The sequence below is a fragment of the Bubalus kerabau genome, chromosome 4, assembly GCF_029407905.1.
Source record: "Bubalus kerabau isolate K-KA32 ecotype Philippines breed swamp buffalo chromosome 4, PCC_UOA_SB_1v2, whole genome shotgun sequence".
Classification (NCBI taxonomy): Eukaryota; Metazoa; Chordata; class Mammalia; order Artiodactyla; family Bovidae; genus Bubalus; species Bubalus kerabau.
In genome coordinates, this window is record NC_073627.1 from 21,321,670 (window position 1) to 21,443,937 (window position 122,268).

The 122,268-nt window shown below is 48.7% G+C and overlaps 9 protein-coding genes, 1 non-coding gene and 2 pseudogenes across 16 annotated transcripts; 3 read left to right on the forward strand and 9 right to left on the reverse strand.

The window, feature by feature from the left end:
- Window positions 1-3,483: 3,483 nt before the first annotated feature.
- LOC129650803 (primary amine oxidase, liver isozyme-like) lies at window positions 3,484-7,433 on the reverse strand (annotated as a pseudogene).
- An 8,576-nt stretch (window positions 7,434-16,009) lies between these two features.
- On the reverse strand, window positions 16,010-23,306 carry LOC129650804 (primary amine oxidase, lung isozyme-like; annotated as a pseudogene).
- Window positions 23,307-26,728: 3,422 nt separating this feature from the next.
- On the reverse strand, window positions 26,729-33,631 carry LOC129648950 (membrane primary amine oxidase). Its single transcript, XM_055575801.1, has 4 exons — window positions 31,908-33,631; window positions 30,150-30,435; window positions 29,516-29,645; window positions 26,729-28,569 (listed from the first exon to the last, which is right to left on the reverse strand). The coding sequence occupies exons 1-4, from the start codon at window positions 33,505-33,507 to the stop codon at window positions 28,294-28,296; spliced, it is 2,292 nt and encodes a 763-aa protein (XP_055431776.1). The 5' UTR covers window positions 33,508-33,631; the 3' UTR covers window positions 26,729-28,293.
- Window positions 33,632-34,141: 510 nt separating this feature from the next.
- Window positions 34,142-40,698, reverse strand: AOC2 (amine oxidase copper containing 2). The gene is made up of 4 exons (XM_055575802.1): window positions 37,679-40,698; window positions 35,459-35,744; window positions 35,093-35,222; window positions 34,142-34,802 (listed from the first exon to the last, which is right to left on the reverse strand). The coding sequence occupies exons 1-4, from the start codon at window positions 39,264-39,266 to the stop codon at window positions 34,536-34,538; spliced, it is 2,271 nt and encodes a 756-aa protein (XP_055431777.1). The 5' UTR covers window positions 39,267-40,698; the 3' UTR covers window positions 34,142-34,535.
- A 146-nt stretch (window positions 40,699-40,844) lies between these two features.
- PSME3 (proteasome activator subunit 3) lies at window positions 40,845-59,625 on the reverse strand. Of its 2 annotated transcripts, none has more exons than XM_055575809.1 (11): window positions 59,534-59,625; window positions 46,555-46,587; window positions 46,369-46,431; window positions 46,070-46,174; window positions 45,023-45,071; window positions 44,105-44,217; window positions 43,794-43,862; window positions 43,590-43,657; window positions 43,436-43,490; window positions 43,224-43,310; window positions 40,845-42,637 (listed from the first exon to the last, which is right to left on the reverse strand). In XM_055575809.1, the coding sequence occupies exons 4-11, from the start codon at window positions 46,127-46,129 to the stop codon at window positions 42,557-42,559; spliced, it is 582 nt and encodes a 193-aa protein (XP_055431784.1). In that variant the 5' UTR covers window positions 46,130-46,174; window positions 46,369-46,431; window positions 46,555-46,587; window positions 59,534-59,625; the 3' UTR covers window positions 40,845-42,556. The 2 variants fall into 2 exon arrangements, with proteins under 2 accessions (XP_055431784.1, XP_055431783.1); XM_055575808.1 differs by lacking the exon at window positions 59,534-59,625 and adding an exon at window positions 47,257-47,698.
- Window positions 45,303-45,375, forward strand: TRNAE-UUC (transfer RNA glutamic acid (anticodon UUC)). The gene has a single exon. It is a non-coding gene; the product is annotated as a tRNA-Glu (tRNA).
- Window positions 59,626-60,854: 1,229 nt separating the features above from the next.
- BECN1 (beclin 1) lies at window positions 60,855-71,955 on the forward strand. 5 transcript variants are annotated; one of them, XM_055575803.1, is made up of 13 exons: window positions 60,862-61,031; window positions 61,306-61,434; window positions 63,387-63,454; window positions 64,475-64,533; window positions 64,935-65,003; window positions 65,155-65,245; window positions 65,347-65,483; window positions 65,644-65,838; window positions 66,896-67,042; window positions 68,351-68,500; window positions 69,387-69,447; window positions 69,893-70,035; window positions 70,767-71,955. In XM_055575803.1, exons 2-13 carry the CDS (start codon window positions 61,308-61,310, stop codon window positions 70,933-70,935), a joined length of 1,416 nt encoding a protein of 471 aa, XP_055431778.1. In that variant the 5' UTR covers window positions 60,862-61,031; window positions 61,306-61,307; the 3' UTR covers window positions 70,936-71,955. The 5 variants fall into 5 exon arrangements, with proteins under 5 accessions (XP_055431781.1, XP_055431782.1, XP_055431778.1 ...); XM_055575804.1 differs by having other exon boundaries at window positions 60,875-61,009; XM_055575806.1 differs by lacking the exon at window positions 69,893-70,035 and having other exon boundaries at window positions 60,855-61,031; window positions 70,767-70,836.
- A 109-nt stretch (window positions 71,956-72,064) lies between these two features.
- On the reverse strand, window positions 72,065-80,558 carry CNTD1 (cyclin N-terminal domain containing 1). The gene is made up of 7 exons (XM_055575810.1): window positions 80,253-80,558; window positions 77,063-77,138; window positions 76,324-76,492; window positions 74,404-74,566; window positions 73,647-73,791; window positions 72,907-73,003; window positions 72,065-72,348 (listed from the first exon to the last, which is right to left on the reverse strand). The coding sequence occupies exons 1-7, from the start codon at window positions 80,419-80,421 to the stop codon at window positions 72,154-72,156; spliced, it is 1,014 nt and encodes a 337-aa protein (XP_055431785.1). The 5' UTR covers window positions 80,422-80,558; the 3' UTR covers window positions 72,065-72,153.
- A 155-nt stretch (window positions 80,559-80,713) lies between these two features.
- Window positions 80,714-81,880, forward strand: LOC129648957 (cytochrome c oxidase assembly factor 3 homolog, mitochondrial). The gene is made up of 2 exons (XM_055575813.1): window positions 80,714-81,005; window positions 81,342-81,880. Exons 1-2 carry the CDS (start codon window positions 80,792-80,794, stop codon window positions 81,446-81,448), a joined length of 321 nt encoding a protein of 106 aa, XP_055431788.1. The 5' UTR covers window positions 80,714-80,791; the 3' UTR covers window positions 81,449-81,880.
- Window positions 81,881-82,705: 825 nt separating this feature from the next.
- Window positions 82,706-98,433, reverse strand: WNK4 (WNK lysine deficient protein kinase 4). The gene is made up of 19 exons (XM_055575814.1): window positions 96,831-98,433; window positions 95,217-95,389; window positions 94,193-94,413; window positions 93,672-93,829; window positions 93,052-93,140; window positions 92,749-92,965; window positions 90,799-91,063; window positions 90,455-90,576; window positions 90,171-90,229; window positions 89,976-90,093; window positions 89,589-89,705; window positions 85,675-85,812; window positions 85,076-85,130; window positions 84,396-84,979; window positions 84,237-84,297; window positions 83,719-84,127; window positions 83,431-83,630; window positions 83,169-83,266; window positions 82,706-83,062 (listed from the first exon to the last, which is right to left on the reverse strand). Exons 1-19 carry the CDS (start codon window positions 97,446-97,448, stop codon window positions 83,060-83,062), a joined length of 3,705 nt encoding a protein of 1,234 aa, XP_055431789.1. The 5' UTR covers window positions 97,449-98,433; the 3' UTR covers window positions 82,706-83,059.
- Window positions 98,434-98,537: 104 nt separating this feature from the next.
- VPS25 (vacuolar protein sorting 25 homolog) lies at window positions 98,538-103,366 on the reverse strand. 2 transcript variants are annotated; one of them, XM_055575812.1, is made up of 7 exons: window positions 103,209-103,366; window positions 102,847-102,992; window positions 101,974-102,027; window positions 101,545-101,633; window positions 101,010-101,125; window positions 100,704-100,779; window positions 98,538-99,158 (listed from the first exon to the last, which is right to left on the reverse strand). In XM_055575812.1, the coding sequence occupies exons 1-6, from the start codon at window positions 103,259-103,261 to the stop codon at window positions 100,731-100,733; spliced, it is 507 nt and encodes a 168-aa protein (XP_055431787.1). In that variant the 5' UTR covers window positions 103,262-103,366; the 3' UTR covers window positions 98,538-99,158; window positions 100,704-100,730. The 2 variants fall into 2 exon arrangements, with proteins under 2 accessions (XP_055431787.1, XP_055431786.1); XM_055575811.1 differs by lacking the exon at window positions 101,010-101,125.
- A 3,490-nt stretch (window positions 103,367-106,856) lies between these two features.
- RAMP2 (receptor activity modifying protein 2) lies at window positions 106,857-108,991 on the reverse strand. Its single transcript, XM_055579903.1, has 4 exons — window positions 108,472-108,991; window positions 107,970-108,035; window positions 107,406-107,517; window positions 106,857-107,288 (listed from the first exon to the last, which is right to left on the reverse strand). The coding sequence occupies exons 1-4, from the start codon at window positions 108,569-108,571 to the stop codon at window positions 107,033-107,035; spliced, it is 534 nt and encodes a 177-aa protein (XP_055435878.1). The 5' UTR covers window positions 108,572-108,991; the 3' UTR covers window positions 106,857-107,032.
- Between the last annotated feature and the right edge of the window lie 13,277 nt (window positions 108,992-122,268).

Sequence of the window (122,268 nt, forward strand, 5' to 3'; positions counted from 1 at the left end):
AGCATGCCCCAAGAGGGGTCAGAATGGGAGGAGGTCATGACAGGCGAGAGTTTTCAGTAGGGACTAATCAGAGAGGACCAATGCCACCCAGAAGTCCAGAAAGTGGCGGCTGGAAGAGACTGTGATTATGCATCAGCATTTGGAAGAGCGGGATAAGGAGGGACTGGGTGGGAAAGGGAAGCTGGAGGCGGGAAAAGGAGAGCTGTCCTTGGAGGAAGGCATCTGAGAAGCACAAGCTGAGGGAAGACCCTGTCCTGGAGAGTCAGGGTCCTGGCAGAGACTTAACGAGATGTGAGTCAAGAGCCAGTCAAGAGGGAGAGATATAAAGTTCAGGGAGAGGGTTGGATAAATGAGAAAGAACATTTTTGGGAGCAGCTGGAGGGGTGGGTTTCCCCTTAAAACAAGGAAACAGGCTGTAGAATTAACGAGCCCATTCTCACTGATATGTGCTGTGCTATGTTGATTCAGTTGTGTCTGACTCTTCGCGACCCTATGGACTGTAGTCTGCCAAGCTCCTCTGTCCTTGGGACTCTCCAGGCAAGAATACTGGAAAGGGTAGCCGATTCTCACTGATGAGTTTCATCAGAGAAGCTGTCAGCAGGACCTCATACACCTTTTTTATTTGGTTAAGGGTATCCCCTTTTTCTAAACCCACCAAGCATTGTATAAAGTATACAAGGATCTTCTACACAATTATTAGTATCTCATCACCACACAAACTACTACTGATTTTTGGCTGGGATTTTACCTTATTCAGTAACTGAACCTGCCAGGTGGTAAGTGTTCCTAAATATAGCAGTGCTCTGGGACTTCTCGGATGGTCCAGTGGGTAACATTCCCCTGCTCCCAGTGCAGGGGCCCTTGGTTGGATCCCTGGTTGGGGAACTAGATCCCACATGCTACAGCTAAGATTGAAGATCCTTCATGCCACAACTAAGACCTAGCACAGCCGAAGAAAGAAAGAAAGAAAAATATTAGAAAACAACAATAACAACAACAACACTTTAAAAAAAAGCTGTAAGCGGGCATCCACACACTCACAGGCACACTCCACTTGCAAACACTCACAGCCTTGGTCTGGACATGGGAGTCAAGGCAATGACTTGCGACTTATTCAACCAGGCTGGGGAAGGGGTGGACACCGCATTTCTTTCTTCCTCTTGCCTCCAGCACTGACTATTGTGCAACTGATAAGAAAAGGAGCCAAGAGGAGGTGGAGACTACACATAAGCATGTCACGGAGAAGTTCAATGGCAGGTCAGAGAAAGAAGAGGCATCAAGGCAGTATCAGAACCACAGAGGCTACAGCACCCATTTTTCTCCTCCGTCTCAGTCTTTAGCCCCTCATTCCCTCAGTCTCTCTCCTCTGTCACTCTGACTTTCACTTCAGGTGATGTTATAAATTCACCCACCCAGCACTGGCCCTCTCTCCTGACTGAGGGCTTTCTCCCTGTTCTTAGGAAGCTTGCTTCTGGTCAGATCACCTCCATCCACTGTTGACTCAGAAGAGAACCTGGGCTTGGAGCAGGATAGAAGGGAGCAGAAGCATCTGTGCTCCCTGGATATGATCCCCCTCAGGTCAGAAGCTGAACAGCATGTGAAATCTGTTTCCTGTCCCTCACTGCCCAGCCCTGCCTGGGCTTCCAGCAGGTGGAAGTCACCCCTCCCCATTGCCTCTCATTCCCCCTCTTTGAAGTGAGGCAGACAGGGAGAGTGAGCAAGAGACAGCAAAAGAGATTTCTTGACATTTAACATTTTTTCCTGGAGATATACAGGCAAGAAGAGACAGAGGGATCACCAGAGGCCACACCTCTGTGCAATGCAGGAGACCCAGGTTCTATCCCTAGGTCAGGAAGATTCCCTGGAGAAAGAAAAGGCAAGACACTCCAGTATTCTTACCTCGAGAAGTCCATCCATGGAGGAACCTGGTAGGCTACAGGCCATGGGGTCACAAATAGCTGGCCATGATTGAGCGACTAAGCACAGAGGCCACACCCATTTCTCTGGGTCTCAAACACTTGAAAAAATTGAGTCCCTGGGCAGAGTACCCTCCCCCACCCTACCCCTTCCCAAAAGACAAGTTACTTTAAAGAATGAAGTCAGAACTTATTTAGCCCCATTTATTATTTGAATAATAATAAATGAATAGGTAATACAGTCACATAGTTCAAAATTCAAAATGTACAAAAGGATATGTAGTATCAAGTCTCCTCCCTCCCAAGTCCCTACCTCCTTGTTCCTCTTCACAGAGGCAACCAGTGTTACCCGTGTCTTCTGAATATGCATCTATAAGATATGAAAATATGGATTTATATGATCCTCCCCCATAAAACACAAACGAAGGTGAAACACAAATGGAGGTGCCCATACACAATTCTGTGCATTGCCTTGCTCTTTAGAAGAGTAATTTCTATAAAAAGATATAGTTTTATAGCTGCGGAGTATTTCTTTGTCAAGCCATAGTAGAACTTAACAAATGTTCTAGGGAAGCAGAGTTCTATTATGTCCGATCTCGGGACATTTGTGGAGAGACCCCGGATCCTGTAGGGACAGCCTGTGGGGGAGGCTCCACCCCCAGAGGCCCTGGCTCATTTGCATGCTCACACGTGATTGGTCCGCCCCTGGCCCCATGGCATGGTGTGACTGGTCTTTCCGCTTCTCACCTTTGGCTCTCACCCAGTCTCTCATGTTGGCTATTGCTAAGTTCAGAGGACCCTGGTCACACCACACACCTGGCACAAAATGACCACTCCTCATTACCACTGCACCCACAAACCACCTCAAGTGCTAACTAGAGCTGCTGCTGTCTCCATGACCATCCTCTGCCAGAGGACGCAAGACAGGCCTATACAAACGGGCAGAAAGAACTGTGGGGAAATACCCTGCCCCAGGACTGGGGAAAGGGGCGGCTCCCGGACACAGGGAGACAGACGGGGACTGTCCTCTCAAGCTAGATATCCCTTGCATTTTCAGACTTCCACAGGCCTAGAGTCAGGAGAGGAGACCAGAGTTGAAAAATGAGAGCTGAGAAACATCTCCTCAGGGCTGGGATGTAAATCCCAGATTATAAGAATAAGTAAGAACAGGAGAAGGTGAGGCAAGAAAGAAGAGGGAGAAGGAGGACCAGGATGAGAGGAGACATGGGCCAAAGAGCCCCTTCCAGCTGGACTCCTGGATTCACAAGCCTGCCAGGAACCCTGCCCACGGCCTCTAGGCAACCAGTCCCAGAGAGACCTCGCTCCCTCTCCTCTCAAGTGAGGACTGGGGAGTCTCAGGAGAGACCTGGCATGGCCTAAAACCATTTGGGGAAAGCAGAAAGCAAAGACAAAAGAAAAGAAAATGAAAAACACCAAACCGAGGAGTCTTCTAGAAACGTGTAACCATGACTCCAACCTCTCGGTGACTGTTCCTCTCCTCTGCGACAGGAACCCAGCAAGTTGGGGTGCACAGAGCTGAGAAGCCCCTGATTCAGGCAGCATAGCTTCAGGATGATCCCAGCGAGGTGGTAAGCAAGGGAGGACGATGGAGGAGAGAGAGGACCCCGGGACGTGAGGAGGGAGAAGAGGGCACAGGCTCCACAGTTCCTGGCCCTTTTCCCCACACTCCCAGACCCTGGAGCCCCAGTCTCATTCCCCATCCCAGGGAACACCTAGTTCTGGAAAAGCCCCCGTGGGAGAAGGCAGAAAGATCAGGGGCACAGGCAGGAGCCTTGGGCAGACAAGCCAGGGAGTTGACCTCATAGGACCCAGCATCCTGGACTTCCTGGGAGTTTATGGAGTCAGAATTGATGAGGGCTCATGGTCAAAGAAGTTGTAGGGTTGCAGGAAGAAGCCCACACCGTTCCCCACTGTCACCGTGTTGGGAATGTCCTCTGCATGTGGGATGTGCAGGAAAGCGGCTGTCACCCAGGCCACCAAGTCCTAGTAGGGGAAGAAAGGGGGTCATGAAACCCTGCGCTGCTAAGGACACCTCTGCAGCCTCAGAGGATTCACTTTGGGAGCCTACCATCACTCAAGAGGGTTTTAAATCTTTAAACGTTTTTTCATAGTAGCCCACAAGTCAAAGCATAAAGAATCAACTTCATATTAGGAATGACACCAGCCTCCTATGTCCCAGCCTGCAGCTGCCATCTCTGACATTTCCCATCACGTCCCCATCAGCTGACCCATCCTAAGAGAAATGATGACACCCACAGGCTACTTTAGCACCTCCCCCGACTCTGGGAGAGTTCCCAAACTGTAACTGAAGGAAGGAGAATGGAGGAGGTTAGATCAGGTTTGGGTGGCAGAAAAGTTCAACATTTGGAAATTAATCCTTTAGTGCTGAAGACAGAAATGGAGAAGTTTTAGGTGTAATAGATGTGATCTTCCCTGGTCATTCCAGCCCTTCTGAATCCTGGGGCCCTTAAAGGACTCAGTCCACAGGCAGAGACTGAGAGAGCTGCTGCCTCGAGGAGAGGCTGTACCTCAGCCAGGGTCTGCAGATGAACTTCCAGCTTAGGAAGTTTCCCCTCACAAATAGTGAGCAGATCCACAAAAGCACAGAAGCAGGAGTCAGCTCAGCCCTTCAGCTGATCACGGGTTTTCAGGCCCCCCGCTAAGGGAAGGTGGGGCTGATCTCTATGCCCCCCCACCCCTCCCTCTTCTCCCACAGTCAGCTGACCTTTCCAGCAATGGTCTCATTCTTGATGAAGTCAGCAAAGTCCACAGTGGGAGTCCAGGGGTCATTCTGATTGAAGATGCTGGAGCTGCTGGGCTCTGTCTCCTTCCTCTGGGTCACGGCCAGCTGGTACCTAGAGATGCTCTGGTCAGGGGTCCATGGTCACTGTCTCTGTCCTGCTGCCTGATCATCATAGAAGGGAGCTGAGCCCATGGACCTCAGCTTCCCAGCTCATCCACACCGTCACTGTGATGTCACCCTAGTGTACAGCCATTATCCTGCACATCCCACATCCCACCTAGTGGGTGGTCCAACACCTTTTTTTTTTTAAAGATACAGTACTTGGGTGATCTCTTTCTTTTTCTTTGTTTTTTGACCTGAGCCCAACATCTTATTATGTCCTTCTCCTGTTGATCCCTTTGGGGCACAGCATTAGGAAAACAGGAAAGACTTATCTGCCTGGGCTTTAGCCTTCCAAGGGGACCATGTGTCTACTGTAGGCCTTTTGATAACCAGGAAATGTTTTGTTTTCTTACCTAACCTTGTGTAGAATTCTACACCTTGTGTAGAATTGGGTTCCCAATTGCCCCTCCCAACATGCTGTTCTCATCTCATCCACCCACCTCCAACAATATTCACCACCCACCTTCCCCAGACGACCGCTCTCTCCGTGGAGCTGTTCTGGGGCATCAGCCCCCCTGCAAAGCTGACTGTCTCATCCCACATGTGGGTCACATCCCACATCCCACATGCGATAGCTGTGAGGGTGCCCCCACTTGTTGCTCTGCTTGCTGGCCAGGTACAGGTAGCGAGGGGAGGCCCCTCCCAGGGGGAAGGCAGCCTGTTCCTCAGTCTCCAGCTGCTTCTGGGTCACCTGCAGCCTTAGCATCTGGTGCTCAGGGCTCCAGGGTACCATCATGGGGACAAAAGCCATGTCCTCAGCCCAGACACAGTTCTCCAGTTTTGGGGGCAGGGGGGCTGCAGAGGGGGAGGGGCGGAGGGAGGCCTGGTCAGGCAGCTGCCCTGCTGCCTCTGGACTCTGCCTGCACCTGGCTTCAGAGTGGGGGCCAAAGAGAAGACCAGTCTGAGTGTGTCCCCTGCTTCTCTACCCTCTCACCCAAAGATGCCCCCAATCTTTCTGCCCCCTCTACTGGAATCGTTGCCTCCCCTAGGGTGTCTTACCTCCCACGTCCAGATCCACCTTGTAGTGGGCACTGTGGGTGTGGACGGGGCCCAGCGTGTGTTCCCCAACCTGGTTTCCGTATCTTCGGGCAGCACCAAAGAGGAACGCTGAGCTGATGTAGCCCGTGGCATGCAGTTTGACTTCTATGGCCCCATTGGGGTAGAAGACCATATCCCACACATAGTCAGAGTTGAGCATCGTGGACACAGACCTGAAGACCAGCACTGCCTGCGCAACGCCCCCAAAATAGTGGGAAAGAAAATCTGAGTGGTGTCACCTCAGGGGCAGGCCCTTGTTCTGCTCAAACACACAAAAGGCATCATGTAGTGTCTTGGGGGCTTGGGACTCCACAAGGAAGTGACAGTCCATGTAGGTGGCCCAGTAGGGGCACTCTACAGGAATGGAGTGTGGGGAAGTAACCCATGCCAATGCCACTATTCATAGGGTGAGTGAGCATTGCTGTTGGGTATTCCCACACCATAAACAGTGCTGGCCACTTGAAGGCTGATCTCATAAGCCAGTCATTCTCTTTGTAATCGAATGTCAAAATCCTAGGACCACTGAAAGGTCTGAAGCCAAAGGAGAAAGTCCACAATGAGGAGGACACTTGACTGCCCTGGACACTGAAGTGGGGGCCCTGAGGATGGAACTGCAGAGGGGGAGTTGGACCCAGGGGCACCTGGGACTTCAAGGACCAGGACCCACCTGTGCCATTGTCTGGGATCACCACCACATTCACCCGGCCAGTCTCAAACTGCTCCTCCAGCTGGGTCAGACTCTCATAGTAGTGACCTTGAAAGAACACCTTCTGGGTGGTCCACCTGGCAGGGTCCAGAGCCTTGTGGTCTACGTGCAGCGCCAGCCACACAAGGTGCAGGTAATAGCCACCTTTTGTGATGTTATAGTAGAGGCCAAACCAGGTGGCCCTGTCCCATGACTGCACACCATGGGGAGCTGAGTTCATGGTCAACAGTTTCTATCCTCGTTGGTCACAGGAGCAGCAGTGGTGCAGGGCACCAGCAGCCTGGGGCAGCTCTCTGTTGAAGATCATCTGGTCTATGTCCAGGTACTCTCGGAGAAGCACGGGGCGTCGGTGATACGGCAGGGGGCCGCCATGACGCTCCACGGTCACATCCTGCATGTAGGAGGGCTGGGGCAGCGGCCCCACCACCAGCTCAGTCACATTGGGCTGGGGTTGTCCGCCAAAGAAGACGATGGCCAGTGCCTCCCGGGCAGGTGGGGGGCTCCCCCTGTCCAGGTGGGCCAGGGCTGCAGCCTTGGGGGGCAGCTGCAGCTCTACTGAGAAGACACAGTTGTCTGAGGGTCGGGCCTGGGCTGCATCCACCAGGTCTGGCCCCAGATTCTAGGTCATGAAAGACATCACAGCCATCAGCTCTTCTCGGCTCAGGTCTGCAAACAGCTGGCTGTGGTCAGGGTGTGCCCAGGGCTGGACACTGGGGGATGCGGAGGGGCAGCGGGGAGGCAGGCTGGGATGACATTGCTTCCCAACTCCCTCCTCACTCCCAGAACCACCTTCATCCCTGCCCATCACCAGAAGAGTCCACAAGGACAGAAAAATGAAGATGAACATCGCTAAAACTCCTGACTCTTCAGGCTCTTGAATCAGAACGCAGCATGCAAGATAGACACATGGACAGACAGAACTGGGTGAACGATGCCTCCTTAGTGTCTCGAAGTTCCTGGCTCTGGGTGGGTCTTCTGGGCGATGGCATGAAGGGTACATTCAAGACAAGCAGCCAAGGGCAGAGGGTTGGCAGGGAGTGGAGGGTGGGATGGGGGCAGTGGTTAACTCAGTTAGGGAAATGGGGCTAAGGTAGGAATCTGAATTTTAAGTGGCCAATGTCAGCCTCTGTCTTTTTGTTCCAAATCAAACACTCAGGTTCAAGGTTGGGGCACAAAGTGGGGGAGGGCTGGGCTTGAGTACACAGCTGGAGACAGAAGAGAAAGATGTGACAGGGACAGAAAGGGACTGTCCTTGGGCTCTTCCTTCCTGCTCCAGGCCCAAACTTTCTCCTGGCTACCTGGCTGTAAGCAAAACACACCTGAGCACAACCCTCCAGCAGGATTCGCTCCTTCCTTGCTCTAGACTGGGAAGCCCTCATCATGTCCTCTGCTCCCCCATCACCAGAATCCTACAGGCACTCACAGGAGCCTGCAGAGTCATGCTGAGAACACAAAGCACCTATAGGGAGCTGGGGAACTGAGGGCTGAGCCAGTTCCACATCGTGGAGGCCCTGAGCTCCCTGAGTCACTGGAGGGGAGCAGGCAGTGGGGGGAGCAGTCAGTGTAAGAAAGACCCCCTCCTTACCCCAGGAGCAGGACTGATGGACGATCACAGGTCAGGGTGCCTGGAACCCTGGCTGTGGACTTAACCTCGCTGTCCACAACCCTCATCCCCAGGAAACCCTTTTCCAGAATACTGCAGAGGAAGAAAGCAAAGCTACCTCCATTCTCAGGCAGGTGATGTGCCGGAGACACCATCTTCTGTGCAGTCAGTCCTGACAGGACCAGAGAAACTGAGGGTTCCAGAGATGGGACATGCTTCCCTGGTGACCTGGGGGAGAATCCTTTCCAACCTGCACACCTCCAAGACCACTTCCCCCGAAAGGCACCTTAGATGACCTTGTAGTTTGCCTGGAGGAGAATGGACAGTACATTCCAGCCAAAAGGATCAGAACGGGCAAAGGTACAGAACTTGAAACAGCCTGGGCATGGGTCAGAAATGGCCAAGGTCAGCGTATTGGGTGTGAGGTGGAGACAGGAGTCGGTGGGACAGCAAAAGAGATCAGGTCAGGAAGCCTTGTGCAGTATGTGGGTCTTAAGAAAAGTAGGCATTGCAGAAAGACAGAAATCTGGGAACATGTGAAACCAGGGAAATCAACCCCACAAAGATCAGGTTCTCCAGATACCAGCTGCTTCTGCAACCAGCTCTATTTTGATAAGCAAATTCCACATACAGGTCATTTTGTTACCAAGCTGCGTCCTAGGACACTTCCATCAGTAGAATTGATAAGAGGCCAGAGGAGGAATTGAGGCAGGGCCTTACTGGTACTCAAGCTGCTGCAGGAAGGCGCAAGAACAAAACACAGGTTCCCTGCTTGCCCTCTGTGGACTGGTTCCTTCAGTGGAGTAAGAGTGGGGGCAGATCCGCAGAGTGGGCCCCAGGGCTGGCTTAGGTGGTCTGCCCAACTGCTCGTGGTCCTGTATGCAGAGAGAGTGCCCAATACACTGCTTTTGCTTTTGGCAGCTCAGAAGTGGCAGTACACCTGTGCTCTCCTTGTATCTTATGGTTCATGATCGCCCCAACTGCTGGTCCATGCCGGTATGTTTAACGCCTTACAGTTTCCCTGTATTCTGCTGCTTGAGGAGACATTTGTCCATGCGCCAGTGCAAGCACCCCAGTCAAGGGTCTTCAGCCCCAGTCTCTGAAATCGAAACGGTTCATGCGGACTTTGTACTAAGAGGAGCAGAATCTAAGGGCATATCCATCCCTGGCCACAAGGCCAGCCTCTCCAGGCCAAGAACTTCATTCTGGATCCTGTTGTAAGTGATGGCCTCTTCTCCTGGGTAAGAACACATCATCAAGAGGATGGATAATGCTTTCCCTGTGCTTGGTAAAAGTAGTCCCAACCAGTGTGACCAAGCACAGGTCAAGAACAGCCACTCTGCTGGGGTATCCTAGGTCTCCTAGGGAAGGTGGGTAATGCTCAGGGAGCGGGAGGGAGAGATTCTGCCTGACCTGCTGGAGGAACTGATATAGAAGAAGGTGCCCCCTGCCCACCTCCTCTAAGTGTCCTGCTGACACATCGCTTCCTCTGATGTCCTTTCATTGTAGGCATCGCAATCATCGTGTCAGCCAGCCTAAACCAAAAAAGGAATCTCATTTGGAGAATTACTCAGGAGACAGGACCACACGTCCTGTTCCCCTCACTAGGTCTTATTTCCCTTTGGACAAAGTTTGCCCCAGCCTCTGTGAATATGCTCAAGTTGAGTTAATTCCTGGGACCCAGAGCCCATCTCCAGCTCCCAGATCTGGGTCCCAGGAGGCAGGCCTGAGCTGAGCTTCTGCTCGGAGGCCCAGTCCAGCAGTGGAAGGATACGCAGGTCACTGCACTCCCTCTGATCTGCAATCTGGGGACACGGCTCTGACTGTGGTTCCAAGCAGGGCTTGGTTTGGTACAGAGACCATGACACCAGATGGGAGGCAAAGGGCCAGACTGAAGCCAGTGACCTAGAGGACAAGAGGAAGGGAGGGTCTGAGCAATGTGGTGGGTAGAGTTGACAGGACTCAGTGTCTGATTGGTTGGGTGGGTATGTGGGAAGGAGCACAGTGACTTAGGTGACACAAAGACAAAGTTTCCATTCAGTGACTTGGTAATTTATGGACTCTTTTCTTTTTAATCCCACAGTGCACGTTGTAGGATCCTAATTCCCCAACCATGCTGGACCCCGTGACTGCTGCAGTGGAAGGGAGGAGCTCTAACCTCTGGATCACCAAGGAATTTCCTCTAACGAGTGACTTGAGTTGGTGAGGGGCTTTTCTCATCAGAAGGACCTACAAGAAGAACAGCAATGTTAAGGGGGAAACCAATAAGTTTGAGGTTGAGGTGCTCCTAGGAAGCCCCAGCACAGATGCCCAGAAAAAGGACCATTGTCTCTATGGGTTTCCAGGGATGGGAGAACAGCTTCTACGCTGGAAATTGAGATTTAGGTTGAACAACAAGTAGTAATCATTAAAGATTGGAGAGGCTGCGATCACCCAGGGAGGACTGTACAGAGCGGAGAGAGGAGGGCCGGGACAAAGGCCAGAAAACGCCCAGGTGTGGGGCTGAGCGGGCTGGTTGGCAGAGCAGAAGCAAAGGAGCCAGCACAGGAGCCAGAGAAGCAGCCAGCATGCCCTCGGAGGGGTCAGAATGTGAGGAGGTCACAACAGGCAAGAGTTTTCCGTAGGGACTAGTCAGAGGGGACCAATGCCACCCAGAGGTCCAGAAGTAGCAGCTGGAAGGGCCTGTGGCTTCTGCATCACCAGAGCGAGGGGAATGGGATGAGGAGGGACTCAGGGGGAAGGGAAGCTGACCCTGGAAAGGGAGAGCTCTCCTTGGAGGATGGTGCCTGGAAGGAACAGACCCAGGGAAGACAGTCCCCAGGAGAGGCAGTGTGCTAGACTCGACTTAGCAAGAGGACCCCCTTCTGAGGGGGCCAGTAGGGGTTGGTTTCCCTTAAACCAGGTAAAGAGTCTGTAGAAATAATGAACCCATTTTCAGTGTCAAATCCAGTCAAAGAAACTGTCAGGGAGAGCCAAGAAACCTTTTTTTTCCTTAGGGGTTTAATTTTCTCCCATCCCACCATGCTCTGTATAAAGTTTACAAGGATCATCTAAGCAATTATCCCATCATTGCACAAAGGACCAAGGGAACTATTTTGGGGAAGGATTTTACTTTAATCAGCAACTGACTTTCCCAAGTGTTAAGTGTTCATTAAATACAGTGATGCTCTGGGACTTCCCTGGTGGTCCAGTGGTTCACATGCTGGGCCCCCACTGCAGGAGGGGCAAAGGAAACTCTCACCCTGGCACTCCCTTGCTTAGAATCCTTCCACGGCTCCCCATTTCCCTTAGGGGAACCATGGATTGCAAGCACCTGCCTTCTCTGCCCCTGCTTGTCCCTCCAGGCTCTGCTCTCAGCCCGCACAACCGTCAGTGAACCTGGGGACTTGGATAGTGTTACCTTGTCACTTCCTGGCCTTTGAACATGTTGTTCTCTCTTCCTGGAAACTTGTCACTACTCACTTTCTTCTCCTATGGCCAGCTCTATCCATCAGCTTAGACATCTCGTGCCTCAGGAAGCCTTCTCCAGTCCCTAAGTCCAGGTTAGGAGCCCCTGCTTTTTCCTCCTCCCACCTCCCTGAAAAAGTCCCTGATGTAATTGATTCTTGACTTGCGACTGTCACCCCTGGGGGCGACCTTGTGTCTTACTCCATAATGTACCCTGGTGCCTCCCAAGGTGCCTGGCATGCAGGAGGCACTGGGGAAGTCTTTGTCGAACGCGTGTGGGAATCCTATCCTGCACTTGCAGAGGGAGCCCTGCCTAGGGGCTGCAGGACGAGAGCCAAGGCCGGAGGGCGCGGCTTCTGCTGCTCACAGTTTGCCTGTGTCTCCATTCCTGGAATCCCAGTTATCGCCCTCCTGTAAGGACATCTTGGGTGTCCCCTAGTTCAGTTCCTCAAGGGCAATGGGCCCAAGTCCAAAATTTGTGCCCTTGTGGACAGGAGTTCTTTCAGAACCTGACATCCTGCGTTACTCTTCCCTTCTTTGGCTTGACACTGAATCTGAGGCTAAGAATCCAGCCAGCTTCAGGTTTTGATGAGAGAGTGGGTGGGGTGGCCAGCTGGAGGTCCACCCTGCAGGCCTCTCACCTCAGTGGGCTGAAAAGCTCACGGTCTACATGTCCACTGAGGCCTGGGACAGGGGTGTCATCCCTAGACCAGCTGTAGAGAGACACAACCACAGTCCCTGTTCCACATCAAAGCTGTGAGTGACCATCCGGACACACTCACACGCACACTCACCACTTGTAAACACTCACTGCCTTGGTCTGGACATGGTTTCAAGGCAATGACTTGCAAGTTATTCTGCCCGGGTAGGGGAGGGTTTGACACCACATTCCTTTATTCCAGAAGAAAAAATTCCTTTATTCCTTTGCCTCCAGCACTGGCTCTCATGCAACTGACCATAAAAAGGGGGCAGGAGGAGGTAGAAACAATAGCATAAAAATATTATGGAGAAGTTCAATGACTCAGGTCAGAGACAGAAAAGGCATTAAGTCAGTATCAGAACCATGGTGACCACAACACTCATTTTTCTCCTCTTTCTCAGTCTTTAACCTCTCCTTCTCCTCAGTCGCTGTCCTCTGCCACTCTGGCCTCCACCTTGGGTCGTGTTATAAATTCATCCACCTGCCATGCTCTCTCCTGACTGAGGTCTTTCTCCCTGTTCTTTGAAACCTAGCTTCTCTGCAGCTCAGTGATTCATCTCCATCTACTGTTGGCCCAGCAGGGAACCTGGGTTTGGAGCAATGCAGAAAGGAGCAAAAGCTTCTGTGTGTGTGAGCTCCCTGGATGTGACTCCCTCAGGTCAGAAACTGAACAGCATCTAAAATCTGTTTCCTGTCCTTCACCTCCCAGCCCTGCCTGGGCTTCCAGCAGGTGGAAGCCACCCCTTCCCATTGCTTCTCATTCCCCCTCCTTGAAGAGAGACAGACAGGGAGAGTGAGCCATAGACAGTCATAGAGAGACTGACTGAAGTTTAACATTTCCCTTGGAGACCAACAGACAAGAAGAGGCAGAGGTCATCAGTCAGTCAGTCAGTTCAGTTCAGTTCAGTCACTCAGTCATGTCCGACTCTTCACGAACCCATAAACCGCAGTACGCCAGGCCTCTCTGTCCATCACCAACTCCCGGGGTTTACCCAAACCTGTGTCCATTGAGTCGGTGATGCCATCCAACCATCTCATCCTCTGTTGTCCCCTTCTCCTCCTGCCCTCAATCTTTCCCAGCATCAGGGTCTTTTCAAATGAGTCAGCTCTTCACATCAGGTGGCCAAAGTATTGGAGTTCCAGCTTCAACATCAGTCCTTCCAATGAACATCCAGGACTGATCTCCTTTAGGATGGACTGGTTGGATCTCCTTGCAGTCCAAGGGACTCTCAAGAGTCTTCTCCAACACCACAGTTCAAAAGCATCAATTCTTCGGCGCTCAGCTTTCTTTATAGTCCATCTCTCACATCCATACATGACTACTGGAAAAACCAGAGCATGGGGTCACCTGAGACCACACCTATTTCTCTGAGTCTCAAATATTTGAGAAAATTGAGTCCCTGGGCTCATCTCTCAACACAGTTTATCCTCTCCCATTCCACCCTATCCGAAAAGACAACTTATTTATAGTTTAAAGAATGATCAGATAAAATCAGTCGCTCAGTCGTGTCCGACTCTTTGCGACCCCATGAACCGCAGCACGCCAGGCCTCCCTGTCCATCACCAACTCCCGGAGTTCACTCAGACTCACGTCCATCGAGTCAGTGATGCCATCCAGCCATCTCATCCTTTGTTGTCCCCTTCTCCTCTTGCCCCCAATCCCTCCCAGCATCAGAGTCTTTTCCATTGAGTCCACTCTTTGCATGAGGTGGCCAAAGTACTGGAGTTTCAGCTTTAGCATCATTCCTTCCAAAGAAATCCCAGGGCTGATCTCCTTCAGAATGGACTGGTTGGATCTCTTTGCAGTCCAAGGGACTCGAAAGAGTCTTCTCCAACACCACAGTTCAAAAGCATCAATTCTTCGGGTCTCAGCCTTCTTCACAGTCCAACTCTCACATCCATACATGACTACTGGAAAACCCATAGCCTTGACTAGACGAACCTTTGTTGGCAAAGTAATGTCTCTGCTTTTGAATATGCTATCTAGGTTGGTCATAACTTTCCTTCCAAGGAGTAAGCATCTTTTAATTTCATGGCTGCAGTCACCATCTGCAATGATTTTGGTCAGGTCTTGTATGGGACCATTTATTATTTGAATAATAATAAGTGAATAGATAATACAGTCATATGGTTCAAAGCTTTTAAAAGGGTTTATACTAAGTCCCCCCTCCTGAGTCCCTTCCACCTGGATGCCCTCCAGAGGCAACCCTTGTTACCCATGTCTTCTGAATATGCATCTATAAGATATGAAAATATGTATTTATATGATCTTTCCTTTAAAACACAAAAGGTGATGCCCTATACACACTTCTGTACCTTGCCTTGCTCTTTAGAAGATTGGTTTCTAGAAAGAAATATGATTGGTTTTATAGCTATGTAATATTGCTTTGTAAAACTGTATTCGAATTTATTTAATGAATCTTCTAGGAAAGACAGTTCTACTATTTCCAATCTCTGGATACTTGTAGAGAGACCCTGGATCCAGACCTATTCCATCCACATCTCCAGAGGGACAGCCTGTGGGGGAGGCTCCACCCCCAGACGCCCTGGCTCCTTTGCATGATCACACGTGATTGGACAACCCCTGGCCCCGTGACAGGTCTTCTTGCCTCGCTCCCTAGGTGCCCACCCAACCTCCCCCACTGGCTCCTGCAGTGTGCAGAGGCCACAGGTCACACAGAGACCTGGCACAAATGACCACTCCTCATTACCGCTGCGCCCACAAAGCCACCTCAAGTGCTCCCTAGAGCTGCTGCTGTCTCCATGACCACTCCTGCAAGAGGATGCAAGACAGGGCATACAAACACATTGCCCCAGGACTGGGGAAGGGGCAGCCTTCAGACACTGGACACAGATGGGGACTGTCCTCTCAGCTAGATGTCCCTTGCATTTTCAGACTTTCACAGGCCTAGAGTCAGGAGAGGAGACCAGAGTTGAAAAATGAGAGCTGATAGAGAAGGCAATGGCACCCCACTCCAGTACTCTTGCCTGGAAAATCCCATGGATGGAGGAGCCCGGTGGGCTGCAGTCCATGGGGTCGCTAAGAGTCCGACACGACTGAGTGACTTCACTTTCACTTTTCACTTTCATGCAATGGAGAAGGAAATGGCAACCCACTCCACTGTTCTTGCCTGGAGAATCCCAGGGACAGGGGAGCCTGGTGGGCTGCCGTCTATGGGGTCACACAGAGTTGGACACGACTGAAGTGACTTAGCAGCAGCAGTTACCCTCTCCACTGGGTCTGTGGTGATGCCCTCTGCTTCCCCCACCCCTTCAAGAGCAGGCTGGGTGGGAGTAGATCCAAGGAGAGTTCCTCCCCCCGGAAAAGGCTCACTGTGAGTGTGTGTATGTCTGTCAGGGTGTGTGTGTGTGTGTGTGTGTGCGTGCATTGTCGGGGGAGAAGACAGCTGTTAGAGCCAACTGTGGGCAAGGCCAACCAGTCTCACCCTGGAGTGATTTCTCCTCTGGAGTCCACCACTAACCCCTGTGTTCAGTACAATACCCTCCAGCATATTTGGCTGTTTAATTAAAGTTGAATAAAACTTAAAATCCCAGGTGTTAGATTAAAAAAAAAGAAAAATGAGAGCTGAGGAATATCCGCTGAGGGCCAGGAGGTAAATACCAAGATAGAAGAACAGGTAAGAACAGGAGAAGGCAAGGCAAGAAGGAAGAGAAGAAGGAGGACCAGGATGAGAGGAAACAAGGGCCAAAGAGCCCCTTCCAACTGGACTCCTGGATTCACAGTCCTGGCAGGAATCCTGTCGGCGGCCATCCCCTTAGAAAGCCCGCATCCTCCTCTCCCACCTGAGGACTGGGGAGTCTCAGGAGAGACCTTGGCATGGCCTAAAAAGCTATGAGAGCACAGAAAACCAAAAACAAAAGGATAAAAAAGCAAAACACATAAAAACCAGGAAGCGATTGGAAGCGTTTAATAATCATTCCAGGCTCCTCACTGGCCATTCCTCTCCTCTCTGCGACAGGAACCCAGCAGGTTGGGGTCCACAGGGCTGAGACAGCCCTGTCTCTTGCAGCACAGGCTCAGGATACTCCCAGCAGGGAGGGAAGCAAGGGAGAGAAAGGACCCTGGAGGGTGAAAAGAGAGAAGAGGGCACAGACTCCCCAGCTCCCAGCCCTTCTTCTCCCCCACATTCCCTGGCCCTGGGGCCCCAGCCATATTCCCCATTCCAAGGAACACCTAGGAGGAGAAGTCCCCATGGGAGAAGGCAGGGAGGCCAGGGGCACGGGCAGCAACCTGGGGCAGGCAAGTCAGGGAGTTGACCTCACAGGACCCAGCATCCTGGTCTTCTCAGCAGTAGATGGAGTCAGCAGAATTGATGGAAGGGTCCTCGTCAAAGAAGTTGTAGGGTCGCAGAAAGTAGCCCACACTGTTCCCCACTGTCACCGTGTTGGGAATGTCCTCTGCATGTGGGATGTGCAGGAAACCAGCTGTCACCCAGGCCACCAAGTCCTAGTGGGGCAAGAAAGAGGGTCATGAGGCATGGCGCTGCTAAGGACACCTCTGCCTCCCACAGGATTCACTTTGGGAGCTCACCATCACTCAAGAGGGTTTTAAGTTTTAGACACATTTTCATAGTAGCCCAGAAGTCACAGCATAAAGGATGAACTTCACATTAGGAGCAACACCAGCCTCCACTATCCCAGCCTGCAACTGCCATCTCTGACATTTCCCATTACATCGCCATCAGCCTACCCATCCCAAGAGAAATGATGACACCCACAGGCTACTTCAACACCTCTCCTGACTCTGCGATAGTTCCCAAACTGTAACTGAGAGGAGGTGAATGGAGGAGGGAAGATCATGTTGTGGGTGACAGAAAAGGCTGACATTTAGAAATTAATCCTTTATACCATCTCACACCAATCAGAATAGCTGCTATCCAAAAGTCTATGCTATGCTATGCTAAGTCACTTCAGTCGTGTCCGACTCTGTGTGACCCCATAGACGGTAGCCTACCAGGCTCCCCGGTCCCCGGGATTCTCCAGGCAAGAACACTGGAGTGGGTTGCCATTTCCTTCTCCAATGAATGAAAGTGAAAAGTGAAAGTGAAGTCGCTCAGTCGTGTCCGACTCTTAGCGACCCCATGGACTGCAGCCTACCAGGCTCCTCCATCCATGGGATTCTCCAGGCAAGAGTACTGGAGTGGGGTGCCATTGCCTTCTCTGATCCAAAAGTCTACTAACAATAAATACTGGAGGGGGTGTGGAGAAAAGGGAACCCTCTTACACTGTTGGTGGGAATGCAAACTAGTACAGCCACTATGGAGAACAGTGTGGAGATTCCTTAAAAAACTAGAAATAGAACTGCCATATGACCCAGCAATCCCATTACTGAGCATACACACCTAGGAAATCAGAATTGAAAGAGACACGTGTACCCCAATGTTAATCGCAGCACTGTTTAAATAGCCAGGACACAGAAGCAACCTAGATGTCCATCGGCAGATGAGTGGAAAAGAAAGCTGTGGTACATATACACAATGGAATATTACTCAGCTATTAAAAAGAATACATTTGAATCAGTTCTAATGAGGTGGATGAAACTGGAGCCTATTATACAGAGTGAAGTAAGCCAGAAAGAAAAACACCAATACAGTGTACTAACAAATATATATGGAATTTAGAATGATGGTAACAATAACCCTGTATACAAGACAGCAAAAGAGACACAGATGTAAAGAACAGTCTTTTGGACTCTGTGGGAGAAGGCGAAGGTGGGATGATTTGAGAGAATAGCACTGAAACATGTATATTATCATATGTGAAACAGATCACCAGTCCAGGTTCAATGCATGAGACAGGGTGCTCAGGGCTGGTGCACTGGGATGACCCAGAGGGATGGGCTGGGGAGGGAGCTGGTAGGGGGGTTCAGGATGGGAAACACATGTACACCGATGGCTGATCCATATCAATGTATGGCAAAACCACTACAATATTGTAATTAGCCTCCAATTAAAATAAATTAAAAAATACTAAAATAAAATCTAAAATAAAATAAATTAAAAAAATAAAAATAAATTAATCCTGTAGTGGTGAAGACAGAAGCAGAGAAGTTTTAGATATAAGAGATGTGGTCTTCCCTGGTCATTCCAGCCCTTCTCAATCCTGGGGCCCTTAAAGGACTCAGTCCACAGAGCTGAGACAGAAACTGCTGCTGCCTCATGAAAAAAGGCTGGAGCCTCAGCCAGGGTCTGCAGATGAACTCCCAGCTTAGGAAGTTTCCCTCCACAGGTAAGGACCAAATCCACAAAAGCACAGAAGCAGGAGTCAGCTCAGCCCTTCAGGTGATCACGGGCTTTCAGGCCCCCCACCAAGGGAAGGTGGGGCTGATCTCTGTGTCCCCCACAACTCCCTCATCTCCCACAGTCAGCTGACCTTTCCAGCAATGGTCTCATTGTTGATGAAGTCAGTAAAGTCCACGGTGGGAGTCCAGGGGTCATTCTGATTGAAGATGCTGGAGCTGCTGGGCTCTGTCTCCTTCCTCTGGGTCATGGCCAGCTGGTACCTAGAGATGCTCTGGTCAGGGGTCCATGGTCACCGTCCCTGTCCTGCTTCCTGATCATCATGGAAGGGACCTGAGCCCATGGACCTCAGGTTTCCCCTCTCGGAGGAGAAGGGAGGAGCAAGAGCTGGTCAGGCAGCTGCCCTGCCCCCTCTGGAGCCTGCCTGCTCCTGGTTTCAGAGTAGGAGCCAAAGACAAGGCCAGACTGAGTGTGTCCCTTGCTTCCCACCTCTCACCCAAAGATGTCCCCAATCTTTCAGGCCCTCTACTGCAATCCTTGCCTCCCCCAGGGTGTCTTACCTCCCACATCCAAATCCACCTTGTGGTGGGCACTGTGGGTGTGGACGGTGCCCAGTGTGTTCTCCCGAACCTGGTTTCCATATCTTCTGGCAGCACCAAAGTGGAACACTGAGCTGATGAAGCCCATGGCATGGAATTTGACTTGAATGGCCCCACTGGGGTGAAAGATCACATCCCAAACATAGTCATAGTTGAACAAGGTCAACACAGATCTGAAGACCAGCACAGTCTCCACAAGACCCCCAAAATAGTGAGAAAACACATCTGAGTGGTGTCACCTCAGGGGCAGGCCCTTGTTCTGCTCAAACACAAAAGGCATTGTGTAGGGTCCTGGGGGCTTGGGACTCCAGAAGAAAGTGCCAGTCCACATAGGTGGCCAGATAGGGGCAGTCGACGCCACGGGTCAGCGGCGTGGCAAACTTGCCCATACCAAAGCCTCGATCCATGTAGCCATTCACCATTGCGACTGAGGTATTCCCACCATAGACACCAGGACCTCTTGAAGGCTGATCTCATAAGCCAGCCGTTCTCCCTGGAATTGAATGTAAGAGATCCTAGGACCACTGAAAGCTCCATGGCCAAAGGAGAAAGTCCACAATGAGGAGGTCACCTGACTGCCCTGGACTCTGAAGCGGGCACCCTGAGGATGGAACTGTAGAAGGGGAGCTGGACCCGGAGGCACCTGGGACTTCAGGGACAAGGACCCACTGTACCATTGTCTGGGATCACCACCACATTCACCTGGCCAGCCTCAAACTGCTCCTCCAGCTGGGCCAGACTCTTATAGTAGCGGCCCTGAATGAACACCTTCTGGATGGTCCACTGGTCCACTGGGTCCAGAGCCTTGTGATCTACCAGCAGCTCCAACCCCACAGGGTGCAGGTAGATCCCAGATCCTGAAATGTTGTAGTAGAGGCCAAACCATGTGGCCCTGACTGGATGCTGCGGGGAGCTGCAGTCAAGATGACCAGGTTCCTTCCTCCTTGTTTGTAGGAGCAGCAGTGGTGGAGGGCACCAGCAGCTTGGGGCAGCTCTCTGTCGAAGATCAACTGGTCTATGTCCAGGTACTCTCGGGTAAGAAAGGGACGTTGGTAATGTGGCAGGGGGCCCCCATGACGCTCCACGGTCACATCCCGCATGTAGGAGGGCTGGGGCAGAGGCCCCACCACCAGCTCAGTCACATTGGCTGGGGTTGTCCGCCAAAGAAGACGATGGCCAGTGCCTCCCGGGCAGGTGGGGGGCTCCCCCTGTCCAGGTGGGCCAGGGCTGCAGCCTTGGGGGGCAGCTGTAGCTCTACCAAGAAGACACAGTTGTCTGAGGTTTGGGCCTGGTGTGCATCCACCAGGCCTGGACCCAGCTTCTGGGTCAGGAAGCTCATCACAGTCATCAGCTCTTCTCGACTCAGGTCTGCCAACAGCTGGCTTTGTTCAGGGTGTGTCCAGGGCTGGACACTGGGGGATTTGGAGGGGCAGCAGGGAGGCAGACTGGGATGACATTGCTTCCCAATGCCCTCCTCACTCCCAGTACCACATTCCTCCCTGCACATCACCAGAAGAGCCCACAAGGACAGAAAAATGAAGATGAACATCACTAAAGCTCTGGCTGTCTTCAGGCTCTTGATTTGGAGTGCAGCACGCATGATGGACAGACCGACAGAACTGGGTGCACAGTGCCTCCTTCGGTGTCTGTAGGTTCCTGTCTTTGACTTGTGCTCGGGTCAACGCGTTATATGTACACTAAGGACAAACAGCCAAGGAGAGAGGGTTGGCAGTGGTTGGAGGCTGGGGCGGGGCAGTGATCAGGCCAGGCTCAGAAGATGCAGCTGAGGTTATAACCTAATTTTAAGTGGCCCGTGTCAGCCTCTGTCCTCCTGTTTCAAATCAAACACTCAGCTTCCCTGTTGGGGAACAAAATGGGGGAGGGATGGGTGTGCGAGACACAGCTGGAGGGAAGAAGTGGTAGAAGTGATGTGTCCCGGGGCTCTTTTTCCACTCTCTCGATGGAACCTTGCTCCTTGCTACATGGCTGCAAGCAAAACTCTCCTGTGTTTAGCCATCCAGCCAGATTCCATCTTCCTTCCTCTAGTCCATGAAGCCCTCTGATGAGGGCTCCCATGCAGCAACCAGAACCCTAATGGCATGCATAGGAGCCTGGAGATTCATGCTGAGAACACGAATCACCTGTAGGGAGCTAGGGGGCTGAAGAGCTGAGCCAGGTCAACGTCTTGGAGATCCTGAGCTCCCGGAGTCACTAGAGGAGAGCCTGAGGGGAGTGAATCCATTCTGAAGCTGGAGGGGGTGGGAAGTTGCAGCTTACAGAGACCCCCCCACCCCTTGAGCAGAACTGATGGACCACACCAGATGTCAGGGTGCATAATACCCTGGCTGTGAATTTAACCTCGCTGTCCACAACCTTCATCCCCAGGAAACCCTTTTCCATAATGCTGCAGAGGCAGAGAACAAAGTCATCTCCATTTTTAGGCAGGTGATGCAGGGGAGACACCATCTTCTGTACAGCCAAGTACTGTGGGAACCAGGAGAGACTGAGGTTCCAGAGGTGGGACATGCTTCCCTGGTGAACTGGGGGAAAGTCCTTTCCAACCTGGACATGTTCAACACCACTTTCCCCAGAAGTCACCTTAGTTGACATTGCAGACAGAGTATGTTTTCTGGAGGAGAACAGACAGTACATCCCAGCCAAAAGGACCAGAAGGCGCAAAGAAACTGAAGAATCAGTACTTGAAGCACTTGACAAGGGCAGGAAATGGCCAAGGTCAGCGCATTGGGTGTGAGGTGGAGACAGGAGTTGGTGGGACAGCAGAAGAGATCAGGTCAGGAGGGCTTGTGCAGTGTGTGGGTCTTAAGCAAAGTAGGCATGGCAGAAAGACAGAAGTCTGGGTACATGTGAAACCAGGGAAATCAACCTCAGAAAGGTCAGGTTCTCCAGATACCAGCCGCTTCTGCAACCAGCTCTATTTTGATATGGAAATTCCACACACGGGTCATTTTGTGACCAACCTGGGGCCTCGGACTCTTACATCAATTGAATTGATAAAGAGGCCGGTGAAGTAAATCAAATGAGAGTTAACTGGTACTCAAGCTGCAGCAGGAAGGAGCAAGAACAAAACACAGGTTTCCTTGCTTGCCCTCTGTGGCCTGGTTCCTCCAGTGGAGTAAGAGTGGGGACACATCCATGGAGCGGACTGAGGGCTGGCTTAGGTGGTCTGCCCACCCCTTTGGTGGTGCTGTGTGCAGGGGTCATGCCCAACCCTGCTCTTCTCCTTTCACCTCAGAAGCAGCAATACATTTCTGTGTTTTTTGTGTCTCATTGTTCATAACTGCCCGGACTGCCCAGTGCTTGCAGATATTTTTAGTCTGTTACAGGTTGTTTGTATTCTGTTTTCAAGGAGATATCTGTCCAGGTGCCAAGTGTAAGCATTCCAGTACAGGGTCTCTGGCCCTAGCCTGTCTCAGTTTGAAATAGTTCATGTAGACTTTGTAATAAACGGGTGGACAGAATCTGAGGTCAAACCCGGCCCTGGCCCCATGGCAAGCCTTTCCAGCCCAGGAACTTCATTCTGGATCCTTGGATAAGTGATGGTGTTTCCTCCCAGCTTAGAACACATTGTCAAGAGGAACACTTTTTGTCCCGACCAGTGTTACCAATCACAGATCAAGAATGTCCACTCTGGTGGGGATCCCCAGGTCTCCTCAGTTCAGTTCAGTTCAGTTGCTCAGTGGTGTCCGACTCTTTGCGACCCCATGAATTGCAGCACACCAGGCCTCCTTGTCCATCACCAGCTCCCAGAGTTCACCCAAACGCATGTCCATCGAGTCGGTGATGACATCCAGCCATCTCATCCTCTGTTGTCCCCTTCTCCTCCTGCCCCCAATCCCTTCCAGCATCAGAGTCTTTTCCAGTGAGTCAACTCTTTGCATGAGGTGGCCAAAGTACTGGAGTTTCAGCTTTAGCATCAGTCCTTCCAAAGAACACCCAGGACTGATCTCCTTTAGAATGGACTGGTTGGATCTCCTTGCAGTCCAAGGAACTCTCAAGTGTCTTCTCCAACACCTTGGTTCAAAAGCACCAATTCTTCTGCACTCAGCCTTCTTCACAGTCCAACTCTCATATCCATACATGACTACTGGAAAAACCATAGCCTGGACTAGATGGACCTTTGTTGCCAAAGTAATGTCTCTGCTTTTTAATATGCTATCTAGGTTGGTCATGATTTCCTTCCAAGAGGAGAGGCAGTAATGATCAGGGAGTGGGAGGGAGAGCTTTGGCCTGACCTTAAGGAGGAACTGATATAGCAGAAGGTGCTCCTCTGCCCACCTTCTCTAGAAGCGTCTTGCTGTCACATTGCTTCCTCTGAATTCGTGTCAACCTAGGCTTCACAATCATCATATCACACACCATAAACAACTGTTTGAAGGTGTTTCTGTTGGACAGTTACTCAGGGGAAAGGAGCTACACATCCTGCTTCCTCTAGTAAGTCTTATTTCCCTTTGGACAAACTTGCCCGCAGCCTGTGTGAATGTGCCAAAGGTGACTCGATCCCTGGGAGCCAGGTGCCATCCCCAGTCCCCAGGCTGGGCCCCAGAACGTGCTGCCTGAGCCTGCCTGCTGTCCCAGAGTCCCCATGAGGCCAGTGGAACCGCTCTGGATGCCCAGGTCACTGTACTCTGATCTGCACCCCAGGGGTACAGCTGTGGCTTTATGCTGAGAGAGCACCGAGTGTGTCAAAGACAGAAGCGAGGACAGCGACAGGAGGCAAAGGGTCAGATGAGGCCAGTGACCTCCAGGACAGAGAAGAAGTGAGGAATCTGAGCAATGTGGCCGGGGGTGTTGGCAGGACGTGGTGTCTGATTGGCTGGGTGCGTGAGAAAGGATACAGACTCTTTGGTGACACGAGGATGCCAGGTCTCCATTGGGTGACTTGGGAGGTGAGGGGCCTTCTCCAGAAGGACCTACAGGAAGAGCAGCAAGTTGAAGGAGGATTCCAACAAGCTTGAGGTGAGGCCTGTGGGAAGCCCCAGCATAGATGCCCAGAAAAAAGGCCATTGGGTCTATATGTTTCAAGGGCCAGAGAACAGCCTCTAGGCTAGAAATAGAGATTTGTGTCAAACAACAAAATGTAGTCATTGCTTAGATGATAAAGAACCTGCCTGTGATATGGGAGACTAGGTTTGATCCCTGGGTTGGGAAGATTCCCCAGAGAAAGAAATGACCACCCACTCCAGTATTCTTGCCTGGAGAATTCCATGGACAGAGGAGTCTGGCGGGCTACAGTAGATGGGGTGGCAAAGACTTGACACGACTGAGCAACTAATGCACAAAGATAGGAAGCCTGATTCACTCAGAGAGGACTCTGCAGAGGGGAGAGAGGAGAGCAGGGCCAGAGTCCAGAAGACGCCTATGTGTGGGGCTGAGCAGGTTGGTGGGCACGGTAAAGGCAAAGGAGCCGGCAGAAGAGGCTGAGAAGCAGCCAGCATGCCCCAAGAGGGGTCAGAATGGGAGGAGGTCATGACAGGCGAGAGTTTTCAGTAGGGACTAATCAGAGAGGACCAATGCCACCCAGAAGTCCAGAAAGTGGCGGCTGGAAGAGACTGTGATTATGCATCAGCATTTGGAAGAGCGGGATAAGGAGGGACTGGGTGGGAAAGGGAAGCTGGAGGCGGGAAAAGGAGAGCTGTCCTTGGAGGAAGGCATCTGAGAAGCACAAGCTGAGGGAAGACCCTGTCCTGGAGAGTCAGGGTCCTGGCAGAGACTTAACGAGATGTGAGTCAAGAGCTAGTCAAGAGGGAGAGATATAAAGTTCAGGGAGAGGGTTGGATAAATGAGAAAGAACATTTTTGGGAGCAGCTGGAGGGGTGGGTTTCCCCTTAAAACAAGGAAACAGGCTGTAGAATTAACGAGCCCATTCTCACTGATATGTGCTGTGCTATGTTGATTCAGTCGTGTCTGACTCTTCGCGACCCTATGGACTGTAGTCTGCCAAGCTCCTCTGTCCTTGGGACTCTCCAGGCAAGAATACTGGAAAGGGTAGCCGATTCTCACTGATGAGTTTCATCAGAGAAGCTGTCAGCAGGACCTCATACACCTTTTTTATTTGGTTAAGGGTATCCCCTTTTTCTAAACCCACCAAGCATTGTATAAAGTATACAAGGATCTTCTACACAATTATTAGTATCTCATCACCACACAAACTACTACTGATTTTTGGCTGGGATTTTACCTTATTCAGTAACTGAACCTGCCAGGTGGTAAGTGTTCCTAAATATAGCAGTGCTCTGGGACTTCTCGGATGGTCCAGTGGGTAACATTCCCCTGCTCCCAGTGCAGGGGCCCTTGGTTGGATCCCTGGTTGGGGAACTAGATCCCACATGCTACAGCTAAGATTGAAGATCCTTCATGCCACAACTAAGACCTAGCACAGCCGAAGAAAGAAAGAAAGAAAAATATTAGAAAACAACAATAACAACAACAACACTTTAAAAAAAAGCTGTAAGCGGGCATCCACACACTCACAGGCACACTCCACTTGCAAACACTCACAGCCTTGGTCTGGACATGGGAGTCAAGGCAATGACTTGCGACTTATTCAACCAGGCTGGGGAAGGGGTGGACACCGCATTTCTTTCTTCCTCTTGCCTCCAGCACTGACTATTGTGCAACTGATAAGAAAAGGAGCCAAGAGGAGGTGGAGACTACACATAAGCATGTCACGGAGAAGTTCAATGGCAGGTCAGAGAAAGAAGAGGCATCAAGGCAGTATCAGAACCACAGAGGCTACAGCACCCATTTTTCTCCTCCGTCTCAGTCTTTAGCCCCTCATTCCCTCAGTCTCTCTCCTCTGTCACTCTGACTTTCACTTCAGGTGATGTTATAAATTCACCCACCCAGCACTGGCCCTCTCTCCTGACTGAGGGCTTTCTCCCTGTTCTTAGGAAGCTTGCTTCTGGTCAGATCACCTCCATCCACTGTTGACTCAGAAGAGAACCTGGGCTTGGAGCAGGATAGAAGGGAGCAGAAGCGTCTGTGCTCCCTGGATATGATCCCCCTCAGGTCAGAAGCTGAACAGCATGTGAAATCTGTTTCCTGTCCCTCACTGCCCAGCCCTGCCTGGGCTTCCAGCAGGTGGAAGTCACCCCTCCCCATTGCCTCTCATTCCCCCTCTTTGAAGTGAGGCAGACAGGGAGAGTGAGCAAGAGACAGCAAAAGAGATTTCTTGACATTTAACATTTTTTCCTGGAGATATACAGGCAAGAAGAGACAGAGGGATCACCAGAGGCCACACCTCTGTGCAATGCAGGAGACCCAGGTTCTATCCCTAGGTCAGGAAGATTCCCTGGAGAAAGAAAAGGCAAGACACTCCAGTATTCTTACCTCGAGAAGTCCATCCATGGAGGAACCTGGTAGGCTACAGGCCATGGGGTCACAAATAGCTGGCCATGATTGAGCGACTAAGCACAGAGGCCACACCCATTTCTCTGGGTCTCAAACACTTGAAAAAATTGAGTCCCTGGGCAGAGTACCCTCCCCCACCCTACCCCTTCCCAAAAGACAAGTTACTTTAAAGAATGAAGTCAGAACTTATTTAGCCCCATTTATTATTTGAATAATAATAAATGAATAGGTAATACAGTCACATAGTTCAAAATTCAAAATGTACAAAAGGATATGTAGTATCAAGTCTCCTCCCTCCCAAGTCCCTACCTCCTTGTTCCTCTTCACAGAGGCAACCAGTGTTACCCGTGTCTTCTGAATATGCATCTATAAGATATGAAAATATGGATTTATATGATCCTCCCCCATAAAACACAAACGGAGGTGAAACACAAATGGAGGTGCCCATACACAATTCTGTGCATTGCCTTGCTCTTTAGAAGAGTAATTTCTATAAAAAGATATAGTTTTATAGCTGCGGAGTATTTCTTTGTCAAGCCATAGTAGAACTTAACAAATGTTCTAGGGAAGCAGAGTTCTATTATGTCCGATCTCGGGACATTTGTGGAGAGACCCCGGATCCTGTAGGGACAGCCTGTGGGGGAGGCTCCACCCCCAGAGGCCCTGGCTCATTTGCATGCTCACACGTGATTGGTCCGCCCCTAGCCCCATGGCATGGTGTGACTGGTCTTTCTGCTTCTCACCTTTGGCTCTCACCCAGTCTCTCATGTTGGCTATTGCCAAGTTCAGAGGACCCTGGTCACACCACACACCTGGCACAAAATGACCACTCATTACCACTGCACCCACAAACCACCTCAGGTGCTAACTAGAGCTGCTGCTGTCTCCATGACCATCCTCTGCAAGAGGACGCAAGACAGGCCTATACAAACGGGCAGAAAGAACTGTGGGGAAATACCCTGCCCCAGGACTGGGGAAAGGGGCGGCTCCCGGACACAGGGAGACAGACGGGGACTGTCCTCTCAAGCTAGATGTCCCTTCCATTTTCAGACTTCCACAGGCCTAGAGTCAGGAGAGGAGACCCGAGTTGCAAAGTGAGAGCTGAGGAACATCTCCTCAGGGCTGGGAGGTAAATCCCAGGTTATAAGAATAGATAAGAACAGGAGAAGGTGAGGCAAGAAGGAAGAGGGAGAAGGAGGACCAGGATGAGAGGAAACATGGGCCAAAGAGCCCCTTCCAGCTGGACTCCTGGATTCACAAGCCTGCCAGGAACCCTGCCCACGGCTTCTAGGCAACCATCCCCAGAGAGACCCCGCATCTTCTTCTCTCAAGTGAGGACTGAGGAGTCTCAGGAGAGACCTGGCATGGCCTAAAACCATTTGGGGAAAGCAGAAAGCAAAGACAAAAGAAAAGAAAATGAAAAACACCAAACCGAGGAGTCTTCTAGAAACGTGTAACCATGACTCCAGCCTCTCAGCTGACTGTTCCTCTCCTCTGCGACAGGAACCCAGCAGGTTGGGGTGCACAGAGCTGAGAAGCCCCTGATTCAGGCAGCATAGCTTCAGGATGATCCCAGCGAGGTGGTAAGCAAGGGAGGACGATGGAGGAGAGAGAGGACCCCAGGGCATGAGGAGGGAGAAGAGGGCACAGGCTCCCCAGTTCCTGGCCCTTCTCCTCACACTCCCAGACCCTAGAGCCGCGGTCACATATCCCATCCCAGGGAACACCTAATTGGTGAAGAAGCCCCCATGGGAGAAGGCAGGGAGATCAGGGGCACAGGCAGGAGCCTTGGGCAGACAAGCCAGGGAGTTGACCTCACAGGACCCAGCATCCTGGTGTTTGTGGAAGTGGATTGAGTCAGCAGAATTGATGGAGGGGTCCTCATCAAAGAAGTTGTAGGGTCGCAGAAAGAAGCCCACACCGTTCCCCACTGTCACCGTGTTGGGAATGTCCTCTGCATGTGGAATGTGCAGGAAACCGGCTGTCACCCAGGCCACCAAGTCCTAGTGGGGCAAGAAAGAGGGTCATGAGGCCTGGTGCTGCTAAGGACACCTCTGCCTCCCACAGGATTCACTTTGGGAGTCCACCATCACTCTCAGTTCAGTTCAGTTCAGTTCAGTCACTCAGTCGTATCTGACTCTTTGCGACCCCATAAATCGCAGCATGCCAGGCCACCCTGTCCATCACCAACTCCCGAAGTTTACCCAAACTCATGTCCATCAAGTCAGTGATGCTATCCAGCCATCTCATTCTCTATCGTTCCCTTCTCCTTTTGCCCCCAATCCCTCCCAGCATCACCATCACTCTAGAGGGCTTTAAACCTTTTTTTATAGTAATCCAGAAGTCAAAGCATAAAGAATCAACTTCATATTAGGAGCAACACCAGCCTCCAATGTGCCAGCCTGCAGGTGCCATCTCTGACATTTCCCATCACATCGCCATCAGCTGACCCATCCCAAGAGAAATGATGACACCCACTGGCTACTTCAGCACTTCCCCCGACTCTGGGAGAGTTCCCAAACTGTAACTGAAGGAAGGAAAATGGAGGAGAGTAGATCAGGTTTGGGTGGCAGAAAAGTTCAGCATTTGGAAATTAATCCTTTAGTGGTGAAGACAGAAATGGAGAAGTTTTAGATATAAGAGATGTGGTCTTCCCTGGTCATTCCAGCCCTTCTCAATCCTGGGGCCCTTAAAGGACTCAATCCACAAGCTGAGATTGAGAGAGCTGCTGCCTCTTGAGGAAAGGCTGGGGCCTCAGCCAGGGTCTGCAGATGAACTCCCAGCTTAGGAAGTTTCCCCCCACAAATAGTGAGCAGATCCACAAAAGCACAGAAGCAGGAGTCAGCTCAGCCCTTCAGCTGATCACGGGCTTTCAGGCCCCCCGCCAAAGGAAGGTGGGGCTGATCTCTGTGCCCCCAACCCCTCCCTCTTCTCCCACAGTCAGCTGACCTTTCCAGCAATGGTCTCATTGTTGATGAAGTCAGTAAAGTCCACGGTGGGAGTCCAGGGGTCATTCTGATTGAAGATGCTGGAGCTGCTGGGCTCTGTCTCCTTCCTCTGGGTCACGGCCAGCTGGTACCTAGAGATGTTCTGGTCAGGGGTCCATGGTCACCGTCCCTGTCCTGCTTCCTGATCATCATGGAAGGGAGTCGAGCCCATGGACCTCAGCTTCCCAGCTCATCCACACCCTCACCATGATGTCACCCTAGTGTGCAGCCGGCTTCCTGTACATCCCACATCCCACCTAGTGGTTGGCCAACATTTTTTTTTTTTAAAGATACGGTGCTTGGCTGATCTTTTTCTTTGTGTTTCTTTTCTTTTTGACCTGAGCCCAACATCTTTTCATGTCCTTTTCCTGTTGATCCCTTTGGATTTCACAGCATCAGGAAAACAGGAAAGACTTATCTGCCTGGGCCTTAGCCTTCCAAGGGAAACATGTGTCTACTGTAGGCCTTTTGATAACCAGGAAATGTTTTGTGCTCTTACCTCACCTCGTGTAGATTTTGAATTGGGTTCCCAATTGCCCCTCCCAGCATGTGCTTCTCATCTCATCCACCCGCCTCCAACAGTACACACCACCCACCTCCCCCAGCTGATGGCTCTCTCCATGGAGCTGTTCTGGGGCAGCGGCCTCCCAGCAAAGCTGACCGTCTGGATGCGATAGCCGCGAGGGTGCCCCCACTTGTTGCTCTGCTGGCTGGCCAGGTACAGGTAGCGAGGGGAGGCCCCTCCCAGGGGGAAGGCGGCCTGCTCCTCAGTCTCCAGCTGCTGCCGGGTCACCTGCAGCCTCTGTATCTGGTGCTCAGGGCTCCAGGGTACCGTTGTGGGGACAAAAGCCATGTCCTCAGCCCAGACCCAGTTCTCCAGTCCTGGAGGGGTGAGAGGATGAGGAAAGGCTGGTCAGGCAGCTGCCCCACCCCATGGACTCTGCCTGCATCTGGCTTCAGAGTGGGGGCCAAAGAGACCAGACTCACTGTGTCCCCTGCTTCCCTCCCCTCATCCCAGGATCTCCACATCTTTCAGCCAAAGCTGGTGACCTCTGAAATATTTCTTCGAGCATTTCACTCCTTCCTTGTTTCACACTTATTAGTGAAGACAACTGTGCTCAGTGCTGGGGACACTCTGATGAATGCAACCTTACACTTCTGTTCTCACAGAAGTCCGAGGAAAGCCAAGCCCTAATGAGCCTACAGTGTGAGAGGAGCACATTCAACATTCACAGTTAGAGGAACCCAGGTACAGGCAGGAAGAGAGGCAGTTCTGGTCCACATTTCAGCTCGGCCTTAAGGATGTCACCATCTGAGATGGCATAGCAAGGTATTCAAGGCTGGAGCAAAAGAGGAGCAAAAGCAAAGAAGCCCAATTGTCACCTATTGTGTGTGTTTCCAGGGACACAGAGGGTGAGGGTGTAGCTAAAACAGCAAAGGGAAGCATCTGGAAGGCAGATGGCAACTGGCCTCTGAAAGGACAGGCCTGGCTGGTCCTTTTGCAGTTGGGAATCCATTAGTGACGGGGAAACTGGGAAGTGTGTGAGGGAGCAGGCTGTCCTGGGCCGATAGGTCCCTCTGAGCACAGGGTGAACCCTGGAGTCGAAGTAGCAAAGAGAGGCCTAGCGCCCAGCAGGGACGACAGGAAGGCCAGGCGACGGGTTGGAGATATTCAGCAGCAGAACAGAAAGAAAAATCTGGTGATGAAATCAATGTGGGGAGCAACAGTGAAATGTCATGGACTCCTAAATATCCCATTACCTTGGCTCTCTGTGACCACCAACTCCAGAAACTTTTTGGAATATTCCACAGTATCCTCTCTACCCTTCATATTTAAATGTATTGTGCCCAGAAATGAAAACTCAAGAAGGAGAAGGGCCCACCTGCCAAGGAAATGTGCTCCTGGGGATATCCGGAGCTGGCCTACATGTGCCAGGGACTCAGCAGAATGCACCCAGATCTTCCCCAACACCACCACCGCAGGCAGACACAGATAAGCCGCAAAACACATGTCTGCCTCACTCAAGTTGGGCCCGTATAGGTGCCAGGGAGGGAGGAGGGCAAAGAGGACCCTTAGCCTGGATACTGTCTCTTCTCTAAGCTTAGCTTTTTCCCAAGATTTTCTGATGAGGTCATGTGGATGGAGTCTGGTATCTCTGTACCCAGCCAGTGAGCTAAGATCACAGGGAAATTCAACAGTCAACTCTCTCCCATCCAGCTAAGAGAAAGCATGAAACTCCAAAACCGCATACCCACATCTTCCTTTCCTGGGAAACCTCCATCAAACCCAAAGCAAATAGTGAGAACTCCTCAACCCCCTGTACAGAATCAATGCCTCTACCAGCATGTCTTACCTCCCACATCCAGATCCACCTTGTAGTGGGCACTGTGGGTGTGGACAGTGCCCAGTGTGTTCTCCCGAACCTGGTTTCCGTATTTTTGGGCAGCACCAAAGAAGAACGCTGAGCTGATATAGCCCGTGGCATGGAATTTGACTTCTATGGCCCCATTGGGGTGAAAGACCATATCCCACACATAGTCATAGTTGAGCAAGGTTGACACAGATCTGAAGACCAGCACTGTCTCCACAACGCCCCCAAAATACTGGGAAATAAAATCTGAGTGGTGTCGCCTCAGGGGCAGGCCCTTGTTCTGCTCAAACACACAAAAGGCATCGTGTAGGGTCCTGGGGGCTTGGGACTCCAGAAGGAAGTGCCAGTCCACATAGGTGGCCAGATAGGGGCAGTCCACCCCTCGGGTCAAGGGCGTGGCGAACTTGCCCATGCCAAAGCAGCCATCCATATAGCGAGTGAACATTGCTGCTGGGGTATTCCCACCATAAATAGCCACGGCCTCTTGCAGGCTGATCTCATAAGCCAGTCGTTCTCCTTGGAATCGAATGTCAAAGATCCTAGGACCACTGAAAGCTCCGAGGCCAAAGGAGAAAGTCCACAATGAGGAGGTCACTCGCCTGCCCTGGACACTGAAGCGGGTGCCCTGAGGATGGAACTGCAGAGGTGGAGTTGGACCCGGGGGCACCTGGGACTTCAGGGACCAGGACCCACCTGTGCCATTGTTTGGGATCACCACCACATTCACCTGGCCAGCCTCAAACTGCTCCTCCAGCTGGGCCAGACTCTCATAGTAGCGGCCTTGAAAGAACACCTTCTGGATGGTCCACTGGGCAGGGTCCAGAGCCTTGTGATCTACCAGCAGCTCCAACCCCACAGGGTGCAGATAGTATCCAGCCCCTGAGATGTTGTAGTAGAGGCCAAACCAGGTGGCCCGGTCACCTGATTGCAAACCTCGGGGCGCTGTGGTCATGGTCACCAGGTTCCCTCCTCCTTGTTTGTAGGAGCAGCAGTGGTGGAGGACACCAGCAGCCTGGGGCAGCTCTCTGTCGAAGATTATCTGGTCTATGTCCAGGTACTCTCGGAGAAGCACAGGGCGTCGGTAATAGGGCAGGGGGCCCCCATGACGCTCCACGGTCACATCCCGCATGTAGGAGGGCTGGGGCAGCGGCCCCACCACCAGCTCAGTCACATTGGGCTGGGGTTGTCCGCCAAAGAAGACGATGGCCAGTGCCTCCCGGGCAGGTGGGGGGCTCCCCCTGTCCAGGTGGGCCAGGGCTGCAGCCTTGGGGGGCAGCTGCAGCTCTACTGAGAAGACACAGTTGTCTGAGGGTCGGGCCTGGGCTGCATCCACCAGGTCTGGCCCCAGCTTCTGGGTCAGGAAGCTCATCACAGCCATCAGCTCTTCTCGGCTCAGGTCTGCAAACAGCTGGCTCTGGCCAGGGTGTGTCCAGGGCTGGACACTGGGGGTTCCGGAGGGGCAGTGGTGAGGTTGGCTGGCTTCACCCCCATCTCCTCCCCTGCCAGCTATTAAGACACACACCAAGGCAAAGATGGTGATGACAGCCAGAGCAAGGAGCACCAGGGTGGTCTTCTGGTTCATGGTCCCGTGATTACAGAGACAGAGGATTGAACCAAACTGGAAACGTGTTCTCAGGCCAGCAGAAGAGGGTCTCTTTTGGCCCCTGTATTGACGGTTCCTGGACTCTGGCTGAGGTTTTCAGTATTCCGATGCAGAGGAAACAGAAGGTGGGGAGAGCATGGGAAGGCAGGAGGCGGGGTGGGGCGGCTGGGGCGGGGCTAAGGCAGGGCCCCAGCGATTTCCACAGCCCTTACATGGCTTTGTCTTCCAGACTCCCAATTCAGATTCTGCTCTCTGGGTCAAGGGAGCTCTGGTGTACGGGGAAGGGGTGGTGGGGATTTCAAAATAATGCAGCTAACCAGAATGAGCACAGAAATGCATAGAAATGCCAGAGGGGGGCAGCCCCTTGTCCCCCTCAACCCCTCTTCTTTCCCCAGCCCTCACTTTCCCAGGGCCAGATGTTTCCTTTCCTGCAACTGGAACTATTGTCCTCCTTCCAAGAACACCCCCCACCCCCCTTCTTCAGTTTCCCAAGCAGCATTTCTTGGCCAGGTCTGTCCCCCTTGCCCCCTCTCCTCCCTGGCTAATTTCCCTGGCCAGAATCCCTAATATTCTCTGGGGGATTCTAGATACTTCAAAAGTCAAACAGAAGAAATTCAAGTAAAAATCTCATAATACTCTTTATTATAAATTACACACACCATGAGGTTTTTCAAAAATTCTATTTTTCCATTTCAATGCACATGCATAAAGAAATGTCTGGTATAATGTTCACCAAATGTGAATACCAGCTATTTCTGAGTGGTAGGATTTGTGAGGGTTTTTGCCTGAATATTTTAATAATGGCATCATTTGTATAAATTCATCATTTTTAAGACAATGAATTGGAAACAGGAGTTTACCAACAGGGTATATGGGGGTTTATGTGGTAAGAGGCTATTTCCCAAGGGTCGAGTGTCAGGAGAGCAGGAAGTGGAAATAGGAAGGAAGGTACAGGTCTTAGCACCACCACCACCCTGCCCTGCCCATGTTCCTCCATACACTCAGGGCTACAAGTCTTGGTAAGAGAAAGGCGGCAGGTCCGGGACACAGGCTGCCAGGTGGGGAATGCAGGCCACATGATTCACACTGCAGAGCCCAGCATCCTGGCCTTTCTCAAAGTAGACACTGCCAGGGGAGAAGATGGAGGGGTCCTCATCAAAGAAGTTATAGGGTCGGAGCAAGAAGCCAACTCTGTTCCCCAGAGTCACTGTGTTGGGGACATCCTCAGCGTGGGGGATGTGCAGGAAGCTGGCTGTAACCCAAGCCACCAGGTCCTGCAGGAAGAGGAGGAGCTGGAGATTTTGGAGGCGAGACCCAGAGAACCTCCCCTCAGCCACAATCCCCAGTCTCCAGCCCCAGGCCCAAATAACAGGCTTCTCATCCATGTTAGCAGCTGTAGTTTGGTCTCAGAGCTAATCTCACCCTAGGAGGGAAGAGCCATGTTGGTCATCAGGGGACTCCCTGGCCCCTAATCTAACAGCTGGAAACCTACCATACCCTCCATCCTACAGCCATGACTCTAGGCTCAGGGGAGCCCTGGTCCTCTGCCCCTAGGACTACCAACCTCTCCTAAGAGGGTCTCATTGTTGATGAAGTCAGCAAAGGCCGCAGAGGCTGTCCAGATGTCATTCTGGTAATAGATGCTGCTGCTCTGGGACTCCTCCTCCTTCCTCCGGGTCACCACAAGCTGGTATCTGACCAGGAATGTTGTAGGAAGGACAGTGTCAGGAAACATCAAGGGCCTGGACAGCCCAGAGAGCCTTTGGATCAGGTTCTGTGTGAGACTGATTCCCGTCCCATTATCTGCTTGGATCTGAGAGATCCAGGGGTGAAGGGTCCACTGAGGTTAGTGAGCTGGGGTCTCTTAAGAGCTGGGATGGGAAGGGGACCAGCCCTTCCCTACCACCCAGTTCCCCGGGGCCCTCCTCACCTCCCCCAGCTGAGGGCCCTCTCCATGGTGCTGTCCAGCGGCATGTGTATGCCAAGAGGGCTGTGGATCTGGATTCGGTACCCGCGCTGATGACCCCAGGCATTAGTCTGGTTGCTAGCCAAGTAAAGGTAGCGGGGAAGGGGGCTCCCCAAGAAAAAAGCCGTCAGGTCCTCCCTTCCCAGGACCTGCCGAGTCAGCTGTGGGCGCTGCAGTTGGTGCTCCGGACTCCAAGGGGCTGCCACAGGTTTAAACACCACGTCTTCAGCTACCACCCAGTTTTTCAGCCCTGCCAGGGTGAGGGGAGGGAGAGGAGTTCCACACCAGGTGAGACAGGTCCCTTGTCATCTCGTGACACCCACTGCACTGGCCTGAAAAAGGGCTGCAGAGCGCAGCAGACAGCACTCTGCACTGGGAACCAGGTTTGGACTTGAGGGCTAGCTGATCTTTTTTGAACCTGTCTTGTCCAATAGCTACCACCGGTTACAAGCGACTCTTTCAATTTAAAACTTCAGTTCCTCAGTCATACTAGCTACATTCCAAATGCTCAACAGCTACCTATGGTTGGTGGCTAACAGACTTGACAAGTCAGGCGTGTATTTCTATCGCTGCAGAAAGTTCTGGGCCCTGGTCTATCCAATAGACCTTGGACCAATTATTTGCTTCTCTGTAGTGAAGCAAATTTGATTCAGCTTGTGAATCTCTACACTAGGCATAAAAAAAATTGTTCTATGGCTGAGCTCCATAAATGGAAAAGCACACACAGGTGGCTAACAACATTCTTCTAACTATGAAAGGGATTTTTGTCTTGGAGAAGCTGGCTGGAAAAACCTGATCCCCTCTTCTGGTGCCCTGCATCCTCCTCCTGACTCTGAAACTTTGTTTTTCTTCTCGTCTCAATTTGGCAGGGACCACTTTGTCTTTTTCATAAATAAATACATTTGTATTTTTAAATTGTCTGGGGTGATCTCTGAAACACTTATACTCTTTCTGCAGGTTCAGACTGTCAGTTCCTTCCAGTCTGACTTCCATGAAGGTGCTGGCACAAGGGAGCTGTCTTGAATGCAGCCAGTGCCCTGTGTGCAAGCGCCTGACACAGCCCCTGGCCCACAGCACGAGCCTGCGCTGCATGCTTTAAGGATCCAGTGTTACTTGATTTTACATCCTAAGACAAGGCTCTTTAACGTCAAAGTGCTGGAGAGAAAACTTCACCATCAGAAAATAGTCATATACCAAATCTGTCAAAGAATAATCTAGTTAATACTAGCATTTCCATCATGCTATTTTCTTAGCTCTCCTCCCCTCCACCTCCACAATACACACACACAGAGGCACATGTGCCATCTTTACACTCAAGAGGATATGAAAATGTTTCACAAGAAATATGCTGAATTACGGTGCATTATATATGGGGAGCCACTTTCTGACCCATCTCCCCCCATCCTCCTCGATTTCTGTAACTGTAAAATAGACAGGGCCCGGCAGATTCCAAATTTTCTCTCTGGGCGAATAATCTGATTTGGTTAATTATTTTCTGAACTGGACAAAAATCTGTCAAGAGGACAAAGTCCCCTTGGTGCTTAGAGCCCTACTTGAGAAATCCCTCTACATTTGCATCAAGCCTGTTACAGACCTGCCATGTCACTGGAGAGCCTATTGTGATGATGCATGCTGGCAGGAATGGGCTGGGCCTCCCCAGAAGGCGCCTGGGTCCCTATGCTGTCTCCCTAGTCGTCTGAAATCCTGTGGGAGCAGCCCCCAGCCAGCGCCTCCCTCTCTCAGGCTCCGGCACTACCTCCACTCTATAAACCTCTTTAGATGCTGCTTCCTACCTCTGCTCATCCCCTTGCTTTCCCCACCTCCACACTCTCTCAGAATAACGAAGAACTCAGAGCCCCAACTCCAGCTGCATCCAGCCCGACAAGGCCAGTTCCCTACCCGCAGACAGGCTAAGGCAGCCAGCTAGCCCAGCACGGCCATTATGTTTCGTTTTAAAATTGCAGGTCAGAGGGGCCAGGCAGTGGAACCCTATCTTCTGCTAAACACCTAGCAGACCCAGCATCTAGGCTAACTGCAGTCAAAACACTCACATCAGTTCCTGCTGTTGCCACAATAAACTGTGGTACTGGAATGCCACCCTCTTACCTCTTTGGGCCTGATGTGGAGGTCTCCCTTCCCTCTGGCCCACCCCAACTCTCCGTCCTCATCCCCCGGGGCACTCACCTGCCACATCCAGGTCCAGCTTGAAGTGGAAGGCATGTGTGTGCACCGCCCCCAGCACTCGCTCCCCCACGCGGTTCCCAAAGAGGAGGCTCTCCTCTCCCCCGCTCAGGAAAGCTGTGTTGATGTAGCCCGTGGCATAGACCCGCCCTTCGAGTGCCCCATTTGGGTGCAATACAAAGTCCCAAATGTAGTCATAGTTGCCTACAGAGGACACAGACCTGACTACGAGGGCCGAGCCAGCCAAACCACCATAGAAATGACTCTGAAGCTGATTGTGGTGCCTTCGGAGGGGGAGTCCCTGGGCCTCCTCAAATACACACACAGCCCCTGGGAGCAGCTGGACTGCCCCTTGACCCACCAACACGTGGGTGTCCACCATGGTAGACTGATAGGGGCAGTCTACTCCCCGCACCAAGCCCCGGCTGTGACGGCCAAGTCCATAGCTGCTATCAAGGTATCTGGTCATCATGGTCTTGGGCGAATCGGCACCATAGACAGACAGACACTCCTGGACACTGACTTCATAGGCCACTCGCTCACCCTTGAACCGAACATCAAAAATTCTCATGCCACTGAATGCCCCATGGCCAAAGGTAAATGTCCAGAGGAAAGACTCCACCAGGTGCCCTTGGACGCTGTACCGGGAGCCCTGAGGTGAGAACTCAAGAGGGGGGAGAGGACCTGGGGAGACCCGGGAGCGGAGAGATGAGGCCCCATCTGGCAGGGGTAGAGGAACTCTAACCACGTCCAGCCGGCCAGCCTTAAACTCCCATTCCAACTGACCCAAGTCTGCATAGTAGTGGCCGAGGTAGAAAACTTGCTGGACAGCCCAGTGGGTAGGGTCCAGAGCCCTATGGTCCAGCAGTAGCTCGAGCCCCACGGGGTGAAGAAAAATCCCGACACCTGAGATGTTATGGTAGAGGGCTATCCAGGTAGCACGGTCCCCTGAGCGCAAGCCACGAGGGGTGGCATGCAGAGCCGCCAAAGTGGAGCCATTGTAGTTGAAGACAGAAGCCAGGAAGACTGGGGCCTTGGGGAACTCCACCTCTTTCAGATGCGTCCACATCTGGGCAGACTCGGTTGCCAGCACGGGGCGTCGGTGATACGGCAGGGGGCCCCCATGACGCTCCACGGTCACATCCCGCATGTAGGAGGGCTGGGGCAGCGGCCCCACCACCAGTTCAGTCACATTGGGTTGGGGTTGTCTGCCAAAGAAGACGATGGCCAGTGCCTCCCGGGCAGGTGGGGGGCTCCCCCTGTCCAGGTGGGCCAGGGCTGCAGCCTTGGGGGGCAGCTGCAGCTCTACTGAGAAAATGCAGTTGTCTGAGGGTCGGGCCTGGGCTGCATCCACCAGGTCTGGCCCCAGCTTCTGGGTCAGGAAGCTCATCACAGCCATCAGCTCTTCTCGGCTCAGGTCTGCAAACAGCTGGCTCTGGCCAGGGTGTGTCCAGGGCTGGGCACGGGGGGATACAGAGGGGCAGCGGGGAGGCAGGCTGGAGCCACCACGGCTGGTCAGCAAGACATAGGCCAGGGCAAAGATGGTGATGAGAGACAGTGCCAGGAACACAAAGACTACCTTGAGATTCATGGTGAATGCAGAGAGCTGAAAGGAGAGTCCCACCAGCTGCTCCTTCCAGTTACTGACATCAAATCAGGGTTTATATTCAGGAGGATGGATAGGAATAGCGAAAACTCCACCCTGTGGGTTGGACGGGAAATTTCTGACCTTGATTTATATAATTCTGCTCCAATTTTCTGTTCTGTGGTTTGGCTCAAGGTACGGCTTCCACGTGCATCGCCTTGGCCCATCCCTGAACTCCTCCCAGCAGCACGGTCAGTACCCACTCCCAAGCGCCATCATTTAGAGCAGATTAGAGGGCATTTGTATACACGCTAAACTCTACCTTCTGCCCAGAATGGGTCTGAGGAAGAATGCAAATCTTAGATGCCCGATCAAGTCCTGTGAGCTACATGCAACCACTCTGGCCACTTTCCTACCTTCTGGCAGGCACTACCCCCAGTATTTCCAGGATCCACTGCCCAGTTCAGCAGTAAGCACTGTGTTCTGCCAGATGCCTAAGGCCAAGCCCTTGATCTGTAGTCTCAGGCCTCTTCCATCTAGTCGGTTGAGAAACGAGTGGTGAAGACCGGGCCACAGTAGTTAATTTGTATACCATCACAGGTCCCGAAGTGGCATGACCTCAGGGGACTTACTTATCATGAGACTCAGTGTCCTGATCTATAAAGAAGGGATTAAACTACCCTAGAGATTCATGGAGAATCAATGTGATCACGCAGATAAAGTGCTTCACAGAGCTTGACACGGGGCAGGCATTCAAAAACGGTCAGCTACAGGTACTGATCTCTGAAATAGAATAGAAGAGATGTTCCTCCACCATTCAAGACCTTAAGTGTTTTTTTTGTAAAGACGATGGATCCCAGATCAATGGATATCAGTAAGCTACTCTTCAAGGTGGAAGTTAAGGAAACTTTTATTTCAGAGGGAGCTAAGATCCCAGACAGCCCTCCAAGTCATTTGAAAGCCAAAACCAGGAGTCCCTGGCATATCCTCAAGAAACTTAAGACATTATTCAGAGAGAAGTATTGTATAAAGAAAACGATGGGGTGGGGTATGTCTTGAGCCAGGTGATTCCCCACACATGGAACTACAGCACCCTCTACTGACAGTTCAGGGTATTACTGGAGAAGGCAGGAAGGAGCCGGGAGCTTGTCAGTGTAGAAGGCAAGTCAGGTTTGAGAAGAGTTATCTGGTGGCTCAGACGGGACACAATCTGCCTGCAATGCAGGGGACTGGGGTAGATCCTGGGTCAGGAAGATCCCCTGAAGAAGGGAATGGCTACCCACCCAGTATCCTTGCCTGGAGAATTTCATGGACAGAGGAGCCTCACAGGACATGACTGACTTGCACTTTCTTTCAACTTGCGTTTAATTCAGACTGCACACAAATGAAGGACCCACTCTTGCCTCTTGGTAGGCAGAAGCCTCAGTCTTTTCATTATTTCAGAGAAAAGAGGCAGCTCAATTGGAGTAAAGACACCCAATAGAGTGACTGGAGGTATATATATGGAGGTGGGTGTCCCAATGTGCACACACCTAAGTGTGAGTATGTCCCAGGCCACCAGAGCATCGCATCAGTGTCTGCAGCTTTAGAAAGAGGTCAAAGTACCTGTATTTTTAATAATTTCTTGACATGGTAAAAGAATTTTACATTACGATCCAAGGGCAGTAGGGGGAGAAGGAGGGGTACTGGAACAATCCAACAAACAAAAAGGGAAACTGAGAAACACAGGATGGGAGGAGGGAAGGGTTTTAGCTGGAAGGGGTCTGGAGGGTGGGTAGGGGCACTGCCCAACTAAAATGCAATTGGTTTGTTACTGAGTACTATTCATGGGAAGACAGCATCCGAACTCCACCTCTATAGCATAACGGGAGACCAAAATGATGCGCTCAGATGGAAATATGATTGGAGGTTGGAAGACAGAGATGGGGCGGGGAAGAGGCAAGGATAAAAGTCAGAAACAGACACTGAGAGAAAGAAAGAGAGCCACCAACAGACTCTCCAGGAGTGGCAGAATAAAAAAGTAGGGGTTGATGAGGGTTAACACAAAAGTTGTAACAAGTGGTATCTCCAGAAGATTTGAGAGATAAGAGGCAACTCTTCTATGGTTTTGACTTGCTCGGCAGATTTCCACATACACACACTGTGTACATGCATGTGTGTGCATGCACCCACATATACACACAAGTGAACACTTTCCCGGGAAGCACAATACTACAAATAAGAAAACATTTTTCCCAAAGGGAAAGCCTAGTAGCAGCAGCATCTGGCCTCACAGCTGCAGACACCCTTACCCCAACTTACAACTGGCCTGGGAAGAGGCAACCAGGGGTCAGAGGACAAGCCTTTGCAAAAACGCCCAAAGGGACCCGAGTCACAGAGGAAGGGGCCTTCCCCACTCCCTCTGCTTCTCATCTCAGCTCTCCTCCAACTCACAGCCTCAGGCACCAAAAGGCTACAATATCAGGAGACAATGGGCCCTGGTGGAAGAGGACTAAGACACCTATCACCTTCTAAACAGAGTGTGTGTGTGAGAGAGAGAGAAAAGGCAAGAGAGACAGGGTTTACAGGTGGGCAGGGCAGGGGGGGAGGGGAGGGCATCAAGTAACAGCAGCAAGGCATGTGTGTGCTGCACGTATGTGTATATATATCACACACATATGTGTATGTGAAAATCCTAGTTATAAAAACATCTGAAGGAGCTAGGGGCTTGGCAGAAGAAGGTCTAAGGTGTTTGTTGTCATGATCAGGTTCAAGGTACAATGTATGTAGACAGGAAACCCTCAGTCATCACCAGGGCAACTGTGGCAGGGAGGGTCCAACTTCCTACAGTGGCAAGGGACACTAACCTTCCTTCCGGAAGAGAGGAGTTGGTCCCCTCCATCCCGCCCCAGTTCCTCCAAAACACCGAGCATTTTCCTTCCAGTTCCCTCAGCTTCTAACCAACTCATCATCAAAAGGAAGAAAACACAAAGCCCAAGACACAGGAGGGAGCTGGGGAGAGAAAACACAAGTATTCTTGTGCCAGTATCCTGCGCACAGAAACCTGGAGTTCTCCAGAAATTAGGACAGGGGGGCGGGGGGGATTAGAGAAGGAAATAGAAGAGTTCCTGAGGCCTGAAAAAAGAGGTAAACACGTCACAGAACTACATGAGAGTTTCATTAGACTCTAACTAAAAACAGAGAGAGGTGTGATTACTATTTCCAGCCAGTTTCCCCATCACGATAGTCATGTAACAAACCAAGGCAATGTCGGTCTTGAGCCAGACTCACAGAGTCCCCTGACCCTGGCCCCGGCCTCAGTACAGTGTCTCTGCATTGCTGCTCCGGGGCCGTTTGATCTTCTCAATATTTTTCAGGATCATGTCATGTAGAGTGACCTGGGAGGAGAGGGATCAGGGAATCATGTGTCTATTCAACCCCTACCTCACTAGGAAAATGAGACACCCCCACAAACCCCCCACCCCACTCACTCACATGATCCAAATCTCACTAGAATCTGAATTCAGGGTGGCTGCCCTTCTACCTCTCTCATACCCCAGACACAGCTGGGGATATCCCAGGGTCCAAGAGTCTAATAAATAACATTTATGAAGCACTTAACATACCAGGAATTACACTAGGTCCTTTAATGTGTTAGATGAAGAAACTGCAGTTTGAGGTTAAACTTGCCCAAGGCCCCATATTACAGGTAGAATTAGTTCTAAATCTATGCCTGACGCTAACATCCACATCTTCACCCCAAGACTATACTGTGCCCTTTCCCATCCAGGTAGAAAGAAGGGAGAGAAGCACCTAGACACCTTCAATGACCTCATGGGGCTTTCAACACTCAGTTGATGGGCAGAATTTGTTCCACTCATTTTACCTCCAACCCCCAACTCAACCCCCAGAGAGCGGCAAGAAAATAGCCACCAGAACTGAAAGAAGCCAGAACAACTGTGGGCAGGGTCCGAGGTAACTTACATATTGATTCCTTAGCTCTGATATGATGAGCCGAAGGCTGATATATTCTTTCTCGTCAATCTCTGTCACGGTGCGACGATAGTCTTCCTGGTGGGGGGCAGAGAAAAGTCTTGTTCCCAAGGCCTGACTGTCACCCACACAGCTCTTCCTAGGAACAGTCACTCCTTCCTGTCTTACCACTTCCACCCTCAGCCCAAAAAACCCTCACTTACCACATGGGGATATTTAGCTATTTTAGAAACCAATTTGGCTCTTGTAATATAATATCTGAAAGGAGAGAGAAGAGGAGGAAGCTGCAGGAGACCCCAGACGGTGTTCACCACCTCACCAGCCCCCAATTCCTGGGCCACACCCCAGCAGCCCTACCTAGAAATCTGGTCCAGATAAGATGCAGCTTCACTCTCAACAGTTCTTAGTTCTGCAACTGTCTCCTCCTGAAAAAAGCAAATGAGTCAAAACTCACTTCCATGTCATCCCACGGCAGAACAAAAAGGAAAGGATTACAGAAACGCAGAGGAAGTGAGAATACTCCCACACCTTCCTCTCCAGTTTCTATTGCAGGTGCCTTACCTGAATGGACACCCCAAAGTTGTTGCCATCTTCTATCCTAGGAATCAGGAGTTGTACCCACATTTTGACCTGGAGGGTGAGGGGATCAAAATACACGTATGAAGACCTCAGCCCTTTCTCCTAAAGCCATGAAGTACACAATTCATGCTGTGGGAGCCACAGGCCAGGAGCACAGGAGCCAAGACACTTAGTCTGCCAGCTGCCACATCACCTCCACGCCCCCAACCCCATCATCGAGCACATCCATCATCTAGCACAGTTCAAGCCAGGTTATCTGGGGTCAGCCCACAGGTCACTAGCCCCTGCCTCACCGTGTTGCATTTCTCAATCAGCAGCCGGATCTCAGGCTTCACTTTCTCAATAATGTCCACCAGCTGCTGGTTGCTTTTTAGCATCCCATTGGGCATCACAAATACCTTGGTTCCTGGCAGGATGTGAGGAAGATTAAATTATTGGTGTGGAAGGGCAGGACATAGCATTCCAGGTCTCTCTCTCTCTTTCCCAGCCCCATGAGATGCTATGACCTTGGCCTTTTATCTGGCATAACCCTATCCACAACCTGACGCCCCCAACAGAATAAAAAAGAGAACACACGGATTAACAGACTAAACAACGAGTCTAGAGTATTCCAAAAGTCTGAATAAGGAAATTGAAACATGCTCTATTTTTCCCATGGATTTGTGAGAGCTCAGGAAGCATGGTTTCCGGATGATTCTCATAAGGAGTACGCAACCCAGATTCCTTTTTCACAGTAGGGTTTGCACTCTTCAGAGATTCTAATGCCTCTGCTGATCTGACAGGAGGCAGAGCTCAGGTGGTAATGCGAGCAATGGAAAGCAGTTGTAAATACAGATGAAGGTTTGCTAGCTTGCCTATTGCTCACCCCCTGCTGTGTGGCCATAGACCAGTACCATGATTGAGGACCCCTGCTCTATAGACTTAACATATCAACTATTATTGAAGAGGAAAAAATAACACAGAACTGGCATTTCTGTGAAAAATCTGTGATGTGTAGTCCTCTTCAACCTGTCTCCCCTGACAGTCCACACTAAGAAAATCCTCCCTGTTAATTGGAAAATTAGGTTTAGAGTGCTAAATAACGACAATGCTTAGAGGACAGGGAACGTGAACTCTGAGAAATAAAATCAGATCCTGCTTCCTGGCCAGGAGAACACAATCTGCATCTCCCGGGAAAGGCTGGGGTGGGAGACGGTAAAGGCAGCTCTTACCCTGGAAGGCCTCTTCACATTCATCCAATCTTCGCTTCTTGTAAGTAGGCTAAGGATACAAAGAGATGGGAATTAGCCTGTTGGACATCCCCATCCCCATCATAAGTTACCCTTCAAGCAAGTTTAATCTCTTCCTTAGGACAGGTTATCTTAAGTTCTGCTCAACTTATTAAGCACATACAAGCCTTTAAGACAAGATTCTTGCCAAAATGCAACTTAAACTCTGCTGGGAAAACCAACACTTCAAGAAGTATAAACAAAGGAAGCAATTAGGGGGAATTCCCTGGTGGTCTAGGGGTTAGGACTCGGTACTTTCACTGCCAGAGGCCCAGGTTCGATCCCTGGTTGGGGAAATTAAGATCCGACAAAAGGAGCATGCTGTGGCCAAATATAAATAAATAAATAAGCAATTAGAGGAGGGAGAATACTACAAACAACAGGAAAAATGAACCACTGAATGCAGAGTTAGGATAATTAAGGGAATATGTGCAAATCTGCCAATTCCATAAAAACACACAATATTCACTCAACAAACATATTTAGCAACTGCTATGTGCTGGGAACGATGCTAGATGCTGGGGATACAAAGATAATTAAGATAGTTTCTGCTTTCCAGAACTGCAAGTTCTATCAGTGAGACAGTGACACAGACAAAGAGCAAGACGGTGTCATCAGTGTTATAACAGAATGTGGACATATAACTGGTAACGACTAGGTGCCAAAGACACACAAAGGCTAGGACTGTAGTTACATGAGAAGAAAAGTCCGGCCTAGAGTCATGGGGACAGACCAGATCACTTGCGGGAACCTATAGCTATCTGTCCAATTTCAAACTCACTCTAACAGAGTAGCATTAACACATTCACCTCATGCTACAGATGAAAATCAGGATCTAAAGGAGGTGCTCTGGAGTCATAATGTCTTAAGAATCCTCATTTTCAGATAAAAATCCCACTGTCTCCTCTCAATATGTTTCAACTGACCAGGAAATAGAGAACAGAGAACCCCTACTGTTTCGAAACACAAAGAAAAATATAGGACACTTACACCATCCAATCCATCATGGCTGTTGGTGAGAAGAATGGGGTCAGGGACTGGGAGATTCATGTCTGAGTGGATCTGAGTTAGGTCATGGATGTTTAGGATTGGTTCCTGAAAGAGATGCCCACCCCCAAAAACATTAGTCTTTTCAAGATGAACAAAGAAGTATTTCATTCAAAAGGCAAGAAATCAGAGTGCGTTAGGGTACACAACAGAACAGAATCAACACCTCATCTGTCCCACTGGACAGAAGGACCTTGGCCAAGAAAGTTGGGGAATCTGAGGAAAGGAAAAGCGTCTCTCACCTTCAAAAAACTATCAAGTTCTAACAACTTCTTTGGGAAAAAATTTGCCACCAAGTCTTCTGCCTGAAGATGAGGGAAAATACAACTGAATTAGTAACTGTGGGAAGGCCTGTCTCTATAGATATCTCTTCTCTGGGGAACTCCCAACTATTAACCAACACTCACTCTCCTACTTATTTCACTCACCTCACTTGTGATCCGCTCCCTGAAAGAATCAACCTAAAATTAACAAAGAAAGCAATTCAGTAAGAGCAAATCAGCAGCTGGCAACATAAGTATAGGCAGGTTGGGTAAGCCCAAATCCAAATGTCTTTCCCTCACCTTGTAATTGTAATGAGAAGCTGAGAGGCCCCCAGACTGCAAATACTTTATTTTTTTGAGGATCCATTTCTCCATCTCAGGAGAGGGAAGCGGGGCTTGAAGGCAGCACCCACCTGTCTTCCCTCCCTCCCTCCCAGTCTGAAGCTGTCTGACTTTGAGAGCAGACAAAAGACAAGCAGATGGGGGAGGTGTGAGCTCACAAACGTGTCAACCCCCATCCAAACCTGGCCTAGTATACGAGGCAAGCCTGACGCCAAGGGCAGGGGCAGTAGCAGCGTATGGAGCGGGGACGTTGCTGGGCTGGGGGGCTTTCGGCTGTCACTAGCCTAAAGCACTAAGTCCACCACGTGTCCGCGAAGGTCTTCCCTATTAGACAGGGTACATTAGGCCACCCCATATTATCCTCTCCCCCGATGCCGTCCCCGGGGGTGGGGGGCTGGGCTGAGCCGAGCGGAAGCTCAGGGCTGGTGTCCCCAGGGAGACAAAGACGCCACGGGGAGTGGGAAGCCGGTCAGACAGCTCGGGGATCGAAGCGAGGGGTAAGGCGGCCTGGGCCGGTGCCGCTACCTTGAGCTTCACTTCCTGATCCACCTTCAGCAACGAGGCCATGGCCGGGCCGGGCCGTGTCCGCTCCGCTGGAGACCGGAGGCGCTGTGGGCTCCGGGGAGGGGGTCAGAAGGAAGGGAGAATCTCGGTTGCTTTCAGGACGCGGCCTCCCTCGCTGGGTCACTCACTGATCACTTGCTCCCTCCCTTCGTGCCGTCGGTCAGCCAGCCCGCCTGCTGCCTGTCCCTGCTGCCTGCTCCCTCTCTCTCTCGCCCTCCCGGCTTTCGCCGCTCACACCGGAAGTTGCGTCACAGCCAATCGCCGGGAGTCCAGCGAGGATGCGCACGTGCTCTGCGCAGTCGCGCTGAGGTTCCGCTTTGGGAGCTTGGCTCTCGGCTCTTACTTCCCAGTTCTTGTACCGCATACGGGTGAAATGAGAGGGAGGATGGTGGAGAGGATTTAGTGAGATCTGAGCCTCAAAGAGACTCAGGGATTGTTTGCCTCCCTGTTTGCCCGGCAATCGCCTTCACGGAAGGGACCTTCTGAGCCGCTGCCCCGTCTCGAGCGGGGACCCGACCGACGATGCCGTCGCGCTCCAGTGACGTCGGCCCGAGGAAGCTGGCTGTCCCAGTGCTGGGTTCTGGGCGTCTAGTCTGTTATGCGCACTGCCTCCTACTCTTGGCCGAAGCTATAGCGTGAGACTTGAACCTAACAGAAATCCTCTTGCACCAGGCTTCCCCACTTTTCTCTGCCACTTAGCCACTTATTCTCATACACTTCCAGATCTCAGAGACCAACTGCCTGATGGATCGGCAAATTGATGCCCAGAGTCGGGTAGTGCTTGTCGAGGCTACACAGTGATTCCAGAAAATCCAAGACCAGAACTCAGATCTCCTAACTTTTAGGGCAGTGCTGTATCCATTTTCCTCATAGAAGGCAGAGACTATAACTCTTAACTCACCCATTTATAAGGTCTCTCTTAACGTTGGTTATTTCACCCTAAAATGGACTAGGCTCTGGGTCAGCAGTGTAGAGGCTAGAAATAATGTGAGTCACTTATATAAGTTAAACGTCTTTTGGTAGCCACCTTAAAAAGTAAAACCGGTGAAGTTCGTTTTAATCATATATTTAACCATTTATCCAAATATTTCATCGTGTAACCAATATAAAAAAAAATCAATGTGATCTTGTACATTCTTTTCTCATACCAAGTCTTTGAAATTCAGTATGAATCTTATGCTTACTTGCACACCTCAATTCAGAGGAGCCAGGTTTGCAGTACTCAGTAACCTTATGTGTTTAGTGGCTTCCCGGACAGCACAGTTCTGAGAAATCAGAGGTAAACAAAACTCAAGTTCACTGGTCTAATGGGACTTAATAGACTTAATACTGGGGAAAGAGATAAGAAAGTAAACTGACAACATAATTGCAAAATCTGATAAATGTTAGGGGGAATATGGCTGACATAGAGAATACCAGGGGTCTATTTTGGATAAGTCTGAATTTGGCAATAAGGAGTTCATGCTCTGAGCCACAGTCAGCTCCTGGTCTTGTTTTGCTGACTGTATAGAGTTTCTCCATCTTTGGCTGCAAAGAATATAATCAATCTGATTTCGGTGTTGACCATCTGGTGACTAGACCATTCAGGTATGACCTAAATCAAATCCCTTATGATTATACAGTGGAAGTGAGAAATAGATTTAAGGGCCTAGATCTGATAGATAAGAGTGCCTGATGAATTATGGAATGAGGTTCGTGACATTGTACAGGAGACAGGGATCAAGACCATCCCCATGGAAAAGAAATGCAAAAAAACAAAATGGCTGTCTGGGGAGGCCTTACAAATAGCTGTGAAAAGAAGAGAAGCGAAAAGCAAAGGAGAAAAGGAAAGATATAAACATCTGAATGCAGAGTTCCAAAGAATAGCAAGAAGAGATAAGAAAGCCTTCTTCAGTGATCAATGCAAAGAAATAGAGGAAGACAACAGAATGGGAAAGACTAGGGATCTCTTCAAGAAAATCAGAGATACCAAAGGAACATTTCATGCAAAGATGAGCTCGATAAAGGACAGAAATGGTATGGACCTAACAGAAGCAGAAGATATTAAGCAGAGATGGCAAGAATACAGAGAAGAACTGTACAAAAAAGATCTTCACGACCCAGACAATCACGATGGTGTGAGCCAGACATCCTGGAATGTGAAGTCAAGTGGGCCTTGGAAAGCATCACTATGAACAAAGCTAGTGGAAGTGATGGAATTCCAGTTGAGCTATTCCAAATCCTGAAAGATGATGCTGTGAAAGTGCTGCACTCAATATGCCAGCAAATTTGGAAAACTCAGCAGTGGCCACAGGACTGGAAAAGGTCAGTTTTCATTCCAATACTCAAACTACCGCACAATTGCACTCATCTCACATGCTAGTAAAGTCATGCTCAAAATTCTCCAAGCCAGGCTTCTGCAGTATGTGAACCGTGAACTTCCTGATGTTCAAGCTGGTTTTAGAAAAGGCAGAGGAACCAGAGATCAAATTGCCAACATCCGCTGGATCATGGAAAAAGCAAGAGAGTTCCAGAAAAACATCTATTTCTGCTTTATTGACTATGCCAAAGCCTTTGACTGTGTGGATCACAATAAACTGTGGAAAATTCTGAAAGAGATGGGAATACCAGACCACCTGATCTGCCTCTTGAGAAATCTGTATGCAGGTCAGGAAGCAAGTTAGAACTGGACATGGAACAACAGACTGGTTCCAAATAGGAAAAGGAGTACGTCAAGGCTGTATATCGTCACCCTGTTTATTTAACTTATATGCAGAGTACATCATGAGAAACGTTGGACTGGAAGAAACACAAGCTGGAATCAAGATTGCCGGGAGAAATATCAATAACCTCAGATATGCAGATGACACCACCCTTATGGCAGAAAGTGAAGAGGAACTCAAAAGCCTCTTGATGAAGGTGAAAGAGGAGAGTGAAAAAGTTGGCTTAAAGCTCAACATTCAGAAAACGAAGATCATGGCATCCGGTCCCATCACTTCATGGGATATAGATGGGGAAACAGTGGAAACAGTGTCAGACTTTATTTTTCTGGGCTCCAAAATCACTACAGATGGTGACTGCAGCCATGAAATTAAAAGACGCTTACTCCTCGGAAGGAAAGTTATGACCAACCTAGATAGCATATTCAAAAGCAGAGACATTACTTTGCCAACAACGGTTTGTCTAGTCAAGGCTATGGTTTTTCCTGTGGTCATGTTTGGATGTGAGAGTTGGACTGTGAAGAAGGCTGAGCACCGAAGAATTGATGCTTTTGAACTGTGGTGTTGGAGAAGACTCTTGCGAGTCCCTTGGACTGCAAGGAGATCCAACCAGTCCATTCTGAAGGAGATCAGCTCTGGGATTTCTTTGGAAGGAATGATGCTAAAGCTGAAACTCCAGTACTTTGGCCACCTCGTGCGAAGAGTTGACTCATTGGAAAAGACTCTGATGCTGGGAGGGATTGGGGGCAGGAGGAGAGGGGGATGACAGAGGATGAGATGGCTGGATGGCATCACTGACTCGATGGACGTGAGTCTCAGTGAACTCCAGGAGTTGGTAATGGACAAAGACCTTTTAGAACTAACACCCAAAAAAGATGTCCTTTTCATTATAGGGGACTGGAATGCAAAAGTAAGAAGTCAAGAAACACCTGGAGTAACAGGCAAATTTGGCCTTGGAATACAGAATGAAGCAGGGCAAAGACTAATAGAGTTTTGCCAAGAAAATGCACTGGTCATAACAAACACCCTCTTCCAACAACACAAGAGAAGACTCTACACATGGACATCACCAGATGGTCAACACCGAAATCAGATTGATTATATTCTTTGCAGCCAAAGATGGAGAAGCTCTATACAGTCAGCAAAAACAAGACCAGGAGCTGACTGTGGCTCAGAGCATGAACTCCTTATTGCCAAATTCAGACTGAAATTGAAGAAAGTAGGGAAAACCACTAGACCATTCAGGTATGACCTAAATCAAATCCCTTATGATTATACAGTGGAAGTGAGAAATAGATTTAAGGGCCTAGATCTGATAGATAGAGCGCCTGATGAACTATGGACTGAGGTTCGTGACATTGTACAGGAGACAGGGATCAAGGCCATTCCCATAGAAAATAAATGCAAAAAAGCAAAATGGCTGTTGGGGAGGCCTTACAAATAGCTGTGAAAAGAAGAGAAGCGAAAAGCAAAGGAGAAAAGGAAAGATATAAGCATCTGAATTCAGAGTTCCAAAGAATAGCAAGAAGAGATAAGAAAGCCTTCTTCAGTGATCAATGCAAAGAAATAGAGGAAGACAACAGAATGGGAAAGACTAGGGATCTCTTCAAGAAAATCAGAGATACCAAAGGAACATTTCATGCAAAGATGAGCTCGATAAAGGACAGAAATGGTATGGACCTAACAGAAGCAGAAGATATTAAGCAGAGATGGCAAGAATACAGAGAAGAACTGTACAAAAAAGATCTTCACGACCCAGATAATCATGATGGTGTGATCACTGACCTAGAGCCAGACATCCTGGAATGTGAAGTCAAGTGGGCCTTAGAAAGCATCACTACGAACAAAGCTAGTGGAGGTGATGGAATTCCAGTTGAGCTATTCCAAATCCTGAAAGATGATGCTGTGAAAGTGCTGCACTCAATATGCCAGCAAATTTGGAAAACTCAGCAGTGGCCACAGGACTGGAAAAGGTCAGTTTTCATTCCAATCCCAAAGAAAGGCAATGCCAAAGAATGCTCAAACTACTGCACAATTGCACTCATCTCACATGCTAGTAAAGTCATGCTCAAAATTCTCCAAGCCAGGCTTCAGCAATATGTGAACCGTGAACTTCCTGATGGTCAAGCTGGTTTTAGAAAAGGCAGAGGAACCAGAGATCAAATTGCCAACATCCGCTGGATCATGGAAAAAGCAAGAGAGTTCCAGAAAAACATCTATTTCTGCTTTATTGACTATGCCAAAGCCTTTGACTGTGTGGATCACAATAAACTGTGGAAAATTCTGAAAGAGATGGGAATACCAGACCACCTGATCTGCCTCTTGAGAAATCTGTATGCAGGTCAGGAAGCAACAGTTAGAACTGGACATGGAACAACAGACTGGTTCCAAATAGGAAAAGGAGTACGTCAAGGCTGTATATCATCACCCTGTTTATTTAACTTATATGCAGAGTACATCATGAGAAACGTTGGACTGGAAGAAACACAAGCTGGAATCAAGATTGCCGGGAGAAATATCAATAACCTCAGATATGCAGATGACACCACCCTTATGGCAGAAAGTGAAGAGGAACTCAAAAGCCTCTTGATGAAAGTGAAAGTGGAGAGTGAAAAAGTTGGCTTAAAGCTCAACATTCAGAAAACGAAGATCATGGCATCCAGTCCCGCCACTTCATGGGAAATAGATGGGGAAACAGTGGAAACAGTGTCAGACTTTATTTTTCTGGGCTCCAAAATCACTACAGATGGTGACTGCAGCCATGAAATTAAAAGACGCTTACTCCTCGGAAGGAAAGTTATGACCAACCTAGATAGCATATTCAAAAGCAGAGACATTACTTTGCCAACAAAGGTTCGTCTAGTCAAGGCTATGGTTTTTCCTGTGGTCATGTATGGATGTGAGAGTTGGACTGTGAAGAAGACTGAGCGCCGAAGAATTGATGCTTCTGAACTGTGGTGTTGGAGAAGACTCTTGAGAGTCCCTTGGACTGCAAGGAGATCCAACCAGTCCATTCTGAAGGAGATCAGCCCTGGGATTTCTTTGGAAGGAATGATGCTAAAGCTGAAACTCCAGTACTTTGGCCATCTCGTGCGAAGAGTTGACTCACTGGAAAAGACTCTGATGCTGGGAGGGATTGGGGGCAGGAGGAGAGGGGGATGACAGAGGATGAGATGGCTGGATGGCATCACTGACTCGATGGACGTGAGTCTGAGTGAACTCCGGGAGTTGGTGATGGACAGGGAGGCCTGGCGTGCTGCGACTCATGGGGTCGCCAAGAGTCGGACACGACTGAGCGACTGACCTGATCTGAGGGAGGCCTGGCGTGCTGCGATTCATGGGGTCGCAAAGAGTCGGACATGACTGAGTGATCTGATCTGATTTTGGATAAAATGGCCAAGAAAGGCCTCTCAGATGAAGTGACAATTAAGCTCAAATCTAAAGGATGTAAAGGGGTTAGCTTGAGAAGAGTGAGAGGAAAAGCCTTCAAAGGTATGGGTGCAGCACAGGCAAATGCTCTGGGGAAGGAAAGAGGTGGTCCAGTTGAAAAAAAATTTAAGCCCATTTCTTTTTCTCTCTTTTTTTTTTTTTTGGCTGTACTTCATGGCATGCGGGATCTTTCCTGGGATCAGAGATCAAACCTGGGTCCCCTGCAGTGGAAGCATGGAGTATTATCCACTGGACCACCAGGGATGTCCCAGTTGAAGAAACTGAAAGACTAGTTAGTAACCTGGGGGTGGGAGTGGGGTGGGGAGGGTTGTTAGGAAACAATTTGGATTAAGTGCAAAGGCAGGTTATCTGATTTACATTTTATCCTGACCACACCCCTGTGTTAAGAGCAAGGGAGATGGGGGGGAAAAAAGGGCAAGGGAGATGATGGGAATACACAGTTTAATGAAAGGTGACTGACTGTGGTCTTTGGAATCAAGAGAAAAAAAGTGGAAGTTGCTCAGTCGTGTCCGACTCTTCACGACCCCATGGATTGCAGCCTACCAGGCTCCTCCGTCCATGGGATTTTCCAGGCAAGAGTACTGGAGTGGGTTGCCATTGCCTTCTCCCCAGAATGCTGCTGCTGCTGCTGCTAAGTCGCTTCAGTCGTGTCGGAATCAGAGAAATCTGCCTTCAAATCAGGAGCCTCAGCTCCTTTGTTGTTGTTCAGTCGTTCAGCCTTGTTTGACTCTCTGAGACTCCATGGACTGCAGCATGCCAGGCTTCCCTGTCTTTCACTATCTTCTGGAGTTTGCTGAAACTCATGTCCATTGAGTTGGTGATGCCATCCAACCATCTCATCCTCTGTCACCCACTTCTCCTCCTGTCCTCAATCTTTCCCAGCATCAGGGTCTTTTCCAACGAGTGGGCTCTTCACATCAGGTGGCCAAAGTACTGGAGCTTCAGCATCAGTCCTTCCTAACTGTCGTATCTTGGGTAAATTATTGAAATGTTGAGTCTTCAATTCCCTCATTTGTAAAATGTAATTTTGTTATTAATAAATAGTATGTAATTTAGTAGGTTTGTTATGGAAGCAAGCAGGCACTTGATAAATAGTAGCCACTATCAGATAAGTTAACTGTTCATGCTTAGCATGAAGAGGTTACTCCTTAAACGATACAATTATTCTCATCCCCACTTTCAAAGTCCTTTTCCACTTATTCAAGACCACATACAAATGGCCCATACTACCATTCTTGCTTTTTTAAAAATATGTTATTTATTTGGCTGTGTCCGGTCTTAGTTGTGGCATGTGGGATCTTCACTGTAGCATGCAGGATCTTTCATTTCGGTGCAAAGACGCTCTAGTCACTTTAGTTGGGGGCGCTTAGTTGCTCTGAGGAATGCGGGATCTTAGTTCCCTGACCAGGAATCAAATCCAAGTCCCCTGCATTGCAAGGCAGATTCCTTGCACCAATTTCAGGTGAACAGCGAAGGGACTCAGCAATACATATACACATATCCCTTCTGCCACAAACCCCCTCCCACTCAGGCTGCCACATAACATTGAGCAGGAGTTCCATGTGCTATACATCAAGGCAGATTCTTAACCACCAGGGAAATCCTACCATCTTGCTTATTAACATCTAACAGTTTTCCCCTTTTTACCTCTCCCTTCTGTTAACACTTGTTCCTAGTAACTTTTGAACTCTGATCTGGAATTTAACTTCAGGAATGCTTTCTCAAATTAACTACATCATATTTTAAGTGAGCCATTACCCTGCATTTCTTTCAGAATTAATAACTTCAGCTTAGAAGCTTAATATGTTTATGCTTATTGAAATATGGCTTTGTTCTCAAATAATTGTGTTTTGTTTTCTTCAAGTAGAATGTTAGTCGCTTAGTGGTGTCTGACTCTTTGTAACCCCATGGACTGTAGCCTGTCAGGCCCCTCTGTCCATGGAATCCTCCAGGCAAGAATACTGGAGTGGGTAACCATTCCCTTCTCCAGGGGATCTTCCTGACTCAGGGATGGAACCCAGGTCTCCTACACTGCACGCAGATTCCTTACTGCCTGAGCCACCAGGGAAGCCCCATAAGAAGAGAGGTACACATTCCTTTTTTATTGCTTTTCCTCCTCCTTTATCCAAATGTTTTAAGTAATAGGCACTCATTTGTTTATTTATTCAGTGAACAATTGCTGAGGGCACCACTATATTTAACAAACTGCTTATTCCTGGGTGCTTATGAATCAGTGATCACTGATGACTGGTCTTATTTTAAATTCATGTCCACAAAAGTCACGTGGGTGCTCTTGTGAGTCTCAACTGTTCCTTGGCTTGGAGACAACCATCTTCTGCCTGTGCCTCTTCACTGTCCTCCCTCTGTTTATGTCCATCTCTGTGTCCACTTTGACACCCCCCTTTTTTAAGGACAACCAGTCATACTGGATTAATGACCTAATGACCTCAATAACTTGATCATCTGCGAAGATCCTGTTTCCAAATAAGGTCACATTCACAGGTACTGGGGCTTAGGACTTCAATATCTTCCAATTTCAATATCTTCTGGGTAAACAGTTCAACCCGTAACACCTGTCATTATCTGAAGTCACCATACTCATTTGTTTACATGTTTATTGTCCAGTTCTCTTTTCAAGAATATAAACTATTAGAGTAGTTCACCAGTGTATCCTCCCAGACCTAGACGAGTGACTGGCACATAGTAGGTCCTCAATAAATATTTGTTGAATTGATGACCTATGGTATGTTTTTGAATATTCAGTTCCTCAGGTACTACCCCTACTGATTGTCACACATTCTCCAAGCAGCAGAGCAGACAGTTTACTATGTGCTGGATGTTGCTCTTTATGCTTCGTATTATTAGCTCATTTAATCATCACATCACTACCCTATGTGACATACACTATCATTCTCGTTTAAATTTTTTTTTTTTTTTTTTGCCACACTGCACAGCATGCAGGATCTTAGTTCCCCAACCAGGAATGGAACCTCTGCTCCCTGCAGTGGAAATGCAGAGTTCTAACTATCAGACCACCAGGGAATTCCCAATTATTCTCATTTTACAAATAAGAAAACAAGGTGAGTAACTTGCCAAGGTCAGGGTTGGTAAATGACACAGACAGACCTCCAAACCCACAGCTGTAATCTCTAGAAGCCCTCCCTCTCTAGAAGCCCTTTACGTCTCTACATCTGTCTGAGATGGTGTTAGTGGCAGCCACACAGGAAGAAGTATTGAATACAACTATGATTCGGCCACTGGTGGCTCAGATGGTAAAGAGTCCACCTGCAACATGGGAGTCCCAGGTTTGATCCCTGGGTTGGGAAGAGAGATCCCCAGGAGAAAGGAAATGGCAACCCACTCCAGTATCCTCGCCTGGAGAATTCCATGGACAGAGGAGCCTGGTGGGCTACAGTCCATGGGGTCACAAAGAGGCAGACACAGATTAGCGACTAACACTTTCACGCACCTATGAATCAATCACGCCAGCCTTGAGAATCCTTTGGAGATGATTCCACTCAACTCCTCTAGAGGGAGTTTCATGCTGAAAGATCCAAGGAGTAAGGATTGTAAAGACCATCTCTGGTTAGCAATACCAGGAGAAAAGCAACCTAGTCCCACATATTATGTCTGATGCTAATTATAGTAGGGCATACACATTTAAAATACTAAGAGAGTCACTTCTGAAAGTGGAAACAGCTTTCTAAGCAATATAAATCATCCAGAAAAAAAGCTGATTTGACTTCATAAAAACGTAAAACATCTGCACATCTGGAAAATACCTTAGTTATTAAGAACCTAGTGGACAAATGAACAAAGGACACAAACAAGTTTCACAAAAGAGTCAATATCTACAAGTTACCAATGATGTTGACTAAAATAACAAGGAAGTGCCATTTTTTTTTTGCCCTTGTTCTTTAACAATTGATATATGATAGCTACTCCTGGCCAGGGCATCTTGAAACAGGCTCTCTCAAACATTACTGGAAGTAGAATATAAGTATATGAAACCACTTTGGAAAACATTGCTAATGTTAATCAAGAGACATGAAATAGCCAAATTCAGTAATCTCAGTGTTAAGGTTCTAGCATTAGGAAGCAGTCACCTTTTCACTGCAGCATTATTGTAACCACCAAAACTGGAAGCAACGCAACAAAGAAACACATTAAGGTAGCACTCAGGTAACGCAGTCATGAGAGCGACAATTACAAAATCTGTGTAGCAACAAGGGAAAATACTTGTTATGTAACAGTAGATTTTAAAAGCAGGATACAAAAATTGCACGTAGTAGATCACAAATATAAATACAGCTTTGTTAAAATTGGAGAAGGAAATGGCAACCCACTCCAGTATTCTTGCCTGGAAAATCCCATGGACAGAGGAACCTGGTAGGCTACAGTCCATGGGGTCGCAAAGAGTTGGACTTGACTGAGTGACTTCACTTTCACTTCACTTCACTTTGTTAAAATACACAGTGGCACAGACTTAGAGAAGGAATTTATGGTTGCTGGGGAAAGGATGGGGGTGGGTGGGGAAGGGATAGTTAGCAAGTTAGGATGGACATGTACACACTGCTATGTTTAAAATGGATAACCAACAAGGACCTACGGTATAGCACAGGGAACTCTGCTCAATCTTATGTGGCAGCCTGGATGGGAGACGCATTTGGGGGACAATGGATACATGTATATGTACTGCCGAGTCCCTTAGCTGTTCACCTGAAACTATCACAACATTGTTAATCAGCTATACCCCAACACAAAATAAAAAGTTTAAAAAAAATAAATTGAGTGACTAAAACAAAAATAAAATACACAGGGAAGAAACATCATAATGCAAAACATAAAACTTAGAGTGTGGTGAGATTATGGGTAATTCTATGACACTACTGCCCTAACTTCCTGTATTGTTATATTATCTTTCTGTAAAAGTTTAATTTTGCTGTAAATCAAGTATAGGCTTATTGTCAAAAAAATCCAACAGTACAAATTTGTATTAAGTAAAAATCTCTGTCCCGATGTTCAGTGATAGACACTGCTTGCTGTATATCATTTCCTATAACATAATATATAATATGTCATATTATATACCACATGTTATTTTTTATACAGACGGACTTATGTTTACTGCCTATGACTTTTCTTATTTAACTGAGAATCATCTCTTGCCTCAATTCATGCAAACCTCCCAGCTGGTCTCCCTGCTTCTACTCTTGCCCTTCTTCAGACCATTCTCAAAGTAGCCAAAGGAACCAAGGAAAAAGCAAGTTATTCCATTCTTTTTAATGGTTGCATGGGGCTGCAAAGAGTCAGACACAACTGTGCTACTGAGCACGCACAGTATTCTGCTGAATGAATAATACCCTAAATTATCTAAACAATCCCTATTACTGAAGGAAATTTAGCCGTAACTTTATTGTACATCTGTATTTGATCACTTGTATTATCTATTAGGAAAATTCCTAGAAAGAAATTTTATGAATCAAAGAATATGAACATTTAAATTCTTGAAAGACATTCCCAAATTGTCCTCCAAAAAGATTGTACTAGTTTATACAGAGTTCCCCATATGCTCATCAATACAAGATGTTATCAATTAGTTCAGCCTTTACCAATCTCTTAAATGAGGAAAGCTGCCTGACTTCAGTTTTATTTCTACTATTACTAGTAAAATGAAATATCTTTTAATTTTTTTAATCAACCATTTGTTTTTCTGTGAGCTTTTTCATATTATTTGCCTATTTCATTACTGGCCCATGGGTATTTTTTATTGATTGAATAGAGTTCTGTATATCAAAGAAATTTACCTTCTTTCTTATGAGACACAACTAATTTCCACATTTTCTTTTCACAATTTTTTTTACACTGTCTTTGATAGTTCACAAAGTGTGTGTGTGTAATAAATTTTTATTAAAGTATAAAGGAGATAGAGAAAGCTTCTGACATAGACATCAGAAGGGGGTAGAAAGAGTACCCGCTTGCTAGTGTTAGCAATAGTTACATACTCTCCAATAAATAAGAGTAAGTAAAGTACAGCAGAAAACGTGTTCGCTAGGAGAACAAAGAACTAGAGCTCCAAGCATCCTTACCTTGTCCTGAAGAATCCCAGATGAGCCCCCAAGACGAAAGTTTGTTGCTGAATCATGCAGACGCCAGGATCCTTGGCCTCCGGAGAAGAATTCAATCTGGGGCCAGAGACAAGGCTTGATCGCTCAGAGCTTTTGTGTAATAAAGTTTTATTAAAGTATAAAGGAGATAGAGAAAGCTTCTGACATAGACATTAGAAGGGGGTAAAAGAGTACCCCCACAAAGTTTTAATTTCATTTTCATTCTTGGCCACACCACACCAACATGCAGAATCTTCCCCAACCAGGGAGCAAACCCATGCCCCCTGCATTGAGGGTGTGGAGTCTTGACCAGTGAAAGGACAGGGAAATCCAGAAAGCTTTAATTTCTAAGGAGTAAAAGTCAGTATTTTCCTTTTTACTTCTGATTTTCATGTCATGCTTAGACAGCCCTTCTCTACTTCAAGATTATAAAAAATATTCACTCATGCTTTCATATAGTACCTTTAACCATTGTTTTTTTTTTTTTGCCACACGGCTTGTGGGATTTTTAGTTCCCCTATCAGGGACTGAACTGGGGCCCTCAGCAATGAAAGCTTGTAGTGCTAACGGCTGGACCGCCAGGGAATTCCCAATCGTATTTTTGAAGCTTACATTTGTGACTAATTTGGAACTTCTTTTGGTGTAAACAGTGAAGTAGAAGATTCAGCTCACTACCATTTACATGGCTCTTTGGTCCCATTCATCACTTATTAAGTAGATCACTTCCCCACTAATTTTAAACACTAGCTTTATCACCCACTAAATCCACCTCACCCCCGCCCCCCCCCCCCCCGCCCCGCATACCTGGTCTATTTTTTAACTTTATTCTCTTCCATGGATACTCCCTGCACCAACACAAAAATGTTTTAGTTTTATAACTTTATATTTCAATATCTAAAGTGTCGGACTTTCCCTTATCATAACTGAAACTTTAAAACATATAATAAAACACAATAAGGTTTACCTCCTCACTTGCCCAAGTGTCTACCTCTTTCTCAGCGTTTCAAAAAAACGCCCAGTTCTCCCAATGAGAAATTTTAAAAATTGATACTGCAGAGAATAACGAAAGTGGCTCCGGTAAGAAGTGACAAATCTGCAGAAAAGTCACTGAGTTAGAAAATGGTGGCGTGTCCAGGGGTTGTTTGTTAATTCGCTAAGTTGTATCTTTCGCAACTCGCTCCCAACTCGGTCGGGCCACTTCCGCTCGCAACACCAGCCCCCAGGCCGACGCCTGCCGCCTTTCCCAGCTCAGCCTCTAGAGGTCGCAGCCAGGCGGAAGCGGGTGGACCGTGACGGACGCCTGAGGCGCGGCAGTCATCGTGACGTCAAGTCCGGTCCCGACGGAAGTCCTCCCCCGGCAGACCGGGAAGTAGCTAAAGGCTGGGCGATGGCAGTTTTGGAAGTCCCGCTCGCAGACAGACCCGAAGCCGCGGTACCCCCGCGGTAGACCGGATCAAGGTGGCGGGCTCCGGGTCCCGAGGTGAAAAGCGTTGGGGGCTGAACGGCTACTTTCGAAGGGGACCTGGGAAGCCCGACGGCCCCTATTGCAGACCCTCCCTGACTTTGGGCTGTAAACTGCCTTTGCCGGGTCAGCCCCGGAAGCAGGTCCTCCTGGTATCCTACCGTTCCTACAGGGAAAGGTGCAGGCGGGTATTTTTACCCCTTCACCACAACAGCAAGTCAGGTGGTAGCTCCGAACCCGGGGTTCAAGGGCGCCTCTTCTTCCTAACGTCGTCTCCTTTCCACCGCCGCAGGGATGGAGGGGTCTAAGACATCCAGCAGCACCATGCAGGTGAGCTTCGTGTGTCAGCGCTGCAGCCAGCCTCTGAAACTGGACACGAGCTTCAAGATTCTGGACCGTGTCACCATCCAGGAGCTCACAGGTCAGCGAGGCCCTTGGAAAGAGGGTGATCAAGATCGTTCAAAGTGGGCAGCTTTGGAGATGAAGGTCTTAAGGACTATACATAGCCTGCCACAAACAAGCCTTGTGAGCCTCGGAAGTTGCTTCATCTCTCTGGTTCCTTATTTTCTTATCGAGAACATAAAAGAGTTCTGACACTATGTGCTTCTGAGAGCTTTCTATAACAAGGAAAAGTCCTTAGTTTTCTGCTCCTGCTGTTTCAGAGTAAAGGATTATGTATATACAAAAATAAACGGCAATTGTGGAGGACTTGCCATATACCAAGTGCATTACATGCATTACTTTTAACCTCTATGGAGTAGTTCAGTTTTACTCCCCTATGCGTAGGAGTAGTAAAAATTTATCATTTCATCCATGAGGAATTGAAGCTCAGTCAGGTTAAATGACTTACCCAGAAGCCAATAGCTGATAAGTAGAGGAAAATAGAGGAATAGAATCCCAGATTCCCAAGAAGTGAGATTAAGCTAGGAAAAAGGAAAAGACTGAATAAACAGTTAAAATAAGCTCATGGACCTGGAGTCACTCTGCTTGAATTTAACTTCTGGCTGTCATTTACTAGCAGAATGACTTTTTGCAAGTTACTTCACCCAGTTTTTAGTTTCTAAGCCCAAATTTTTTTATTTCCTATATCTGTAAAATATAAAACAACCTCAAGATAGTTGTAAAGATCAAATATGACAGATACCATGAATACTTAAGAATATGCCAGGGAAAAATACTCAGCAAATATTAACAATTATTATCAATACCTGATTTCTCTTTTCTGAGGGGAATTAACTGTTTAATATGGGAAATTTTTAATATGGAAAATTTCAAACATACAATCAAGAGAATAGCATAGTGAACTCCCTTGTGTCCATCATTCAGCTTCAACAATTAGCTACATTCAACCATCCTTGTTTCCTCTATACCTACATTCACCTCCCATATCCACTCAGGTATTTTGCTCTTTACCTCATTTTTTTAAAGGTAAATTTTCATACATTGACAATTTTTAATTGTCAAGATTTTTTTTTTTTTTTTTTTTTTTGCTTGTACCCCGTGGCGTGTGGGATCTTAGTTCCCCAGCCAGGGATGGAATCTCTGCCCCCTGCAGTGGAAACTTAGAGTCTTAACTACTGGATCCCCAGGGAAGTCCCTAATTGTCAAGATTTATGTTACACATAAAGATTATATTACATATCTTAGCTTTTTGGGGGACCATGATGCACAGCTTGTGGGATGTGGGATCCTGGTTCCCCAACCAGGAATTGAACCTGGGCCCTCAGCAGTGAGAGTGTGGAGTCCTAACCACTGGACTGCCAGTGAATTACCCTTAGCTGTATGTTTTTGACAAATGTATATACTCATGTAACTTAGATCTCCATTGCTATGTAGAGAGCTTTCATCTTCCTGCATCTTAGTTCCAGAAAAGGAAGTTTCATCTTCCTTTCATGTTCCTTCCCACTTATTCTGGGGGAAAGAGAATGTTAACTTTTGTTATGAAAAACATCCAAGTTTATAATGAGCCTCTGTATACTCATCACCAAGCTTCAACGATTATACAGGCACATTTAACCATGTTTCACCTACAGCCCCAAATGATTCTGAAGTAAATAATATAAACATATTTACACCAGTAATATAAACACATTTACACCATTATATCCCAAACACATAAACACCATTAATATTTTATTAAGTATTTTTGAGAGGTAAGATGTCTCTTTAAAGACCTAATCATACCATTATACTGAAAAAACTTTAATAATTCCTTAATCTGATTTAATGGGTGTAAGAAGAAGAAAACAGATCCTTTTTTTTGTAAATTCTACTCTGAGAAAAAGGTGGAGGATATTTTGATTCTTATCCTTTCATACATGCTCCTGCTCTGAGAAGACTTTCTGAAAGATTCAATGTTTCCCTTGCTTTTAGCTCCATTACTTGCCACAGCCCAGCTGAAACCAGGAGAGACCCAGGAGGAAGAGGCTAACTCAGGAGAGGTATGAAAACACTGGAATGCAAAGTGGGTTTCTGCAGGGTCCTTGGTGCTCCTGGGGCCCCCAGATATGTGGAATCTCTGGTTAACAAGAGACATTCTGCATAATCAGGCCACTGTGGATCACTGAAGACACAGAAGTACACCTGTGGTCACAGGGTTGCTGAATGAGGCATCCATTCAAAAATGTGAAGAGAGACTCTGCTTTATTTGGAGTGGAATTATAAGCTGTTTTAGGTGGGAGGTGGGATGATGACCTGTGTGTCCAGGTCTTACCTGGTTCATACCTGTTGTTGTAGTTCATTAGTAATATCCACTCCTCTCTAGTCTTAAAAGTATCTAGGTTTAGAGATAGAATTGTGTGATTATACGAGGTAGAAAGGGTTGTCAGTGTTTGAGAACATGTCGTTTTTTTTAAACTGTATTGAGTGATGATTTTCGTTGTCAAAGATAAGACTGGTCACATACAAATTATATCAAAGTATGGAAAACAAAGAATCTACTTTGTTTTATGCCATGGCAGACTTCATTGCAGTCTGCTCTGGCTTTTCCCTTGTGCCATGATTTAGGGCAGGAGTCTCTAGCTTCCAAGATCTAATGCCTGATCATCTGAGGTGGAACTGATGTAAAAACAGTAAAAATAAAGTGTGCAATAAACATAATGTGCTTGAACTACCCCTCCCCCTGCCCTGGTCTATGGAAAAATTGTCTTCTATGAAACTGGTCCCTGGTGCCAAAAAGGTTGGGGACCCCTGAAGAGCATTCTGTCCCCTACCCTGACTGGTAAGTGTTGATAAAATGCAAATATAACAGAGTATAACATAGTTAGGAAATACTGTTTCCCACAAAAAAATCAAATGGGACTTGGGGTTTATTTGTACCAGGGGTCCTTTCTTAGTGCATGTATCCAAGGATTGGCTAGAAAACACCCATTTCTTAAGCCAAATAGTTCTGAGGCCATTGGGAAAATAGACTCCACCTCAAAAGCTGCTAGAATTCTGATGACTTCTTATTTCCTTCCCAGGAGCCATTTATTGAAACTCGCCAGGATGGTGTCTCTCGCAGATTCATCCCCCCAGCCAGGTGCCTACTACTCCTCAGCCCCCTGTTCCTTGCCAAAGGCCAGTAGAATTTTAATTGAACCCAGAATTGTGATGGAGATGAATCATCACCTAGCCTTTCACTCTTCTAGAAAAGACACTGTCCCTTACACCTGGCCCATCACCTTCCAGTATTGATTTTTTCCTGTAGCCATTCACACAGTGGGAAGGAACAGTAGCTCTCATGATGAAGAATTAAGAAAAGTTGAGAGTGTGATTGACTAATGGAAGAGATGAGCTCTTGAAAAGTTTTAAGATAACAAATGTTAGATGTTCAGGTTCTTAGTTATTGATGCATGTAAGAGATGGTCTCTCCTGATTCTCCTTCCTTTTCTACTATAGACACACACTTAGCCGTTTTTGATGCCCCCTCTCCCTCCTTAGTCCATCCAGGCCAACCTTCGTGCTGAGTGCCCCTGTGGAAGACCAGCATGGCCTTCCCTTGGGAGAGAGGTATCCTTGGGAGGTCAGTCGGGCTAGGAGTGGGTATGCGCCTTGAGGCCCCTCAGCTGGTGCTTGAGAGTCTCTGCCACCAGCACTGCATATAGGTGGAGGAAGCCTCTCTGCTCCCTCATGTGGCCCATGGGCGGGGGGCTGTCTGCAGGATGATGTCCACAGAAAGTGCCAACAGCTTCACTCTGATTGGGGAGGCATCCGATGGCGGCACCATGGAGAACCTCAGCCGAAGACTAAAGGCAAGTCTGCCTCATGCCAGTGTCTTGCAGTGGGCTGGCTGGTAGGGGGCTCTCCAGGCAGGTGACATGAGACAGGCCCTACCCTGACTCTCTTCTTCCAGGTCACTGGGGACCTTTTTGACATCATGTCAGGCCAGACAGATGTGGATCACCCCCTGTGTGAGGAATGCACAGACACTCTCCTAGACCAGCTGGACACTCAGCTCAACGTCACTGAAAATGAATGTCAGAACTACAAGTGAGTGCCTCCAGAGCCTGGTCCCAGGAACAGGGCTCTGAGTCTTGGGGTGCTCACTGCTCTGGGGCTGTACAGCCCTCACCCAAGAGCTGTGCTTCATGCAGGGAAATGGAAGAACAGGTTCCCTCCCATAAGCATTCCCTGCCTGTGTTCTTGGCAGACGCTGTTTGGAGATCTTAGAGCAAATGAATGAAGATGACAGTGAACAGCTTGGGTTAGAGCTAAAGGAGCTGGCATTAGAGGAGGAGAGGCTGATCCAAGAGCTGGAAGACGTGGAAAAGAACCGGAAGATAGTGGCGGAAAATCTCGAGAAGGTCCAGGCTGAGGCTGAGAGGTTGGATCAGGAGGAAGCTCAGTGAGTGATCACCCTGTTCTTCCATCTTCCTACCTCAAGGCTCCGGGAGGGGAAATGGCTCACAGCCGAATGTATCTGATTAGTTTGTAAACAGCAGTCGACTTTGAGCAGCATGTCTGCTCTAGACCCTGCATTTCCAGGCCGTGATTCTCGATGTTGGTTGAGAGGCTTATGTAGGAAGAGTCAGCATGATTAAGTGACAAAAGCATTGGTTTTGTCCAGTGCTTTTGGAGAGTCGAGAACCAGGCCTCTAGTGACAGCTCTGTCCTATAGGGAACATTTGGATGAGTCAGGCACTGAATCCCACATCCTCCTCGGGAAGGATAAGTGTGTTGGCCTACATTTATTCTCTTCCAGCTCAAAAATTTCACTGGTGCTCTTTTTTAAAAATATTAATTTATTTGGCTGCGCTAGGTCTTAGTTTCAGCTTATGGGATCCTTGATCTTTGTTGCGGTATGTGGGATCTAGTTCCCTGACCAGGGATTGAACCTGGGCCCTCTGCATTGGGAGCTCGTAGTCTTAGCCACTGGACCTCCAGGGAAGTCCTTCATTGGTATTCTTGACCTGAGAGAACCCTCTGTCTAGTGGAGGAGACTGAAGGTGGGGGTGTGGAGGACTGAGAAAAAGTTAAATTTTTCATGGGGTAGTGTAACAAGTTACATTAGAAATGATGTACACTAACCATTTAAAGGACAATAGGCATGTAGAAGTGAAGTGATAGACAATCAGACCATTTCGGGGAAGAAACCACCATTGACTAACTCACCTTGTTTCTGGAAAAGACCAGAAGTCCAAGAAGTATCTGGTCCTGGTTTGGGAGCATCCTGTCCTCCTCCTCTTTTTTGCATATGAGCAGCTGGAATTTGGGACATTTCTGTCCCTCCCAGGCAAAACATCTAGGGCAACTATGCTCCTTTGTATGAGATTTATGCCAAATGCACAAGGTGCTGCAACTAGAAGTGACCATAATCACTAGAAGTCTTTGAGAGGAGCGATGGGAGAGAAATTTTAGCCCCCAAACTAACAGCCTTTAATGACCACCTTATCTATTCACAGGTATCAAAGGGAATACAGTGAATTTAAAAGACAACAGCTGGAACTGGATGATGAGCTGAAGAGTGTAGAAAACCAGATGCGTTATGCCCAGATGCAGCTGGACAAGCTGAAGAAAACCAACGTCTTTAATGCAACCTTCCACATTTGGTAAGAAGGGCTGGAGGGTGAGGAGCATCTGGGAAGCACTGAATATCTGAATGTTAGCTGTTGACCACTAAGCCAGGGTGCCCTCCTCCCATGAAATAGGAGTCCATGTCATTTTCATCCCATCTAGGCTTCTTCCGTTTCTTGAGTTGGTATAGCCACAATCAGTGGATTGAGATTCTAGAGCTTGGTGACTTCCATTCTTCCAAGGAGAGGGAAAGATTGGAGCTCTCCAGCCACAGGAAAATCTGAGCCTCTGCCTGGTGCTGATTCCTCATCCCCTTCTCCTGGAGTCATTTGTTTACTCATTTATTTGACATTTTATCCATTTCAGCTGGTATCTGTTGAGCATCTGCTATGTGGTGGACACTGCTCAGCACTGGGTGGGCAGCAGCAAGCAATATTCATTCTGCTTCCTGGTTGCTACAGTCTTGTGGGGGAGGGGGAGATGGCTGGGTAACAGGCACTTGCACCTCAGCGTGGTCCTGGTGAACCCAGGGTGCTGTGGGAACACATAAGGGCACTTCACCTGATTTGAGGAGGCTGTATGAACGTTTCCCCCAGAGGAAGTGGATGTTTAAGCTGAGACGTGGAGTCTAAGTCTGCAGAGGAGGAGGGTTGTTCTCGGCAGAGAGAACATCCTGTGCAAAGAGGCGGAGGAAAGTGGAAGTGATAATCTCCCACTGAACCTTCTGGACTGAAAGGAGCTTATTGTGACTGGAGATGGAGTATAAAGCAGAGAAGGACAGGGTATGAAACTGGAGCACTACCAATTCCTTAAGGATCTTAGAAGCCTCGCTAAGGAATTTGGACTTTATCCAAAAGGCAATGGGAGCCATTGAAGCGCTTTGGGCAGGAAAGTGACATAAGTACAGTTGTATTTGTAAATGATGGCTTTACCTGCAATGTGAGAAATGACTTGGGGGAAGAGGGCAAGGCTGTTGGTTAGGAAATTTGTCAGGAGGATTCTAAACACAAAGAGAGAGCCATGGTATTGAGTCTGAAGAGAAGTGGACAGATTCAAGAGGTTTAGGAGGTAGAACCAGCAGAGCTTGGTGGTTTTGGGGAAAAGGGAGCTGAGAGAGCGCATTTAGGGATGACACCCAGGTTTCTACTTTGATGTCTGAGCAGCAGGGAGAAAGATGATGACTCACGCTTTAGGCATGTATTTAAAGTACCAGGTAGAGCTTGGATATATGAATATGAAGATAAGGAGAGAGATTTATGCCAGGTTTTAGGTGAGAACAGGAAATATCAGAATTTGCCAAGTTTTAAGTTCTCTCTGTATTTTTCCCTGCCCTTCTTCTGTAGGCATAGTGGACAGTTTGGTACAATCAATAATTTCAGACTGGGTCGGCTGCCCAGTGTTCCTGTGGAATGGAATGAGATTAATGCTGCTTGGGGCCAGACAGTGTTGCTGCTCCACGCCCTGGCCAATAAGATGGGTCTGAAATTTCAGAGGTAAAAAAAGTGGTCCTTTCTTGAGTGTGGTGTGTCTTTGATATAATCTGTGTATCCCACCTGTTACTTCTGTTGACTACGCAAGAGCCCTTGCTCCCAACAAGCAGGGAGTATTCTGTCTATGGAGACTGTGTGCTTCTGGTTTTCTCTTCGCCACAGGCCTTTTCCACTGATTGAGCAGTCCATGAACTGCATGACTATAGCAGTGGTCCTCAACTTCCTGTCTCCAGAACCTAAAAAATCTCCAGATTTCTGTTTCTAAATCTAAACCAGAACATATCCATAAAAGACCTTCAGATAATTATACAATAAATGTAGTTTTTTTTTCCTTTTCTTTTTTAAAATACTTATTTGTGTTTGTTTGTTTATTTATTTAACTGCACCAGGTCTTAATTGCAGCCTGTGGGATTTAGTTCCTTGACCAGGGATCCAATCCGGTCCCCCTGCATTGGGAGCATGGAGTCTTAGCCACTGGACCACCAGGGAAGTCCCAAACAAAACTTTTTAAACATGGAGGCCCCATGGGGAGGTTAGAGAGAAGTGGAAATAATAAAAGAGGTCCTTGGATAGCTTGGGCTTCCCTGGTGGCTCAGACAGTAAAGAATCTGCCTGCAATGCAGGAGACCCAAGTTCAGTCCCTGGGTCGGGAAGATCTCCTGGAGAAGGAAGTGGCAGCCTACTCCAATATTCTTGCCTGGAGAATTCCATGGACAGAGGAGCCTGGTGGGTCCCAGTCCATGGAGTCGCAAAGAGTTGGACACAACTGAGTGACTAATACTTTCACTTTCTTTGGGTAGCTGAAGACCAAAAATCACTGGGTTATAACACCCTAGTAATCTCTTTAGGTAGAGTCCTGTATTCATCTCTGTCTGCATCTCCATTTTAGGTATCGACTTGTTCCCTATGGAAACCATTCATATCTGGAGTCTCTGACAGACAAATCTAAGGTACTCTAGAAAGTTCCATTTTTCACCTACAGTATAGAATTATTGTACCTCGTAACAAAATAGTTTACTTTTGATAATAGTATAATTTCATTCTTAGACTGAGATATCTTATGATGAGCCAGTGTCTTGTTCAGTGGCTTGTCTAGTTCAGGATTAGCTCTTTGGGGTCTGTTGAGAAAATTATACTTTTACAGTTTGTTGAGAAGGGATGTGGGCAGATCCAAGGAGAAGGTGTGTGCCAGGATGAGAAAGGCATCACCATGCAGCAGACGTGTAATACATTTCAGTGATGGTGAAACAGTTCTGGGTGCATGGTCTTTGCCCAAGGTTACTGTTGCCAGTGGAATCCAGACAGAACCTGTCAGAGAGATGGATTGGATTGGGAGCAGCCTGTTGAAACCAGTGTTTGGGCCACATGTACAGCCAGTTCTGTCTTCTCGGGCAGGAGCTGCCGTTGTACTGTTCAGGGGGGCTTCGGTTTTTCTGGGACAACAAGTTTGACCATGCAATGGTGGCTTTCCTGGACTGTGTGCAGCAGTTCAAAGAAGAAGTTGAAAAAGGCGAGACACGTTTTTGCCTTCCTTACAGGTCAGTATTCCCCAGTGCTGAATGAATCTAAAGTAGGACCAAAGTGAGCAGAATGGAAGGGACAGTAAGAATGGAAGCAAAACCAGTACACATGGTGGGAAAGCTGAAAACGGAGTAAAATCCCATGACACTGACGGGCAGGATGGATCCAACACTGTAAGCAAGACAGTGTGACCACCTGATCCCTGGAGAAAATGCTGACTTCGATGGTGTGGGGGATTTTCTTGGTGCAAAGCTCAAGCCTGCTCTCCAGTTTCAGGGAGGTTTTCCCTTATGCCCTTGGAAAGATACAGGAATGCTTCCTTTGATCAAATTTTGCAGGAGCCCAGAGATAGATGGGCACCTTACTTAAGAGAGTAAGGCTGAGCTGCTTCTATCACCCCAAAACAAAGCATTTCTTTTCTTCTGCCTCCCTTCCCTCCCCACGAGGGAGGGATGCCTAGGAAAACAGTGCAGAGTGCTGTCACCCTCACTTACCCTCTGCTCCAGGCTTCTCATCCATTTGGGTGTGTGTCCTGTCCCTGTACTCTGCAATGACAATGAGGCTCTTGTGACAGCCTTCTTGATTTTGGGCTTTCAAGCAAATCCAAAATACACTACCATTGCTCGCCAAGAGTTCTTTAATAGATAAAATGACGTGAATGGTCCCATGATCAAGTCCCTGCCTATTTGCCTGAACTGACTTAACTCGGATCTCAGTTACTAATGAGTTCTGCTGTGTTCACCTGCAGGATGGATGTGGAGAAAGGCAAAATTGAAGACACAGGAGGCAGTGGTGGTTCCTATTCCATCAAAACTCAGTTTAACTCGGAGGAACAGTGGACAAAAGCTCTCAAGTTCATGCTGACGAATCTTAAGTGGGGTCTTGCTTGGGTATCCTCACAGTTTTATAACAAATGACTTTCTTTTTTCCTTAGTTCGTTTGCCTTAAAGGCTTTCAATTTTGTTTTGTTTGCAGAAAAAGAAAGTGTTAAATTCGGGTACTATTAAACAGCATATGTTTACAATACCAAAAAAGAAAAAAAATCCACAAAAGCCACTTTATTTTAAATTATCATATAACAGATAGTTTCCAGAACTACAACATGCCATGTATAGCATCTGGTCTTTGTCACAGTTTTGACTCTTAACCCCATGCCTTCCTTTCCCTTTGTCCCCTCAAAACAAATAATTTAAGTTTGCTTTTTTTTTTTTTTTTTTAACTGAGTTGAATTGAGATTGATGTGTTTTCACTGGAGTTTGTCTCTCTCAACTTCCTGCACTTAGAACATGAACTAGAAACTTTTGTCTCTCCACTGAGAGGACAAGAAGTGTGAGATGCACAGTTGGATAACATGAGAAAATGACACAAGCTTTGGTCACCATGTGATGTGATCAGAAGCTTGAAATTTAACACTTCTTGGTTCTAGTACTGAATGCCTGCTCTGCTCTGTGTTAAGAGATATGAAATGGTGTTTGATACTGTTTGAGACCTTGGTGGAGAGATTTAATTATTTGTAATAAAAGATCAACTGCAGTCTGATAACTGCCCAGAGGTGCACTGTTGGGTTTTTCTTTAACTAAAATAGAGTACTTTGTATTCTGGGAGAATTGAGTTCAAGTGCAGGTATGTGGAAAGTCTGTTGAAATATGTGTAGAGGTAGGTGTTAGTTTTTAAAAAGACTCTAATGGAAAAATAGACATCTGTAGACAAGGCCCTATTTGTGTAGCTCTCCGTAACAGAACAGAGATGTTAAACTAATTTTAAGGGGAAATAAAGTCAACATCCTTGATGTTCAGTCAGGGTCACCCATATGGTCTCAGTATTTGAGTCCCTGGTTAATACTAATTTCCATGTCTGAGGTTCTGTCTTAATAAAATGAATAAAGAAAAGCCATAAATATCTTGTTAAACAAAAATAAACTAATTTCACTGATCCTCTATCTTCTCCCAGCTCTTTGACATTTTCAGTGTGATATGACAAAAGGGAGATGGTTATTCATCTTAATTCTTTCTCTGATGCAGAAAAATAAGCGTGAAGTTGGATTACAAAAGACAACTCAGAAGATGCTTGGAACTTTTGTACCCTGAGTATGAAAGTAAACAAAGGGAGGGATGGGTGCAGTGACAGAAGGCTGTTTATATTTGGCAGATTCCGCCTGCCTCATGTGTTGAAGGAAGCGCAGCCCTTGGAGGTTGGGCCACCAGGTGGGGAGGAACAGGCTGCTGTTGACCTGGAGTGCTGGCTCCCACGCTGTGAGTTAGGATTGCATAAGAGAACTCAGCAATGCTCTCCAAGGCAATGCCAGTGATGCTCTGCAAATGCCCCATGACCTTCAGAAATAGAGACAGATTTCTTATTACTACATAAACACATGTTAGTGCACAAACAGACACATTTCTGGGGCTTTTATCTCAAGCCAAATTTAAGTTTTTTCATTTCTCTGAACTTACACAGAGAATCCAGATCCCAGTGTTTGCCAGTGGCCATGTTAAGCTAGGATACCTTTGCCCTGATAGTGTTAGCATGGAAAGTTTCTGCTAGACATTTCCCTCTGCTGAGAAAAGTTTTGTGAAATATGAGAGGGATATTTGAGTCTTGACATTTTCTGTTTGGGAGGATACACTTAATGGGCTTTAACATGGTAGTGGATTATCATAATGGGAAGCGAACAAACTGAAATTGAGCCTCCATTTCCAATTTCACGAGGGGGAAAGTGGAGAACATTTTTCAGTCCTATCCTAGTTTTCTCTCCCAAGTCCTGCTTATTCATCCTAATCCTAGGTCTTGGCAGTTACCTTTTATAGCTTGTCTGTTTTCCCTTAACTAATGGGAGAATGCTTTCTATTAAATGAATTCTGACCATGCTGGTCCTGCTCAGTGGTGCATACCTGGCTCCAGCACTCATGGTTTTGGATGAAAGCACTTGCTGCAATGATTCCTACTGCCAACAGCATGAAGTCTTCCTTCACTGAAACAAACTTTTCCCTGAGTGATTAAAACCACATTAATTTTGGAGCTAGAGTGACACTGGATCTTCCAAATCCTAGGGCTACAGGACTTCAACTCTTGAGTTGTTTATGTTGATCATGGGAAATTTTATACATGGAAAGAAATGGTCAAGTAATAGCTAATTGATTCCCTCTTCCAACTTCCCCCAACTCAACTGAGATAAAAACATGAGCCTTCTGGCTGAATGGTTTATGGACCTTTTGATGTTCCATCTGTCTCCCTACCAAATGTAACTGTGAGGCTTTTTACCAGCCTGACTTTACAGTAATCAAACACTTTGTCCAAGTTGCAACCCTGTGACTGGCTTTTTTTCCTAGGTGACTATAAAAGCAGTTCAGTAATCTGAAATTATAAGCAGCTATAAAAGAAGAATTAGGAATGAAAGTATGTTAATTACTTGAAGTCATTTAAATTTAAAAGTAAAAGCCTCTAGGGTTTTGCTGATTGGACTCAGTCATCCATCCAAACAACATATTAGATGTAGATTAGAACAAGGTAACCTGTGCAGGTTATCTGTGGCCTAGGTGCCTTGCTAGGTAAATTCCATTTCCCAAGTTCTCGTGATATGTTACTGACTCCCTGTTTCTGGAAGGAGCCTACAGTAAAGGAGTTGCCTTACCCTTGCAGCTGACTGGGTGTGGAGTTCTCAATTGAAGCCCTCAGCAGGCTTTCATATACAGGTTCATGCAGAAGATAGACTAGGTCAAGTAGAATCAGGCAGGTTGCATGCAGCTGTGTGGCTGGGACCAAACAGCCATTGTATCCTAGATGGAGTATGCGCATGGTAAAGAGCATTATGTGTGTCTGATCGTAATCACAGTTGTCATGCGAAACAAAGCTTCGGAGCTGCTAGGGTGCTTCCTGGTTGCTAAGTTCTACTATATAAGAAACCTCTAGCTGGAGGTCGATTTTAAAGGACAAAGGGAGAAGTAGAGAAACCTTCATCTACGAGATATATATATAATTGGAACCTGTTTGCTTGTTCCCCTCTTATCTCATGCCTCTATAAAATCAACTCTTTGATCTTACAATAAGAGAGTGGCTAATGAGTCCAAATAGAATCCAGGTGCGGAGACTGGTGTTTCTTTCCCTGACAAGTACTAGAGGAAACTACTGAAAACTGCTGTTCCTCACTGGCAGGTTCTGCCCACTGCCCCCAAACCCTTAAACACAGTCCTTTTTTTATCTTTTTTTTTTGGCCACCCCTGAGGCATGCAGGATCTTACTTCCCTGACCAGGGATCTAAATTGTGCCACCTGCAGTGGAGGCGTGAGTCTTAACCACTGGACCACCAGGGATGTCCCCCTAGGAACTTCTATGGAAGTTCTGCCTTCTTATGGAAGACTCCAACTCACATGCCCAACACAGTTAAGTACCTAAAACCTCCAGGAGCATCTCCACATATGCCAGGGGAGTAGGCAGATTGATTTGGAAGTTCAGGGACTTCAAAACATCAAGCTCTGATTCCAGCAGTTCTTCTTTAGTGTGAAGATACCCTAGAGTCCGGAGGAAATTCAGGACTGTAACGTTGCTGATTATCTGAGCAAACAAAACCAAAAGATAGTGAAAGGGAGAGCAGGTTATCAGAATAGAGGTCATACATCTTGGCATAGTAAACAAAGCCCTTCACAATCCAGTCCTTGCCTTTATCTCAGCTTGTTCTTGGTAACTCCCCCTTATACTCTACTGCTGCTGCTACTGCTAAGTCACTTCAGTCGTATCCCACTCTGTGCGACCCCATAGATGGCAGCCCACCAGGCTCCCCCGTCCCTGGGATTCTCCAGGCAAGAACACTGGAGTGGGTTGCCATTTCCTTCTCTAATGCATGAAAGTGAAAAGTGAAACTGAAGTCGCTCAGTCGTGTCTGACCCTCAGCGACCCCATGGACTGCAGCCTTCCAGGCTCCTCCATCCATGGGATTTTCCTGGCAAGAGTACTGGAGTGGGGTGCCATTGCCTTCTCCATTATACTTTACACTTACACAGAATTACTTGCATTCCCAAACCCACAGGCTCTCCAGGTGTCTACACGTTTCCCATGTCTGCATCTCCCTCTGCCCTACCCCCCCACCCCCCACCCCGCACACACCTCCCTTAACTGCTCTCCTTACCTATTTCCCCTCTCCCCTTAGGATCCATCCATCCCCCAGCCCTGCCCTTCAAGAAGTCACTTTATTGGTTAAAGTGATATACCAAAAATCTTACAGCTAACATCATTTGTAATGGTGAGAAATTGAATGCTTTCTCCCTAAGATTGTGAAAAAGCAAAGATGTCTGCCCTCACCATTTGTATTCAACTTAAACTAGAGCATACAGGTAGTGAAACATTCCTGGATAACAATTAAAAGAATAATGCATTACTGTAAGTTAATAGCAGGAAATAATTTTTTTTTACATTTTTAATTAATCTCAAAGAGAGGCAGAACTGAGAAACACCTCTAGATGGGAATGGAGATAGTGCTTAACAACAGGTGGAATATACTGAATAAATGTTCTGCTGTTTGTTTAAAAAAAAAAGTAATTTTCCCTAAATACACTTCCTTGTCTCTCCAAGGCTGATTAGGTACATTCACAGCCCTCTGTATTCACACTAATCAGAATACTTGCCCACATTTGTTTGTGTGTCTTCTCCCATTAGATAATAAATTCCTTGAGAGCATAGACAATATTTTAACTCTTGTAGCTATGGCACCATAGAAGACAATAAATATTTGTTGAATAAATGATACTTTATTATACAAGCATCACATAGTGATATGGAAACATTTTGTCCTTTATAAATGCAGTAGTTGTTTTGCCTTTAATACTACTAGGTAGGTTAGCAATTCAGGCACCTTATGTAAACTGTCCTTGAGTCCAAGGGGAGGAAAGGTGACCTGTATGAATGATGGCATCTGTCCAGCAATTATACTTTGGGAACAGAACTTCAGGTTAATAACTGCACTGTGTGACTGTGTGTGTGTGTGTGTGTGTGTGTGTGTAAAAGGTCTGTGTGACTGTGTGTATGTGTGTGTGTGTAGGAAGCCTGTGTGACTCTGTGTGTGTGTGTAGGTCTGTGTGACTGTGTGTGTGTAGGAGGTCTGTGTGACTGTGTGTGTGTGTAGGAGGTCTGTGTGACCGTGTGTGTGTGTGTGTGTGTGTGTGTGTAGGAGGTCTGCTTAGGAAGCATGATTATACTCCGGAATTTCCGCATGAGTAGTATCACCTAGACCTAGGAGTGGGTTTCTCAAAGCCACCTTTGGATGAGCTGGTTTCTCTCTAACACTTAGGTGCCCATGAGCCACCCTAGCTCCTTACTTTGTAGTGGAAGGAAAGTTTGCTCGCCAGCTGAACACATGACACAAGACGCAGGATAAACTTGTTGAAAAGCTGCTCTTTCAGAGCCCTCCAGTTCTGAGGCTCTGTCTTCTCTCTCAGCTGAACTGTAGCTTGCCTGCAGATGTTCTCTGCCTGCTTAACCATAAACCTGTAAAGAAGGGAAAGAGGAGAGAAATCAATCCACACACACTGAGACTAAATGGAGTTTGTGCTTCAAACTATGCTACATCTTATCCTCTCTAATATCCAATTGCTGGCTAAAAAAATTTACATTTGTGAACTTCCCTGGTGGCACAGTGGATAAGAATCCACCTGCCAATGCAGGGAATGTAGGTTCGATCCCTGATCCAGGAAGATTCTACATGCCATGAAGCAACTTAGCCCATGAGCTGCAACTACCAAAGCCCATGGGCCTAGATTCTGTGCCCTGCAACAAGAGAAGCCACCTCAATGAGAAGTCCTTGCACCAGAATGAAGAGTAGCCCCAGCTTGCCGCAACTACAAAAAGTCTGCACAAAGCAACAAAGTTCCAGAATAGCCAAAAATAAATGTTTTTAAAAATACAAAACTTTTTTAAAAAATTACATTTGCAAGTAAAAGAGGGTACAAACCTGGCCTCACAGTAAGAAGCAACTAGTATTTTTTTTTTTTTAAGATATGGGTACATTAGCCATCCTGTGAGTTACCTCTCACAAAAGCCTTATGCTCAGGGCTTTACCTTTCAAGGATTTCTACAGCCTGGTAGCTCACGGATTTCTCCAGACACCATTGTTCAGACAGGAGAAAAACAAACTCTGCCAAAACAGTAAAGAAGAGCCTGATTCACAAGGTGCAACCAAAACGACTCTGGGAACTCTTGGCCTTGTATAAAGGCCATGATGGGGCTCAGGGAAGAGGGTCAGGAGGTGTGAAAGATGAGACTGAAACAATCCAAGCAGAGCCTGGTTCCCTTTGCTGCCAATAGGCAGATGAGAAGCATGAAAAGGAGGCTGACTGAGTGCAAAAACAAAGGCTTACTAAGCCCCCTCAGGGCCCCTTGAGCCTTCCTGTGGGTCTCAACTGATGAAAGGCTTGGCCAGCTACACACAAACAAACCAGCTGGTCTACTTGGACTTTATGCCATGCTGGGAACCTCTGGCTTCAAGAGAGATTCTTGGATGGATAAAAACCCTAACTCCTATATTCTGTTTTCAGTGGAATGTTGACAGGAACAAAAAGGTCCCTCCTGGAGCTTCGATATTCTTTATAACACTGTTTGTTTAGTAACCACCCTCTGGAGAACTCCCATTGCTTTACAAACACAATTCACCTTACAGCTGGACACCACCTCTCCACCACCAGTTTGTTGGGTAAATCTTTGGTGGCTGAGCCTCCTCCAGGAGCAAGTTTGTTACTGTGAAGTGGCTTGTTTGGAAGAATCATCCCCTAAATCAGGGAACAAGGTCCAGCTTGGGTGGGGGCAAGTCATTGGGAAGGTGGGAAGGGTAAGATACCTTGGCAAGATTTTAGGCTGCCTGTGTTTCTCTTTGAAAGAACAGCCCCAAATATAATTCTATTTAGTTAGCAATATCATTAGAGGATGGAAACAAGGATAAATGTTAGCTCTTAAAGGTCTGCAGAACTAGGAACTGTGAGCATTAATCAACAAAGAATTACAAATAGTCAAATTTCCATATATCTTCAGAGAAACTCTAACTTAAAGGAAAAAAATTTTTTAATTTAGCATAAAACAGTTTAACAATTGACTTGACACAGGTTACACATAGATATATGTAAAAAACTTCATCATGACAGAGGCTAAAGCTCTGCTAAGTGTCCAATGTAGAGGATAATTAGTTTAAGCAATTAAGCAAAGTATCCTAGAACTCATAATTGTGTCATTAGCCAGTCATTTTATTTGCTGGAGGCTAGATTTCATTTCTTTATTTTCATGGGGAGGGGTGTGTTTATAGTTGTTTTATTTTTTATTTGAATTATTAACTATTAATATCTGGGCAATTGTTTCTATTAATATTTTCCATTTTAACTTGCCGAGAAAACAGTGTGGGTTCGGTGGAATGGATGAAGGTTATACCTCTCTCCTGCTGCTGGCTCCATCTCCTGTACTTATTATACAAACATACTCAAATCTATTAACTAAAAGACCCTCCCCTTCCATTCTCTTAAACTAGGGCTCTATCTCTGTAGCCTCTATCACTGTGAAAACTCTCGAAAGCCTAGCTTATACCTGCTGCTACCACTTTATCACTCAGTCCCTCATATTCTGCAATTTGGCTTCTACTTTTTACAATTTGCTGAAATGATTGTCTCAGGGGTCAGAAAATACATCCAAATTGTTAAATATCATGGTCCTTTTGCAATCCTCATCCCTGTTGTTCACATCTCTGAAGCATCTGAAACTGCTGACCATCATCCTTCATGAAACTTTCCTCTTGCTTCCAAGGGTCTCTTGGTTCTGTTCCTATCTCCCCGACCATTCCATTTATTTTCTTCATGACTCTTCTTCCCTCTCCACTTTCCTGAACACAAAATGTCTCCCAAGAAACTGTACTAGATTCCGCTTCTAAGAGCTCATCCTCTGCCAGTTTCAGCAGTATCACTATGGAGATAACTCCCAAACCCTTATCTTTACTTGACCTCTCTTCCAATTTAAATTTTTAAACAACCTGCCAGAAACCTTCCTCCAGATGTTCCACAAGCATCTGAAACTCAGTAGATCTCAAACCAAAACTATTTTATTTCCCAGACAAGTCACGTTTCCTTTTTGTTTTTTCTTTTTCTGTGTGTTTCTCTTAATGGCACCACTGTATGTCTAGGCTCAACCCTTTGACATAGTCATCTTCCCCTTTTTCATTTCTTAAATTCATCCATTGCAGAGCCCTAGATTTTACCTCTGAAATGTTTTTAATCTATCCTGTCTTGTCATTTCTTCTGTCTTATTACCTAGAAAATAACAACTGACAAAGACTCCACTGGACAACCTACCCCCTACGTCTCTCTACTCTGATCCATCCTTTACATCACAGCCAAAATAATTTTTTCTAAGGCAAAGGTTACAGTTACAGAACTCCCATATGGGGCGGTGGGGTGGGGGGGGGGAGAACCTTTAATGCCTTCTTGTTTTCCTATTATGTCGCATATAAACTCCTCACTTTGGCATTCAAAATTCCCTGTGGAATGTCTCCAAACCACCTTTCTGGTCTGAATTTCAACTACTCTTCCACATGCTCTGGCCAACCTGGATGACATGGTACCCACATTCACTCAAAGTGTCCCTATTTCATTGTTTGACTCATGTTATTCCGTTTTAGTAGAAACATGGTCCTAGGAGTTGCCATGGTCTAGTGGTTAGGATTTGGCGCTTCCACTATTGAGGCCTGGGGTCAATCCCTGGTTGGGGAACTCCCATAAGCTGCCCAGCACAGCCGGAAAAAAGAAAGAAACATCACCTTCACCAACCAAAACGTCATCCTTCAGGGTCTACCTTAAATACCATCATGCTTGGAGGACTCCGTAATTCATCGTACTCCCACCTCACTCCATCTTTCCTCTCAGTCTCCATAAAAGCTTGTTTTATGTGGTATGACACTTATCTAACCATACTTGTACCTAGTCATTTGCAGATTTGTCCTAATAGTCTCCAAAGATTATATACATGATTTAAAAGTTGGGACTAGACCTCTTTTTCATCTTTCTATCCTAGGAGGCAAGGAGAGTAAGTAGTCTATACATGTTAAATCAAGGGTGGGGGGCTGGTGAGTCTGGCTCATCACTGTACCCCCACGCCTGGCATATAGTAGGTACTAACGAAACTTTAAGGAATAACGCATAATGAATCTCAAAATGGGTGCCTCAAAGACAAGTGCCCGGGTCTCCCATAAGACCAGCCCCCCGGCCTGCATCCCCACCCACGATCCGGGTCTCCCTGAAGCTGCCCATCCGGCCCGCAGCCTCCTGCACGGCTTGCTCATTCTGCTGGGCCAAGTGGAGTAGAGTGTCTTCAATGGTCTCTGTGGCAACAGCTCCAAACCGAAAGTCACTGAGAGAGGATAATCTTGGCCTTTCAGGTCGGTCCATCTTCAGAACCCTATTTGGACACCCGGACGGCTAATAAACCGACCCCTTTAACTTCTCTTCAGTCTTCTGCCACCCCCTGGATTCTTCGTCGCCTTCCCTGCCCTAGTCCTCGCCTCAAATCTGAGGAAAACCCAATTCCTAACACAGCCTCGAGCCTTCCACAGCCTTTTCCCGCCCCAACGGCCGCGGGCCCTCAGCCAATCGGAAAGCACGGCCTATTCCCTCCTGCCCCGCCCTTTCCCTTTAGCCGCGAGCCGCACTCTGTGAACAGAGAGGCGGACTACAGCTCCCAGGGTTCCCTTCAGAGGCCGAGGACTATTATTCCCAGCAAGCCCCGCGCCCCGAGAACGGCGAAGGGCAGAGCGGCAACATGGCGGCACCCGGACCTGGAGACCCGGTGGATGCCAAAAGCGGAAAGGGCCCCCTGGCCCAGCGCATCGACCCGACTCGGGAGAAGCTGACTCCTGCACAACTACAATTCATGCGGCAGGCGCAGCTCGCCCAGTGGCAGAAGACGCTGCCACAACGGCGGACCCGGAACATCGTGACTGGCCTGGGCATTGGGGCCCTGGTATTAGCAATTTGTATCCATCTGGACGACAGACTAGGAAAGACCGCATATGGGGGCAGGGGAAGGGCAGCAAAGGCGTGTAGGAAGGCAGTGCGGGGATGGTAGAAAGAACCGGAGCTATGAAAACCTTGGCTACTTCTAACGCCGAGCCAAGAATTTAAGTGTACCTTGTCATTTTAAAGGTGCTCTTTTAATATAATTTATTAATGATAACGAAATCGGGGTCAGGGCTCAGAGGAGCAGAGGGCAGAAGGTGATTTGGGAGGATGAGATAAACAAAAGTGGTGGAGCAAATCTGAGAAAAGGGAATGCGCATATTCCACGTGGTTTCCTGAACCCACCTCCCCAGATGGTTACACCTTCTACTCGGTGTCCCAAGAGCGTTTCCTGGATGAGCTGGAAGAGGAGGCCAAAGCTGCTCGAGCCCGGGCTCTGGAAAGGGCATCAGGACACTGATCCAGATGGGCATGGTGCATCTCTAACCTGCTGGAGTCCCTTCACATGATGGATGATGCTCCATGATCCTGTAGAAATTGAAGCCTGCGTTGCTGGCCTTCTTACTAACTTTGGACCATGATAGGGGTCCAAGTAGCCGCTTTGTGCATCTGGCCATTGTCAAGGGAACAACGCCCACCTAATGTTGATTCTGTGTGCCCACTGACCCCTTTTCCTAGTTGTTTCCTTGTTTGAAGTATCCACCTTGACTTTTCCCAAGCTTTGACTTCATGGTTTAATTCTCTTAAACTCCCCTGGGGGCTGGTTTGGAGGGTGGAGGACAAGAAGTGGGCTATTATGGGGGTGGGTGTGGCAGCTCTGTGCAGTGTTGGAGCCTCAAGTGGGAAAGATGGGGTCAGGTTGAAAATAATAAACGAAGTCATTTCTCTCCAAGTCCAATGAGTGTGCTGGGGCTGACACTTCATGCTGAAGCACTTCACAGGCAGCAGCTGCAGCACTGATATTGCCCCAGGGAGCCGTAAATGTTTAACTAGAATTACTTTTTCCATGAGCTCTTTCCACCTGATTTAAGGGAGAGATTGTGGTGGGTCACTGGGCTGTTTTGAGACTGAACCAGCTCTTGGGGGCAGGGAGCAGGCAGGGAGGAAGGTCACCCTTCTGTCCTCAACCCCACACTATGCTCAACTTTACTGCCTTTTCCGTTCTCCAGAGGTAAAGGAAGGATGGACAAGCAGCTTTTATTAACTTCCACTGGGGCCTGCTTCTGTAAGCCTAAGGTGGAGTCTGGGTGGAATCTTAGCTTGGTCAGGTGGATTATTGACCTTGCAGTTTCTTCATGAACTGCTGGCAGGAAGCCCAAAGGCTGGGTTCCACCCCTGCCTCCCATTGTGAGAGGGGAATTCCTTCTAAATCCTCCCCTGCCTAACCCTACTACAAAGCTTTTTTGACTGTGCTGGTTCTTCATTGCTACTCTAGTTGGGCTTTCTCTAGTTGCAGCAACCAGGTGCTACTCTTCCCTGTGGTGCGTGGGCTTCTTATTGCAGTGGCTTCTCTCTGCACAGCACAAGCTCTAGGGCGTGCAGGCTCAGTGGTTGTGGTACATGGGCTTAGTTGCCCTGTGGCATGTGGAATCTTCTCTGACTAGGAATGGAACCCATGTCCCCTGCACTGAGAGGTGGATCCTTAACCACCAGACCACCAGGGAAGTTCCCCCACAGAGCTTTGCCCAGTTTTTAAGATCCATACAGATTCACCAGGTTCTAGGTTCCAGAATTTTTATTGGCTGCTACTAATTTTCCCTCCTCCTTTCCAACTGGGAGTGTGCCTTCTAGAATCATCTGGACTCAGGTGGGACTATTTAGTGGTTCTCTCTTGGCTGGGGAGGTGGCAAGGATGAGGATTTACAGAACGTACACCTTCTACACACAGCAAACAGTTCCCACATGTTTGGCTCTTCCTTCTAGGGCAGCAGCACTGTCCATGCCCGTCCGGCCTCCTACTCCCTCAGTGCTGAGGTCTTCCTTGCAGAGTTGTGTTGGTCAGCAGATTCTAAGGGCATAAGCTCCATGGTGGGCCCAGGTGTGGGTGAGACACATGGCTTCTGTTCATAATTCACTGGAGGAAAAAGAAGAAGTACTAAGGAACCTCCAAGAGCTGGAGGAGGCTGAAGCTAAAGCCAGGTACCATTCCCTGGGCTCTCCCTCCCTTAGCCCGCCCTCACCATCCTGCCAACATCCCCGGCGAATGTCACCCCCTTGCTTGCCCGCTGCTCCTGGGAGCCGGTGCTGCTGCCACTCAGGGAGTTCCTTCGCATGATGCCTGGGTGCAGGATGGGGAGGGAGAGCACTGAATGAGGGAAGGGGCCACAGGGAAAAGTGGGGGGGCTAGTCCCCCCACAGCAAGGGGCAGACTCCCAGGGCCTGAAAGACAGATCACTAGGGAGGGGACTCTGGAACGATGGGAGCTGGTGACTTCTGTCTCACCCGGGCCCAGGGGCTCAGAACGCTGCAGGCTGTTGCGCCGTGAGGTGGGGAAGCTGCCCTTGGAGAGGCGGCGCTGGCGGCTGGACAGCATAGCAGCAGGGGCCACGATCCCTGGTGGGGGCTGCTTTCCAAGCCTGCTATACAAGTCCTCGATTTCCTGTTTCTGTAGTGTCTGTAGTGCCTCCACCTCTGACAAGTGCCTGAGGACACACCAGGGCCATGAGAGGGCTGGCCCAACACTTAGCTCTGGCAAATCCACCTCCTGACCACCATTCTCCCCAGACTCACTTCTGCCGAAGATTCTGCAGCTCAGCCCAGAATTCCTCGTCCTCTCCGCTGCTCTCGGACTCCTCACTGCTCAGACACAGGCTGCTATAGGAGTAGCTCATCCACACTGGGCTAGGATGGCTCAGGGGTGGAGGGCTGCCCCCTACTTGGGGTTCCTGCCCATCGTCCCCTTCCTCTTCAGCTCCAGCCCCTAGGCCCTCGGCTGCACGGTCACTTTCAGCCAGAGCCTCCCTGGCCTCTGGCCTGGCTCCAGCACTGTCCTCCGTGTCCGAGCTCTCCGAGGTCAGCTGAGGGGTTGGAGGCTTCAGGGAGCCAGAGGGAGTTGGGGATGCCAGCTGCAGGGGAAGAGGCTCAGCTGGCTCCTTGGATGAAGTCACTTGGAAGCGCCCAACAAGCTGAGGCTTTCCCTCTGCAGCAAGACAAAGAAGGCATCATGAAAGAAGGAAGAGAAATCAGTGGTAGGAAATAAAGTCACTGAGAATGATGGGCAGGGGAGAGTCAGTGGTCAAAGGTCTCACCTTCCGAGATGGGCGCCAATTTGGCTTCACCTGGGAATGGCTGACCAAGATTTGGAGAGGCCTATAAAGTGTGGGTCTGTGAGTAGAGAAATGATCCAGAATGAAGCCCACCCGCCCCTCCTCCTGCCGCCCAATCATCCCTCTTGGTTTCCTACTCACCTCACTCTCCACCTCAGCTGTCAGAGATGAAGGCCACTCCTGGCCACAAGGAGTACAGGGAGTGGGAGGGGGCAGGCTAGGGAGAGGACCAGGAGGAGCTGGAGGAGACTGGGACAGGAGCCCAGGGGACGGGGACAGCAGGGACTGAGCCACGGTCATCACAGCCAGAGAGAAGGCACTAGCCAGAGAGAGGAGAGGGGCTGCGGTGGTGGAGGGGAGGGGACAAGCAGAGGGGCAGGGGGGGAAGGAGGGAGGAGCGAAAGTGCCCTGGAAACAATCGGGGAGGAGAGAACTCTGTGGAAACTGAGCAGATCGGATTGGAAACTGGGGTGCACTGGGGGAGAGTGGAAGTGGGCAGCTTGGGGGGTGTGGAGAGAGATTTGAGGAGGCCTGAGGAGAAATTGGGGAGAATGAGGGGTTGAGATGACATGGGGGAGAAGTGATGGGAAGGATGGGACTTGGGAAAACAGGAGTTCCAGGAGAAAAGGAGCTTCCAGGAGACAAGGGGGTTCCAGGAGAAGATGTGGAGGTGGAAAAAGCTGCCCAGCATCTCTGCTCCAGGGAGGTGCTGCTCTGGAGCTCTGCTGGGAAGGGAGGGAGGGGAGGTTGAGATTCCAGTCCTCCATTCCCATGGAGCAACCCCAGGGGTGGGATGAATAGGGACAGAATGCAGTACATACCCCTGGATGGGTCTGGGGGGGACCCCGGGAGAGCAGGCAGTGATGCTGACTCCTCCTGAGAGAGAGAAATGTCACAGTGGGAAGAGCTGAGTCTTAGATGGAAAGTTTGAGGCTGGGCTTCTTAAGCCAGGACTCATGAGCTTCTATGAGTCCACAGATGAGTTTCAAGGGATTCAAAAGTGTTTTCAAGAAATATTTAGTGGTAAAGGAGCATGACACCTGCAACTTAATTAAATGGTTCCAAAACAAGAATGCATGGACACACACGTGGATGGGGAGAGAGGAAGCGAGAAGGCTAAAGCTCATGTAACAAGACACTACTAGCCAATCTAGACAGAGCACCTAGGGGTTCTTTGTACAACTCTTGCAACTTCTCTGCAGGTCTGAAATTATGTCAAAATACTGAGTTAAAAGTATGCACTGAACACATTTTTCTGGAGAGTCCATGGCTTTCATCAGACTCTTAAATGGGGGCAGAGCCATTGTTTTGGGATCCTAGAGATGACAACAAGTTAGATCCAAGGGGACTGGTGGAGGCAAAAAGTAATGAAGCCTGTAGCAGAGTCCCATCCCCCTGGAGGTGCCCACAGGGGTCTGACCTGGGGACTCAGAGGGTCTTCAGCAGCCTCCACAGGGCCAGTATCTCTCTTCAACAGGGTCTCCACTCGCTGGATAATCTCCCGAATCCGGTTCAGGAATCCAGCTCGCTCCGAGGGCAGAATGAACTCATTGTACACCTGGTGAGAATCAGTAGGAAGGGGAAGGGGAGTTCGGTTAATTCCACTTGTCCCTTTCTTTAAAAAACCAACCCTTCACCCTACTGCTTCTGCTCATCAATCTAAAACAAGTATTTAGTAAGCATCAGCTGTGCGCCATGCACTGTGTGGTTGTAAGGAGAAATACAGCTTAGAGGAAAGGAGCTAAATTTCATAGCATGCGTGTTTATACCAGATCTTTACATATCTTATCACATTTGACACCAACAACAGCTTGCTGTGGTCTCCATGTGGTCTCTTTAGAGTTATGCTAACCAATGCTCAACAAGGTGTAGTTCAGTCTTCCCAAGATCACGAGATTTGCACCCAGATCTTTCTAAAGCCAAAACCTGAGTTATATTTCCACTGATGCCTCACCTGTTTTTGGACACAACTCTGCTCTCATACAGCTTTTAAAATGTGCCACACAGATCCGCATAAACACAGCTCCACAGAGTTAAGTAAAAATAAGGCAATACGTGATAAATGAAACATTCAGGTCCACAAACACTTACTGAGTGTTTTATGTGCCAGCATTCAGGTCTACAAACACTTATTGAGTATTTTATGCACCAGGCATAGGTTAGATTCTTTGAGGGAACAAGGAAGCAGAAAACACTGTCCTGGTCTCAAAGAAGCCCAAAATCTTAGTGGAAGAGACACACACATACATAACTCAATAGACTTCAAGTCAGCCCAAGGCAGGTAAGGCATTTATGATTGAGGTACAGATAAAAGTGCTATTCCCAGAGGGGGAAAGGGAGAGCCGACTGTTTAATGGGTAGAGATTCAGATTGGCAAGATAAAACAGTTCCAGAGACCTATTGCCCAACAATATGAATATACTTAACACTACTGACCTGTACACTTCAGGACGGTTAAAATGACACACTTTATGTTATATGTTTTTTACCATGATTTTTAAAAATGCCATTCCAGGACTTCCCTGTCCAGTGGTTAAGACTCTGCGCTCCCAAAGCAGGGGGCCTGGGTTCAATCCCTGGTAGGGGAAGATCCCACCTGCCACATGGCTTGGCCAACAATAAATAAATAAGTAGAAATAAATAAAATAAAACACCATTCCAAGAAGAAAGCAGTTCATAACACTTCAGGGGACAGCGGGGAGCTGAGATGGCTCCAGAGCTGAGTCTTGAAGGATGACTAAGAAAAGCAACCCTTAATTGAGGACCTACCACGTGTGGACATTTCCCATACTTGAATCATTTCACTTCTCATATATGCTATATCATTTCTCATATATTACATCAGAAAAGTGAGAAGTGTTAGTCACTCAGTTGCATCCCAACTCTTTGCTATCCAATGGACTGTAGCCCTCCAGGCTCCTCTGTCCATGGAATTCTCCAGGTAAGAATACTGGAGTGGGTTGCCATTTGCTTCTCCAGGGGATCTTCCTGACCCAGGGATCAAAGGCGGGTCTCCCGCACTGCAGGCAGATTCTTTACTATCTGAGCCACCAGGGAAGCTCATCAGAACATCTTTGCAAAATAAGTAATATCCCCTCCATTTTACTGATGAAGTTCAGAGAGATTAAGAAACTTGCCCAAGTTTGCCAAATTAGTAGCTAACAGAGCTGAAGTTGGAACTCAGGTCTTATGTGAACCTCCATCCTTTCCTCTGTTCTGCACTGTTCTGAGGCAGCAAAGAGCACATTCACAAAATAGCGAAGACTGAAGTACAGCTGAGAGTGCTGTGAATTTTAAAGGTCATACTCCAGAATTTGAACCTTACTCTGTAACCACAGGTAGCCACTACCGATTTGGGGGCAAAAAAGCAAATTTAAAGTCTTGAGAGAATTCTGCTGCAGAGAAAGAAAGGGTGGGCTAGTAAGGAAAGAAAAGAAGGCAATGGACCCTGGGTTCAGGGACAGGGTCCCTCTGGTTGTGTGGGATCTGAATTGGGCTTGAAAGCCCATAGAGAAAGCTCCCAGGGAGAAAGACCCCTGAAAAGATGGAAGCAGAAGCTGAAAAGGCAAGTAGGCCTCTTCAGAGGACCATTCAGAAACCAGTGTGGCTGGATGAAAGATTCTTGAAGGGCTGAGTGGCTTGACAGAAGTGGATAAGCCTGCATGCCAGGTGCTGTTTTGTCTTTGTCCCAGACACAAGCTGAATGACATGATGGAGAGGAAGATTTAGAGGGAGTTCCTGAAGTCTGACGTTTCCTCCATTCCCTTCCCTCCCGCATCCCAGAGGCTGGCAGCCACTGCCCCCACTCCACTGAAACTGGTCTCCCACAAAGACCTCCTCCTGACAAAAGCCAGTGTGGTCTTGCCTCAGGCCTCACCCTCCCTCCTCGAAGCAATCTCCTTCCTCAGTTTTTACTAAAATATTCGAGTTCCTTCTGTCTCAGGTTCCAATTCTGTCTTTTGATAACCTATCCCTGCTCCCCGTTCTGGAACTGGGGGTATCTACTAAGATACTCCTCTACACCTCTGGCTTTGCAGGCCCATCTTCTCTCATGCTCAGCTCTGTGCTGAGACTCCCAGATCCACTCCTCCCAGTCCTGCCTGACCCATATTCTGCTTACTTATGGAGGATCTTATCTTGCCTGCCCCCCTGTCATTCAAGCTCATCATGATACCCCCTCCAAAAAACAAAGCCATACTGTCATTTTAAAACTTATCTCCTTTGATGGCCTATTCCTATGAGTTCCTCCAAGCTACAGGTCACCCTTGATAGCCCTTGCCCTAACTCCCTCTCATGTCAACTCATCAAGTATTTACTGACCATGTTCTATGTACACTGTACTATGTCAATCAATTATTGGATGACATAGTAGGTTATTTTTCCCAAAATAACCCCCAGATTCACCCCTCTTCTTCCTCCCCTCCATAATCCATTCTCTCCTTGGACCATATCTGGCTTCTTGCGTCCATCTCCCAACTGGATACCCTACCCACAGCCCTCTCCCACATCCCACAACAGAGCAGTCTTAAAACCTATTCTCACGGTGTTACACACTTAACTCTTAAGACTCCATTACACATTACACGCTCACATTACATGCTTAAGACCACATTACATGCCCAACCTCACTTCTACAAAACTTTTTTTAAATTGAAGTATAGTTGATTTACAATGTTAAGTTCTGCTGTACAGCAAAGTGATTATATACATATAATATATATATATATATATATACATTCTTTCTTAATTTTCTTTTCCATTATGATTTACTACCTAGGATACCGAATATAGTTCTCTGCTTTACAGCAGGATCTTATTGCTTCCAAGAGGAACCCTTAATTCCAGTGACAAAGGTCTCCTCAAGAAGCCCTCCCAGCCCTATACTTCAAGTCACTCCCTGTTCCCATGCCTCTCCTTTGCCATACCACCACGAGACACGCCTTTTCTACTCTTCACTGCCATTCCGACTCATCTGTCAAGACCTTGTGTGAGTCCTTCCTCTTGCGCTGCTGATCCTTCCCTTACAGCCCATCCTTTCCTTATAACCACAGCATCACGTGTCTAGTGTACACTTCACTGCAGCACTTGTGGATATCTTGTGTTAGTCTCAAATTGCTCCAGCTGAGGATCCAAACCTCCCTGGATAAACAGAAATCTCCTCCCAAACAGAGGCAGATAAGTCTTCAGTGTCACTGCACTGAGGGCCCGCCAGCTTTGAAACCCTTGTCCTTGGATTGGGGGCGGGCGGGGGGGGGGGGCAGTTCAGCACCCGGGGACATCAGGAGGGAGACTCTTGTCTCAGATCATTAGAATGTGCTCTCATCTCTCCCTCACCATAGCAGCTGCGATCTCTTCTGGGCTGTCCCCATCCAGATCAAATCGGAAGGTCACCATCTTGCTGTTGTGCGTCTGCAGCTGGCATTCAACCACTCTGTCATTCTGGTCTGAGACCTTCAGAGTCAAAGTCAGCAGAAGGGAGGAGGTCAAGCTCTGTCTTCATCAAGTGTCCCCACCCCTCTCCACCCAAGTCACAGTGGCCAGATTGGAACTGGAGAGAAGCAGATTCTGCCTCCAAAGTCTCGTATTGAAAACATGACTGGTGGCCTCTTGGGTACCAGTAACACAGTGCTTCTCGCCTTTTCTGGCTGACCGCACTCCCGTCCCTGACAGTTCCATCCAGGCCCTGTAGGTTATTCCCGAACTCCTGTGCCCCTTCCTTACACTTGTGACCCGAAGCCGGGATCGAGGTCTACGCCGGAGGTTTTTCCCTGGGGGTCTCCTCATCCGTTCCATCCCTTCTCCCACATCACTAAGGCCTGATGCTGCATCTGAGGCATAACTGGAAAAGGGAAAAGACACTGTACCCCAGAGCTCCATATAGCTCACCTTGAAGCCCCCATTCAGACCAGAACTTACCTCTCTCCAGGGGAAAAGTCATTGCCGGGGCCAGAACGTGGAATGGATAGAGCAAAAGCCTGAAACAGGATATAGGTTCATGAGGTCAGGGGAGGATAACTTGTTGGGTTCCAAGAAGACGATATCAAGGGTGCTGGGGTACTAGGCAGAGGGAATAAAGATGAGGACAAGAGTGGTGGATTTCCAAGGACATGGGGCCAGGTCATAGTGTTGGGTTTTACAGGATGAGAGCTAGGTTGTGGGCTTGGAATAGCTGGGAGCCCCCCCATGTGACCCCCTCTCACCGCGGGCAGGCGGAGATGGGACTCAGCGGGGCTGGATGGCACCCCGCTAGGGGGCTGAAGGGCAGGGTCTGAGGCATCCAGGAAGCCGGAAGAGCTGAGGTAGCCATCAGTCTCGCAATCCGCTGGTGGGGGAGGGAGGGGATCAAAAAAGGGGAAATAAAGGGGGGTGATGGCTGAGCAGGGGACTGCCTGAGCAAGGAGGGGGCCTGGGGCTGTGGGAGAGTTCTTTCCCAGAAGGAGCCCTGACTAGATGTGGAAGGCTGGGTAAGTGACAATGCTGTTGGGTTGAACGTTTGGGTAGGGGGGCAGAGGTCAAGGGTTCTGGGATGTTAGAGGTGACTTACAGGTGGTAGATGAATAGCTGGCATGGCGGAAGAGGAAGGGCTGGTGCTGGTCTGCCTCTGGCTCCTCGGGCTCAGGAGGGAAGGCACTGGAGGGACCAGGAGTCATGGGGACAGCTGCTGGTGGGGGTCTCGGCGCTGGGGGGAGGGCCTCCAACTCCTTAGCTTTACGCAGCTTCTCACGCTTCCGCTGGATGGCAGCAACCCGTTCACGCACTGCACGAGCCACTGGCTGGTAATCAGCTTCACACACTAAGCCCAGGGCCACCTGGAGTTGGAAGGGTGAGGAACAGTTTGAGGTGAGATTCACCGTCTCCCAACAAAGCCCCATCAGCACACCTTCTTGAGGCCTCTAGGATATACAAGAAAAGGAACATATATTGATTACCCACTGTGTCCACAACTGGCATTTTTTAAAAAGTCATTTATTTACTTGACTGCGCTGGATCTTTGTTGTGGCAAGTAAGATCTTCAGTTGCAGCATGTGGAATCTAGTTCCCTGACCAGGGATCAAACCTGGACTCCCTGCATTAGGAGCATGGAGTCCTAGCCACTGGATCACCAGAGAAATCCAACTGGCAACCCTTTACCATATCATCATTAAATCCTTCCAGCAACCTTCTGAGATAGGTCTTATCAACTCTATTTTAGAAATAAGTAAAGTAAGTGACCAGTTCAAGGTTATACTCTAAGTCAATTGTTCTTGGGGGATGGTGAAGAAAAATATCTGTAGATATTTTAGTTGTCACAACTTGGGGGGTGATCCCACCGGGATCTACTAAGTTGATGCCAGGGATTCTTCTCAACAACCTACAACAGTATAGCACAGTCTCCCGAACAATGATGTCACTAGTGTCAAAGTCAAGAACCTCTGTATGTAATGGATCAGGTCCCAATCTCAGGTCAGATTTGAGCTGGGCTACAGAGACTGACTCCTATGTCTTATTTCAAACACATTCTTAGGTTCTTGACCCAGATCCACCAACAGATGATTCCCACCCTTTCAACTGCATTTTTCCATCAAGAATATCATACTCTTTCCCTTCCCACCTCAGACCTTCCTAAACCATCCCCATATCTTCTGCCTCTCATATATGCCTCTCCTGGTCCACCAGCTTCTATTCATTATCCTTATTCATTTCAATAACAAGCTTCGCTGGACAGGTAAAGGAGGTGGGGCAGGATGAGCTGACTCAAAATCTGAACAACCTGAGTCAGTTGTGCCACTTGCTTGGGACCTGGTACAAGATATTCAGCTTCTTTGAGCTTTCATTTCCTCAGCAGTAAATCAGATAAAATCACTCTATGCAAGGTTGGTAACAACCATCAGATGCACATGAAAGGGCTCTAAGATGTGGGTGGTTAACTGAGTTCCCATCACCTGCTAAGCACTGTCAGGGGCAGAAGGGTCAATACACATAGTCTCTGCCCTCAAGACCTTGTAGTCTTGTGGAGGAGAAAGATGGGAATGTATCCTGGTATAAAACAAGACTGATGGGGACCTGTCCAGTAATGGAGGGCCTGCTGAAATGGAAAGACGCATTTAACTTTAACTCTAGAGCCGACAGGCTTTCTCAAATGCAAGGTTCCAAGCATGAAGCAAGATCAAGAAAAAGATGGGGTGGGGGAAACAAGAAAGGGAAAAACAGATAACACGGAGAGAAGGACAGTTAAGGGAAAACCGGATCAGCAGGAAGTTAAAACAGGGAGGTTGAGGGACCCAGGGCTGGAAAAGAAAATCTTCGACTTGCGGAGAACACTAAGTGTGCCCGCAGGTGCATTAAGGCGAGGGCAGCAGGGAGACACTCCTAAGAGACTCGGAGAGGGTTTCGTTGAGCCCACCACGCAGACAACCCACCACCCAGACATCGCACCCGCAAGGCACTGGCCCCTCCGGTTGAGGTCCACACGCCCCTCATACGTTACGCGACAGGCATGCTGTCCTCCGCTCACCATCTCCTGAGCCACCTCCTCTGCCGCGTCCCGGCCCAACTGGAACAAGAACTCGATGGCCTGGTTGTCCCGTGGGCGCCCCCCTCGCCGCGCGTCCTCCATGCGCAGCCAGAGCTTGAGGTCCGGCTTCTCTCCGTCGTCCTCCTCCGCCAACTCCACGTGGACGCCGCGCTCCTCGCGGAAGAAGGCGTGAGCCAGAAGGTCGTGGATGGTGAACCTGAGGGCGGTGCCAACTTGAGCAGAGCCGCACCGCCGCCCGCCCCCCCATCACCCCACCCCCTCCGCCCTGCCCCCTCCACCCACCTCTCATTCTTATCCGTGCGGATGCAGCCTTCAATGATCTCCTTTACCTCGGGCATCTTCACCTTGTAGAAGCTGTTGGGTTTCGTGCCCTGGGGAATGGGGTTGCATGAGGCCTCCCGCTCTCTGTGCCCCAGCTCTCTGCTGACCTCCCCCTCCCACCCCGCCCCAGCCCGAGGCGGCAGCGCTTGCAGTTGCTAAAGCACCGGCTACGCGTTTAGAAGAAGTTGTGATTTCAAATCCCAGTCCCCCCGCCCCGACCCGCCCCCCCCCCCCCCCCCCCCCCCCCACGTATCGACAGTGCGACCTTGAACCAGGCTCTCGCTGAGCCGGTGTCCTCATTTGTAAAATGCAGGGCAGAACATTTGCCCTGCTCACCCCGCGGGGCAGCGGATACGATCGGATGAGAGATTGGATTTGAATCATCTGTAATCTCTAGGGAGCGCTACACACATCTAAAAAGCTTGTATTGGAGGGGCCGTGAGTGCATCCAGTAACCTTCAGTGTTCACCGGGGCGTCTTTGTGTCTACCCCGTTTTCATTAAGGGAAAGGGCATTGACCGCGGGATGGCCGGGGCAGCCAAATGGAAGGGGGACTTGTGATTCCCTCTCCTCCCTCTCACCGAGGTGACCTTGCGGTAGATTTGAGCGGCATTCTGGCACTCTGAGTAGGGGTACTCCGAGGTCGCCATCTCCAGCATGCACATGCCAAACGCGTACACGTCCACGGCCTCATCGTACTTTTCCTCGTACATCTCTGGGGCCATGAACTCCGGGGTCCCTGCAGGATCCACAGCAGACGTTAGTGCCTCCTTTCTGGCTTCGTCCCTCTCCTTGAAAGTACAAGTGGGGGTGGGGGCAACCCCGCGAATTCTGGAGTGCAAGAGACTCACCCCTTCTCGTCGTGTGTGTGTGTGTGTGTGTGTGTGTGTGTGTGTGTGTGTGTTGGGTGGGGGGGAGGGGGTTGTGGGGAAGAGGACACGCTACAAGTCTCATCTTCCCCGTGGTTTTCTAACTCCGTGGAGGGGTTCTAACTCTAATTACCCTTCTAAATCTACTAGGGGCAGGGGGTCCCTAGGCTCTCTCCTGACAGGGGAAGGGGAGGGAGGGTAGGAGTGGCAAGGATCCTCCTGGAGCGACGCACCGATGACGCTCTTGGCGAAGGAGGCGCGCTTGAGCGTGGCCAGGCCCAGGTCCCCGATCTTAACGGAGCCCGTAGGGCCGGTGATAAAGACGTTGTCACACTTGAGGTCTCGGTGCAGGATAGGGGGTACTCGGGAGTGTAGGAAATGGAGCCCCCGCAGGATTTGGCGGCTCCAGCGCTGAAGGACTCGTGGTTTCATCTCGCGGAACCGCCTCAGGTATCTAGGGGAGGGCGCACAGCTAGGGTCAGAACGAGGGACACAGAGGATGGGGAGGGAGCCCACCACTGGGAGGTTCCCCTCCCCGTAGCCCCACCCACTCCCGCCCACGCATCTGCCGCTAGCTTCTCCTAGCACAGATCCGCGCCCAGCCTCAGACGGAAAGGCAGTCAGGGGGTGTGGCAGGTAGACAGAAGGTTACAAAACGGGTAAATTCAAGATATGGCCGCCGCCAAGGTGCTGTGGAAGCGCGGAAGGGATGATTAGCTGCCCCGGACGTGGGGGAGGGCTTCCTAGAGGAAATAACTTTTCTGTGGTGTCTTGAAGGATGAGTAGGAGTTCAAGGGTGAAAATGGGAAGAGATGAAGACCTTGCAGGCAGAAGGAAGGCGTGCTTAAAGGCACGGAGACAACAAGTGACGGCACAGGGTGGGAGGAGGTGCTGGGAATTTGCTTTGTTCGGAATGTGGGCTGGATCCTATAAGGACTTTCTGAGCAGTAGCTAGAAAGAATGGACTGTATCCGGAGGGCGGTGGGATAATTCAAAGGGGTTTTAAGGAGAGAAGTGATAAGACCAGATTCCAGCGCGCTGCAGGAAGATAGGCTAGCTTGGAGAGGAGAGGGGTAGCATGGTGGAGGACTCTTTAGTGGGCACTGCAGGCCTCCAGACACTCAAGAGGCGAGGATGAGAGAGGGAGCCTGGTTTGGGACCTGCGTGTAGAGTCTGAGGAGGCCAGGCTCCTCCAGAAGCAGTGGCGACCTCCCACCACCAGTCCTCCCAACTACCACCAGCAGGCGCGGAGCTCACGTCTTGAGCGTGCCCGAGGTCATGAGTTCGGTGACCAGCACGATGCAAACCTGGCCCCTCAGCACGGACTTCCAGGAGTCGTAGAAGCGGACGATGTTGGGGTGCTGCAGCCCCTTGAGCATCTCCACCTCCTCTGAGAATCGCTGCCGCTCGGCTCGAGACAGTTTCCGAGTCTGTGGGGTAGGGGACGGGGATCACGGTCACCTCAGGCCCAGGACCCCCACGAAGAGGGGGATGGGGACACATGTGGCGGGGCTTGGAGGAGCGGTGAGGGTAGGAGCCAATGGATGGGACTGGGTGGGTGGGATCATTCGCCAACAGGATTGTAGACCCGGAGTTCCCGGTTTGCGCCCCCTGGACCGCTCCAAGGACACGCCCACTATGGGCCTGGGGCCGCCCCCTGGACCCCCTCCTGGACACAAGAGCTTTTATGCAGCCCGGTCCAGGAGCTCTGAACTCAATAGCGCCTTTGTAGCCGCCCAGGCCGGCCGTGGGGCGGAAGGGACGCCCGGGGGCTGGCAGCGGGCAGGCAGCAAGCAGGCGGGCGGGCAGAGAATTGGGGCCGGCAAGGGGATTGGCCTCAGAAACTGGTAACTGCTAGATCCAGGGAGAAGGACTGCAGAGGGAGGTACAGACAAAGAGAGAAGGGATCCAGGACCAGGTGCCAGGAGACCGCCCCCTGCCCCATAGCTGTCTCGCCTTCCCCCATCTCCTTCCTCCACCCCCTCCAACCCCTAGTTTGGACGCTTCTCCTGGCCTGGCCTAGAGCCTGGGGTGTGGCACTGGCAGGCACAAGGGGCAAGCTCAGTGCCAGGGCTGGAGGGGAGGACCCTTCCTCCAGGCTCTGTCCCCTCAGTCTGAATCCAAAGCTGCTAGCTCAGACTTAACTGGGTTTCCCCCCTATGGGAGGAAGGTCCTTCAAGCCAGCATACCCCTAAAGCCCATGGGGCTCAGTGCTTTTGGTCTGGGGAGAGGATAGCTCAGGTAGGCAGTGGGATGAGGAGCAGGACTGGAATCAGGCCAGGGCTGGAGCTCCTGTCTCCCCCTCCCCCAGCCATGGGGAAGTCCTGAAGTTTGTTCCAGAAAGGATGTGGGAAGGCCCTGTCCCGCTACAATAGCCCTATATCTTCTGGAAGTGGAGGACCCTGTCCCAGCTCCTGGCTTCCATCATTCCAGCCTTCTAATCTGCAAAGATCCAAGGCAAGGAAAAAGGAGAATCAGGGTCACACTGAGGGTCTCAGGACTTAAGGGGAAGGGAGAGGAGGAGACAGTGGGTAACCACTGCAGGAAATTGGTGAGCCACCCCTCAGGTCTGAGCTGGCTCCCTACCCAATTTCCCATCTTATTTTCTTTCCAGCTCTCAGGGTTGAGATGGAGCCGGAAAAGAAAGAATGTCTTAAATCCACAGGGGAGCTACCACACACCACCTGCCTCAGCTTATCCTTCTGCAGCCTGGAATCAGCCAGGTCCATGGATCATCAGAGCAAGTGGGACAAGTGTCCGGACATTTGACTGGAAAAATACATCCCCCTTGCTGCTGTTCCCTGGGTCTCCCATCCCAAGACCTCCAAAGGTCCCATCCCGTGGCGTCACCGAGGGGGCGCCCAGCCGCACCTGCAGCTCACACCAGGCCACCTCCACCGTGGTGTCGGTGTCCAGCCCTCGATACACCGTCTTGAACGAGCCACGTCCAATCTCGATGTCAAACTTGAGGTATCGGCCATCCGGGGACGTTGCCACAGCCTGGGTCTCCGTGTCTTCTTTTTCCTCTTGCTCCCGCCGCCGCTCCCGGGCCGCCGCCGCCTCGGTGATCCTCGGCTGTTCTCGGGACCCCGACCCTCCTGTGGAGCTGGCGGGCTCCAAACGCTCGGAGTCTGCAGGCTTCACAGGGGCGCCTGTGGTCCACATGCCCTCAGGGGGCTCTTCAGAGCTGAGCGGTGGGCTCATCGCGGGGCCGGAACCAGCGGAGTCCGGCGGATCAGGGGGCTCCGGAACGGGTGAGGCTGGCTGGGACCAAGAGCTCAGTAGCCCCAAGTCGACTGAGCTGCGGCGGCTGAGACGGGAAGAGCGCGGCCGGGACTCAGCCTTCCCGGAGAAGCGGCGCACCCGGCGGGGAGGGGGCCCGAGGCGGGGCGGCCCCGCCGCGGCAAGGGGCGGCGGGGGCCGCAGGGGTAGGTCAGCCTCCGCCTGGGACATGGGGACTTCGGTCTCTGGGGCCGGGGGTGCCAGCATGAGGAAGGACCGGGCGCTGCAGGCGGTAAGCCGGGAGGCCTGACAGGACGACTGGCTGGGTGCGCAGTGCTCCGGCTGAGCTACTGGGGCCCCAGGCCCGACTCTCCTGCCCCGCAGCTCCGCCCCCACCCCGCCTCCGCCCCGCCCTTACCCCCCAGAGCCGCCCCCTCGGAGGTGCCCGTGCAGTGGAACCCCTGGCTCAGCCCCTCACCTCGGCCACTGCCCCGCCCCCGGCCGCTGGCCCTCCTCCTCCTGGCTCCCGGAGCACCCGCCCTCAGTCTCTTTCCGTAGCCGGAGCCCGGTGACAGACTGTGTGTCCTCGCGCACTAAGAGTGCGCAGACCTGTTTGGGGGAGCACCGTACTAGGACAGGGAGATGAAACGTGACCGCAGCTCCCCGACCCTAGAAAAGGGGGGTGGTGAGAAGGAGGCTACCATCAGTCTGCACGCCCCAGATAAGGTAGCGCCACCCCCTCCTAATCGTCCAGAATGGCCTCGGGCCGACAATACAGAGGTCAGTGGAAAGATCTGGTTTTCTCCGAAGTCGCAGTCCCTCGGGGCTGCGCAGGGATGGGTGTGTACACCCCAGGGCCAGCCCTTCCCCCAAACCAAGGACCGGGTCACCCATCCTCTCCACTCCCCACCTTAACCGCAGCCTGGCCCTGGCCAAAGTGGCTGTTTTTGCTCTGTGGGCTCTCCTTCCTCCCCCCTCTGTTTGCCAAAGTTTCCAATAAACCAAAGTCCATATCCGGTTTACTCCCCCTCAGCTCCCCTTGGCCTCAACTACCAGAGCCAGACCAGATGGATGGAGGGAGGGGCTTCAGCGTCGTGCAGGACTAACATGGGGAGGTGGTGAGGGAGGGGAGCCATTAAGTTATTCCACTGCAGACACAGAAAGCCGAGGTCCCCAGTCTGTGTTCCGTTAGCACTCCCTCACACAGCCCACCCAGCAGATGTAAAACCGCAGGCTCACTGAGTCCCCCAGTGCGGGATGACCTCTCCCCTAAGGTAGGTGGGGATTCACTCAGCATGGTTACCAGATCACAGTACTCCCCTTGCTCATTCCAGTAGTAACTTCAGCAGCAAGCAGTAGGGTTAAGCTTTTTAATAATCATAAATCAGTGCTGGGCCCCAGCTCTAATGGCCAGGCCCCCTCCTGGGCCTTCTATCTTCACATTGCCTGGAGGGCTGCCTGCAGCCAGGGCTTTGCCCATCCCCTAGGAAGGATCCAGCACCAGCCTGAGAGGAGGCAGTAGCAGCTAAAGGGGTGGGGGTGGAGAGTGGGGTTGGGGGAAGAGACAGAAGCTTGTGCAGGCCATGTGTGTGTGTACTTACGTGTATGACACAAGTGAAGTGTTGGGTTTCAGACCCTGGCTCAGGAGAGGTGGGACAAGGAGAAGCACATTTGCCCTCCCTGGCACCTCAGCCTCACCGGATCCCAGGGACAGACAAATGGGATAAGCAGGAAACCCACCCGTGGACTAGAGACCTTTTGAGTCAGGCAGAGTCACAGATCCAGTCTGTGGGGACACTTGGTCTGTCTCCCTCTGAAAGCCCTGGCAGGATGGGAGGTAGAGGTAAAGGGAGATAGGTCTCTGCTAGAAGAACTTGACACCTCGGCCATCGCTGACAGTGATGATCTCGGCCTTGTGCTCCTGCTGGAGGGCTTGCAGAGCCCGCAGTAGGGTTGCCTCATCCAGCCCGTGGAACTCTGGACAGGGAAAGAAGGGCAGTCAGGGACACACTGCTCCTAGGGGCTCAAGGCCTCTGAGGAGAGCAGCTGAGCTGGAAGCAGAGAACTGTCCAGGCCATCAGTATGGCTACAGCTACCACCCACCCTTTCTGGGTATTCTTCAGGAGTAAGGGGGGTAAGAAAGCCTGAGTCAACACAAAACGAGAGTTCATGCTATTTCCCCCTTCCTGTTTGCTCTGTCAGACTCAAAGCCTACACACTCTTGCCCCATCCCCCCATTAGTGTCTCGATACTCAAGAGTAACCCTATTTGCTTGTGAGCCACAAAAAAGGGGCCTTGACAAGTCCAGGGAGGTCAAGGCTCTTGTCACTGGATGCTGTCCGTAACTGCTTCTGTACCCATTGGGAGGACCTGTCCTACACACTGAGGTATAGCCATGCTTCTGGCCAGGAGACTGCAAAGGTCCAGCACAGGTATCTGCCCTATCCTAGTAAAAAAACAAAAGAACAAAGGTGGGAGCCAAGGGCCAGCTGAGTATCTGGAGACAGGGCAAGATACTGCAGGGAGCTGTGAGAGGCAGGAGGCAAGTCCTAACAGGCTTGCACAACACACCCGCACAACACACCCCCTGCAGGGCCCAGCTCTTAAGTCAGGAAGCTTGCTTTCCAAGGAAGCCTTCAGCTTTGCCTGGCCTGAGTGGTGGGCTGGGCAATGCTGCAGCACTTAAGTCATGGCACGATGGTGGGAGTAGCAAGTAGAGGCCTGCAGGAAAGAGGGGAAAGCCAAGCTCTGTAAACTATTGGGGCAGCCAGGCCTGGCAGAAAGGGGAGGAGCCCCCTTTACCCAGCTCAGATTGGTACTTTTGATGATCCTGGGGATCAACATATGGAGTCAGAGATAAAAAAGCTAAGAGAGTATTTACACTATGTAAAAATCAAAACAGTATACAAATCCCAGTCTGGCCAGAAACCAAAGTATTCTAAAGGGCTAGGGATGGGGGTGTTGGCCCAATCCCTTCAGCTGACACCCACAGATCCTGAACCCTCTATAAGAATAAAGGGTGAAAGAAAGCCTGAGTCAACAAGGAATGGAGATTTCAGGCTTAATCTCCTGCCCTGGTTCCTCATTCAGCATCTACACCAATAATTCTTAACTTTTCATGGGTCATAGACACCCTTCAATATCTTATAACATAGAGGACCTCACTGGCAGTCCACTGGTTAAGATTCCATGCTTTCACTGCAGGGGGCACAGGTTCAATACCTGGTTGAGGAACTTAGATCCCTACATGCCCTGTGGCGTGGCCAAAAATGTTTTTTTTTTAAGTCTTAAAATATGGACTTTATCCCTAGATAAATGCATATACACCCCCACAGACAAAGATTGTGGGTGTTCTGCATGTGAATTCAGGTGGTTTATAGACATCTTGGACATGGGTTAACAACCTTTGTATTATTTAGTATCTGGAATTGAGAGACAAAAACATGGGAAATTTGAATGTCAACTAAACAAGATTACAGAGAATTCACATGACAAAACTGGGGGGAGAGGGAAAAGCATTACCCTCATCCTCTGTGTCTTCCCCATTGGTCAGTTCATACAGGGTGAACACGGAGTTGTTCTGGCCACTCTTGGAAACCTATGGACACAGAATACAGCGACTGAGTAAGACCCAGGAATTTCCTGGGAGAAGACAAACTCCCAGCTCCACCTCTCTGACCCAGGAATGATACTTATTCCCAAACCAGAGCTGTCACCTCAGCAGAGGAGTGGCCGAAAACCCACAAACCCTACAGGTGCTATATTTATACATGTATACACATGCTCAGAACCACTAAACCACAGGCCTTCACGTGTCTGAGGAATGACCTCTCATCCTGGTTGTTTTCCTGTTCAGAAATGGGTGGTGTATGTTTGTTATATTTGGGTTGTTGCTGCTTCTTCCCCTCCTCTCTCTCTTGGGAATGTTCAGGGCTGGTGGTGACCTGGAATGCAGGGGAGAGAGGCTGTCCCCACACCCACATTGGTTCAGAAAGTCTCATTTATATTGTGGGCAGCCCCATAAGGATGTAGTGGGGGAGGGGGTCCAGGTTTTTGTTTTTTTTCTCTTCCTTTCCCCATTTATCTTCTGTGGCCAGAGGCTCCAGCCAACAGTATTCATGGTTCCCAGTACTGCATTCTCCAAACATGGCCTCACACAGCCCCTGGCCTTCTACTGGCAAAGACAGGGAAGTTCTTTGCAACCAGGGAAATTGAGTCACTGAAAGAGGCTTGCCTGGAAGACCTACATTTCCTCTTTCTGCCCTCTCCCACTTTGCTCAGTGTGGATCTGAAAACACCAGGTATCTGCTGAGCATAGAGTCATTCTCCTTTGCCATGGGTCACTGTGTCAGAATAGTCTCACCCACTGATAGATGAGCTTTCCCCATTCTTCTGGCCTCCGCCACATGATCAGGAAGCTAGACTTGTTCTTATCCAACCACTCAAGATTCCCTGCAAAAGATACTTATGAAAACATCATGCTCCAAGAAGAGACAAAGAGGCAAACTAAAGGTGGAACAGAGTGGAAAAGACTCAGCTTTCAGAAAGAGCAATTCAAAAATTGTTTTACTATCTGCAAGGCATCCATTCTCTTCTTCAGGTCTTGGGGCACAGAAGTTTCAATTTTGTAAACCAGTGGGAGGGAAGAGCCCAGGGAATTAGGCTACTGCACAGAACACTCTGGGTTCCAAGCCAGGAGAGAAAAAAAAAGTTCTTAAAAGAAAAGACTTGTGCTAATTTGCCCTCAGGAGAACCCCACTAGGAAAAAAGGAATCTGATGAACTGGACCCACCTTTCTTCCTCAGTTCCTCTAACACAACCTGGATTGATTCCACGGGCAGCTTCCCTGGTTTAAGGTTAAGGGTACGGCATTAATGGAATGAACTGGTGGGATGAAATTTCTCAGAGCCAGGCGCATGCTACGAACTACCATTCTTCTCCCTCCTACACACTGAGATGTGCAATTCCACAACAGGATGTAAATTGGCATTTCCTGCATACTGGGGAGGAGGAAGGTAAAGAGAAACTAGTCCGATTAAAAGGAAAAGCTTTAGGGACTTCCCTGGTGGTCTAGTAGTTAGGATTCCGCGCTTCCAATGCAGGGGGCCCTAAAATGCCAGCCAAAAAAGAAAAAGTGTTTTGTTTTTGTTTGTTAAAAAGAGCTTTAGAGAATGAAAGGTACTATCATTTCTCACTCCCTGTCCTCTCTCCTTCCTCCAACCATTGTCCAGATATTTTAAGGATGAACCAGGCAGCAAAAGAAAACCATCCTTACTTCCTGGGTGAGGGGAGTAGGCTGAGAAAATTACTAAAGGTAATGCTAGAGTTTGAGCCTCATACAGAGGACTTAAGTTTCAACAAGTCAAAAGGGCTCAGGTCGAAAAACCCTGGTACTTGGCTTCAGGGCCGAAATTGTAAGATCTGAACGACACCTAGGTACTCATCACTGTATAGGACAAGAGGGAGTTGGTGGTGCACTGGGGCAGGCGTCGGGGTGGGGGGCGAGGGAGCGGGAATGGATGTCAGCTACACAAACAGGCTCTTTCCCAAGGCCGGTCTGAATGGGAACCTGTCTTCTGTGGGTGAGAGGGAGTGTGAAGTCTTGGCATGTGGGAAAGGTGGAAGTGCATGTGTGTGGGCTGTGGAAGTGCCTGAGGGAGGATACGCTGGAGCTTCACGTTGTTGAAGAGCGGGCTCTCCTGGGCTTCCATCACCGTCATGCTGGACTGTTTGTGCAGGCGGCAGAAGGACAGGACCAGCGAGCACCAGGCGGCCAGCTGCTTCTGCCGAGTGTCCACGTTCGGCTGCAACCTGCCGGGTGAAGCGGGTGGGGCGCAGAATTAGAGGACTTGAGAGAGGGCGAGGGGCAGCACTTGCCAGAGGAGCATTCGGGGAAGAAAGTGAGGGACTGAGGGTAGTGGAGACCGGGTCCATTCTCCCCCTCCCCATTTGAAGTATTAGGGTTGAGCCCGGGGTCCGGGGGAGGGGAGGGAGGTCCATCGGGGCTTCTCGGGGTCTAAGCCTCACGTAAAGAAGGGTGGGAAGCGATACTGCCACGGCCACTCGAAACTCATCGCCATCGTAGTACCCCAGGAAACCCGGGACCCGCCGGCAAAGGACTTCCGGCCTCCGCTCCGGCACGTCCGGACAGAAAGCGCTGCAGAAAGGTTCCGGGAGCCTCTGGGGAGAGAGGAGGCCCAACCGGAGGGATCTTCGTCAGCCCGTTTCTTGCCATTATCCCCATATCCTTACGAGCTAGAGCAGAAGGGGCCCCGAGACGTCTTCTGATTCCACCTCAGAGAGAACAGTGACTTCCCCAAAGTGGCACAGTTAGAACTGCAAGCAGAACCCAGGTCTCCAGGACCCAGCCTAGGCTTGTTTCCACTATACAGGGCTTCTTTTAATATTAACGTTTGTGTCGCTTTTAACTTAAACCCTTCACAGTTCCCCTCAATTCCTGTGTCCTTCGACTCCATCTTCCCCAGGAGCTCATTTGTAGCTTTTATACCTGGAAATGGCTCTGCTTCCATGATTCAGAGCTGCCATATTTGAACACAGCCACCTCTGTCTCACCTCTCCCATGTCCTCTATTTCTAGTCTCAAGTCCCGGGACTCCACTGGTCTTATGACTTCTTGCCTAGCCTAGACTACTCAGTTCTGTCCCCTTGCCTGCTTCCCTGCTGCTCATTTTCCAAACCAGAGTTGTCGATCACGGCCCACCTATTCCTCAATCTTCTTCACGCCTTAAACCGTGTAGTATTACTGACAGGGAAAACAGAAATCACCAGAACTTTCTGATTGCACCTCAAATTCCCTGACTGACCTCACTGCTGTTCTATCAGTGCAGCCCAGTGATGCTTTGACTTTTATTGATTCCCTGTCACATTCCTTAAGGTAACTTCGAAATTTTCCATACACATCAAGCCATTCCACCAGTTCCCATTTCTTGCTACTCTGCAGAATGCCTGTCTCTTCTATTTTTATGAGATTGAGGCCATGCATGTGAACCTCTTAGTCCTTCCTCTCTGTCACCACACTCAATTCATCTCTCAATTTCTTTCACTTTTACTCCTTTGCCCACTCCACACAGCTTGTGGGATCTTAGTTCCCAGACCAGGGATAGAACCCGAGCTCAGCAGTTAGAGTTGCAGAGTCTTAAGGGATGGACAGCCAGAGAACCCCCTTGACAAGGCCAACCCTTTGGCATCTGTTTGGCTCTCCTTTCCAGTTTCCTCCAGGACTTCTTTGTGCATCATCTTCCCTTCTTTTCCCCTTTTTCCTGGCTCCTCTCCTCTAGTCTACATATGCTGAGGTCATCCCTACTTGAAAATCTGTAGTTTCCTTGACTCTACCACCCTCTCAATTTCCTGTCTGATCTCTAACATCTCCCCACTGAAGTCCATCTTTCACTGTATACAGTCCCTGGTCCACAGAAGTGCCCAACAAATATTTGTTGAATGACTAAATGAGTGAACCCTTCAATGGATAATGTTCTCTCAAAGGGCACCATCTCCTTTGCGTCCATTGGCTTTCTTTATCCTTGTTCTGCTGATTCTGATCTTTCCCTTTTGTTTTCTTTACTCCTCACTGTATATATGTGCATGTTTTCTAAGGACATCAGCTTTCTTTAGTACACCTTCTCTCTGGGAACTCTCATCTCTCTCATGGCTTCACGTGGCATTTCTCTGCAGAGGACTAAACCTGTATTCCTAACTCCAACTTTTTTATACTACCAGCAGCAACAAGATCACTCCCATTTCCAACTCCCTATGTCAGAAGCCCTTCACTCCCTGGTGTGTTACATCTTGTTCCATTGTTACATTATACATATATAATATGTATATTTTTCTTCAAGCCAGCTTCTCCTCTTAATGGCCCTTTAAATATTATTACTTCCATATTTGTCCTAGTAACTCAAATTCAAAGCCAGAGTCAGCTCTAACCTCTCCTCTTGTTCACCTTCATATTGAAATCCTGTGGATTCCCTCCCCTATTTTGCCTTTTCCTACTTTTTAATTATTTCCTGTTTCTCCATTATAGCACTCCTTTGGTCCATGCCCTTGTTTTCTCAAACCTGGATTATTGCAATAATTTTCTAATTCATCTCTTTTTCTACTGTCTCCCATAGGAGAATCCTCACCATTTAAGGCCTAGTCAGATGCCAGCTCCACAATCACTCTCCTGTGACCTCAGCTAGACTGCACTTTAGCTAAATGTGACTCCTCCTTCCTTTACACTCGGATGGCATTTGGCTTATATCCCTTGCATGATTCTCATCACACATTCCATTGTTTTTGTTTATGTGTGCACATGTCAGCTCCCTTGCCAGATGAAAGACATCAAAGCAGAACCAAGCCTTGTCTAACTTGTCTTCCCAACACAATAGGCTATTTATAGTGACTTACACCGATATGCTTTTGATGTATATTAGTAAAATGCATGAAGGCAAATATGCGCCAAAAAGAGGACAGATACATCCTTGGAGAAGATAGATGCATTATGGGAATAGAGCAAAGATTCTCATGGTGAAACCTCAAAACATCCTAGGGAATAAAGTGTGTCTCAGAGAATAAATAGATATATTCCAGGAAATATATAGATATATATCTGTAGAATAGACAGGCACGTCCCAGGAAGTGGCTATGTACTCAGGAAGGCAGATGTTTCAACAAGGAAGGAAGGAGAGTTCCTAAAGAGGTGCCAGGTGCCACAAGGAATAAACAGGTATCTTTTTAAAGAACAAAGCTACTGTTTAGATGTTTCTGATGACCTGGCAGGTTTGTCTCAGGGAGAACTGAAGGTGAAGGTTCTGTGGTGAGACCTGGGCCTCACCATCCAAGGAACATACAGGAGTGTCTGCATACAGAAACGGTGGGTCGCTAGGTATGGCCCTTAACAGTGGGAAAGTTTCTTAAGGGAGCATAAGCACGGCTTAGGAAGCTAAAAGAAGCAGCCAATCAAGAACTAGTGGTTGCTGTGGGGATAACAGGTCTTTGATCTCACAGTTCAGTTTTGAGCTTCTTCCAGGCCATGTCCATCTTCTGGTTGTTGGCTTTAGTGGACACCAGGGGGCAGTGTGTGGCCAGGCTATAGGCCACACCCACCCAGGGTCCAGGACAATGTAGGATGAGGGCCAAGGACCTGGAGGGGAAGTCCTATGGTGAGTCTAGTAGAGGAAACTGCCTTTGCCCTCGATCCTGAGGTCCTTAGGGATGGACTCCCGTTGGTTCCATCAGGGCTTCTATTACCAGGCCCTGGGAGTAAACTGAGGCATGAGGAAGGGGAAAATTCAGGGCTTCTGGATGGCACCCCCTCCTTGCAGAAGTCACAGCGAGAGTCATCTCTCGTCCCACCCCCCTCACCTCCCCAGCTGCTATCCAGACGGGAAGGGAGTCTCTTCCTGCAAGTTTCCTGAAGCTGGGTTTGGATAGGGGCAGGAAAGGCCTGGCCTTGGGAGGAAGGGATACAGGGGCGTGGCCTTCAGGTGGGGGAGGGAGTTCAGGAGGGACCAGTAAGTGAACAAAACAGTGGACCTATCTAGATTCTCCTAGCTCTGCTGCCCAGAACTGAGGGCCTGTGGGAATGGCAGAAACTCTGGAAGGACACAGCCCCCCACCCCCCACCCCGCCCTCCGGAATGGAGAGGGGAACAACGTACAAAAAAAAAAAAAAGAAAAGGTTTATTTTGAAGATTACAGAACTTGCACGATGACCCCACCCAGCTTCCATTTCCACCAATCTAAGAATCTCCAGTTGGGGTGGGAGCCAGAGAAGGAAGTAGGGAGGGGAGGGGAGAGACCAGGTGGTGGCAGAGGAAAGGAGTAAGATGGATGCCAAACAACTCATGCCACCCTAGGTCTGCGCTTCACTGTCTTTACTCCTCCACACCACGAGGGTGACGAGGAAGGGGATCAGGCAGATAGGGGCTATGATCATGGCCAGGAGCACATCCTCTGGGGGGTCTGAGAAGGTGGGTTGCACCAGGGAGCAGTTGGCAAAGTGGATGTTGTGAGTCTCAAAGATGATCTCTTCCGCCCAGGGATTGGGGAAGCCCAGGCCAAACTCTTCTGCACCCTTTTCCAAGCAGTCTCGAAGGAAGCTATAAGGCCTAGAGACAGGAGAGGGCTAGAGTGAGGGAAGGGTTGGGGCCAGAAAGAGGACTGCCCCACACTCACCCACAGGGAGCAAGCCCCAGGCCCAAGCCGCCCTCCAGCACTGCCCCTACCTGCTAATCAGGGCCCAATCACACCAGTCCTTCTTGATAGAATCCATTTGAACCTTATAATCGTGCCAACATTGTTGGACATTTGTCCCATAGGTCTCCAACACCGTTTTCCCTGTGGGTAGAGATGCTGCACATTGACCATACCCTGTCCCACAGTCCAAGCCCTCTGGTCCAGGTACTTCCATTGTGGAACCACTGTTCCTATCTTCAAATGGGAACTACCCAGAGAGCCTCAGAAAATTTCCCAAGCAAGATATTCCCAGCTGAGAAGGCAGTCCCAGCTCAGGAAAAGTTTAATGCCTTCCATGTACACTGGACTTTCCAGCCTGGCAAGAGTTTCCACATACACTTTTTCAGGAATATTCTAACCCACCTGCCAGCTCACAGCTGGTTGGGGGCTTTGGGGATGAGAGGTAGAAAGACAATAAGAAACCCTGAGAGAGAGAACAGAAGGGAGTTTAGGGGCACCAGTTGGGTTTGGGGCTTGGCTTGTGAGAAAGGAACCATCCCCACTCACCTCTCTCCTTCCCCGGGGCCACCCTCCCACAGTCGCTGGCTACTCACCTTCTGACTTGGAGCTGTCTAGGGTGGGAAGAAGCTGAGCCAGGGACTCCTGGGGCTTCAGGACAGCTGTGGGCAGAAAAGGGACAGGGAGATGGGAGGATGGGGATGTGGAGCCAGGAGGAAGCGGGGTGTGGGTTGGGGTCTGAGACTCTTGAAAGTCAGGGCTTCTTTCAGGAGAGACAGAGCAGCACTCCAGGCCCCTACGCGGTGCCTCGGTGCCCGGAAGAGAGGGGGCCGCACCAATTCCTTCACACATTCAAAACCCCTCCTTCTTCGCCAGCTCCAGACTTCCCAAGAGCTTTCTGCAGGGGCCCCGGGCATCTCAGCTTTTCCCGAAGTGGGAAGCAGCTCGCGCTGCGCCCTCGCTGCGGTGAGGCCGGGTACCGTCCAGAGGGCAGCGCGGTCCGCACCCGCACGCCGGAGCCCGTTGCGAGACGTCCAGTCCCTCTCCCCTCCAGGGCCTCCCGCGCCTCCCGCCCGGACCTCGGGGCGCTGCGCTTACCGCCCAGCAGGAGGAGGAGGCGGAGCGCAGCCGGTCGCCCGGCGCGGGTGGCGGGGAGCCACGAGCCGCCGACAGCGTGCTCCGCCCGGAGCGAGGCCATCGCACGGCGAGCAGGCGAGGAGGAGCGGCGGCGCTGAGCCGGGCCCGGGCGGGGGCTCCTATATCCCGGTCCCAAGCCGCAGGAAGCCGCGCCGCTTCCTCGCGGGGGCTGGGACTGCTGCGGCCACGTGGGGGGCGGGGGCGACGCCCGGGGCCGGCGGGCTGGAGGGGGAGTCGCTGCCCCACCCGGCCCTGGCGCCCGCCGCTCCCTCCGCCCGGCCGCCGTTGGCCCACCCCTTCTGCTAGCTCACCCCGCGGGGCTGGACAGCTCCCCTCGTAACCCCAGAACGGGGATCCATTTCCTGGGCTCGGCCGCGTGGCGCCCAGGACTCGTCAGGTCTCCGAGCATCTGCTCCCCGAACTCTAGTGGCCCCTTTTCTTTCTCGGTGAGGTGGGGCTGTGTGGGGAGATAGTGAAAAGAGGGAGGGGGCTGGGAGCTCAGAGGGCTTCTCAACACTGCAGTCTCTAAGGCTGGAGGTTGCGGTTGCCCTGAGCCATGGGGGGAAGGGGCGCCTGGAGCTGGACTCAGAGTTCCCTTTCCCTGGGAACACCCACTGATGTCAGTCTGCCTGCCAAAACCCGAGGAGGAGGAGGAAAGGGAGCCAGCCCTGGGAATCCCCTGGGGAGAAGGCCTGAAGATGGGGTACAGAGAAACCAAAGTCCAAATACCCTCCCTTCGAGGCACCCCCTGGGGCCTAGACCCCCCCCCCCAAACCAGATTGAGCCCCAGACTCAGGGCTGGGTAAAAGTATGACTGCTCCATCCCCAAGAAGGTGGCCACAACTCCTCAGGACCAAGGTTGTGAGAAGGGAAGAGTTTAGAACCTACGATGGGCGACTTCATCGTGAGGGGGTATAAACTTTACTGCTCAGAGGAAAGAGCCTGGGACTGGAGCTCAGAGGCTCTGAGTTCTAATCCTGTCTTCCCACTTTCCAGCTACATAGCCTGCAATGTCTTCAGTTACCTTAGTGGATTCTCAGATTATTCCCATGTAAAAGAGGGGTGCTACCCTGATCTGCAGTGAGAGTGATCCTTGTGAAAGGGCATTGCCCTCACTCAGCAGTCTAGTTTCCTTTCCTCCTTTTGTAAGGACTTGCCTGAAGTCACGCAGCTGAGAAACAGCAAGGCTGAGTCTGGGGCCCCAGCGGCCCTGACTGCTGCCATACCACAGCTGACTGTGTGTCCTGAGCCAGAGCTTCATCATTCTGAGGATCCCAGAAGCTGATTTGTTCATGACGTTTGACTCCAGACACAGCTGTCAGCACCAAACTTTCCCAAATTACTCCCAGACACTGACCCTTGGACTCAGCTGCTGCTGTGTCCTGGTTTACAGGATTCCTGCCCACCACAAATTATCTTTCATGACCTCACTTCAGATCTTCATCTCAGGGTCTTAGGCTCTTAAATCATGGCCACTGATAACCTGTTGGTCTTCCATCGTTAGGATCAAGAGGTTGCTTTAGCAAGGAATCCAGAGGGAGAAGGGAACTGGCATGAACCCCAAAGCCTTCCTAGTGAGGATTGTCTTCTGCAACGTACAGAAAAGAGCCAGGCAGCCTTGGAGTCATTTCAGGCTAGAACCAAATTCCACTCCTTCCCTCCCACCTGTGATTGCACTTTCTCAGAAGGAAGCATGGTCAAGAGGGAGACTTCTAGGTAATAAGATGGGAGGAGGAAGCCAGGAGGGACAGAAAGCAACATCAGCTATTGCCATTGGCCAGAAGCACCTGAGTCCGCTGTGGGTTAGAATTGGGGTTGGGATTAAGATGAAAGTTGACAAAAACACATGTTGGACTCTAAATAAAGCAATATGGAATAATGAATAAAAACAAAGATTGATTAGGTTTCTGAAGGCAGATATTACGTCTATCTCACTGTGTAACCTTAGGTAGGTCATTTCACATCTTTGGAGCTCAATATTTTCATATATAAAATGGCCTGGAACTTCCCTGGTGGTTCAGTGGTTAAGACTCCGCACCTTCAATGTAGGAGGTGAGAGTTCAGTCTCTGGTTGGGGAACTAAGATCCCACATGCTGCACAGTGCAGCCCAAAATAATAATAACGACTGTAGTAGCAAAAGGGAAATAAAAGTGACTTGGTAGAAAGTGGTGTTTTAGCCCTAGAGTTGGGTTTAAGCTAGCATCAAGATGTGGAGACCTCCAAAGGAGAGCTTGTTGTAATCTTTTCTGGACTTGGGAGTCCAAACCTCCTGTTGGAGAATCTGGAAATTTCCTCTCCTGATTTCCCTCTTCTCACTCTTCCTAGTTAGTTGGATGTTTGGCTGTTTTCACTGACCTCTGGGGGCATCAGGGTAACTGGGGGTCTGCTATGCAGGTCCTTTGAGACTGAACGGGGACTAGAAACCTCATCTTTTCCAAGTGGTTATAGGAAATGATCTGTAGCAAGGGCCAGAGAAGGGCTTCATTAGGGACAGAGGCTGGTTCTTTCATGGGAGGTCCTATTTTCCACCCCTGGTGGTGGGGGGCGCTTACCTTTCCTTTCTATTTCTGCTTTAAAACTACATCTTTTTTTTAATTATAAATTTATTTATTTTTTTATTTTATTTTTAAACTTTACATAACTGTATTAGTTTTGCCAAACATCAAAATGAATCCGCCACAGGTATACATGTGTTCCCCATCCTGAACCCTCCTCCCTCCTCCCTCCCCATTCCATCCCTCTGGGTCGTCCCAGTGCACCAGCCCCAAGCATCCAGTATCGTGCATCGAACCTGGACTGGCAACTCGTTTCATACATGATATTTTACATGTTTCAATGCCATTCTCCCAAATCTTCCCACCCTCTCCCTCTCTCACAGAGTCCATAAGACTGTTCTATACATCAGTGTCTCTTTTGCTGTCTCGTACACAGGGTTATTGTTACCATCTTTCTAAATTCCATATATATGCGTTAGTATACTGTATTGGTGTTTTTCTTTCTGGCTTACTTCACTCTGTATAATAGGCTCCAGTTTCATCCACCTCATTAGAACTGATTCAAATGTATTCTTTTTAATGTCTGAGTAATACTCCATTGTGTATATGTACCACAGCTTTCTTATCCATTCATCTGCTGATGGACATCTAGGTTGCTTCCATGTCCTGGCTATTATAAACAGTGCTGCGATGAACATTGGGGTACACGTGTCTCTTTCCCTTCTGGTTTCCTCAGTGTGGATCCAGCAGTGGGATTGCTGGATCATAAGGCAGGTCTATTTCCAGTTTTTTAAGGAATCTCCACACTGTTTTCCATAGTGGCTGTACTAGTTTGCATTCCCACCAACAGTGTAAGAGGGTTCCCTTTTCTCCATACTCTCTCCAGCATTTATTACTTGTAGACTTTTGGATCGCAGCCATTCTGACTGGTGTGAAATGGTACCTCATAGTGGTTTTGACTTGCATTTCTCTGATAATGAGTGATGTTGAGCATCTTTTCATGTGTTTGTTAGCCATCTGTATGTCTTCTTTGGAGAAATGTCTATTTAGTTCTTTGGCCCATTTTTTGATTGGGTCATTTATTTTTCTGGAGTTGAGCTGTAGGAGTTGCTTGTACGTTCTCGAGATTAGTTGTTTGTCAGTTGCTTCATTTGCTATTATCTTCTCCCATTCTGAAGGCTGTCTTTTCACCTTGCTAATAGTTTCCTTTGATGTGCAGAAGCTTTTAAGGTTAATTAGGTCCCATTTGTTTATTTTTGCTTTTATTTCCAATATTCTGGGAGGTGGGTCATAGAGGATCCTGCTGTGATGTATGTCAGAGAGTGTTTTGCCTATGTTCTCCTCTAGGAGTTTTATAGTTTCTGGTCTTACGTTGAGATCTTTAATCCATTTTGAGTTTATTTTGGTGTATGGTGTTAGAAAGTGTTCTAGTTTCATTCTTTTACAAGTGGTTGACCAGATTTCCCCAAAAATAAATTTATTTATTTTAATTAATGAATACAGTTTTATAGTTTCTGGTCTTACGTTTAGATCTTTAATCCATTTTGAGTTTATTTTGGTGTATGGTGTTAGAAAGTGTTCTAGTTTCATTCTTTTACAAGTGGTTGACCAGATTTCCCCAAAAATAAATTTATTTATTTTAATTAATGAATACAGTGAAAAAATCAAGTTGCAAAAAAGGTTTGTATAATCTAATACCTTTATGTGAAAGTTAGAATTTTGACATATAAGCATTTGTAATTTCTTAGAAAATAAACTATTAATCATTGAAAAAAAAAAAACTACATCTTTTTGCTATAAAGACATACTTCTTAGTTGCAAGTAATACGTAAGTATACAGTAAGTCCCCTACATACAGACGAGTTTGGTTATGGGAATACATTCATAACTTCAGTTTGTTTTTAAGTGCAGCAAACAGAACTAGCCTAGGTACCCAACTAACAGAATCAGCTGTATCTGTACTGTAATAGGCTTATAATACTTTCACATAAATAATACATAAAAACAAACAAAAAACATTTTTAATCTTTCAGTACAGTACCTTATAAAGTACAGTACAACAGCTGGTGTACAGAGGCTGGTATTGAGTGAACAGGCAAGAAAAGTTACTGACTAGAGGAAGAAGAGAGGGTGGGTGATGGTATAGCTGAAGGCTAATCAGCAATAGGAGATGGAGGGCAAGCTGCAGTTTCATTTATGCATGACATTGATGGAACGCACATTTGCATCTTTGAAAGCTTACAACTTGAAGGTTCATATGTAGGGGACTTAACTGTATGCTGCTGCTGCTGCTGCTAAGTCGCTTCAGTCGTGTCTGACTCTGTGCGACCCCACAGACGGCAGCCCATCAGGCTCCACCATCCCTGGGATTCTCCAGGCAAGAACACTGGAGTGCGTTGCCATTTCCTTCTCCAATGCATGAAAGTGAAAAGTGAAAGTGAAGTCTCTCAGTCTTGTCCGACTTAGCGACCCCATGGACTGCAGCCTACCAGGCTCCTCCGTCCATGGGATTTTCCAGGCAAGAGTACTGAAGTGGGGTGCCATTGCCTTCTCCGAACTGTATACTCATTATTATACCCCCATTCCTTTCTCACCTCCCCCACATATTTTGGACTTAAAGGAAAATTAGAATTAATATCCTTGTTGTTCAGTGATTTTTTTTTAAGATAGTAATATGTCTTGGGTTATCTTTGATACTGTATATAAATATGCCTCTTTCTTTTTAATTGCCATATAATATTGTCTTCAGTCTTTTTCTCTTATGTCCAGTGGAATCTAGGCTTTGAGTTCCCTATACGATCCCTCATTCCTCTGTCCTTACCCCACTCCCACCTCCCAGTGCCTGGGAAGGGAAAGATCTGGTTCTGATCCGACTGGACATTGACCTGAGATTTCTGGCTTCAACCTGTATTGACTTATCCTGGGCAGGGATCTCAGTTCAGTTCAGTTCAGTCGCTCAGTTGTGTCGGACTCTTTGCGACCCCATGAATCGCAGCACGCCAGGCCTCCCTGTCCATCACCAACTCCCGGAGTTCACCCAGACTCACATCCATCGACTCAGTGATGCCATCCAGCCATCTCATCCTCTGTCGTCCCCTTCTCCTCCTGCCCCCAATCCCTCCCAGCATCAGAGTCTTTTCCAATGAGTCAACTCTTCGCATGAGGTGGCCAAAGTACTGGAGTTTCAGCTTTAGCATCATTCCTTCCAAAGAAATCCCAGGGCTGATCTCCTTCAGAATGGACTGGTTGGATCTCCTTGCAGTCCAAGGGACTCTCAAGAGTCTTCTCCAACACCACAGTTCAAAGGCATCAATTCTTCGGCGCTCAGCCTTCTTCACAGTCCAACTCTCACATCCAAACATGACCACAGGAAAAACCATAGCCTTGACTAGACCAACCTTTGTTGGCAAAGTAATGTCTCTGCTTTTGAATATGTTATCTAGGTTGGTCATAACTTTCCTTCCGAGGAGTAAGCGTCTTTTAATTTCTTGGCTGCAGTCACCATCTGCAGTGATTTTGGAGCCCCCAAAAATAAAGTCTGACACTGTTTCCACTGTTTCCCCATCTATTTCCCATGAAGTGGTGGGACTGGTTGCCATGATCTTCGTTTTCTGAATGTTGAGCTTTAAGCCAACTTTTTCACTCTCCACTTTCACTTTCATCAAGAGGCTTTTGAGTTCCTCTTCACTTTCTGCCATAAGGGTGGTGTCATCTGCATATCTGAGGTTATTGATATTTCTCCCGGCAATCTTGATTCCAGCTTGTGTTTCTTCCAGTCCAGCATTTCTCATGATGTACTCTGCATATAAGTTAAATAAACAGGGTGACAATATACAGCCTTGACGTACTCCTTTTCCTATTTGGAACCAGTCTGTTGTTCCATGTCCAGTTCTAACTGTTGCTTCCTGACCTGCATACAAATTTCTCAAGAGGCAGATCAGGTGGTCTGGTATTCCCATCTCTTTCAGAATTTTCCACAGTTTATTGTGGGCAGGGATCTCACTGCCATGTAAATTTCTCTTCTTATTACTAGCCGATGGCCATCCTGCCTGGAGCAGGGGGAGAGGTGATTTGATTCTAAGAAGGCGTACCTTTTCTAATCCTCAGCCTTCCCCCTACACTCACAGGCAAATCCAGAACAACATGAGGCAGTCAAAAACACAGGCAGCCTCCTACACAGTAAAATTACATCCAGAGCATCCAGGAATTACCATCTCTACCGAGAAGAGACAACCACACATGCTGGCATCTTCCCCCGCTGTCTGCAAAGTAAAGAACAGAGCACAGGAAAAGGTGTGGGGGAGAGTCAGGGTCAGGGAAGCCCAAAGTTCCAGCTGGGAAGGACTGATCTTTCCAAGCTGGAGAGAGGAGACTGTCTTCTTCAGAGTGCTGGGAGGCAGCAGGGAAACTCAGAAGAGCTACAGCCGGGGAGCCAGCTGGTTAAGGGAGGGAAGACAAGGGAGTAGGGACGCAACTACTCCATCTCTCCCCATCCTCCTCATTTCCAGGATACTGGCATGAGAAGCATGACCGTCTCTCATGGGGAAGAATGGTTATCAGAAAAAAATGTTGACTCTCTTATCATATATATAAGTTATGAGGGAAAAGCAGGGAAAATGGTCAAGCCATATTCCTCATTAACTGCTGGGGACTCAAAAGTAGTTGCATTTATTGAACAATTATTATGTGCTGCAGAGTGTGTTCCCTGACACTTATGCTGAGTGATTTGCAAGCATTTCTTAAAAATTCCCCACCACAACATCAGAATTATCTTGTCCATGGATGAAATGGAGAAAACATGAGTGATTTGCCCAAGGTCTCAGAGGAAGTAATTGGCAAAGCCAGGATTTGAAATCAGGACTACTTGATGCTACTACTTCATGCTTTAAAAAAAAAAAAATTATTTATTTGGCTGTGCCGGGTCTTGGTTGCAGCATGCAAGATCTTTAGTTGCAGCATGCGAATTCTTAGATGCTGCGTGTGGGATCTAGTTCTCCGACCAGGGAATAAATAGTACCTGGGATCCTGCATTGGGAGCACACTTAGCCACTGGAACACCAGGAAAGTTCCCTTTACTGAATCTTAAGTGGAAGAGAGAAGGATAGAGAGTTTTTTCCACGATCAGATGGGTCCCTCTAAAAATAAGAAGATCCTGCTTTACTCAACTCTGTATACACAATGTCCGCCCCCCCCCCCCACCTCCCTCCCTGACCCAGGCTGGACCATGACATCACATGGTGGAGGCTGTTTTTCTGAAAAGAACCCGGGCCAGATTTACAAGAATGACATTCAGGCAGCATGACTGAAGAGGACCATGGCCAAAAGACCACAGCACACACCCAGCAGTGCTGAGAACACTGCTGGTCCCTCGGCACCTGGGGCTGACTCATGCTTGCTGTGAGGACCCAATGCCAGATGCCAGGATTGCTTTTACCCTTCTTCCTTTTCTTCCAACTATCCTCTGAAACCACCCCTAGGAACCCTTCTACCCCTTCCCACCCTGAAGTCTAGGTGTTGTATAACATGGGGATACCCTGAGGGAGTCAAGCAGTGTGCTCAGTGCTTCACACAAACTGTTTCACTTAAAAACTCCCAGCTCACAAACTTCCCTGGTGGTCCAGTGGGTAAGGTTCTGCACTTCCACTGCAGAGGGCAAGGCTTCTTCCAGGTCAGCAAACTAAGATCCCACACGCCTCTCAGCACAGCCAAAACAAACAAACAAAACTCCTCATGACTGTATGTATGCAGATACCATAGCAACCCACTTTACAAAGGAGGAAACTGAGACTAAGAAAGGTTAATCAACACCTTATGGAACTCAACCTACTGTCTGAACTGGTAGTCTGAAGGAAACAGTAAGGAATGAGGAAGATTGGCTGGAAGAGCAAACAGATAGGGCTCCTATGGCACAGGGGGCCTTCCCCACTCAGTATGAGCCTTGCCCTGACTATGTTTACTTCACCTGCAGATATTATCATTTCACATCCTTTCTCCCCAGACTTTAATACTTAGATGGATACTGGGGGAAAAAAAAATCCATGACACTAGGAAGAAAGTCGTTTTCTAGATCATAACAAGGATCCAACATAAGTTAAGCAAATATGACACCAGTGCATGTGTATTTAACACATGTTGTGGGTGTAATGTAAGCTTGACGTGCTTAGTCATTTAGTTGTGTCTGACTCTTTGTGAACCCATGGACCATAGCCCGCCAGACTCCTCTGTCCATGGGATTCTCCAGGCAAGAATACTGGAGTGGGTATCCATTCCCTTGTCTAGGGTACCTTCCTGACCCAGGGATCAAACCCAGGTCTGCAGGCAGATTCTTTACTGTCTGAGCCACCAGGGAAGCCTAAGTGATACTATAAAAGACACTATTTTCATCATCTTTAAAGTGGAGACAATAATAATATCTATAAGTTATGAGCTAAAGAACTTAGAGGAGTGCTTGGCTCATAGTCAACATTTATTATTATTTCTCTTGCCTAAGCAATTAAGAGTACACACTTTGGAGTCAAGTAGACTTGAATTTGAATCCCAGCACCATCACTCTTAGCCGTTTGTGACCTTGTACAAGTTACTTAATCCCTTTGAACTTGCTTGGTTTCTTATCTACAAAAATGGGGTTACTAATGTGTATCTCACTAAGCAGTAGAAATGATGCATGTTAAAGCATTTAGCCCAATGCTTGGCACTAGTAAGCATGTGATAAATGGTAGTTACTATCGTAATGTGTACCACACACAGTTATGAAATTTTATTTCCAAGATATTCTGAGATCCTTCCCATTTCATAATTTCAGTTTTTTTTTTTTTTTTCATTACACAACATTTTATTGAAAAGAATACAGACTTTGGAGTCAGAGAGTCCCAGCCTGGGTTTGAATTCCAAGCCCTCCTACTTACCAGTCATGTGGTTATGGCCAATGTTGTCAATCTCCCTGAGCCTCAGTTTTCTTTGTAAAATGGGGATGACAAGACCTACCCCCTCCCCAGGCATTTTGCAAAGATTGTACAAGATAAGATAGGTTCACATCCAATACAATAGTGAAGTGAAGTCACTCATTCGTGTCCGACTCTTAGCGACCCCATGGACTGTAGCCTACCAGGATCCTCCATCCATGGGATTTTCCAGGCAAGAATACTGGATTGGGTTGCCATTTCCTTCTGCAGGGGATCTTCCCGACCCAGGGATCAAACCCAGGTCTCCCGCATTGTAGGTAGACGCTTTACCGTCTGAGCCACCAGCTAATGAATTTATGTCAATGCTAAAGGCAATGTATTAAATATATAAATAAATGTGATTCATTGTTTCTTTCCCTCAGGTGTCATGGATGGGATCTGTAGATGGGATCTGTTGTACTTTCTCCAAAACAGTCTCTATAGCCTTGTACTCCATCATAGTTGCAGTGGGGTTCAAAGGACCATAGTATCAGCAGTATAGGATCCTGCTGATAAGCCAGGGAAGAAAGAAGGGGAAGTCACAGAACCAAGGGGAACTCTCCTTTCCTGTCTGACTATGATTTGTTTGTCTTGCACACAGGCTGTGCCCTGCTGATACGGGGGCCTGTCCAGTGTCCAGCTTTGATTGGCATCTCCAGCACAGAGGAAGTAAGGAGCCCCTTGTTGATTAGGAACTATTTTCCTCTGAACTTGCAGAGGAGAGTCCCAAACACATTTCTCTTTCTGGCGCCACTGGTGAAAGGAGAAAACCATGGAGACAATCCAGACCTGTGATTCAGAGCTAAAAGATCTTACAGACAAGAGGAGGGAGAATGAAGAGGTTTTGAGCATAGGTTTGGCGTCAGAATGATGAGGCCCAAATCCCAGCCTCACCATTTACCAGCTGGCTGATCTTGGGCAAGTTCCACAATCTCTGTAAGCCCTGGTTTCTTCGGTTGTAAAATGAGCATGAGAATGTTGCTAACTTCCTATGGAATGAGATGACCGATTATTAAAAAACTTAGCACAATGCCAGGCACACACTGAATGGTCAGTGTTTGAAGGCTGTGATCGTTTTCTGTTTCTGCAGTTATACAGTCAAGGACCCTGATAGCCAGGAAGGAAGCACAGCCCATTAGCTGTCCACCCCACTGGGGCCACTTCCCAGGCAGGGCCATGCCAAAGGCGTGTCCCGTGGGATCAAGGCCCTGCATTAACTGTGCTGAGAGAGTGAGAGCCGGTAGCACCACCCTAGCCATGGGCTTGGAGCTTTCAGAGTATGTGCAAAGCAAGGCCTGAATCCCACCCAAGTAATCCCCCAAAGTAATTCCGCTTCCTGCTAGAATTATTTACCTTGTAATTAACAAAAGCTAAGGAGGCCCTTTTCTAATATTTTGGCTTGGAGGTTCAGAATTTAAACTTTTTAAGAGCCATGGACAAGGGTTTATTGTGGGCCTGTTCTTACTTGCTGAATTGAATGCATTATTATGATTCTGAAGCAACTAGGGGTCAGAGGCTAAGTACCTGAGGCGGAAAGCTGGGTTTTTGAGATCAGAGGACAAAATGTCCGGGAGTGGAGAAGCTTCAGAACTTGAGCTATGTTTCCAGGCTCAATGATGTCCAGACCTCAACTTGCTTTGGAGTCGCCTTTGCCTCTGACTCTGAGTGTTCAGGGAGGGGTCTGGCAATTCAGCTGGCCCCACCAAGGCCTGGGCAGCAGCCCCAGTTTCTGGTGACCTGAGTGCAGGCTCTGGGGTTGTGCTGTGCTTTGCTTGCTTGTTTGTTTCTCCACAGCAGGGTGGCCTTCCCCTGCTTCTGGGTGGGAAATGAGGGAGGAGAGAGGATGGTCTGCTCCCATCTCCACAGCTGTGTTTACACTTTCCTTGTCAGGGACTGTCTGGGGCTCAGCCTTTTTTCACTCCTGTGTCCCCTTGGAGAAACGCTATTTGATAGCCCCGTGGGCTTTACAAGGGAGGGGCTGAATGAGCAGAGGGGTCACCATCCAAAGGGGGCTGGAAAGAAGGAGGAAGGGAGAAAAGTTGGAAGAGAGAAAGGAATAGTGCAGAATTCTGTTTGAATTCTGGGAAGCATCGGCTCCCTCCCTTTCTAACAGTGGCCTGAAGACAAGCAGGGGACAAAAGTACACTTAGAACTTGCCTGCCTCGGAAGGAACAGAACGGAAGGAACAGAACGGAAGGAACAGAACGTGTGACAGAAATGTTGTTTCTAACCACTGTGTGGAACAAAATCTTGCTTGGGAATGGGGATACTGAGGGCACAGAGAAGAACAGTCTTCCCTGAGGCTTCTTTGGGGCCACTGGTCAGAGATACAGCATGTTAAAGCCAAGAAGATCATGCTAAAATACATGCAAATTAAAAAGGATTTAAGAAAACGGTCAAGTAAATAATGCTCTTTTTCTCCAGGGAGCAAGTTGAGCTGGTATTAATCAGTGTGCTAGTGTTGCTGGACTCTCGGCCAAGCCTGGGAGAAGGGCTGCCAAGGCAAATCAGGCCTCAGGTTTCAGAAATTAAACACATAATTTTATTTTTCCGCAATAGAGAACTTTCGGAAAAAGAACCAACCTCATTAGGCTACTCAGCACACTTTGTCCAGTTTCTTTCAGCCCCAGAGGCCTGCGATTTAAGAGCAAGATGAGCAACTGGAAGCCAGGAGTGACACAGTTATTCCTATTAACTGCCTGGGGGTGGGGCCGGGAGGAGTGGGGCAGGGGTGATGGTACTGTTTTTCAAAGGTCCAGTAGCTGACCTCTTGCCAACAGTTTTTCTACGAATTTATAGGACAAAGACCTGAAGGGTTGGAAAAGAAAAAGAGGAAGAGCTAGCCAAACAAAAAATTGGCTTATGGTATCTCATGGACCATGGTCAGCTAAGAGAGAGCCTGGTCTCAGGAAAAACTCTCCCTTCAGAGAGGGAGAGAGGAACCAATTGGCAGACAAACTTTCCCCAAGAACCCCACAATTATTGGTGATGTGGAAAGTTGTTTTTTTAATCCTCTAGTGAACAAGGATTATTAAACCCTGGGTTTAGTCCTATGCCAAATGTTGTGATGGATAGGAAAGAGGTAGACAGCCTGGTAGTGAGTGTAAAGTGGTAACAGTGTTGAAGCTGGGGGAGATCTTGGGGGATGGGTGGGTTAATGAGGAGGTGGAGTTTGAGATGGATTATACACTCAGATCTATAACTCTAACATAAATCCCTTCACCTTCCTTCCTTTCCACATCAAAATATTTTTGTAAATATATTGTCTTTGTTATGCAGAATAAAGACATTTGTTCTCCTCTTGTCACTTGGCATACTTCATGCTTCCCTAAAACAATGTGGGTCACTCCCATGGTGTTAGTTACCAACAGAGTTGATGGTTCCCAAATTGCTCTCCAGTCTCAGTCCCCGACGTTCAGATCTTCTGAACATCTTCCCTTAGGTAACTCACATTCCTTTTTTTTTTTTTTGATCTGCCACCTGCCCACTCCCCCCACCCTCCGCCTTTTTTTCAACTCTATTCTTTATTTCAACAAACATTATGTAGTGTGACTCAGGGGTCCCCAACCTCCAGGCCATGCACTGATACCTCCTATCAGATCAGTGGCAGCATTAGATTAGAAATAAAGAGCACAATAAATGTAATGTGCTTGAATCATCCTGAAACCATCCCCTCCCCCATCCGTGAAAAAAACTGTCTTTCACAAAACTGGTCCCTGGTGCCAAAAGGCTTGCGGACCACTGGTGCCATGGTTCTTAAACCTGTTACACAGTGGAATCACTTGGGATGCTCTTAGACTTCTTGAAGCCCAAGCCAAACTCCAGACCAATGAATTAGGCTTTCTGAAGGTGGGAGGAGGAAATCAGTAGTTATTAAAGCTGTCCTAGTGACTTCAATGTGAACCAATCTTGAGAACCACTGATCTAAAAAAGGCATTTGGAATGGAAAGGAACATCATGGCAAACTGCCAAGTGTGAAGGAATATTTACTTTGATTTGGTGGTGAATTGGGTGTAGGCAAGAGAAAAAAAGAAAAATTTCTGATATAAGGAAAAAATACTAAATCTGAAATCCAGAGACCTGATAGGGTAATTTTTCATCAAGACAATCTTTTAACCCCTTTATGCCAGAATAGCTTTGTGTGGGAAACTAAAATCCTCCCTACCTACTTTACAGAGTTGTTATGATTATTTGGTAAAAAAATTATTATCGGCTTTTAAATTATGTATGTAGCAGGAATTCCCTGATGGTCCAGTGGTTAGGAACCCACACTTCCACAGCAGGGGTCAAGTGTTAAACAATCCCTGGTGGGGAGAACTAA

What these genes read in the sequence shown, in the direction of transcription:
- LOC129648950 (XM_055575801.1), bottom strand. Translation starts at nt 33,507, where the DNA reads ATGAACCAGAAGACCACCCTGGTGCTCCTTGCTCTGGCTGTCATCACC. An exon ending in GGTGGATCTGGATGTGGGAG is followed by an intron (nt 30,436 to 31,907) that starts GTAAGACATGCT and finishes TCACCCCTCCAG; the next exon opens with GACTGGAGAACTGGGTCTGG. An exon ending in ATGAGACCATTGCTGGAAAG is followed by an intron (nt 28,570 to 29,515) that starts GTCAGCTGACTG and finishes TTGCCCCACTAG; the next exon opens with GACTTGGTGGCCTGGGTGAC.
- AOC2 (XM_055575802.1), bottom strand. Translation starts at nt 39,266, where the DNA reads ATGAATCTCAAGGTAGTCTTTGTGTTCCTGGCACTGTCTCTCATCACC. An exon ending in GCTGGACCTGGATGTGGCAG is followed by an intron (nt 35,745 to 37,678) that starts GTGAGTGCCCCG and finishes TCACCCTGGCAG; the next exon opens with GGCTGAAAAACTGGGTGGTA. An exon ending in AGGGCCCTCAGCTGGGGGAG is followed by an intron (nt 35,223 to 35,458) that starts GTGAGGAGGGCC and finishes ATTCCTGGTCAG; the next exon opens with ATACCAGCTTGTGGTGACCC.
- PSME3 (XM_055575808.1), bottom strand. Translation starts at nt 47,298, where the DNA reads ATGGCCTCGTTGCTGAAGGTGGATCAGGAAGTGAAGCTCAAG. An exon ending in GGGAGCGGATCACAAGTGAG is followed by an intron (nt 46,432 to 46,554) that starts GTGAGTGAAATA and finishes CCTCATCTTCAG; the next exon opens with GCAGAAGACTTGGTGGCAAA. An exon ending in CAGAGCTAAGGAATCAATAT is followed by an intron (nt 42,638 to 43,223) that starts GTAAGTTACCTC and finishes CTCTCCTCCCAG; the next exon opens with GTCACTCTACATGACATGAT.
- BECN1 (XM_055575803.1), top strand. Translation starts at nt 61,308, where the DNA reads ATGGAGGGGTCTAAGACATCCAGCAGCACCATGCAGGTGAGCTTCGTG. An exon ending in TTGGATCAGGAGGAAGCTCA is followed by an intron (nt 65,839 to 66,895) that starts GTGAGTGATCAC and finishes ATCTATTCACAG; the next exon opens with GTATCAAAGGGAATACAGTG. An exon ending in CTCTGACAGACAAATCTAAG is followed by an intron (nt 69,448 to 69,892) that starts GTACTCTAGAAA and finishes CTTCTCGGGCAG; the next exon opens with GAGCTGCCGTTGTACTGTTC.
- CNTD1 (XM_055575810.1), bottom strand. Translation starts at nt 80,421, where the DNA reads ATGGACCGACCTGAAAGGCCAAGATTATCCTCTCTCAGTGACTTTCGG. An exon ending in CAGGGAGACCCGGATCGTGG is followed by an intron (nt 77,139 to 80,252) that starts GTGGGGATGCAG and finishes CTGTTTTGGCAG; the next exon opens with AGTTTGTTTTTCTCCTGTCT. An exon ending in AACTTTCCTTCCACTACAAA is followed by an intron (nt 74,567 to 76,323) that starts GTAAGGAGCTAG and finishes TTGTTTGCTCAG; the next exon opens with ATAATCAGCAACGTTACAGT.
- LOC129648957 (XM_055575813.1), top strand. Translation starts at nt 80,792, where the DNA reads ATGGCGGCACCCGGACCTGGAGACCCGGTGGATGCCAAAAGCGGAAAG. An exon ending in GGCCCTGGTATTAGCAATTT is followed by an intron (nt 81,006 to 81,341) that starts GTATCCATCTGG and finishes CCACCTCCCCAG; the next exon opens with ATGGTTACACCTTCTACTCG.
- WNK4 (XM_055575814.1), bottom strand. Translation starts at nt 97,448, where the DNA reads ATGCTGGCACCCCCGGCCCCAGAGACCGAAGTCCCCATGTCCCAGGCG. An exon ending in CAGCTATTCATCTACCACCT is followed by an intron (nt 90,577 to 90,798) that starts GTAAGTCACCTC and finishes CTCCCCCACCAG; the next exon opens with CGGATTGCGAGACTGATGGC. An exon ending in CCCATCTCCGCCTGCCCGCG is followed by an intron (nt 90,230 to 90,454) that starts GTGAGAGGGGGT and finishes ATCCTGTTTCAG; the next exon opens with GCTTTTGCTCTATCCATTCC.
- VPS25 (XM_055575811.1), bottom strand. Translation starts at nt 103,261, where the DNA reads ATGGCGATGAGTTTCGAGTGGCCGTGGCAGTATCGCTTCCCACCCTTC. An exon ending in CAACAACGTGAAGCTCCAGC is followed by an intron (nt 102,028 to 102,846) that starts GTATCCTCCCTC and finishes ACCTTAAACCAG; the next exon opens with GGAAGCTGCCCGTGGAATCA. An exon ending in GGAAGACACAGAGGATGAGG is followed by an intron (nt 99,159 to 100,703) that starts GTAATGCTTTTC and finishes TTCCCTGTCCAG; the next exon opens with AGTTCCACGGGCTGGATGAG.
- RAMP2 (XM_055579903.1), bottom strand. Translation starts at nt 108,571, where the DNA reads ATGGCCTCGCTCCGGGCGGAGCACGCTGTCGGCGGCTCGTGGCTCCCC. An exon ending in CCTCCTCCTCCTGCTGGGCG is followed by an intron (nt 108,036 to 108,471) that starts GTAAGCGCAGCG and finishes TTCTGCCCACAG; the next exon opens with CTGTCCTGAAGCCCCAGGAG. An exon ending in GATTGGGCCCTGATTAGCAG is followed by an intron (nt 107,289 to 107,405) that starts GTAGGGGCAGTG and finishes TCCTGTCTCTAG; the next exon opens with GCCTTATAGCTTCCTTCGAG.